Genomic DNA, 143,054 nt, shown 5'->3' on the forward strand with positions numbered 1-143,054 from the left:
ATGGTGGGCCTCGATGATGGGCACGACCATGGCTTCTTTCCACTGGGAGGGGAATTCACCTTGCTGGAATGCAATATTGAGGATGTCACAGATGTTTTGACTCAACTCACAGGCAAATTCTCATAGGATCCGCTGTGGCACACCGTTGGGGCCGGGGGCTTTGTTGGCTTTGATCAAATCAAATCAAATGTATTTATATAGCCCTTCTTACATCAGCTGATATTTCAAAGTGCTGTTTCCATTAGTTTTGTCTTGTTCCCTGCACACCTGGTTTTCATTCCCCAATCACACTACATGTATTTATTTCTCTGTTCCCCCTCATGTCTTTGTGTGTGATTGTTTCGTGTTACGTGTCATTTTTGACGCGCTATTTCTGGTGTGCGTTTATTTCCATGTTTTATATTTCACGAGGTATGTTTATTTGTTTGTACTTTCTTATTGTGACTGTTTGCACGTTTTTGCACTTTGGCATATTGGATGGAGGTTTCGACGCAGTGGCGCCCGTCTGTTGGTTTCTCCTGCCTAAATAAAGTGTGCGCCTGTTCACAACTCTCTGCTCTCCTGCACCTGACTCCGCTCCCAGTACGCACACCATTGACAGTTCCTGTAGAATCTGGAAAGTGTAGAATTCTTTCCACGGCCATATTCCTTTTGACGACGAGTGATTTGATCTATTTTTTGCAGTAGGTGTTTTATCTTTCATTAGTCGGTACAATTGTCAGTCATTTGTGTTGGCAGATATTGATTCATAGTAACATGACATAATACAGACATACGACATACAACATTGAGAGCATTAACCTTGTATAAGCTAGACCATGACACTGTCCTGTTCATTATTGCTCTATATAGTAGTGGAGCACTGAAAGAGATGTGGGCTCAGTATATGACGTACAGTGGGGAGGGTATGTCGGTCTACAGCCCACATCGAAACCTCAGTAGAGAGCCTCAATGGGAGATTTAGTGTAGCTAATGGCATGGTACTGTGCTGGTAATGTGACACTGTGCTGGTAATGTTAACTGTGTTTCTCATCAGGACACCAAAGGTTTTTCCTTGGTTGCTACAGAGGTGATTCCATGACTATGTTCAAATAATTTTGCAGCATTTAGTCATAGGCTACGAATACCACACTTTTCTTATGTCTGTTAGTCCTATTAATATTTCTACACTCCAATTTCCAACATAAAAATGTATAATCTAGTTTAGGCTACATTATGGACCAAAACTGACCAGTCGACAGGTGACTAAAGTTCATATACCATAATGATGAGTCACAATCTCAAGCTTTCAACTACTGCACTTCTTTCCATGATATTGTCAAATTACTGGGGTTTGTGATCAGCAGCATTGAAGGCAGCTGCTGATGGTCTGAAGAATTCTGCCTCGGTCTCCTTGTTCTGCACAATCAGAAAGCAGGGAGGGCTAATGCGGAGGGGCGTTGTCATGGTAACAGATGAAAAACAGCCATGGATGACCATGAGTGACGAAGGCCTGCCAGTAGGATGGTTTGTATTGTGGAAGTTGTTTCACGTCCTGATTTCATACTGCATCACGTTGAGAATTTCCACAAACACATGCCAATAAAAAGTAGCAAGAGTGCTAAATCAAGATTATAGTGTAGCACTGAAGTACACAACTCAGTGTTTTAATACTGCTTCTCACTCCCATTCAAATGTATGTAATCAAGGCTGACGTTTGACGTTTCTGTGTTGCATTTGTCAAATAAATTCAGACAGCGTTTGGGTGGAGGAAGACTAACGATGAGCATAACTTTGAAATAAAATAATGCTGTTGTTTTCCTCTGCATAACATCCTATTTCACCCAGTCTTGGGCTTGTATTTGATGAAGCCCAGAATAGCTCCTCGAGTAGCCTTTTCACTAAAAAGACACAAATACAGGGCCGTAGTTGAAATGAAACATCATAGCTTTGTCCTTATCATAAGTTTGTCAAACTGACCTAGATTTTCTTTGAAACGGCTCATTTAATTATTCCCTGTGCTGTTGTCTCTTTCGGGTATTCCAGTTCAAACACGCCAAGAGAAGATACAGCAAGGTTTATTCCATACACACAAATGATCTGATGGATATTCACAATGGACCGATTTCAGACTCCATAAACAGTAGCTACTGTTTCTATTGTTGTTGTGGACAACCTTGGGATTCGCTGTCATTTGCATGTAGTCTCATCACTATGAGGAAAGTATGTGAAAAATATTTGAGCAAAGTCTTAAGGCAGACCGAGCCACAAAATTTTCAAAGCGGCAGCTGGGAGGATTCCATTTAGATTCTGTTTCCAACCAGGAAGGATGCATGGAAATATGTGCACATCTTTTATGAGCAGGGAGCTTGTGAATAATACCTCGTAAACGTGTGACTCAGTGGGATATGCTACAGTAGTAGAACTAGATTCAGAAGGAGTATCAAAACACATTGTCTTCAGTTAATTTACCTTTACTTAACTAGGCAAGTCAGTTAAGAACAAATTCTTATGTTCAATGACAGCCAAGGAACAGTGGGTTAACTGCCTTGTTCAGGGGCAGAATGACAGATTTGTACTTTGTCAGCTCGGGGATTCGATCTCGCAACCTTTCAATTACTAGTCCAACACTCTAACCACTAGGCTACCTGACAGATTAATACATTTACCTAGGCTATTTGGATGCTTTCATTCAAGGAGCTCATTGTTGTCATTACATTGTGATGATGCAGCTACTGTGGAACTGTTGTCCTCAGCATGCACAGGACTATAGTTGAGTGTCTGCTGTACCGTGAGAGGGAAGTGCGACTCACAGAGAGCTCTCATTACCCTGACTCCAGAGAGCTCTCATTACCCTGACTCCAGAGAGCTCTCATTACCCTGACTCCAGAGAGCTCTCATTACCCTGACTCTCCAGAGAGCTCTCATTACCCTGACTCCAGAGAGCTCTCATTACCCTGACTCCAGAGAGCTCTCATTACCCTGACCCCAGAGAGCTCTCATTACCCTGACTCCAGAGAGCTCTCATTACCCTGACTCCAGAGAGCTCTCATTACCCTGACTCCAGAGAGCTCTCATTACCCTGACTCCAGAGAGCTCTCATTACCCTGACTCCAGAGAGCTCTCATTACCCTGACTCCAGAGAGCTCTCATTACCCTGACTCCAGAGAGCTCTCATTACCCTGACTCCAGAGAGCTCTCATTACCCTGACTCCAGAGAGCTCTCATTACCCTGACTCCAGAGAGCTAGACTGAAGCAAACCCCTGATTGGGGCATAATAACATGGTCAGCAGGCAACACTCTTTGTCAAGGGGTCAAATGAGGCTCAGGCTGATAAACTAATGGGACCTCTTTTCCATCGTCCGTATTATTAAAAAGACATTGATTTATTCAAGTACAAAAGGCCTTTGTTGTGATTCGTGAGCTTTTCAGTGCCAGTCATGATGAATGCATGTGTTATCAGAGGGGTTAGGTTATATGCGGGGGACACATTTCAGTTGAATGCATTCAGTTGTACAACTGACTGGGTATCCCCCATTCCCTTACGTTCCTTCTTGCTCTAATACATAGTCACAACTCAGAATAAAGGCTTGAAACAACCAGACTGAATATATTGACAGCATTGAATCATTTTGTTTTTTCTTTGTAAAGTAGTCAAGGGATACAGTGCACAGACACAGTAGTAGTGTGTGGGTAAAATCACTGGGGAAGCCAAGCCAGGGAAAAAAGCCCTATTGTGAGGTTTGTTCTATGACCTGTTAGTTCATATGCCTTGCCACCGTGACATACTGTAGGCATAAAGGCCGATACAATAACAAGACACAGTGGCAGAAGAAATTCAACCATGCCTTTGTTTCATTACAAAACCAGAGAGCAACATCTGTCCGGCGGAGTCCACAAAGCATATTGCATGTAACAAACAGTTACATGACCTACAGCATGGTCAATCAAGTTAATATTTCAGACATATTCGGACTAATAAACCACTATTGATTTAGAATGTTATTTTATTTTATTTAACCTTTATTAAACTAGGCAAGTCAATTAAAACCTCTAACGAGTCACAAACCCGGATCCGGGATCCCCCCCATCACAAAAGCTGACTAGCATAGCCTAGCCTAAAGCCACAGGGATATCATATAATAAAATGTTCATGAAATCACAAGTCCAAGACACCAAATGAAAGATACACATCTTGTGAATCCAGCCATCGTTTCTGATTTTTTAAATGTTTTACAGGGAAGACACAATATGTATTTCTATTAGCTAACCACCATAGCAAAAGACACAACTTTTTTTTCCCACAATTTTTTTCCTGCATAGGTAGCTATCACAAATTCGACCAAATAAAGATATAAATAGTCACTAACCAAGAAACAACTTCATCAGATGACAGTCTGATAACGTATTTATTGTATAGCATATGTTTTGTTCGAAAAATTTGCATATTTCAGGTATAAATCATAGTTTTACATTGCAGCCACCATCACAACTCTCACCAAAGCAACTAGAATAACTACAGAGAGCAACGTGAATTACCTAAATACTCATCATAAAACATTTATGAAAAATACACAGCGTACAGCAAATGAAAGACAAAGATCTTGTGAATCCAGCCAATATTTCAGATTCTTTAAGTGTTTTACAGCGAAACATTATATTAGCTTACTACAATAGCCAATTACACAGCAGCATTGATTCATGCACGTTAGCGATAGCGAATAAACCAGCAAAAGATATTACATTTTTCACTAACCTTCTCAAAACTTCATCAGATGACAGTCCTATAACATCATATTACACAATACATATATTGTTTGTTCGAAAATGTGCATATTTAGCGTATTTCATCATGCTGGAAAAGGCATTGTTCATCACCAAACTGTTCCTGGATGGTTGGGAGAAGTTGCTCTCGGAGGATGTGTTGATACCATTCTTTATTCATGGTTGTGTTATTATGCAAAATTGTGAGTGAGCCCACTCCCTTGGCTGAGAAGCAACCCCACACATGAATGGTCTCAGGATGCTTTACTGTTGGTATGACACAGGACTGATGGTAGCGCTCACCTTGTCTTCTCCGGACAAGCTTTTTTCCAGATGCCCCAAACAATCGGAGAGGGGATTCATCAGAGAAAATGACTTTACCCCAGTCCTCAGCAGTCCAATCCCTGTACCTTTTGCAGAATATCAGTCTGTCCCTGATGTTTTTCCTGGAGAGAAGTGGCTTCTTTGCTGCCCTTCTTGACACTAGGCCATCCTCCAAAAGTCTTCGCCTCACTGTGCGTGCAGATGCACTCACACCTGCCTGCTGCCATTCCTGAGCAAGCTCTGTACTGGTGGTGCCCCGATCCCGCAGCTGAATTAACTTTAGGAGACGGTCCTGGCGCTTGCTGGACTTTCTTGGGCGCCCTGAAGCCTTCTTCTCAACAATTGAACCGCTCTCCTTGAAGTTATTGATGATCCCATAAATGGTTGATTTAGGTGCAATCTTACTGGCAGCAATATCCTTGCCTGTGAAGCCCTTTTGTGCAAAGCAATGATGACTGCACGTGTTTCCTTGCAAGTAACCATGGTTGACAGAGGAAGAACAATGATTCCAAGCACCACCCTCCTTTTGAAGCTTCTAGTCTGTTATTCGAACTCAATCAGCATGACAGAGTGATCTCCAGCCTTGTCCTCGTCAACACTCACACCTGTGTTAACGAGAGAATCACTGACATGATGTCAGCTGGTCCTTTTGTGGCAGGGCTGAAATGCAGTGGAAATGCTTTTTTGGGATTCAGTTCATTTGCATGGCAAAGAGGGACTTTGCAATTAATTGCAATTCATCTGATCACTCTTCATAACATTCTGGAGTATATGCAAATTGCCATCATACAAACTGAGGCAGCAGACTTTGTTAAAATTTATATTTGTATCATTCTCAAAACTTTTGGCCACGACTGTACTATTGCAGCACCATTTCAACTTCAACGTTTTAACATTATCAAAGCACCTATACTTTGTCTAATACAGTGACAACTAAGATACCAAAAACAATTTAGTCCAACGTAAGCTAAATATCATGTGTCTGTCCATGGCACTGACACCTCATCTCTTTCATGTTGCTGAAACGGTCTATGATGCTTGTAACGGCTGATTTCCTCCTCTTCGTATGAACACAGACACAGGAAACAAACACCCACAAACCAACAGTGAAAACAGGCAACCTAAATATGGTTCCCAATCAGAAAATGCAAAACACCTGTCTCTGATTGAGAACCATATCAGGCCAATTGACAAACCTAAACATAGAAACACATAACATAGACTGCCCACCCCAACTCACGCCCTGACCATACTAACTAAAGACAAAATAAAGGAAAATAAAGGTCAGAACATGACAACGCTGTCATAGAGTACACACTTTTAGTTTTTGTTGTCCTAGGCTACCTGGCTAAAATGCTTGCTCGCTAGCCTAACTCCCTTTCATGGGCAACGAAAAGACAACTAGTTAACATTAGCCTTCTACATCTAGCTACATGTTGAACTTCCATCCTCTCAGGCCAGAGACACAATGTGTGAATCTATGATTGGATCAGAATCGCAGTTATAATCAATGGCCAGTACGGAGAATTAAGTAAAACCACAAGACTAAATCCCTATCTCCGTCCATGGCTAATTTAGGAAAGGGACAATTTTAGCTAGCTAGCTAGCCATAGGAGGACAAAAACACAACGAGATGCAACAATTCAAGTGTTTTTCTGTCAATGACGTTTGGCTTGATGTGATGTGATTGGTGTGAAGCCAAATCCAAACTGGCTTCTCATTACACTTTTTTTTTGGTGCGCCAGGACCACACACAGTTGAGCTCACTCAGTTTAGCTCAACGCTGATTGGCTATAAAAAAAAATATATATATATATATCAAGGGAGGCCAAATGCTCGCTGGTTTCTCTTGCATTCAATGCTACGGGCTGCAAAAATATCATACTATTTTTGACCAGACAGCATCAGATAGATGGGCTGCAAATACAGAGACAGAGGGGCGCTGTTTCGCTTGCTCGGATGCTTTCTCCGGTGAGATACATCAGCATCTTGCGAATTTAAGGAAAATTATGAAACACGAGACAAATTATTTTGTGTGTTCATTTCATTTTCATTTTTATTGGGGTACCCGTAAATACAAGCCACTGCAAAGACATACAGTACATGTGATATGCAGATATTTTTTGTGGGGGCAAACTAGGCAGTAAAGCAATACAAAACAAACACATACAAACGACGACATACAGTAAAGCATATTCCATCAATCAACTCCTGTGTTTTGACGTAAAAGTGGCCAAAACAAGGTCGACAAAAGCCCTATAAATTGCTACACTTACTAATCTTGGTGACATCAAGGTCAGTTTTTGCCGTGGAGAGAACTGTGGGGCAACGATGCGCGGCAGCAGACACTCAGCAGAAGCCATTCAGATAGTCATCTGGGGCCCATGCAGCTCACAACCCCCCTGTATGGTGAACATGTTAGGAGCTACATCAGACGACTGACAGCAAATACATGCTACATCATTGGATGTCTTATGTAGAATGTATGTCCTAATATGTGCACCGTACGGCAGAACAACAGGGATGCCAGGAGCCTGATATCCTTCAGGTCGGTCTGCTTCATAGAGCCACAGAGCAGACGGGTCTCTGGTGGACCATCAGACTCATTCGGACCAGGATGAGAGTTCACTTCTACCCTAACAGTGTGAAGCTTTAGAGGAGCTAATGAACCCCCTTGTTTGTCTGTTGGGAGTAAACAGAAACATGTCTTGACTTGACTCGAGTTTTTTTAAGTGGTGTGGCTGAAGTGCATTCAGTCTGCCTGTTTGGTTTCACCTCTCTCTATCCTCCTCGTCCTCTCTCTCTCTCCCCAGTGGAATCCTGAAGACCAGCCAAACTAATACTTCTGCAACTTTTCCTCACCTACCTGCACACCCTGTAGTGATGGGAAACGGGGTGGTTTTGTAAGAGTATGATGGGTAGACAGCAAGTCCCTCTCAACAGCTGGAAGTCTGATCAGGCCTTTGGATGTGACTGCTTCAGATCAAATAATGATAGAATCTATCGTTCAGAAATAAAGAGACTTTGAAGGGTTTATTGCAAAATGCAGAAATCAGCTGGCTCATTATTGTGCCAGACCTACTTTGGGGTTTTAGGCTGGGTTTCTGTACAGCACTTTGAGATATCAGCTGATGTACGAAGGGCGATATAAATACATGTGATTTGATTTGATTTTATTTGAAATGAGCAGCTCATTCATTGATGACAGAGAATCGTCAAATATCATCAAAAATGTTGGAAATGAATGAAAGGGAAAAACTGCTGTGATGTACTCGATGTCGCTAATGCTCTACAGAGTTGGAGTTGGTTTATAATACAGTCAGGGGGGAAGTCATCTGATTAAAACATAGCTTTTCTCAAAAGCTTTGAAAGTTACAGCTGAGAAACTGGAGCAGGTCTTTCTAAATAAATATTTAAGCTCCAATCCCTTACATCCCCAAGACATCTTCCCTGTAAGAAGCCCCTTTTGCCATTTGCTGATTTACCCAGCGTTTGTTTCCCTGTCGATAGGCTTTTTCCTTTTACTAGAAAGACAGCTGCAGGTGCTTATTTTAGCCGTCAATCACAATTTACCTCTTGAAAAAAAAAGACAATCTCTTTGTTGGCAGTGCATTTGCATAACATTATGTCTGATAGAACAAGTTGAGGAGAGAGAGAGAGAGAGAGAGAGAGAGAGAGAGAGAGAGAGAGAGAGAGAGAGAGAGAGAGAGAGAGAGAGAGAGAGAGAGAGAGAGAGAGAGAGAGAGAGAGAGAGAGAGAGAGAGAGAGAGAGAGGAAGAAAGAAAGAAAGAAAGAAAGAAAGAAAGAAAGAAAGAAAGAAAGAAAGAAAGAAAGAAAGAAAGAAAGAAAGAAAGAAAGAAAGAAAGAAAGAAAGAAAGAAAGAGCACCATTAGCGCTGAGAGCATTAGCAGTGCTGAGGGGAAGAACTCTGTGGACCTGACAAAGTGGAGATACTACACAGAGCTGTGCTGTTGAGAACCTTGAAAGGCTTCCCAGTCAAATGTGACTCACTGTGACAACGACATGTGAATGCTCATTCTCTACTGCTCCCAGGTGTGGTGTACTGGTGAGCTCTGCCAGGCTTATTGCTGCTGGTTTTTGTTTTCGATTTTCTGGCCCCAGAAAGCAATGCTACGCTCTAGAAATGCACTGGCACATTGCTTTGTGAATACCTGAAGGGGAAAGAGAACGTCAACCTGAATGAGACACTGAATAGAAATTCCTTCAAATGTAGTGTGCTCTGTCACTCCTTCTGAGCCACAGAACTCTGACAAGAGATCGTTTTTCAGTCATTTATTGAGAAACCACCAAGACCGTGGCCTTGTCAGACCATTAGTTGAGACACAGACAAAGACATTGGTTGGCAAGACCAAGGTCCAGACCAAGACCTTTGGTGCTGAGGCCCACACCCAGATCCCTTTATACACTACGACCAAAGATAAATACTTAATCTCTGTACAAGCTAGTTTTGAGACAATATTCATTTCTGTATTCAAACCCTGTTAGAACCACATTTCCCACCCAGTAGGAAAAGGAATGTGTATGTGGAATGTACTGTGCACATGTTTCTAACTAAGCACATACAGCATATCAGAGAAGAAAACCAAATACCAGACCTGATAGAATTGGAGGAGTCACTGTAAGCCATGGTTTCGGTTTTCCAAGCAGCTCACATGTGGAGACAGTGAAGAGGTATTGTCAACATGTTCTGATGAAGAAGAAATGCCACTGCTTTATAACTCTCCCAAAACACCATGCCAACACAGAAGATTCAGTTTGCATTAAGTACAGATTAAATATGTTTAACATATGGTTGGAAAAAGGTCTAACCGGTATAACATGCGGGATATGAACCCGACTCTACCACAGGATCAACCAACGTATTAGACCAAGAGGAAATTCCCTCTTAGGCTGAGGGCAGACACTGGTTTTGAAGATCGAGGGTGGGGCTACCTCCTCACGTGACCATGACCGACTCATGTCCACTACACTGGCACAATATCTGCAACATGCAATACGCTTTATTGGATCACCCCACAAAGTTAATTTCAGGTCCTCAGTGATACCCTCTATAGCAGTCTACATAACTAGTGACAAACACATACAGTACTGCATGATAATGTGACCCTGATAAGCGTCCTACAGGAATCCCATCTCATGTTATCTGGGATGAGTTTAGACCCAGCCTGCTAATGAGGACATCAGTGAAGGCTGTGGCTGCTGTATTGCAGGGGCTTGGGTCTCCAGTGCACTGTAACACGAAACACAAACTCTTCGATCAGGCCATCTATTTACGGCCCACACATTTTAATGGAGCAAATCGTATCCCTCAAGCCTGTACTCTGTCAAAATTTGGCAGCCTGGCAGCCGACTGAGACACAGAAGGTAGTAGGCTGGCTTATTCTTCCAAATGAAACCAGGGCTAGAGTTGACCTTTTTTCTTGCACAACTGCCTCGGAATAGCTTGCATGCATGAATAGGTGCATACTGAAAACAGATATCTGTGTACAGTCAGTATGAGCTGGATGACCTCCTGCATCGTCAATTTGACAATGTCCCTATCTGTGATTCCTCCCTGCAGTTGGAAACCAAACTGTTTGGTTTTGGCTTTGAGTCTATGTGCTTCTTCTAAGTGCCTCCCCTGTTTCAAGTCAAGTTGCGACTTTAGTTTTTTTTATCAGGGATCATCAAACAAAAGTTTACTCTCCTTTTCAAATTTTGCTTCCATAAAACATGCATACATTTCATCTTGTTGGATATGTTAGATTCATTTAATGAGCTGGTGACACTACCACTGCATTTCAAAGCACAGCTTCTGTCACCGTCTGACAGGCTGCTCAAACATCCCCCATCTTTCTCAAGGCTGACATACCTCCCTATTTACGTTTCCAACAAATGTAGCTCTTTTTTTACCTTAGCGTCTGTCATGGCAGTTTTTCACCACAGCAAGGATGTCTATTTATTTTGCTCCTATTTACTTTCTCCCTGCAAATGTACTTTCCCCAAGTCATATATCTCTGCTGTTGTTTTTCCTGTGCACAATGTTTTCCAGGTTTTATTGCTCAAGTCGTTTGGTTGGGCTGAATTGAATCTGACAACCTTGTTATAGCTGCAACAACATCAGAATTATGGCTAAAAGTAGTCTTTTGTTGGGATGTTGTTTTCTGTGTAGATATTTGATTGCAAAGTTTGAATGCAACATTTGAACTTACTGGACTATACACTGAGTGTACAAAACATTGAGGACACCTCCCCCCTCCCCTCATTTTGCCCTCAGAACAACCTCAATTCATCGGGGCATGCACTCTACAAGGTGTCGAAAACTTTCCACAGGGATGTTGACTCCAATGCTTACCACAGTTGTGTCAAGTTGGCTGGATGTCCTTTGGGTGGTGGACCATTCTTGATACACACAGGAAACTGTTGAGCGTGAAAAACCCAGCAGTTCTTGACACACTCACACTCCTGGCACCTACTTCAGTACCATACCTTGTTCAAAGGCATTCAATATTTTGTCTTGCCCATTCACCCTCTGAATGGCACACATACACAATCCATGTCTCAATTGTCTCAAGGCTTAACAATCCTTCTTTAACCTGTCTCCTCCCCTTCATCTACACTGATTGAAGTGGATTTAACAAGTGACATCAATAAGGGATCATAGCTTTCAGCTGGATTCAACTGGTCAGTCTGTCATGGAAAAAGCAGGTGTCCTTAATGTTTTGTGCACTCAGTGTATGCCGACAAAGTATAGCTTTTCAAGTTTAGGCCAAATTGTAAATGGCATATATAATTGCCTTGGAATCATTAAAATAACCCCTGTACTGCAATTAGCCCAGATAATTTAATAGCCACCCAATTAACTGCCATTAACAAATTAGTCTGATACTGAAGTGATGATAATTAGTCCACTGAATGTCCAGCCACAGGTACTACTGAGTCTGCCACAGCAGCATCCATTGAACAGTAGCCAAAGAACCCCGCCGCAAACCCTCCATTCGTAACACCTAACTTTAACATAAGTAATTACATTGTAATTGCAGTACATTGTAGAATATTCTCCGCTGTACTGGTCCAGGCTTTCACTGAGATCACGAGAAGACTTGGAGATGTTGTTAAACACATACACCAACAAAAAAACTGAACGGAGAGAACATCTTGTTTTATTCTATATATTCTATTCTAAAGTGATCTGCACTCTGTGGAATCTTTCAACCTACTGGTAAACACCTTAGAATACCAAGGAGCTTTTGAGGTTCGTTTGACCATTATTTCATTACATTTTCACTGAAGAAAGCCTTAGTATTCAGCCTCTACTCCTGCACCTCTACAATTCCTCCATAATGGGTTCGACATTTGATTTGAATACACTTGTTGAGTCACTTACTAGTAACTAGATTGCTATTTTCTGTTAATTTATCTGAAATTGCATTGTTCATCACAATCACAGTGGACTTTAATGCAATCACGTTAACTAGGGCTTTTTCGTTTTCTCCGTTAGTTTCCTTCATTTGTTGAGACCTTTTCCTAATGTATTGATTATTATTGAACTTAATTGAAATGCATTTCAGATGTTTAGACTTGGCTTGCACCCCCAGTATTTGACAAGCCTCAGAATATGTCTGCTTCCTCTTTTCTACCTCGACTGAATACTGTTACCATATGTTGATAGGAGACAGTCTCGAGACTGACATGGATCAGTGTTTCGCATCTGCCAATAGCTATTTTACAGGAGCTACGTTACCAGAGATTCTTACTGGACAGTAGTTGATGTCCTTCCTGAAAGTATTAGTCCTCTTTGCCATGCTAATAAACACGTGTTTGGGATGCCTTTTTCGACTCATGAATTAAACATGAGTTTGGGATGCCTTTTCGACTCATGAATTAAACATGAGTTTGGAATGCCTTTTCGACTCATGAATTAAACATGAGTTTGGAATGCCTTTTCGACTCATGAATGCAAGTAACATAGTCATGGGCATTTCTGCTACGAGTCACGACACATTTCCACACAACAGTGAACATCATCCGTGAGCCCTGTGGCTTGTGTGCTGAAGACTTAGTTGCCTTTGAGTCACTTTGCTGGGCACTGGGGTGTGAATGTCTGTTATGGTAACAGATTCTGGGGGCAGGGATGGTGTCAGGAGCACAGTTGCAGCTTGCGACGCTGTGTGTACTCAAGGAAGGTGACATCCCAGCTTTGTGAAACTTCATCTTGATTGTAGGAGTGACACTGAGTCAGAGCTGGGGATGTATTATGTAGGCTACTGTTGACCGAAAAAGATGATTGTGTCTGAATCATACCAAAGAATAATAGCACAGACCATAATCATAACCACTCAGTCCTCTCTCCTTATAAATGGCAGAATGTTTAAGACAGAGAGAACAAACGACGTGAATTGAAAAGGCATTTTTAAGTAATCATTCTGTTCAGGTGATTTAATGCCACGACATCAAAACTTTGCAGTGTCCCAGATCAAATGTAGAGGTCAAATAAATCCATAGTCGTCTCTTTAGGAATACTATACTGCCCCCTTGTGACTTAGTGAGAATAAATCCCAAAATGACAATGTGTTGTTTTCTTCTGATTCCAGAAATCACTTCTAGAAAAATGTCCTGCATTACATCTCATGCACCACCAGCGAGCACAAAGCAAATACATAGTGACACATTACTGTCTGGGTTTACATCAACTGAATGATGTCTCCATCCTATGTAAGCTACTGTTAAAACACCAAGTGTATTCTTTATAACAGAAGGCTCCACTTGTCCACCCACCAGGGCTCTGATGACAGTCCCTACACCTTCTAGGCTCCTGTAGTGTCACACACTGTCCCACTCTATGGTTCCTCCTTCGCCTCCCAGTTTCTCTCTCGCCATCTGTATCAGCGAGGGAATGAAAGGCTGCAGGGCTGGAAAAGACAGACCACAGAGATGAGTCACTTCACACATAACCACTCCTCCTACTAGTGATAGGGTTGGCATTTGGTCCCTCAGTGAGGGGCAGACTCCTCCACCCCCCCCACCCCCCACCCCCCCATTGGCTCCTGCTATTCTTGGGGCCGATGATTAAGACTCACACCACATTGACAAAAGTGTGGGCTTTGCTTTGCAGGACACGTGTCAGTCAGGTTCCAGCAGCAGCATAGGAATAGCAGCGGCAAAGGGAACAAAGTCATGGGAGAGCAACTCCTCTCATGACTCATACCACAGCATGCGATCATGTGTGTTCTCGTGTGTGAGGAGAAAATAATCAACCGCTATCTCTCCAAGATGAATATGAACAGCACATGCACTCCACACTAAACGCAATCTACAAGCACTGTCTTTTACATTTCTCATTGGAATTAAATGGTTTATAGCGAGTGGAATCTCATCGTTGATTGCTCTAGAAATATACACTACCGTTCAAAAGTTTGGGGTCACTTGGAAATGTCCTTGTTTTTTTACATCAAATTGATCAGAAATACAGTATAGACATTGGTCATGTTGTAAATGACTATTGTAGCTGGAAACGGCAGATTTTTTATGGAATATCTACATAGGCGTACAGAGGCCCATTATCAGCAACCATGACTCCTGTGTTCCAATGGCACGTTGTGTTAGCTAATCCAAGTATATCATTTTAAAAGGCTAATTGATCATTAGAAAACCCTTTTGCAATTATGTTAGCACAACTGAAAACTGTTGTTCTGATTAAAGAAGCAATAAAACTGGCCTTCTTTAGACTAGTTGAGTATTTGGAGCATCAGCATTCGTGGGTTCGATTACAGGCTCAAAATGGCCAGAAACAAATAACTTTCTTCTGAAACTCGTCATTCTAGTGGCATCCCGGAGTCTAGTGGCGACTCCGGGATGCTGGCCTTCGAGGCAGAGTTCCTCTGTCCAATGTCTGTGTTCTTTTGCCCATCTTAATCTTTTCATTTTATTGGCCAGTCTGAGATATGGCTTTTTCTTTGCAACTCTGCCTAGAAGGTCAGCATCCCGGAGTCGCCTCTTCACTGTTGAAGTTGAGACTGGTGTTTTGCGGGTACTATTCAATGAAGCTGCCAGTTGAGGATTTGTGAGGCGTCTGTTTCTCATACTAGACACTCTAATGTACTTGTCCTCTTGCTCAGTTGTGCACCGGGGCCTCCCACTCCTCTTTCTATTCTGGTTAGAGACAGTTTGAGCTGTTCTGAGAAGGGAGTAGAACACAGCGTTGTATGAGATCTTCAGTTTCTTGGCAATTTCTCACATGGAATAGCCTTCATTTCTCAGAACAAGAATGGAATGACGAGTTTCAGAATAAAGATCTTTGTTTCTGGCCATTTTGAGCCTGTAATAAAAACCCACAAATGCTGATGCTCCAGATACTCAACTAGTCTAAAGAAGGCCAGTTTTTTTGGTTCTTTAATCAGAACAACAGTTTTCAGCTGTGCTAACATAATTGCAAAAAAGTTTTCTAATGATCAATTTGCCTTTTTAAAATGATAAACTTGGATTAGCTAACACAACGTGCCATTGGAACACAGGAATGATGGTTGCTGATAATGGGCCTCTGTACGCCTATGTAGATATTCCATTAAAAATCTGCCGTTTCCAGCTACAATAGTCATTTACAACATGAACAATGTCTGCACTGTATTTCTGACCAATTTGATGTCATTTTAATGGACAAAAAAAAATTGCTTTTCTTTAAAAAACAGGGACATTTCTAAGTGACCCCAAACTTTTGAACGGTAGTGTATATTCAGTCATGTCCTATGTAGAGGTGATGGTTCGTTGAACAACATTCGAGTGATGAGTGACTGTTCCTGAGACCTGAACCTTTGTATTAGCTCCACCTTATGCCTGGGCTTTAGCACAGTGAACTAACACAGTCATAAGGTACCAAATTCATGACACGGTGTGTCATACATACAGTTCTTTCCCCATCATGCTCTGGGCACTATGCTATGCTCATGGGGTGGCAGGTAGCCTAGTGGTTGGAGTGTTGGATTTGTAACCGAAAGGTTGCAAAATTGAATCCCCAAGCTGACAAGATAAAAATCTGTTATCTGCCCCTGAGCAATGCAGTTAACCCACTGTTCTAAGGCCGCCATTGAAAACTGACTACCCTAGTTAAATAAAGGTAAAATAAATATTCCAGGAGTAATTTTCATTAGCAACCTGGTAACTCACACTAGATGGCAGTATAGTATAAAGAACATTTTAGTATTTGATGGCCTCTAAACTTCTGAGTAGGGCATCAATGGTCTGAAATAAGTGATGCAACAATATTGTCATCAATAAATAGTGGATCGAATACGGATTTATTCTAGTTATTTGATCAAAAATAGTTGTTTTCATACTATTAATTAATGGGAGCTATTGGATTAGTGTGTTATAAGAATTACACTGCACATAAGATAAAGGCTGTGCCAAACTGGAAACAAAAGCTGCCTCTCAATTAAAAACTGATAAACCTGTCAAATAAACATTCATTGTCTGTTCACATTCTGTGTTCTGATATCAATTCACATGCACTACCGTTCAGGTCAAAAGTTTGGGGTCACTTAGAAATGTCCTTATTTTTTTTAAAGAAAGCACATTTTTCCCCCCATTATAATAACATCAAATTGATCAGAATTACAGTGTAGACATTGTTAATGTTGTAAATGAATATTGTAGCTGGAAACGGCTGATTTTTAATGGGATATCTACATAGGCATACAGAGGCACATTATCAGCAACCATCACTCCTGTGTTCCAAAGGAACGTTGTGTTAGCTAATCCAAGTTTAGCATTTTAAAAGGCTAATTGATCATTAGAAAACCCTTTTGCAATTATGTTTGCACAACTGAAAACTGTTGTTCTGATTAAAGAAGCAATAAAACTGGCCTTCTTTAGACTAGTTGAGTATCTGGAGCATCAGCATTTGTGGGTTCGATTACAGGCTCAAAATGGCCAGAAACAAAAACCTTTCTTCTGAAAATCATCAGTCTATTCTTGTTCTGAGAAATGAAGGCTATTCCATGCGAGAAATTGCCAAGAATCTGAATATCTTGTACAATGCTGTGTACTAATCCCTTCACAGAACAGCTCAAACTGGCTCTAACCAGAATAGAAAGAGTGGGAGGCCCCGGTGCACAACTCAGCAAGACGACAAATACATTAGAGTCTCTAGTTTGAGAAACAGACACCTCACAAGTCATCAACTGGCACCTTCATGAAATAGTACCCACAAAACACCAGTCTCAATGTCAATAGTGAAGCGGCAACTCTGGGATGCTGTACTTCTAGGCAGAAGTTGCAAAGAAAAAGCCATATCTCAGACTGGCCAATTAAAAGAAAAGATTAAGATGGGCACAAGAACACAGACACCGGACAGAGGAACTCTGACTAGAAGGCCAGCATCCCGGAGTCGCCTCTTCACTGTTGACGTTGAGGTTGGTGTTTTGCGGGTACTATTTAATGAAGCTGCCAGTTGAGGACAAGACACTCTAATGTACTTGTCCTATTTCTCAGTTGTGCACCGGAGCCACCCACTCCTCTTTCTATTCTGGTTAGAGCCAGTTTGCTTTGTCTCAAGTCTCATGTAAAAGTGAGTCACCTAGTAAAATACTTCTTGAGTAAAAGTCTAAAAGTATTTGGTTTTAAATATACTTCAGTATCAAACGTAAATGTAATTAATAAAATTTACTTAAGTATCAAAAGTAAAAGTATAAATAATTTCAAATTCCTTATATTAAGGAAACCAGACGGCATACAGTTCTTGTTTTTATTTATTTACAGATAGCCAGGGGCACCCTCCAACACTCAGACATAATTTACAAACGAAGCATGGTGTTTAGTGAGTCCACCAGATCAGAGGCGGTAGGGATAACCAGGGATGTTCTTTTGATAAGTGTGTGAATTAGACCATTGTATTGTCCTGCTAAGCATTTCAAAATGTAATGAGTAGTTTTGGGTGTCAGGGAAAATGTATGGAGTAAAAGTGTACACTTTTCTTTAAGAATGTAGTGAAGTAAAAGTCGAAGTTGTCTAAAATATAAATAGTATAGTAAAGTACAGATACCCCAAAAACTACTTAAGTAGTACTTTCAAGTATTTTACTTAAGTACTTTCACCACTGACAAATACTGAGATATATTGTATGCTAAAAAAATGGGAAATGATATTAATCATACTAATACAATTGCTCAAAAGGCACTCGCACATCTGAGCTATCTTTTTTGCAGGTGCATAGTAACAGTTGAATAAGATGAGAAAAAATAAGAAACCCGGACACTGCTCATGATAGTATCACGGCTCTGTAATACATTTAACAAATACTTTTTAAAAAATCTCAAAGATAGGAGTCAAAATTATTGGCACCCCCTGTTTTCAATATCTTTTAATACTTTACCTTGTGAGGATAACGGCAATGAGCCTTTTTTCTAAAATGTTTTATAACATTGGAGAACACATTGAGAGGGATCTTAGACTATTCCTCCGTACAGCATCTTTCCAGATCCTTGATATCCTTCCTCTGCTCTTATGGACTGCCCTCTTCAAGTCAAACCACAGGTTTCCAATGGGGTGTAAGTCCGGAGACTGAGATGGGCATTGCAAAATGTTGATTTTGTGGCCAATGAACCATTTATTTGTGGAATGTGATATGCTTGGGGTTACTGTGTTGCTGGAAGATCCACTTGCGGCCAAATGTCAGCCTCCTGCCAGAGGCAACCAGGTCTTTGGCTAAAAACATCCTGGTACTGGGTAAAGTTCATGATGCCGATGACCTTAACATGGCCCCAGCATGGACCAGTGGAAGCAAAAGAACCCCATAACATCAAATATCCACCATCATATTTTAAAGGAGGTATGGGATTATTTTCTACTTAATGAAGCCAGGGGTGCCAAAAATGTAGATATTTTTTGATTATTTTTAATACTTGCTTAACAAAATCACTTTTTCTGTACAATTGTATTAGTACTTTTTTTTATTTCCCAATTTTTTTGAGCATATAATATCGCTCAGTATTTGTATTATTTATTTTATACAGTATTTTTTGCTCATCTTTATCAAGGGTGCCAATAATTATGGACCTGGCTGTATATCAAACATTTACAAATGATGCAGTGATTTTAAAACAATTCTGAAGGGTTTATTGAATTCAGAATGAGATGGAGCATGATAACACTTCTATTGAACACATCAAAGGGTTAAATTCAGATTACATCATCGACTCCAGCCGAGGAGCAGCCATCTTTTTCCAAGACCAACAATTTCACTTTCACCGAAGAAAAACAAATAGATATTTATTTATTAATCATCTCAAACAAGCGACTATTCCGTTCCATCGAGACAAATACCAACGAACTCAAAGGAAAATCGGTAAGATTTGCATGTCAATGTTTCAATAATTCTACTGTCACTGTTTTTCATGGCTGTTTCAAAATGCACCAGTGCCACTGGTTGCTTTGGTGATGCATTGTAACGGTGCAATAATAAGTGATGAGCAGTGGATACAATGTCGCGGGGTTAGATTTGGCAAAAACATAATGGCAGATCTTGACAGTCTATTTTCACGATAATGGCAGGTTTTGTATGTTGAGTTTATGTTGAAAAACGAATGTTCGTGACCCGTTTTTAACAACACAATACCATGCAACTTTTCTGATAATTTATTAGGTAACCTAACACACCTGACATTTTGAAATAGTGTATCTAACGTTACTTGACTATAGCCCTACACGTGCATTTGTCACCAATTAAGTACAGCTCGTAGTGGGGTGATTTGAGCTAGATTAGATTAGATGTAGTGTTCTTATGTGATGAAGTCTTTTAAATGTTAAAAGGCGCAATCAGCAGTCGCTACATCCATTTTTGACTTATAAATGCATGATATGTACGCATTAATTCTAGAATAATTTAACTTGTTAATGCTTCATGAGCTTAGTTCAACTGTCATACCACATCAGAACCCAAAATATAAGCTTGTTTTACTCCAACATTTGTAAACAAAGAAAAGGTTAACAAACATAGTTTAAACGATCATTTTGATATCATGGATTGTCAGTACTTGAGTCCATAGCTATGTCTATGAATTTGAGAGGTTACATTTCCCCAGCCCCATCCCTTAACTTTTATTGAACTAGAGGTGAGGAACCGCGCTTTGTTATTGTCAAATCAAATCAAGATGACGTTGATAGACAAGGCAGCTCTGTTTCTAGTTCCTTATTGTTTCTACCGCTGATTGACGCTTTAAGGATTATCTCCAAATGCTGAAAATATGTGCCGCTCAAGGTCATGAACGTGTGTAAGCTTTTGGAGTATTATGTTTTTAAAGATCTGTTGATCTTGTTCAGTATCACAGAGGTCAGCATGAGAGTTTACAACATCAATATGCTCCCAAATGTTCTGTTAAAACTCTGGGAGTTTATATGCCGCTTAACACTGTCAACAAACACAACATATATTTGAAGTCTTTTCACACTTTATTCGTTTTGAAATCCCACTCACCAAACAAACCCATGTAACCATAAGCGTCTCTCAAGGGAAAACAGTTTCTAGATTGAGCCAGATTGCTCTCCCAGCACTGTATGATGCACATGGATGTGACTGTGGGTGTAGGGCCTGAGTAAATCATGTATCCATCTGAGCCAGCAGCACTGTGAGGGATGGAGGAAGGAAACGGTTGTAATCAGGGTAACTTTACTGTTTTCCAAAGTGGAGGCAGGAAGTCAATCAGCTCTGGGGAGATGACAGCCAATGAATGCAGAGAGAGAGAGAGGGGTGCTGTGTTCTGCATTTCATGTTGAATTTGAGAGAGATGGAGTACATGTATGTTACATGACTGTCCACTGTCATAAACTTCCTTTCATCATTTATTGAATCTCTGTTGCACTGTTGCAGATGCAATGCTATACAAAGTAAATTGTAAAATCAATTACAATTACTCTTGAAGGGCAGACCACCTGGAAAATTGCAGACTCCTTTTTTTCTTTGCTACCGTTTTCTGTCAATGTTAGTGTATCTGGCAATATGAAATGGGCCCATTGCAACTAATGAAAGAAGTGTGTTTACAATACAGTTTTACAAGGGTCTACAAAAGGGCAAAGTTGTATATTTAAAGTCTATTTATTGAAGCAGCTAGCCTGGACAGCATCAATGTTCTCACAGTCATTCAGTAGTTCATGTTGCAGTGTTTTTGCAGGGCTGGTGAGAAGTTCAGTTTGCATCGAGGGTCCATTTCCAACAATGCAGAGTAAAAGATAAGATACAAATCTAATAAAATTGTATTTGTCACATACACCGAATACCACAGGTGTAGATCTTACAGTGAAATGCTTACTTACAAGCCCTTAACCGACAATGCTTTAAGAAGTTTTAAGAAAAAAAGTGTTAAGTAAAAATGTTAAATAAAAGTAACGAATAATTAAACAGCAGCAGTAAAATAACAATAGTGAGGCTATATACAGGGGGTACCGGTACAGAGTCAATGTGCAGGGGCACAGGTTAGTCAAGGTAATATGTAATTGTAGGTAGAGTTAAAATGACTATGCATAGATAATAATAGAGAATAGCAACAGCGTAAAAGAGGGGTCTGGGTAGACCTTTGATTAGCTGTTCAGGAGTCTTATTTCTTGGGGGTAGAAGCTGTTAAGAAGCCTTTTGGACCTAGACCTGGTGCATTGGTACCGCTTGCCGTGCGGGAGCAGAGAGAACAGTCTGTGGCTTGGGTGACTGGAGACTTTGACAATTCTTTGGCCCTTCTTCTGACACCGCCTGGTACAGTGGTTCTTCCTTTAAAAGTTTTGAACTTATGCCGCTACCATTTGTGGTAGATGGTGGCATATTGTGGTAAATTGTGTCATTCTGGCAACAATGGCTGACACTTAAATAAGGTGCCATAGAATTCTGCGGCACCCTGCAAGCTGTGCTACAGTACGCCGCCACTTTTAAAGGAAGGACCACTGTATAGAGTTCCTGTATGGAAGGGAGCTCGACCCCAGTGATGCACTGGGCGATACTCACTACCCTCTGTAGTGACCTGCGGTCGGATGCCAAGCAGTTGCCATACCAAGGGGTGATGCAGTCAGTCAAGATGCTCTCGATTGTGCAGCTGTAGAACTTTTTGAGGATCTGATGTCCCATGCCAAATATTTTCAGCCACCTGTCGTGCCCTCTTCACAACTGTGTTGGTGTGTTTGGACCATGATAGATCCTTAGTGATGTGTTACACTGAGGAACTTAGAGCTTAGGACCTAAAACATTCCTAATATTGAGTTGCGCCCCCTTTGTCTGCAGAACAGCCTCAATTTGTCAGGGCAATTTGTCAGGGCAAGGTGAGGAAAGCATTTCAAAGGGTTGCTGGCCCATATTGACTCCAATGCTTCCAACAGTTGTGTCAAGTTGTCTGGATGTCCTTTGGGTGGTGGACCATTCTTGATACACACAGGAAACTCTTGAGCATGAAAAATCCAGCAGCGTTGCAGTTCTTGACACACTCACACTCACACCTGACAGCTACTACAATACCCTGTTCAAAAGCACTTAAATATTTTGTCTTGCCCATTCACGCTTTGAATGGCACACATACACAATCCATGTCTCAATTGTCTCAAGGCTTAAAAATAATTATTTAACCTGTCTCCTCCCCTTCATCTACACTGATTGAAGTGAATTTTATTGAAGTGGACGTCAATAAGGGATCATAGTTTTCACCTGGATTCACCTGGTCAGTCTATGTCATGGAAAGAGCAGGTGTTCTTAATGTTTTGTACACTCAGTGTATATTTAGTTCATTTAGCAGGTGTTCTTATCACTCCATAGTGCCATCAGACTTCTGATACCAATGCAGGGTGAAAGGGGGGGCACAAAATGCACAAAACGCTATAAAAAAAATGCTAAAGAAAAGTTTTTTTTAGCAAAGTTGGTGTTGTTCGGCCCAGTGTAATTCAAATGACAAAATACTTAATTGTGTATTTCAAATACATGTAACAGATATACTGCCCATCTCTGGGTATTCGTAGTGAGGCAGCACAGCGCAGGGAGAGGGCAGGCCAGACATGTGGTTCCCTGGTGTTCTGGGGTGTGTATTTCTCAGCCCTACTGTGCTGTCTGTCCATATTCAGGCAGGAGGCCTGTTACACTGTTCTGACGCTGTTATTGTCACCATTTATTCCAATGAATAAATGTTATTCCTAATCTTTTCTGGGAAATCGTAAGTGTATACAGCACCTTGTTGGGTCCATGCGGACAGACTTGAATGTAATATGAATACTACAAGAGCGACATGTTTTCTGTGTGAACATGATTCAGAAAGTCATGACAAACATTTGTTCCTCATTTTTATTTGGGTTGAGTGGATTGTCGGTTCCAGTGAATTTGTTTGACATGTTCCCACCTCATGAGATACTACCCTCCAGTGAAATATTCCCGGTTGACATCATCCCAATTTCCTATGCGGTTAGACCTGATTCCCGGCATTACATTTCCATGGCAGAGCATCAATTTCAGTAACATGAACAGCATGCCAATCTAAGGGCAGTGAGTGCTAGTGATGAGCAGTGAATCGAAGGCATTGCAGGCTGGTGATTGTGATACACAAAGGACACTTAGGGTCAGCAGCACTTTGTCCACTCACAAACACAGTAAGGCCCCTGGGGATGGGTCTCTGCTCTCCATGGCCTCTTTGGGCTTCTAAGAAACAACTTTCTTTCAAGAGACAGATTTTCATTTTGTCCTCACTCTATGAAAATGTTTTTACTCTAGCATCTTGTCTCCATTGCTACTTTTAAACGTTTTAAATATATACAGTGGGGAGAACAAGTATTTGATACACTGCCGATTTTGCAGGTTTTCCTACTTACAAAGCATGTAGAGGTCTGTCATTTTTATCATAGGTACACTTCAACTGTGAGAGACGGAATCTAAAACAAAAATCCAGAAAATCACATTGTATGATTTTTAAGTAATTAATTTGCATTTTATTGCATGACATAAGTATTTGATCACCTACCAACCAGTAAGAATTCCGGCTCTCACAGACCTGTTAGTTTTTCTTTAAGAAGCCCTCCTGTTCTCCACTCATTACCTGTATTAACTGCACCTGTTTGAACTCGTTACCTGTATAAAAGACACCTGTCCACACACTCAATCAAACAGATTCCAACCTCTCCACAATGGCCAAGACCAGAGAGCTGTGTAAGGACATCAGGGATAAAATTGTAGACCTGCACAAGGCTGGGATGGGCTACAGGACAATAGGCAAGCAGCTTGGTGAGAAGGAAACAACTGTTGGCGCAATTATTAGAAAATGGAAGAAGTTCAATGACGGTCAATCACCCTCGGTCTGGGGCTCCATGCAAGATTTCACCTCGTGGGGCATCAATGATCATGAGGAAGGTGAGGGATCAGCCCAGAACTACACGGCAGGACCTGGTCAATGACCTGAAGAGAGCTGGGACCACAGTCTCAAAGAAAACCATTAGTAACACACTACGCCGTCATGGATTAAAATCCTGCAGCGCACGCAAGGTCCCCCTGCTTAAGCCAGTGCATGTCCAGGCCCGTCTGAAGTTTGCCAATGACCATCTGGATGATCCAGAGGAGGAATGGGAGAAGGTCATGTGGTCTGATGAGACAAAAATAGAGCTTTTTGGTCTAACTCCACTCGCCGTGTTTGGAGGAAGAAGAAGTATGAGTACAACCCCAAGAACACCATCCCAACCGTGAAGCATGGAGGTGGAAACATCATTCTTTGGGGATGCTTTTCTGCAAAGGAGACAGGACGACTGCACCGTATTGCGGGGAGGATGGATGGGGCCATGTATCGCGAGATCTTGGCCAACAACCTCCTTCCCTCAGTAAGAGCATTGAAGATGGGTCGTGGCTGGGTCTTCCAGCATGACAACGACACGAAGCACACAGCCATGGCAACTAAGGAGTGGCTCCGTAAGAAGCATCTCAAGGTCCTGGAGTGGCCTAGCCAGTCTCCAGACCTGAACCCAATAGAAAATCTTTGGAGGGAGCTGAAAGTCCGTATTGCCCAGCGACAGCCCCGAAACCTGAAGGATCTGGAGAAGATCTGTAGGGAGGAGTGGGCCAAAATCCCTGCTGCAGTGTGTGCAAACCTAGTCAAGAACTACAGGAAACGTATGATCTCTGTAATTGCAAACAAAGGTTTCTGTACCAAATATTAAGTTCTGCTTTTCTGATGTATCAAATACTTATGTCATGCAATAAAATGCAAATTAATTACTTAAAAATCATACAATGTGATTTTCTGGATTTTTGTTTTAGATTCCGTCTCTCATAGTTGAAGTGTACCTATGATAAAAATTACAGACCTCTACATGCTTTGTAAGTAGGAAAACCTGCAAAATCGGCAGTGTATCAAATACTTGTTCTCCCCACTGTATATACATGTGTATATTTATACCCTATATATACAAAAGTACTTGGACACCCTTACAAGTTAGTGGATTCGGCTATTTCAGCCACACCCATTCCTGACAGGTATATAAAATCAAGCACACAGCCATGCAATCTCCATAGACAAGCATTGCCAGTAGAATGGCCTTACTGAAGAGCTCAGTGACTTTCAACGTGGCACCGTCATAGGATGCTGCCTGTCCAACAAGTCAGTTGGGCAAATTTCAGCCCTTCTTGAGCTGCCCCGGTCAACTGTAAGTGCTGTTTTTGTGAAGTGGAAACGTCTAGGAGCAACAACGGCTCAGTGGTAGGCCACACAAGTTCACAGAATGGGGCCGCCAAGTGCTGAAGCGCGTAGTGCATAAAAATCATCTACCGAACTCCAAACTGCCTCTGGAAGCAACGTCAGCACAAGTACTGTTTGTCGGGAACTTCATGAAATGGGATTCCATGGATGAGCAGCCACACACAAGCATAAGATCACCATGTGCAATGCCAAGCGTCGGCTGGACTTGTGTAAAGCTTGCTGGCATTGGACTCTGGAGCAGTGGAAACGCGTTCTCTGGAGTGATGAATCACTCTTCACCATCTGGCAGTCCGACAGACGAATCTGGGTTTGATGGATACCAGGAGAACGCTACCTGCCCCAATGCATAGTGCCAACTGTAAAGTTTGGTGGAGGAGGAATAATGGTCTGGGGCTATTCTTCATTGTTTGGGGTAGGCCACTTAGTTCCAGTAAAGGGAAATCTTAACGCTACAGAATAGAATGACATTCTAGATGATTCTGTGCTTCCAACTTTGTGCAAACTATTTGGGGAATGCCTTTTCCTGTTTCAGCATGACAATGCCCCGTGCACAAAGTGAGATCCATAAAGAAATGGTTTCTTGAGATCAGTGTGGAAGAAATTGACTGGCCTGCACAGAGCCCTGACCTCAACCCCATCGAACACCTTTGGGTTGAATTGGAACGACGGACTCCGAGCCAGGCCTAATCACCCAACATCAGTGCCGGACCTCACTATTGCTCTTGTGGCTGAATAGTAGTCCCCGCAGCAATGTTCCAATATCTAGTGGAAAGCCTTCCCAGAAGAGTGGAGGCTGTTATAGCAGCAAAGGGGAGACCAACTCCATATTAATGATTTTGGAATGAGATGTTCGACGAGCAGGTGTCCACATACTTTTGGTAATGTAGTGTATATATAGTTACAGCCTGAATTTAAAGTGTATTACATTTATATTTTGTGTCATTGGCCTACACGCAATACCCCATAATGTCAAATTAGAATTATGTTTTTATAAATGTTTACTAATTCATTAAAGATAAAAATCTGAAATGTCTTGAGTCAATAAATAATCAACCCCTTTGTTATGGCAAGCCTAAATAAGTTCAGGAGTACAAATGTTGCATGGACTCACTCTGTGTGCAATAATAGTTTTGATTTTTGAATGACTACCTCATCTCTGTACCCCACACATACAATTATCTGTAAGGTCCCTGTCGAGCAACGAATTTCAAACACAGATTCAACCACAAAGACCAAGGAAGTTTTCCAATGCCTGGCAAAGAAGGTCAGCTATTGGTAGATGGGTAAAACAAAAAAATTTGACATTTAATATCCCTTTGAGCATGGTGAAGTTATTATTACACTTTGGATGATGTATCAGTCACTACACCCAGAAGAAGGAAACCGTTCAGGGATTTCACCATCAGGCCAGTGGTGACTTTAAAATAGTTACAGAGTCTAATGGTTGTGATAGGAGAAAACTGAGGATGGATCAACAACATTGTTGTTACTCCACAATACTAAGCTAATTGACAGAGTGAAAAGAAGGAAGCCTGTACAGAATAAAAATATTCCAAAACATGCATCCTATTTGCAATAACACACAAAAGTAATACTGCAAAAAATGGGGCAAGGAAATAAACTTGAATGCAAAGCATTATGTTTGTGGCAAATACAATACAACACAACACATCACTGAGTACCACTCTTCATATTTTCAAGCATGGTTGTGGCTGCATCATGTTATGGATATGCTTGTCATCGGCAATGCTTGTTTTTTATAAAAAGAAACAGAATAAAGCTAAGCACATGCTAAATCTGGTTCAGTCTGCTATCAACAGACACTGGGAGACAAGTTGACCTTTCAGTAGGACAATAACCTAAAACTCAAGGCCAAATATGCACCGGAGTTGCTTACAAAAACGACATTGAATATTCCTGAGTGGCCTTGTTACAGTTTTGACTGAAATCGGCATTTAAATCTATGGTAAGACTTTAAAATGGCTGTAGCAATGATCAACAACCAACTTGACAGAGCTTGAAGAGTTGAAAAAGAATAATGGGCAAATATTGTACAATCCAGTTCTTACCCAGAAAAAATCACAGCTGTAATCACTGCCAAAGGGGGTTCTAACATGTATTGACTCAGGAATGTGAATACTTATATAAATTAGATAGTTCTGTATTTCATTTTCAATAAATTTGCAAACATTTCTAAAAACATGTTTTCACTTTGTCATTATGTGGTATTGTGTGGAGGATGAGTGAAAGAAATCAATTTAATCCCATTTGAATTCAGGCTGTAACACATCAAAGTGTGGAATAAATATGAAATATGAATCCTTTCTGAAGGCAATGTATAGACTAGAATTTGAAATAGTAAAATATCAAGAGGTATAGGCTACATCCCCATTTGGTAATATTGGACCACAGGTCATTGTGTTGTGTAGTATATCTGTGCCATTGCAGTAGTATCTGCCTCATAGGTTATTTTAGTTGGACTAAATGAAGACCTCAAACTCTCCCAGTAACATTGTTTGAATGGAAACTTGCCATCTGGAAAGCAGAGCAGCACTCCCCAACTGTGATTGTAGACCAAAACAGATACTCCCTCCCTCCTCCCAGGCCCACGCCATGAGTCCCAACATGCCAACGGCCAAGCGGAAGGCTATTTCTGTCTGCGGTCGGCCGGTCCAGCCGCCCCCTCCTCCACTGATCCAATGCTGAGTGCAGCGGCCCGCTCCGCTGCCTGGGCCCTGGGCCCTATAGGGGCCCGTCCAGGAAGGGAAGTGGGAGGGTCAGACGCCATGTGTGAAGTCCTCAGTCATGGCCACTGGAGAATTTATTAGACTTATGGGAAAGTTACGGTGTTTGAAATGGGGGAATTTTGGGGGGCGGGGAGGAAGAAGAGTTAAGGATGAGGAAGTCCCCCTCCTCTTTCTGCAGTGCTGCAGTAGTCAGTCTCACACTGTTTTCTTTTGTGCAGTTCTGAGTGCGGTGAGACCCATATGGCCTGAGACACACATGGAAAAGGAGGCTTTCTCCCCTGCCTTTTTTCCAGCTTATTTTGGCGGGTACTGTCAGCTATTTTTAGCCATATAGTTGACCTCCTCTGGCTTACTGGTGGTGAGTCAGTGAGTGTTTATTGAGGTTAAAGTTATAAATGTGTAATGTGGTAACATACCATTTTTTTCTCTATTCCACATACATTTGAGTTTTTTCCCATTCCTCACAATCCTCTTTCCGTCACCACTGAGGCTTTTTCATTTCAACTTCTTCTGTTCTAACTCCTGTTGTGCTAAACTGCTTTTAAGTCTCACTATTTCCTGATAGGACATAATGTTGTTTTTTATCTCACCACTGTCTGTGTCTTCTCATGAATGATCCAGATAACAATCAGATCACAGGCTTTGCCTCCCATGTCTGTTAGTTTTTTTCTACAGATGTGTCCCAACAAGTCTCAAATGAGTCCATGCACCGTGATCAGATTTGACATGGCTCAGCAAACTGCATCTACACCAACCACGAGGACAAACACAATAGACCATGGATCCACGAGGACACTTTTAACCCCCAGGATAGGGTGGAATTCTTACTACGATGATACTCAATGCTTAGTCATGTGCACTATGTGGCTCACCTTCTGCCCTAGGTGGTGACACAGTACATCCCAATTCAGAGGACCCCAAGTGAACTCGGGCGAGGCAGGCTTTGAGCTGTCGCCTCGGCCCCAACAGAGGTGGCCTCATGCTCACTAGGGGTTTAACCTTGTGGTACACAAGGAACCTATGAAATAGATATGCTGTGTCAGTTCAAAGGGACAAAGATTTAGTGTTGGCATCATGTGTATTTTGAAGAATCTATAGGGGACATTGATTTCTACACTATTGTGAAACCAATCCACTGCCAGTAGGCCTTGTGGGTTACACAGAATCAACCCCCTGCTGAGATAGTAGAGTTATTAATTGTGTCAGGAAGAGGTCAGCTCTTGAGTCATACAGGCAGCCCATTGTCCGGACATGTTTACACCCTCATCTGCCTCTTGGTCGTAATTTACAAGGAAAATCATCTGCCTCAGGCATCTATGGGAAGAGTAATATTGTCATGTGCCCGTACGTAATGTCATAACTAGGCATCAAGTTACTCAGTGGGACAGACACACACCCAGGGTATGCTGATTACGGGATCATAAATTAACTAACGCTCATAGTTCAGGATTATTGCACTTTCATGAAACCAAATTATCTGGATTGAAAGGGCAATTTAGTTAAAGAATAAATGTAATCTGGGTGACATAGTTGGTAGAGCATGGCGCTTTCATCGCCAGAGTTGTGGGTTTGATTCCTGGAGCCACCCATACGTAAAAAGTATACACACAGGACTGTAAGTCGCTTTGGATAAAAGCGTCTGCTAAATGGCATATATTTTTATGCATCTGGCTCCATTAAATTGGCACATAGTTACCTTAACTTGTAACAAAATTCATACATTTTACAATGAATGATTTATTATTGAATATTTGAAATAATAATAATAGAAATATCAAGTCATGGTGGTTCTAGTAGTTATGGAATTCCAGCGCTTCTAGTGCTGTGCTCCCGAGTGGCACAGCGGTCTAAGGCAGTGCATTTCAGTGCTAGAGGCGTCACTACAGACACCCTGGTTCGAATCCAGGCTGTATCACAACTGGCCGTGATTGGGAGGACTGTAGGGCGGTGCACAATTGGCTGAGTTTCTCCTTATATGGTTCCTTTAGAAACCCCCACCTCTCCTTATATGGTACCTTTAGAAACACCCACCTCTCCTTATATGGTACCTTTAGAAACCCCCACCTCTCCTTATATGGTACCTTTAGAAACCCCCACCTCTCCTTATATGGTTCCTTTAGAAACCCCCACCTCTCCTTATATGGTTCCTTTAGAAACCCCCACCTCTCCTTATATGGTTCCTTTAGAAACCCCCACCTCTCCTTATATGGTACCTTTAGAAACCCTCACCTCTCCTTATATGGTTCCTTTAGAAACCCCCACCTCTCCTTATATGGTTCCTTTAGAAACCCCCACCTCTCCTTATATGGTACCTTTAGAAACCCCCACCTCTCCTTATATGGTACCTTTAGAAACCCCCACCTCTTCTTATATGGTACCTTTTGAAACATTCACTTCTTATATGGTTCCTTTAGAAACCCTCACCTCTCCTTATATGGTACCTTTAGAAACCCCCACCTCTTCTTATATGGTACCTTTAGAAACCCCCACCTCTCCTTATATGGTTCCTTTAGAAACCCCCACCTCTCCTTATATGGTACCTTTTGAAACATTCACTTCTTATATGGTAACTTTCTAAATGCCCACTCTTTTCGAAACCCCCACTTTTCCTGACATGCACTTCACTGAGAGATGACATATCAGCAGTGGCGTGTATTCATGGTTTCATGGAAGCCTTGGCTTCCCCCCAAAAATGACCAATATTTTTTTTTCATAAAAATATAATTTATCTTTGGTCTCTCTGTGTTTCATATTTTTCCTTCAATTCGCGAGAGGCTGAGTGTATCTCACAGGAGAAAGCATCCAAGCGAGCGAAGCAGCGCCCCTCTGTCTATCTATGTGTAGGCCATCTATCTGATGCTGTCTGGTCCAAACGAGTAAGACATTGCCGCCGTAGCATTGAAGGCATGGGAAGCCAGCGAGCATTTGGCCTCCTTTGATTAAAAAAATTATAAAAATGTGCCAATCAGCGTTGAGCTAAACTGAGCGATCTCAACTGTGAATGATCCTGGCGCACCAAAAAAAAAAGTGTCAAGGGAAGCCAGCTTGGATTTTGGCATCACTCCTATTAAATCCCATTGTGAGCATACGTCATTGACAGAAAAACTTGAATTTTTGTATCTCGTTCTGTTGTTGTCCTCTGGTGGCTAGCCAGCTAGCTAAAATTGTCCCTTTCCTAAAATAGCTATGGATTGAGATAGAGATTTGGACTTGTGGTTTTACTTAATTCTCCTTAATGGCATATGATTATAATGGCAATTCTGATCCAACTATTAATTCATACATTGTTGTGCCCCTGGGCTGAGAGGATGGAAGTTCAATATGTACGGTAGCTAGATGTAGAAGGCTAATATTAACTAGCTAACGTTGCCCATGAATGGAAGTTAGGCTAGCACGCAAGCATTTTAGCCAGGTAGCCTTGGACAACAAAAAAGAAAAGTGTGTACTGTATGACAGAGTGATAGTTTCGTCAACATGAAAGAGAGGAGGATGGCATTGGTGTTTCTCTACAAGTAGGGCGAGTCAACATGTTTTGCTACTTGCATGAACACGCATTCACACACACGCACACAGAAATCAGAACCATGGATAGCCACATCATATTTAGCTTACGTTGATTGGACTAAATAGGTTTTGGTGTCTTTTAGTTGTCACTGTATTAGACTAAGCAGAGGTGATTTGATGATCAAATCAAACTTTATTTTTCACATGCGCCTATTACAACAGGTGTAGACATTATAGTGAAATGCTTACTTACAAGCCCTTAACCAACAGTGCAGTTCAAGAAGAGTTAAGATAATATTTACCAAGTAGACTAAAATAAAAAGTAATAATAAAAAGTAACACAATAAGAACAATAACGAGGCTATATACACGGGGCACCGGTACCGAGTCAGTGTGCGGGGGTACAGGCTAGTTGAGGTAATCTGTACATGTAGGTGGCGGCGAAGTGACTATGCATAGGTAACAAACAGCGAGTAGCAGCAGTGTACAAAAGGGAGGGGGGGGGGTCAATGTAAATTGTCCTGTGGTGATTTTATTAATTGTTCAGCAGTATTATGGCTTGGGGGTAGAAGCCTTTTGGTCCAAGACTCAGGAAGCTTGGCCCCAGTGATGTATTGGGCCGTTCGCACTACCCTCTGTAGCGCCTTACAGTCAGATGATAAGCAATTGTCATACCAGGTGGTGATGCAACCGGTCAGGATGCTCAATGATGTTGAAATGTTGAAGTTGAAATGGTGCTGGAATAGTGGAGGCAGCTCCTGTTTTCTTTGTGACTTGCGGGAACTCTCCATGGTTCTAAATTAATAGTTGTTTAGTAGTCCGAAAATGTCGGAAACATTAACTTGCTTGACCCTGCTGTAGGTCATGTAACTGTCTGTTACATGCAATATGCGTCGTGGACTTCACTGGACAGAGTTTGCTATTCAGTTTTGTGATAAACAAAGGTGTGGTTGAATTTATTCTGCCACTGTGTCTTCTTATTGTCTCTGCCTTTAGGCCTATATATCACGGTCCCAATGCGCAAATATGGCTTCCCCAGTGATTTTACCCACACACTGCTACTGCATATCAGTAGGGGGCAGCATAGAGACCCTGAGGGATGACCGCTCTGGGAGATGAAGTCGCAACTGGACCCTATTGCTTCAGTGTGCCTGTTTTCCATATCTTAAGGCTGCCACTCCAGTGAAGAGCCACTGATCTATAAATACCTGTCCTGTTATTGTTTAGCCCCAACCAACACTGCACTCTGCTCACCAATTAGCGTCACCACAGCAACCCACTCTAATGAGATGCAAACTTTCAAGCTGACAAACAAGTCTCAATCTGGTTTACATGTTAATCTATCATTTCCTTTTTAGAGAATATTTTTTCTCATCGGTGAAGTGATGGTAGTCTCATTTCAAAGTGACTGGGAAAGGGGATTCAATGCAAAAAATATATTTTCTTTGTGTTCCAGTTTGGAAGGCGGCGCCGTGACCTATTGAGTTGTACAGCAGCACTGCCAGACAGTGTCCTCTCCTTGCTCCCTCTCGTACTGTCTGTTACAAGCCCAGATAACACCTCAAGGTTGTCTCACCCAGTTTAAATATTTTCCTCCTCTACCACTGTGCTGTAAATCATCAATGGGGGATTGAACATTTACTTTCAATTTACTTTAAAGGGCTTCTTATAATCCAATATGTGTTTATTTTAATTGATAATATACTTTCCTTAATGCATTTTCAAGATCAAGTTAAACCCAAACATCAACATAGAGGTTGGGTTAGCAAAAAATATGCTATATTACCGAAATAACAATGGTGACACATGGCTGACGTTTCCTTTAGGGATCAGTCATTTTGAATAAAAAGAAAATAAAAGGCACTGCCAGGGTTAGGAACAGAACATTCTTGAAAATGGCATGTAATTGGCTTCCAACAACATCAGTGAGGAATTCGAAGTGACTCACTCCAGCTAATGCACTGCAGCGCCATCTACTGGTGCTCTGTGGTTTGTTCTATGAAGAAAGTAATAGAAGAGAAATATCGAATAAAGAACTGTGGCTCACTTCAATTCTTACACTCAAATATTTGGCAGATGAAATACACAGTGGTGTGTATTTAATAGTCAGGAGTGTTTGTTGCCGTCTTTCTCACCAGTAGTAGTATTGTATTGACTGATTCTATGTCCAGGCATTGGGTTCAGTATCTCATTATCATCATTTGCAATAAATATAAATGTGACAACAGCAATCCAGCTGAGGTACTTTACAGTGATCAGTGTGTCACTTTTGCCCATCCCTCTGTGCGTGCATGGTCGTGTGTGTGTGTGATCTGATTGTGTGTGCATGTGTGTGTATGTGTATGTCAGTGTGTGTATGTAAGTGTGCGTGCATGCATCCATGTGTGTGTGTTGAAGATTATGTGACCCACACAGCCAGAGGATTGCCTTTCCGTAGACTCTTCTTGGCAGCTGCCTGTGTGCCGCATGGCCTTCAAAGAGAAGTCAGAGGCCTACAGGGATTTCCCTCTGGCTTTCCCACCATGTGCACTGCGCTGCAGAGAGCCTAGCAGGGGATGAGGAGCAGAGCACCAGGAATGAGAAGGTAGTGGGTGTAGAGGAGATTCCTCTGTGAAAACCAAGGAAAACCAAGAGCCAGCCATTGTATCAGCATGCTCCCCGTGGTAGTACAATCTTTATTTATCATTATAATAAATACAAGTGTCTGGATTTACAGAGTCCACTGTAATGTCGAGGCACTGTAATCACCAATGGCTAGGCTAGCAAGTCTATTTCCTTTGAGATAGTATTCCTACAGTGTCAGGTCCGTGGCTTGGCCTCTTAGATAACATCTTAAACCAGGTGGAAGGCGATACACCTCCTTCCTGGACTGACAGACAGGGTCAAACTGTGCCAACTACGCAGACCTCGCTCAATAATGAATAACACTAGGCTAAGGGCTTGTAATCTCAATGTTTTATAACCTGCAATCAATCAGCCCAAACACTCAACCCTGACGCTCTATGCTCATATGTTCTAGCTAGGCTGTCAGGCCTTGATCCAACTAGGCATTTATCTTGGTTGTATCAACATGCCAGGTGGTTTATGTAGCCAAAACCAAGTCCATTTATTTTATTTGCCCAGAGTTGGGCTCAGAGCTGTGGCAAGACCTACTAACTCTCTTCACATGTGGGTACCTGTAGCCAGATCACATTGACATGTGGGTGTCTTAGCCATGCTCTGCACACACGCTCTCTCTCTCTCTCTCTCTCTCTCTCTCTCTCTCTCTCTCTCTCTCTCTCTCTCTCTCTCTCTCTCTCTCTCTCTCTCTCTCTCTCTCTCTCTCTCTCTCTCTCTCTCTCTCTCTCTCTCTTGCTCTCTCTCTCGCTCTCTTTCTCTCTTTCTCTCTCTCTCTCGCTCTCTCTTGCTCTCTTTCTCTCTCTCTCTTTCTTTCTCTCTCTTTCTTTCTTTCTCTCTCTCTCTTTCTTTCTTTCTCTCTCTCTCTTTCTTTCTTTCTTTCTTTCTTTCTCTCTCTCTCACTCTCTCTCTCTCTCTCTCTTTCTCTCTCTTGCTTTCTCTCTCTTTCTCTCTCTCTCACTCTCTCTCTCTCTTGCTCTCTCTCTCTTTCTCTCGCTCTCTCTCTCACTCTTTCTCTCACTCACTTAAAGCAAGTCTTTGTTTCATAGCAAACACCAGTGCGATGCAGAGGCATGAGCAGCAGATTCTATGTGCCACAGTGCATCTGAACTTGGTTAGAGCACACGTCATGTACCTTCGGGGGAAGACAGAGGATTGCTTCAGTGTTTGGTCTCTCTAATGAGAAACCATAGCCTGCTAGTGGTGCCTTAAATCAGTTTGAGTGTCTTTTAAGGGTTTATCAACCATGTTATTGCTGGCTATTTATACTGTGGTTCTTATGTGTTGTAAGCTAAAGTGACCATGTTAATTGCTGAATCTGGTTTGATCTTGATTTGGTTCTTTGTACTGTAACCTGAGAACGCTTCACTAGATGTAACTCTGTAGTTACACACTTTTTTTGGACTCAACACTCGGGATTTGATACTAAAAAGGCTTTGATGTTCAAAGGCATTCTCTTTGGGGGAAAAGAAGTGGAAATGTTCATTGTGAAAGATAATTTAGGACATAGGGTCAACAGTCCAGTGAGATCAATAGAAGTCATAGTGTAAATGTATGTTTTCTCGTCATGACAACATATGGCATCAGCCAGGAGAAAAACCTAGTATGCAGTACAGGAAAAAACGTAATGGGGCTTATGGCCCGGCACATACTGTAAGTTTAATGAGCCGTTATTGGTATGCAGGAAAGGTACATGTCTGCACAGCCATCTCAGGGATGGAGTATTGTGTTGTGTTGAAGTAGCTTCCTAACTGAAAGGTTAGACCCATCAGTATGGCATCCACTGGAAATGTCATGTTTGTTCTGGCAATTGTCTGGAAAGGATGTGGCAGGTCAGTTGTAGAGCTACATTCTTCTCTCCTCTTCTCATGTTCATTTTATTTCATGATGAGTGATGTGTACATTTTGGTAGACATTTTTCATTGAAAGAAATCCAATAAACAACTCTCGCAAGGTTTGCAAGTTTACCCAAACAAAAAACCCAAGCTATTCCAATTGATATGATCTACATCTGGTTGTTCAAGGAGCCAGAACGCCCCATAGTTATGGCATGGCATGGTTCCTGGTCTGTCTTTGGCCAATAACAGGCTATCTAAGGAACAAGACTGGCTTGAGAGCTAAACTATATTTAACAGACCTGCAGAGTACCACAGACCATGTACCAAGAGGATTCATCTAGGCAGTACACTTCCATCCTAGCCAAAGGTGCACCTGACGTTTTTGGACTGGTTCACACTTGGCTACAGCCAGGCAGGCCAATGCATTGCAGAGTGATAAACTCTTTGCATGGAGGATATAATAGACTGTATAGTGTTAATAATGGAACTCAGCCTGAGTTTGGAGACGCTTTATGTTTATTTACACGCATCGCCGATAAGACTGGTTTATTTGGCCTGCCGGAGCATCTCAAGTGAAGAGAGAGGCAGTCCTTCATCTCCTGCACAGCCCTGGCTGTAAACAACACTAATGTGTGTACTTCAGCTGACAGAGGGTAAACTAAGAAGCATTGGGATTTGAGTATGGATCGAAGATCAACAGCACACTGAAAGCTGACATTAGTCTTGGCAAAAAGTCCAGGGATCACATTACAAACCCCCTCCTAGCTGCAAACAATCCCTCTCCTAGCTGCAACAAACCCTCTCCTAGCTGCAACAAACCCTCTCCTAGCTGCAAACAAACCCTCTCCTAGCTGCAAATAAACCCTCTCCTAGCTGCAACAAACCCTCTCCTAGCTGCAAATAAACCTTCTCCTAGCTGCAACAAACCCTCTCCTAGCTGCAACAAACCCTCTCCTAGCTGCAACAAACCCTCTCCTAGCTGCAACAAACCCTCTCCTAGCTGCAAACAAACCTTCTCCTAGCTGCAACAAACCCTCTCCTAGCTGCAACAAACCCTCTCCTAGCTGCAAACAAACCTTCTCCTAGCTGCAACTAAACCCTCTCCTAGCTGCAAACAAACCCTCTCCTAGCTGCAAACAAACCTTCTCCTAGCTGCAACTAAACCCTCTCCTAGCTGCAAACAATCCCTCTCCTAGCTGCAAACAAACCATCTTCTAGCTGCAACAAACCCTCTCCTAGCTGCAAACAAACCATCTTCTAGCTGCAACAAACCCTCTCCTAGCTGCAAACAAACCATCTTCTAGCTGCAACAAACCCTCTCCTAGCTGCAAATAAACCCTCTCCTAGCTGCAAACAAACCATCTTCTAGCTGCAACAAACCCTCTCCTAGCTGCAACAAACCCTCTCCTAGCTGCAACAAACATTTTCCTAGCTGCAACAAACCCTCTCCTAGCTGCAACAAACCCTCTCCTAGCTGCAACAAACCCTCTCCTAGCTGCAACAAACCCTCTCCTAGCTGCAACAAACCCTCTCCTAGCTGCAACAAACCCTCTCCTAGCTGCAAACAAACCATCTTCTAGCTGCAACAAACCCTCTCCTAGCTGCAAAAAACTTTTCCTAGCTGCAACAAACCCTCTCCTAGCTGCAACAAACCTTTTCCTAGCTGCAAACAAACCCTCTCCTAGCTGCAAATAAACCATCTTCTAGCTGCAACAAACCCTCTCCTAGCTGCAAAAAACTTTTCCTAGCTGCAACAAACCCTCTCCTAGCTGCAACAAACATTTTCCTAGCTGCAACAAACCCTCTCCTAGCTGCAAAAAACTTTTCCTAGCTGCAACAAACCCTCTCCTAGCTGCAACAAACCTTTTCCTAGCTGCAACAAACCCTCTCCTAGCTGCAACAAAACTTTTCCTAGCTGCAACAAACCCTCTCCTAGCTGCAACAAACATTTTCCTAGCTGCAACAAACCCTCTCCTAGCTGCAAACAAACCTTCTCCTAGCTGCAACAAACCCTCTCCTAGCTGCAACAAACCTTCTCCTAGCTGCAACAAACCTTCTCCTAGCTGCAACAAACCTTCTCCTAGCTGCAACAAACCCTCTCCTAGCTGCAACAAACCCTCTTCTAGCTGCAAACAAACCCTCTCCTAGCTGCAACAAACCCTCTCCTAGCTGCAAATAAACCCTCTTCTAGCTGCAACAAACCCTCTCCTAGCTGCAAATAAACCTTCTCCTAGCTGCAAATAAACCCTCTCCTAGCTGCAACAAACCCTCTCCTAGCTGCAAATAAACCCTCTTCTAGCTGCAACAAACCCTCTCCTAGCTGCAAATAAACCCTTCTTCTAGCTGCAACAAACCCTCTCCTAGCTGCAAACAAACCTTCTCCTAGCTGCAAATAAACCCTCTTCTAGCTGCAAACAAGCCCTCTTCTAACTGCAACAAACCCTCTCCTAGCTGCAAACAAACCTTCTCCTAGCTGAAAATAAACCCTCTTCTAGCTGCAAACAAACCCTCTTCTAACTGCAACAAACCCTCTCCTAGCTGCAAATAAACCCTCTTCTAGCTGCAACAAACCCTCTCCTAGCTGCAAACAAACCTTCTCCTAGCTGCAAATAAACCCTCTCCTAGCTGCAAATAAACCCTCTCCTAGCTGCAAATAAACCCTCTCCTAGCTGCAAATAAACCCTCTCCTAGCTGCAACAAACCCTCTCCTAGCTGCAACAAACCCTTCTTCTAGCTGCAAATAAACCCTCTCCTAGCTGCAAATAAACCCTCTCCTAGCTGCAAATAAACCCTCTCCTAGCTGCAAATAAACCCTCTCCTAGCTGCAAATAAACCATCTCCTAGCTGCAAACAAACCCTCTCCTAGTTGTACCGTATATCAACTGAGTTAAGTAGCAGCTTTCTCATTTGTTTTCCCCATCTTGATAATGTGCCTCGTGTGGTAGAGAGCACAGACCTCATTGTGTAAAACTATCTTTGTCCTTCTTTTATTTTGAGGTTTTCTGGCACTGCTACTCATTACAAAGGACTATGGAGATTTATATGTGTGTTGTAGATAAATAACAATATTTCCATTTTGGACTGTGTATTTATCCAGAGTCATCCTGCAACACAGCTGGTTCTCTTTTATTAACCCAGCATAACAGCCTGGAGACAGACAGGAGAAATGGGACTGGTGCCACTCCATCCTCTGGGAGGCTGGAGCACGTTATAGCGAGAGAGAGAGTAGATTCTGCGTTGGGACGGAGGGCATGGAAGGATGATATGTTTGGCTCTATGGCACATCATTTCAGCATTTTGTTATCTCTGTGATTTAACCCATTGTGTTGCATAAATCAATCAGCAAACTGTAGGCTTTGCGTACGCTGCGATGGAATTGACTATTATATGAGGAAAGTGTTTCTGATGTGTTTTATGGCACCACTATCTGAAATAGGACATTCAAATGGGTGATAGGGGAAGTGGCACATCTGTCTGGTACAAGGTGCTAGAAATAACTGATTTTGACATTCCATACAGTATATCACTTAAATGATTAGAATGATTTGGAATTTTGTATATATTTCCCCCCTCATCAAAATAAAAACAGCACACTTACTTCAATATGTATCTCCAAGCATCAGTTTACACGTCAAGCGGACATAAATATTCACATTCTTTCATCGCTTGCACTCTCTACCCTTAAAACCACATGTTCTGACATTCAAAAAGGTATTCTGTACTCGTGGTGTGAATTCAAGAGACGAACCATAATGACCTAGGCTAGTGCTGAGATGTGCTAAACAGTTGCTTTGCTTACTCATGAGGAGCTGTGCCGAGTGCACGCTGACATGGGAGGACTGGGCCCAGAATGCTGTCATTGTCCGTAGCCACGTCTCATACCTCTCCCGGTCTGCCAGCTCCCAGTGGGAGTCTACCAAGACTATCTTCAGCACTGAAACCGGAATGCATGAAGAAGAACAAACAAAGGTCCGTCTCAGTTTTAACACAGCTGGAGTTTGTTTTAGAGATGGAAGGTGCCTTGCAGCTCAGATGTCTTGGGTTTCTCCTTTTGCATGACAGGTTTCAGAAGCCTGACACTGTAGCAGCTATAGGGTAAGGCCATTTTATATTACTCTCTGGCACTTGAAGGGTAATGTTGTGTACACCTGAATCCCCTCTGTAGGTTGTTCTCCTGAAACAGACCAATGGTGGTTCCATTTCTAAGCAGCCTGGATCTGCACCACAGTCTGCCTCACGTTGCACATTCAGCATCTGTCACTGGCAGACGTAGAACAGGGCCACGTTCAGTTGTAAAACGTTCTCCAACGTTACGGATAGAAATTCCGTGCATAGAGCTGACGTTATTCCTTATTCAACACATACGAGAGGAATGTTTGTTCTACATAGCATATGTATATCTGAGCGTCCGGCTCTACACGCCCCAGCTGTGGAGCCTTGTGCCCAGCCTAAACTCTACAATGCTGTCTACACACTCCTTATCACACTCTTACTCTGGGATAAGAACCACAGAAAGACATGTATAGAACATATGGTTTTACATCTGTCCCTTGGCTGGAGCTGGGATGTTTGAAGGTTCTGTAGAAATGCTAATGATGTGATAGTCAAAATGAGCCAGGGACAGAAGCTGAGGTATAGCAGCTGTTCTAGCAGACAAAGTGAAGTTATCAGGGTAGATGAAGGTTGTCGGTTGCAGGAGAGGATGAATAGCTAAGGTCAAGGTGATGTACCGTTTGAAAGTAGTCAGAGGGATAAGGTGGGTGGTACAAGGTGGTGTAACATTTTGGTAAGGCAACGCTAGGAAAGAGGAGAAGTCAGGATTTAGCTGCACTGCAGGCAAGGTTTGTCTCATCAATATTCTGACAGCATTGGGGCATAAATAGCCTAGTGGTTAGAGCATTGGGCCAGTAACCGAAAGGTTGCTAGATTGAATTCCCGAGCTGACAAGGTAAAAATCTGTCACTCTGACCCTGAACAAGGCAGTTAACCCACTGTTCACTGGTAGGCTGTCATTGTAAATAAGAATTTGTTCTTAAATGACTTGCCTGGTTAAATAAAGGATACATTTAAAAAATCATCCCTGAGGGAGTTTCTCTGGCAGGTACACATGTCTGCACTATTGATAGAAAGCTGTCTGTTGATGACCAGCAGATTTACTCTCTGTTCTCAGAGGAATGAGAAAGGCTGCAGTTTACCAGAGATCACAGGCTTCCTCTAACTTCAATCAAACCCAATCTTGGTTTGGACAGATTGGAATCTTAGGCTGCATCAGATGGGGGTGATCAGTTCTTGGCCTGACAGTAAAGCTGAGATGTGTCTTGTGGACATGACCTTTTCTATAGTAAATAGTACATCCAGAATATGGGTTGATGAAGTGATGGTAGGAAGACCAAAAGGAAAGTGGAATCCAATGCTATACTAAACTTGGGAAATATATTACTCATTAGAACCGTACAATATTGTAAGACCTTTTACATCTGGTACATTCATCTGTTAAAATAAGTAATTTGGCTTTTAGCGTGATTCTTAATGACCAGCATCAGATTAAATGTTAACGTGGCACATGAATCTTTAACTTCATTGCTCCCTTCTGCTTCAGTTCCATAGTGATCTCCATGCAATCAACTGTTATAAGTAAAACTGTTATAAGTAAATGAAATTATTCAATTGGCAGCCAAGTTTGTCACATGATTAATAACTCCTGCTGTAAAATGACACAATGTTCCCATCTCCCCAGCAACAACTGACAACAGCAGCTCTATCTGCCCTGCTGGTTTCCAGGAGACCCGGCCTAGCTCCTCCTCCTGAGTCCTGAGGCTGCAGCATGGAGCCCCAGGGGAGTCTGGGAGTGGAGGGGAACTTCAGCCTGCAGCTGGCGCTGCTGGTGCCCAGTCTCCAGAGCGAGGCAGTGACCCATGAGCTGGAGGATCTGACTATGCAGCCCAGTCCCAGCCTGCCGCCTCTCAAAGAGCGTAAGAACGGTGAGTAGTAGACCATTCAGTCACCTAGGTCAATCACCTAGGGCAGGGCTGCCCAACCCTCTTCCTGGAGATCTACTGTCCTCTAGGTTTTCAGTCCAATCCTAATTTAGCAAATCCGATTCAGCCAGTTAAGGTCTTGTTGAGCAGCTAATTAGTAGAATCAGGTGTGTTAAATTAGGGTTGGACTGAAAACCCACATGACGGTAGATCTCCAGGAAGAGGGTTGGGCAGCCCTGACCTAGGGCATGCATCTGAAATGGCACCCTATGGCCTAGCCTATATAGTGTCATATACTGATGTAGGATCTTACTTTGATCACCCTGTTTGTTGCAGGAAATTTCCTGCTCAGCAGGAAATGCAAACTTGGCTGCCAATTGAATAGTGTATTCGAGGTTTAAAAAGGCTTCTAAAGTTAGTCATTTCCACTTTGCATACCTAATTTTCCTTTTGTAATTGCATACCTAGTATCAGGAGGATGAGTGGTGAAAACACAGAGGGTGAATCAATTCCTTGCATCCTCTCTCATTGCCTCCTCAAAATGCATTGAAGTAGATCCGAGGCTCTGACAAATCAAGGAAATCTGACCCAGAGACTCTGGTTTCTACGTCATCCATCAGAGAGCGAGCCTGCCCTGACAGTGAGAAAACAAACTCCTCTCCAGTCCAGAGAGATTTGTTTGTGGAGAGAAGTGGGGAATTAGACTGGAATTGCATCTGGAAGCCAACACATAATCACAGCTTGAACGGTTCCTGACATCAAGTCCCAAAGTCAGTCCTCTCCTTGGGCCACTAAGTGTTCTGTTTGTTGGTTGCTCTTAGAAAAGCAGCTTTTTAGGGGGGCGTTATTAATGAGTTAAATATGATAAATTAGATGCAGATCCGGATGAACAGACTTCAACAAAAGTCAATGAACGGGTTGAGCCTCTAGTATAACTTTTCACTAATGATGAATTCCTTGCTAATATTTCCCAGTGCATTTTCCTTGAAATTGTGGACCTTCAGTATCTTGAGATCTCCTCTGTTATCTCACTCTCCTAACCCTCTGGTTCTCACAACCACAGCCAGAACCCCAGTCTGGAAATATTCCCCTGGCATGTGAACCAGAGTGAGGGGTAGCACTGGTGTGTCTGGTGGGCAGGCTGGCACTCACCCACCCTGAGTGGTACCCTGACATTTTCCCAGTCCCTAGAGAGGGCACAGTCAGGGATGGAGGGTATGGAGTGGAGACCACTGGTCACCCCAACCTTACTGCCCAAGAGACAGACACTGGGAGAACTCAAATGTGTTGCACTCTACGCTTTGTTGATGATGTGATGATGTAGTGGAGATTTTTGATTTTGTTCAGTTTCAAAATGCATGCCTCTGGCCAAGTTTAATCTCTCGTGTACTGACCCTTACTACCCTCCCCTCACAAGCCCATCCCTCAGAATTCCGACTGGGACTCGACTCAGACTATGATGTCTTTTATCACCAGGATAATAGAGGAAGTTCGCTGTTTGTTTTCTCTTCTGGTTAATGTCTGATTGATCATTTCCAATGCAGCCCATGTGATACACGGGACCCAACATTTTTGTATTGATAGCGATGCACATTGGACGTCATACTATCCATGATATAAGTGTTTACTCCATACAGTATGCGCTTGTGGAGGCCCTTGACATTGCAACATCAACACACCCCTTTAGTGGGGAGCTCTCATAGGCCAGTGTCTCTGCTTGGTACTCCATCTTGTGCCACTCTCTGTATTGTTTGCCACTTTCTTCTTGCTCTGGGCTGCAGACACATTGATCCCATCGCAGGCCAGGTCTGAGCTCCATGAATCCCTCCCCACCAGGGCTCTTTCTCCCTCCCTGGGCCCCAGCAGGAGCTGACACAGTCAGGCACGTCACAGGGAGCATCTGGGGCGTCTAGAGCACAGACTGCATCCTGTCTTTCTTCCTAAGAGGAAGACCCCTGTGGTGGATTCACCTGCACAACAGGGGCTAGAATCAAGATCAGGACCGGCTCTATAAAGGAGCTTTAAGCAGCATTCCTAATCCATTTGAACACATGGTACCGGCCAGTCATTTCCTTTCGGGTCTGTATCTTTGTTAGTGTCATAATATGACTACAGCTGTTAATCTAGACATTAAGTTTGCAGCTGTGTCATTTTATAGTATTGTAAGGTTAACACGTTCATGAGTGTTCCCAAGTCGTCCTTGAACATTGACATGGGTGAAGTATACCAGGGTGAAATGGATTGGAATGGAAATAGAAGCAGCATGCCAGTTCATGTTGGCTGCCCTCTGCCCTTTAACCTGCAGTGTTAGGGAGTAGGGAGGGACACACGTGTCTGGACTTCAAGCGTATGACTCATACTTCCTGTATGTGAATGCTAACCGGCTGGAAATGACCGGAAATGACCACCTATTCATCTGTTATCACTCTTCGGTGTTCTCTCATCCCTGTTGTCCCTTTAGAAGTCTCCTCTGGGTGGGTGATATTTCTCTTTGCTGTTATTTGTTCTCGGACACAGAGACCGGATTGATATATGTTCTCCTAGACAACATTGTGAAGGAGACAGGGTTGAATGCAACCCCCTCCTATTTCTAATGTTTACATTTAATCTATTTTGTTTGAAATCCGAAAGAAAATATTGATACTTTTCCCTTATGTCAATATTAGTCAGCAACAGCTACGGTCGGGTGTACACAAATGAAAACAATAGATAAGATTGTATTAATGTCATGTTTGTGCTTTGAGCGTAGTGATGTAGTCGAAATAATGAAATGAAAATGATGGCAATAACAAGAATGTGCTAAATGTCAGAAATACACTTTACAACTGAGAAAAGTGACAAAGATAAACATCAATGTCCCAGGGGCCTCAGCATGTTTGTTTTTGTCATTCTTATCCAGTGACACAACATGGTATGAAAAAAAAAACAACTCCCGGCTCGTTTTCTCATGGAGCTTTTCATCCTCTCACTCAAAAGTCACAAATACTCACAAATAATAATGTTTTTGGGCCAAGAATGACACAAGAAGTCCTTCAGTTCAGTGAGACTTTAGAAGTTAAAATGACATTTCAATACATACATGTAGTTAGCATACTTCATGTATGTATTTGGTTGAAAGTGACTTACTTTTATAGACTTTTAGGACAGCAGTTGGTTTTGTCAAAAGGTTGTATTGTTCTCTGTGTTGTTTTGGTAATTAAAGTTGCTTGACTCATTGTATTTAGTTCTAATGAGGCTAGTGTTGAAAGAGCAGAGCACTGAGAGCAGAGCAGAGTGACCCAGCAGGGGTTAACAGTGGCTCGTCTGTCTGTGTTCCCTCCTCCTGACTCTTACTGGCTGAGCCCAGCCAGAGCATGAGTGAGCGCACACTCGCTCCCGCTGAGACCAACACAAAGACAGGCAGAGAGAGATTGGAGACTGGAGAGAGAGGGAGGGACTGTACGTACCAGACTGTGAGAAACAGTTCTCTTACCATACGCTCTTAGCTGGGTGTTTTCCCTCATTACCAAACCCTCATGCTGGTCCTCGTTCCTCACTGCCCTGATCACTCCATGGGACTCCAGACCCGGCCGCTAAGCGACCCGGCTCTCTCCTCCTCTATGGCGTGCCTCGACGTGGAGACCCCCGCCGTCTGCAGGGGTAAATTTAAATCAGGTGCCCCTGTCTCTCTCTGTCTTTGCTTTTCTCCCTCCTCATTCTTTCACTCTCTCTTTCTATCGCTTACCTTTTCACTCTTTCTTCCTCTCTCTGCTAGGTAGCATCACTACGTTGTTGGCATGAAGCCCAGTATCAACATAAATCAGTTTCCATTTTGGTTTCCTCTACGGTTGTCTCCAAAAATGTTGTGTGTTTTAGGACTTTTTAACTACAGTATATTCTCCCTAGAAGGCAAATAGTTGTTAAAGTTCTCAGTAAAATAATGGAGTTACAGTGAAATGTGTATGGGCTTTATGTCTGCTTTTCAGTCGACGTGATTACCTTGAATGAAATGCAACTTTACAGCTACTTATAGGCCTTGACCAACTTGACCAACGGCAGGGATGTCAGAGTAATGTGTACTGATTCATTGATGATAACACCTTGACTCTGGGCTAGGACAGAAACAGAGAACCCCACCAGGAAATGATAGGGCATTACAGAACAAATAGCTATTAAATGACGTCCAGCATCCGTTTGAGACTGGATTAACAGCACCACAATAGTTTAAAGAGTTGTTGTTTTCTATTAGAAACAAAGTCAAAATGAGGGAGGAGATGAGGCCAGAATGAGGGAGGGGACTAGGGAGGTGGGTTTATATAGCGTATCAAATTATTAGGATCCTTAAACCCAGGACTCTGTGTTCACTTCTTATGGTGACAAATAACTGCAGAGCTCAGTGTTACCCTCAGGCTATCAGCTAAGCATGATGTCACCACTTAGTTAGTACCTTTTCCTGAACAATGGCATTCTCCTGTACAGTATGTTACCTGGGAGGAATAGCCCCCAGTGAAATGCTAAACCTGGAAATGCTGTAACTTCACATTCTGTTCGTGCTCTGCATACCATTACAGGGCAGCTCCTGATAGTATTAGGTGTTTCAAAGAACAACTTGGTGTGTAAAGAAAAGGTGATATGACTCTATTACCTGGCTTCAATGTAGGTCATATTTAAAAGGTATTGTGTCCCCTCGGGTCATAGGTGTAGAATCATGCTTGGATGAGTTGGATGGATCTGGTTTGAATTTGTTGCCAATGTTTTATTCCTCATCGATCTTCGAGAATACATCAAATAACAAACTGACTCAGAGTGAATGAGCATTTGCAAGGGCACGGAGCACAGCTGAGCTGCAAGGAGAATACTGTATATTTCCCGCAGTAATGTCAACATAGCTTATGTCAGTGTCCGACTGTTTCTATAACAGTGTAGCCATAACAAAACAGATTCTCTTTTATATTTACGCAGATTGTTTTTAGGAAAAAGTCAGGCCAAGAGATCTAACGGTAGACTTTGTCCAGAGATGAGTTTTGTTGAGACGAACATGGGCAGGGGATTAGGGATAGAATCAGGAGGCAGAGATTTTAGTAAAGCCTATGTACACTCTGAGGTTTGTGAAGTACCTCTGTTTATGTTGTGCTGGAGAGCAGGGGAGTACAGCCGACTTGCATCACACAGAAGTTAGCCAGGGTTCACTGAGAACAGCACTATTGACATCAGCCAAACAAATGTAAGGAGCACCTCAGACATGGGTTGTACTGCCACGTTGATGTCATGAATAACAACTTGAAATGGCAGTATTGTTCTCATAAATCGTCAATTATCCTTTAGCATTCTTTTCCAGTCCAGTCAAAGTGGGTAACATGAATATTGAAACCAACCAATGGTAATTCTCTCCTATCTTCCAGAATGATCTTTCTGTTTCGGTGCCCCACTGGTGTGCAGGTTGACGAGTCTTGTCCTGGAGGCAGCACTGAGCGATTTCCCCCTTAGATAGGCGAGCTGCAAAGTCACAATTTTGTAAAAATGAATAAAAAACAAACATGAGCTGTTAATTTAAAGTTAGGGTTAGCAGTGTGGTTAAAGTTAGGGTCAAAATCTGATTTTATGTCTTTGTGGCTGTTCCAGCTAGTGACCACTGCAGAACTTCCTCCAGAACAAGATTCATGAGAAAAACGCTAACCTGACCCTGGTGTGAACGTGTAATGGGAACCATGGATAGGGAGCAGGAACACAGTGTTCTGAGCCCTGGAGGCGCAGAGGGGCTTGTTAAAGTTATGGGGGGCTCTGAGAATGGACTCAGTGTCTCCCCTGCCTCGGCTCCCTGGGACTCTCTGTGCTCCTCTGTCCACCAGTGGGAGTGGGTCCCCCCCACTCTGTACAATGCTTTGGGTTCCCGTCCCAGCCCCCACCCCCATGCCACCTCCAGACTCCATGGTTCCCAGGCCTTCTTCTCACAGCTGCCCAGTTTATTTTAGCTGGAGTGAGTCACGTTGGCCTGGTCAGACGCAGTGACTGTCCCAGGGGACTAGAGCAGAGCAGGCCTGGGTGTGTGTAGTATGTAGTGTTTCATGTGTATGTGTATGTGTGTGTTTGACTGTGCATTGACCATCTGGCCATAGCCAATGAGCAGTCTACTCCAGCAGCAGTCCGACCTCACTATGAACACAGTGCCTTGGTGACGATAAGGGCCCCAACGTTCTTCACAGCGCCGCGTCGTTCGTCACCATCAACCGTCAGGATCACTGTTATTCCACTGAAATAACACGTCCACGCTCGCCTGTTTATACATGTTTAAACTGGGCCCGCACTGCAGTTTATTATGATGGAAAAATAACATTGGGTGCCGTCCAAGGATTTGAAGCCTCCTGCATAGGAGTCCTTCTTGTTTTTTTATGTTCCAAGGACTTCATGGATGAGTTCTTACAGCTCCAAAACAAGACTACACATCTCACTTTTTATGGAGCGGCACTTACAAAAGAGACCGAGTTCACTCAGTTCTGGGATGACATCATCTTCAACTCGGACATATGAACATTGCACTGTAATTAGTCTTCAGGGTTTGTTATTTCTACAGTGGTACTTGAGAAAGACTCATCCCTTGCCTGTGTCTATCTATGTTTGTATTTCAAGTTGAACATCTATGTAAAGTTACCTCTGCATTTGCATCCCAGTCCGTCCTCAGTATGTCCTTGTCTTCACTTTATTTGAAGAGAGCTTGTAAAGCCCATGTAATCGCTCGAAAGTAAACTCACAGTGCCAAGAAGAGTGTTATTACTAGTTGTCTGGTAGGTTAACCATGGAGAAAGTCTGTAGGCTGTCTCTATAGGATGTATTAGGTGGAGGAACAGGACTTCCTGTTTTGTTCTGGCTGGGCTGTGACGTGGCATGTCAACACAAATTGGTGACTCGTCAATTTTTCCAGGTCCATTACACAGTTTTCTTCTTCATAACGAATCGTGTCCAGTACACAATGTTCTTTATAAGGAATTCCAATTTGTTGTGGATAAAGTTAGCTAGGTGGCTAACGTTAGCTAGGCTAGGGATTAAGGTTAGGAGTCAGGGTTAGGGGTTAAGGTTAGGGATAGCTAACATGCTAGCTAAGTAGTTAAAAAGTAGTAAGTTGTTACAAAGTTGCTAAAATGTAAAAGTTGTCCATTATGTGAGTCGAATATGCAACGCTTGGGTTGCTAGACCTTCACATTATATGCCCACCTATCCTCCCCAACCAACCTCCCTCCGCAACCAACCGCCTTTATCTGTGGGTTGGGTGTGTAGTAGAACTGGGCGTACAAAATCCATATTGCGATAAATTGGCAGAATTTTATAACATGGATGTGCACCAGTGACTGGTATCGATCATTTTCAGTTCATCGTCCCAGCTCTAGGAGGTAAATGGAGGGTCGTCTGCACCTGGTCCCAGATATGTTTATGCTGTCTTGCTAACTCCTACGGTCATTGGCGTGACGGCACAAACAGATCTGGGACCAGGCTAGTTGGGCATAGGTTGACCTCTAACCTATCTCTGCTTCTCTCCCACAGTCCTCCAGCGCCGCCTGCAGCAGAGACGCACCCGTGAGCAGCTAGTGGAGCAGGGCATCATGCCACGTGAGTATAACCACAGCATTGGGCACCGCCATACTTAAAGCACCAAGGATTTAATATACTGTAACTCACCTCTAGCAGAGTTAAGGTTATTGGTCTGGCATGTAGGAAAAGTATAACTGCACCCACACCACAGTCATTAAAGTGGGTTTTGGTTCCAGAAAGCTCTCAGAAAATGTCATACAATTATTACCTAAATGAATACCATAGATTGAACTACGTGCTGTCTGATTTGCTACTATTATGACAACCATACAGGAGTGGAATTCTGCCACCACTGATGTCTCGACCACCCTCCACCACAACCTCGTCATGATGTTTGTAGAATAAATAAATACTCGGAATGGCCCAAGGTCTTAACCCACAGTGAGGCATATATCGGTGGCCAGTGGCATACCAGAAACCAAAAGGCATACTGAAAACTTCCACACCTGGCTCTCAAAGTCAGCAAAGAGGAGCAGAATCCTTCCTCTTGCTGTACTTACTGGATCAGTCTCTCTGGGAGCCAGTGGGTTGCAGACTAGAGCAGACAGACTGATAAGAAATCAGACAGCAGACAGACACAGAGAGAGGGAGAACAGTGGTGCAGCTAAGTGATTTGTGGCTAGAGCCGCAGGAGCCCCAGACCAGAGACCTCTCAGTGCTGGGAGTGTGCTCTGTCTTGTCTTGTCCAGCCCTAAGAGGCCTCCTCCATGTGGACTCTAAGCTCCTCTTATTAGGCTCCACAATCAGAGCTGTATGAGTCAGCGACAGGGCCCGCGCAGGAGGTCAGTAACCCCCACTGCGGCCCTAGCACAGGCAACACAGGAACCTCCCAGCCAGCGACACTGGGTGAATCGCTCTGGTTCTCCCACACAGAGGACTTTCAATAGGTATGCAGGCCAGGGCTTGGGTGACGCTCAGGAATGCTTAGCTCTGCTTCTCTGAGTTTGACGCACTCCCTCTGACTAAGAAGAACCACTGGTCAGTGTGTGTTCAGACCTCAGTGTGTGTGTGTAGAGAGCAAACAGTGCTTGTGTTAGCTAGAGGTGACTAATGGGTGTAGCCGTGCCGTGCCAACAGCAGGATAAGTGTGTCTGATGAGATCAAAGTCCCAGCCTGACTGTCTCACTAGTTGGATGAGTGGAACATTCAGAGACATCCTGTCCTACTCCCGTCAGCTATTGTGTAGTAGCAAAGTCATCCTCTCTTCCAAAGAAATAACACACATTATTGTCTCTCCCTTGTTGTTATCAGCTTGTCATCAAGTACAACTACATCACGTCTCAAATATGAACTTTCAAGAGGACGAGTTTACTTTTTACCCATTAGAAGTTATGGGTAGCTCCAAAAGTAATGGGACAGTGACACATTTTATTGTTGTTTTGGCTCTGTACTCCAACACTGTGGATTTGAAATGATACAATGACTATGAGGTTAAAGTGCAGACTGTCAGCTTTCATATGACGTTTTTTTCATCTATGTCGGGTGAACCATTTAGAAATTACAGCACTTTTTGTACATAGTCCCACCATTCTAAGGGACCAAAAGTATTGGGACAAATTCACTTATGTGTATTAAAGTAGTCAAAATGTTAGAATTTTCTCCCATATTACTAGCACACAATGATTGCAGCAAGCTTGTGACTGCAAACTTTTTGGATGCATTTGCTGTTTGTTTTGGTTGTGTTTCAGATTATTTTGTGCCCAATAGAAATGAATGGTAAATAATGTATTGTGTCATTTTGAAGTCACTTTTATTGTAAATAAGAATATAATATGTTTCTAAATGCTTCTACATTAATGTGGATGCTACCATGATTACGGATAATCCTGAATGAATCATAAATAATAATGAATGAAAATGTTACAGGTATAATGGTGAGAGGTTAGCATATCTTGGGGGTATGATATTTGTGCGTCTGTAACTTTCTCACTCTTCATTATTCATACATGATTATCCGTACTAATGGTAGCATCCACATTAATATAGCAGTGTTTAGAAACATATTCTATTATTTTCTTTTTTATACCTTTATTTAACTAGGCAAGTCAGTTAAGAACAAATTCTTATTTACAATGACGGCCTAGGAACAGTGGGTTAACTGCCTTGTTCAAGGGCAGAGCGACAGATTTTTACCTTGTCAGCTCGGGGATTCGATCTAGCAACCTTTTGGTTACTGGCCCAACACTCTAACCACTAGGCTACCTGCCGCCCCATTATTTACCAATAATTGGGCACAAAATCATCTGAAACACAACCAAAACATACAGAAAATGCATCCAACAAGTTTGTAGAGTCACAAGCTTGATGTATTCATTGCGTGCTAGGAATATGGGACCAAATAATACACTTTTGACTACTTTAATACACATAAGTGAATTTGTCCCAATACTTTTGGTCCCCTAAAATGGGGGGACTATGTACAAAAACGGCTGAAATTTCTAAACGGTTCACCCGATATGGATGAAAATACCCTAAAAATTAAAGCTGACAGTCTGCACTTTAACCTCATAGTCATTGTATCATTTCATACAGAGCCAAAACAACAAAACATTGTCACTGTCCCAATACTTTTGGAGCTCACTGTACATGATGTTGATCTTCCCTCCCATAGCACTGAAATGCCCTGCTGCCTTCCACGAACAGATCCGCAGCCTGCAGAGGTCCAGGGTAAGACCTCACAAACTCATCTCACTCGCACTAGTGTTCATTGTACTTCATTGAGATAAACACACATTATCACATACATATGCCATTCCATATCATCTCGATTAAATGTAGTTTTATGTTGTTTTCTTACAGACTGAGAACTTCTTGAAGCACAAAATCCGCAGTAGACCTGAACGTTCAGAGCTGGTCCGCATGCACATCCTGCAAGGTAACCTCACTGCCATGTACTGTATGCTTTATGATAGGCTGTAGAGAAGACAGATGATACGGAGCATACTCAGCTAGCAACAGAAAGTACATGCACGTTTAGCTGGCCAAGTTAGCTCTCAGAAGAGAGATGATGACGGAAGAGGAGGATCCTGTGAAATTGTTTCCCTCCCTATTGGATACAATCCATAGGATATTAAATATTCACAACTTGAGATGTTACAATCAGTTGTCCGATTGATTGTCTTTGACGTATGAGGACATACCACCTTAAACAGTCTCCACTGTGAGACACACAGTAGTAGAACAGTACTGTTGTGAGTTCTAGGTAGACTAGCAGTTACTGATGAGTTGCTGTCTGTCCCACAGAGACCCATGCGGTGCCCTCACTGCAGGCTACTCAGATGATGCTGAAGAGAGCCAGGCTGGCTGATGACCTCAATGAGAAGCTGGCCCAGCGACCCGGCCCCATGGAGCTGGTGGTCAAGAACATTCTGCCTGTAGAACCCAGCCTCGTCAAGGACGACGTCACCGGTAGAGATCACTCTTCACTTTATACATTATTATTTCCAGGCTAAGGGCGAAGTAGCTCATTCAACTCCCACTCCCTGCATATTTGTATAGTGTAGATTTCTGAAAGTGCCTATTACGACTAACACAGCACTGAGACATTCCCAGTGACTACCATGAGAAACAACTTCGTACAAACCTCTCTCCATTGGTCTACTTGTAATTAATAAGCTGTTTTTTTGCACGTGTTACGTTGCAGATCCCGCAGACGGTGAGGTGGAGAATGACTTCCCCAAGACGAAAACACTGGATGTGTACAACTTTGACGAGGACAGCGGCGACGCCCTGTCCCCAGAGCAGCCGGCCAGCCAGGAGTCCCAGAGCTCCTCTGCCCCCTCCCCACCGACCAGCTCCATCACCATGCAGGTAGGTCCCATCGCCATACCTCACTACCTATAAATACCCATCTTAAATTGTGTTGTTATGGTATGACTAACAGTGTAAATATTTTGTTTCTATATTTTGGGCCTAAATAATAGTCTCTCAGTGCACCTGCCTGTTGTATATCAAATTCTGATTGATAGAAAATATTATTTGCCTTTTTTTCTGTTAGACGGCATCCATCTTTGTTAGTCTTTTTCCAGTTGCTCTGCCCTTGTGGCTTAGTGTGGGAGGGGGATTTACAGGCCTCTGTTCCCCTCCTTACTGAACGGGCCATGTGGTTTCTATCTGTCTCTTTATCTCAGCACTGCCCACCTACCTCCCAGTCCACAACAGACTTCTTCAACTTCTCTCATGTCTCCACCAATGAGCATCAGAACAATCGCCTGGTGACCACGCCTCAGCCAATCACCATTGTTGCCCCTCCAAAGCCGGGGCCCATGTTAGTAAAGGTGAGCCACAAACTTGAAAGAAAGTGATGTCATATCACATGATGGAGAGTACTTGAACCTTGTGGCAAAGGTATGGTAAATCATGGAAATGTGCAAAGATGTACATTCAATGCAAATATTAAACATACATTTATTTATAGCGTTTAGCTGAGCACGTTACAAGCTATAACCAAACTTTTCTGTCTCTTGGTACAGAAAGCTATTTACTTCAGCAATGATGATGTTTTGGTTCCTTTTTGATCCCAGTTAGCTGAGCAAGCTTTTCCTACAAACACTAAATATACCCCGTAAACATGAAAGTCACCTCTGATATTTGACTCTCTCTCTCTGATCTGTTGTGGTTTTCATGCTGCTTCCTTTGGAACTGTAATCAGAGATAAGAAGTCAGGGGAGGACAAACACTGGGGCTGTGTTCGGTCACAGTGAAAGAGCCCGTCAGTGCAGGCAGAGACCAGTCGAAAGTGATGGTTCGGCCAATTCAAATGCGGTTCAAAGCACAACGAGGCCTGGAGGAGTTTTTCACAAATCCATGGACTTAAACTGCCAGCCGCTCTCAGTCTTCAATTAAGGTTAAGTGACAGGCTTTCTCTTAGCCTTCAGGGCATAAAGGATGGAAGCAAGGGAGTAAAGCAATAACTTGAGCATTTGTCACAATCCTTTACACTCAAAGCAAACTCATATTTTCTGAGCTCTAGCCCCTCCCGTGTTGAAGAACAGGGAGGAAAACATTCGAGGCTGTGTGTTTGCATAAACCAACTTCAATTGGTGTTATGATATTTTTATGGCTTGCATCTACCTCTCAAATGCCAAGCCATTTAATGTGTATCCTGTAATTTACTTACTGAACAATAAGGGTCACCCCACATCCCTTTCCGCATTCCATTTCCCCATCCTGTCTTTCTCACCGGGCGTTATCACAATGTCCCGCCTATTCATTTGATACTACAGCATGAAATAGGAACAATTTCATGTACAAGCCTCACAATACTGGCAAGATGTTTAGACCTTATCCATAACAGTCAGAACAGGCTTTTAGATCACTAAACATGTCCACAATCCACTCAGTGAGATGAATCTTTGAAGTTTTCAGTGAAAATGTTTCACTGCTCCTCCCGGATAGTATCCAGTAGGTTGTAACCGTTCCTCTTTTCCCTGTGCAGCAAAGCCAGCCAAAGACACCCAATGACAAGAGCCGCAGTAAGAAGAATAAGGATCCCAAGCCGCGGGTGAAGAAGCTGAAGTACCACCAGTACATCCCCCCGGACCAGAAACAGGAGGCCAACGAGGCCCCCATGGACTCAGCCTACGCCAGGCTACTGCATCAGCAGCAGCAGTTCCTCCAGCTGCAGATACTGAGCCAGCAGCAGCAGCACTATAACTACCAGACCATCCTGCCTGCCCCACTCAAGTATGGCCCGCTGTAAAATGGACATTGGGATGTTATGTGTTACCGCAGCTTGCATACTATAGGCCAAGTAATGTGGCTAGCCCTCACATTCTAGTTGCAGTTTTATTGACTGACAGCTTTGTGTTGAGGGCGGTTAGTACATCATCACTACACCTGGAGGGCAAACATTGTTTCCTTTGAACAATGGGATTCAAGCAAACAATCCTCCCTAACAGAATAAGTCCACACCTGGATAATAGTGATGTAATCTGACACATCTGTTTCCTGCACAGCTTCTGTTTGGCTTAGATATTTAGTATTCCTGTGTGCATTGTCCCGGACGGAGACCGTTGGTTGTGAATGATGGGACATATAGGAAACTCTTTCTCCCATCCAAACTAAACCCAAACTAAACCCTCCTCCTGTTGTTTGTGTTCCTACAGGTTGATGGAGGGTCAGAACAGCTGCTCCAACGTGTCTCTGAGTGGCAGCAGTCTGTCCAGTCCCATCATGGTCTCTCTACCCAGCGCTGCCCCAGCACGGTCTAACCAAACTCTGACAAACCGCAAGCCTGGTGTCCTACCTGCCAACCTGGACGAAATGAAGGTGAAGCTCACTCCTGCTCCGTACAAACATAGATTTTCACTATATGATAGATATATTAAAGGGCAGAGCGCAGCCCCTAGGCAGTGACCTGTTGTGTGGAGATTTAGTGAGAGGGCTTGTCTTTTGTTATGATGACTCATGACTGTTCATTATCCCTGGCCGGTAGGTAGCTGAGCTGAAGATGGAGCTGAAACTGCGAGGTCTTCCGGTGTCTGGCACCAAGACTGACCTGATAGAGAGACTAAAGCCTTATCAGGAGATCCCCAGCAGCCAGGCTGCCACTGCCATGGAGCTGACAGGCCACACAGGGGCCCCACAGCCTGAGAGCATGAGCTCCACACCCCCTGTGTCCCCCGCGCCGTCGGAGGTCTCCAGCCTGGGCATGGAGGAGGCTGGGATGCCAGGAGCTCTTTCCCCAGCTCGGCCCACTCATTCTGGGTCGTCTCCCCACCAAGGCCGCCTGGAGGACAGCCCAATGGAGACCAGAACCTCAGAGAAGGACCAGCGACTGCACGAGAAGGAGCGTCAGATCGAGGAGCTGATGAGGAAGCTGGAGCAGGAGCAGAGGCTGGTGGAGGAGCTGAAGATGCAGCTAGAGGTGGAGAAGAGGGGTCTGCCCAGCCCTCCAGCCCCCATGGCCCTGGCCCAGGTCAAAGAAGAGGGCAGGGCCGCCTCAAACTGCTCTGCCTCTGCACATTGCCCACTAGCAGTGGTGAAACAGGAGGAGCCCAGCTCAGGCCAGGTACAGACGTCCCCCCTGCCTCAGTTCTTCATCAGCCACCAGCAGGTGCCTCAGGTCCTCAGACAGCCCCAGCCTCAGACTTCGCTGTCTGGCCAGCCTGGGACACAGATCCTGCTGCCTGTCTCCCTGCCCACCAGCACTGCCACCATCCAGCTACCGAACAACAGCATTAAGCTGCAGGTCAGAGAGCCCGTCCTGCAGACCACAGTTAGCACTACAGCTCCAGGCCTCATCCAGAAAATAGAGGCCTCAGCACCCCACCAACAACAACACACCACCCAGACCCAACCCATGGCACAGGTGAGAATATATGGTTTAATTTACTCCAATCCCATATTTAGAGTGGGATATTCCCCAAGCTACTGTCTGCAGACACCATTTACCCACCTGTATTCTAGTGTCTCTGTATTGTGTTATAGTACTCTCCAAGGGCTGTGTGCTGCACCAAACCATAACTAAATAAATAGCTGTCTGTGGATGAATTATTCCGCTGAATAAATTGCACATCCTGTTTTTGTGTTTAACACCATTTCCAGAGACACTTTATTAATCGCTGGTTACATTCTATTGTGATGGGCCGGCCTAATCACATTTATTAGGGCATTAGCCGTGTTTTGAAAGCAAAGAGTCTCCCTCTCCAACTTCTTTAATATTCTCTTCTCTGGGTGATTTATCTAGTGTGTTGCCAAGGTAATAGCAGGCCTGGCCAGGGTGATGAATTCCTCTCCTAGTCACATCAAAAGGAGGGCCGGAGCCTGTCTAAGCTCCGGTTACTGGAGCAGGTGCTGACTGACGGCCAGGCAGACAGCACACTAGACTACGCTGTCTGCTCTAGTCTCTATAGGACCAGACCTGGGTTCAAATAGCATTTGTTTTCCTTCAAATACTTAAGCTGTGCTTGACTGGGCCTGCCTGACAAAAATTAAACCAATTGAATAGTCCCAAAAGTGCACACTCTGTCCATCTGTCACTCAAATGCAAGCTCAAGCAAACACTACTTAATTGAAAGATGTCAAATACTATTTGAATCCAGGTCTGCAGAGCTGCACTGGGCCGAATCAACAGCCAGCCAGAATTAGCAACAGCAACTGCAGTACAACACTCATTGAAGAGTGCTCCCACACCCAGAAACACACTGCTTTGTGTTGCACTGCACTGATACCCCACAGCCCATGCCTTTTATTGTGTCCCTAGAGATTGTGTACTACCACATGATAATACATAAACACTTTTTATTCCTCCCAGAGAGAGTGTGTACCCTGTCCAACCACTGTGTGCCTTCTAAGGGAGGGTGTGTACTACTACAGCTGACCAGTATTTATCTGCCCCAGAGAGAGTGTGTACCACGGGGTTAACCACTGTTCATCATTCCTCTACAGACGACAGTCCCACTGTGCACCACCACCACCTCAGGCTCTGGGTTCCAGTTCAGAGCAGGCCCAGGTCAGACAGAGATCCCCCAGTGTTTCCTAAACACTTCCCCAGGGAGCAGGTCCCCTGCCAGGGCCTCGTCCAACCAAGCAGTCCCCAATGGTCCAACAAACAAGGTATTGTTTAAATACTGCATTATATCCACATGTATTAATTTAGTTGTGTTGAATATGTGAACCGCATAGGTTGTTTAGAGCTTATAGGGATTAGATCTCATTGTTTTTTCTGTCCATCAGTCCCCCTCTGCCTGCCAGCCCAACTTCTCAAACCACGTCCCCAGGAATAAGGACCCGCCACGCTACGAAGAGGCTGTTAAACAGACGCGCAGAATGCAGACTGCTGCACAGGTAATAGAGCTTTTATAACACCCTACTACAACACACTGGACTGACCTGCTAGGTCTGTTAGGTGTTGAGGCAGGTATTGACTGGTCTTTATTGTCTATGCAGGTACCCACTGCAATCAGCCAGCACATGGACGACCTGTTTGACGTGTTGATCGAGAGTGGAGGTGAGAAAAATACTTGACTATCGTTGGGCTCCTCCTCTCCATTGAGACAGCTGAGTCCCTCCCTGGCCATGAATCCATCATCTCCCATGTTCTTTTCTTCTACAGAGATCTCCCCATTCATCAGACAGGACCCTTCCTTTCCAGACAAGCTACTTCCTGTGACCGCCAGCGTAACCACCCTGCCCTTCAACACGGTGCTATCCCGCCCCCCGCCCCAGATCCTGGTGGCCCGCCCACCCGCCCCCACCCTTAACCCCCCGGCCCCACCCAGCCTGACAGCCCTGGCCATAGACAACCAGCTGGAGGCCTTCCTGGAAGGCACGCTGAAGGGGGAGACTGAGCCCCAGACACTGAGGTTGATGGAAGAGCTGCACAGTCAGCTGCTGGAGCACTCCCCCCACTCCCCCATGGACACGGACACCACCGGGTTCAACAATGTCAGTGCACCCCCCTCCAGCTACCACCTGGACCACACCAACCTGGACAACATGGAGTGGCTGGACCTGACCATGCCCGGGCCGACGGGGGGGCTCAACCCACTGGGCCTTCCCCCGCTTGGGGTCTTCTCCTCTGACTTCCTGGATTCCCATGACCTGCAGCCACATTGGGACTAAGGGGTGTCAATGTGACCCCCCCCCAAACAGGCCTATTCAGACAGAGGGCTGTCAGGGAGAGACACACACATAAGTGAGACGGAGAGCACACTCCTTCTCCAGTGGAGGTGGGGGAGGAGAGTCCAGTGCTGCTGGCCTTGTGTCCCTGTGGGCAGTTCTGTGCAGGGCTAAAGCAGTACTGGTGGTGGATCTCACTGCTCTGAGCAGCTCAGAGTGCTAGAGGCACGGACCCTCCTTCCTCACTGGAAATACAGTATAGCTGTTTCCCTCTGAGGTATCGTCCCTCATAACAGCCACTCATTCTAAGGAAGGCCCGCACCCGCTGGGCTGTGGTATAGATCAATGGTATGAACAGGTTGATCTCCCCCTGTGGTCTCTTTCAGAAGAGGACCTGGTCTGAGGAAGGGTGGCCTCTCCTGAAATGGAGTTACAGTAGATAGGCTCAGGATGAGAACTCGCTAGTGGAAACAGATGTTGACCCAGGTGTTAGAGAATTTCACGCCTGGTTCTGACTGCGCCAGTGGCATGGCTACTGACTGACGTTCGTGATCAATTTGACAGACAGCGCAGAGAGATTGTATATATTATAAGCCTATGTCTACAGTAGCACTAGTCTGTCTGCTCTGCTGCATACATCACTAAGGCAGCTGTATTACAGTCCTGTGTGTGTATGTATGTATATGACCTATTGGAATGTGGTATTAGCTTAGCATTATGGCTTTGAAATTACTGCCTTTGCTTTAATCAGTGCCCCCATGCGATTCCCATCACAGGAGGGAATTGGACACAGATGCTAAAAGACTGCACATATTGCATTATGCCTTATAAGACCATTTGCCAAATATCTTGCTATTTTCAAGGTGTTGCTTTCACTTAATTCAACTAAAGACTTTGCAAAGAGTACACAGAGTGATGACTGATTGTGTTGTCACTCAAATGAAGCAGGAGACTACTTAAAGTAAAGTGTTAACAGTAAGCAGCCTTATATCATGTAAGATTTCTTTTTTTAAATGAGTGCATGAAACCCACATTTAGTATCATTGGTTGACAATACGAGAGCTGTCGGCCTGAGAACTCTTGAATTCATCCGAATTAGAAGTTGAGAGGCCTCACATTTTTAGCGGCTGTTGTTCTTACTCTATTCTTATGTGGGGGAGAGTAGGGCCAATGTGAGTTTGTTTACCAAACTGCAACGTGCTTTCCCTTAGTGTCCATGGGGTCACAATAGGTGGCAGAGCACCCCACAGCACTCCTGTAGCTTGCCAGGCCCATGCCTATGCCCTTTATATTATCGACAAAAGAGCCTTTGAAAATGTTCTCTCTCAACCCTATTGTCAAGTCTGGAGTGGATTTATCCCAATGTACAGATCAGCTGAATCTTGCTTGTTTATGTGTGACATGCAGTGCACATGCGCTAGAGCTGGTGTGTAGAGCTGGTGTCTGTGTGTGCACTTCACATCTGTGTTGCATATCGCTTTTGCTTGTTTTGACTCTAGGAACTGGCAGAAATATAGCCAGTAAATTCCCCTCAGCATTTCAATGGCTCTCTTCAATATACCGTCTGACCTTAGTTGGCTGACATATCGAGAACAGACAAGTTGACATCATTCAGTTTGACAAGCCAGGGAGTCACAGTGAATCAGCAGAGGTGGTTCAAGGCTGTCTTGTGCTTTTGTGATCAGCTTAGCAATATTTGTGGCTATAGTCCTGCAGGTTCAAATGTAAGCATCATTATTGTATAATTTTGTTGTAGTAGGCCTAATGTGTCTCTATTCATGAAGCCTTAAGTCCAGCAGATTATGTAGGGTCGGGATTCCAGTCACTCACATCAAGAGGCAACCTTTCAAAACACATTTCAAAACACAGCAGTGTGTGATCCATATGTACCATTACTACCAACAGATGGGTATTACAATGATCTCCACACTGATGTAATAGCCTTGGTTTTCACTACTCACTCCCAGTTGAAGTATTTTTTCAGGTCAAAATCCTACATGATTATTGCAATCGTACACATGTAGTTAAAAATGTCATTACAGTGACATATACTGGCCAAAGATAAAATGTGAAAGCATTTGAAGTGTTGAAACCGACGGTTGAAATGGGTTAAGGCAGAGGAGTTTACAGACGGGTTGACTTTACAAAAGTTGTCAGTCTTCTTGTTCAAGCAGTCTGAGCTACGCAACGGATAACTTCCTTTAGAAACACAGAAACCTTTCAGCAATTTAGTAGAGCCCCCCCAAAAAATGGAAGAAGCTTTAAAACACTATTCAGCATGATAAAGTTTGACGCACCAACGACAGCGTAAGCATTCCTTGGAAATACATTGCAGACAGTGCTAAAGAAATATGTCATTTTAACAGTTTTGATCAATTATAGCCTGCCTGTCTGTCCCCTACCAAAGAAAATTACTTAAAGGTCAAATGCAGCCATTTTCTATCTCAATATCAAATCATTTCTGAGTAACAATTAAGTACCTTACTGTGATTGTTTTCACTTAAAATGATCAAAAATAAACTAAAACAGCTCCTTAGCAAAGAGCCATTTCTCAGCAATAATTGTACTATGACTGTCTGGGAGTGGTCTGAGTGGGGAGGGGAAAACTGAAAAGGTTTGGAACTCTTTCTTATTGGTCTATTGACTAATTTACCGCCTGGCAAACCAAAACTCCATCCCACGTAAACAGGCTGAATTTTCAGGTGGCCTTTTTAAACAGCTCTAAAGACTAAAATGGCATTATCATAACTTTCACAATTTCACAGTATTATTCCAACCTCATAGTGCTGAAACACACTGAGTGTACAAAACACCTCTTTCCAGGTGAATCCAGGTGAAAACTATGATCTCTTATTTATGTCTCCTGTTAAATCCACTTCAATCAGTGTAGATGAAGGGGAGGAGACAGGTTAAAGAAGGATTTTTTTAAATCCTTGAGACAATTGAGACATGGATTGTGTATGTGTGCCATTCAGAGGGTGAATGGGCAAGACAAAAGATTTAAGTGCCTTTGAACAAGGTATGGTAGTAGGTGCCAGGCACACCGGTTTGAGTGTGTCAATAATTGGAAAGCTGCTGGGTTTTTCATGCTCAACAGTTTCCCGTGTGTATCAAGAATGGTCCACCATCCAAAGAACATCCAGCCAACTTGACACAACTGTGAGAAGCAAGCATTGCAGTAAACATGGGCCAGCATCCCTGTGGAACGCTTCAACACCTTGTAGTCCATGCGCCGACAAATTGAGGCTGTTTTGGGGGGAAAAGGGGGGGTGCAACTCAATGTTAGAAAGCTGTTCCTAATGTTTTGTACACTCAGTGTATATAACACAGGACAATCTAAATGTTTTTGAATGCACTGGGCCTTTAAGAGCCTCAATGTCACACATTTCTGTTAGAAAAACAAAGCAGTTTACACTGTGAGTGGATAAATGGGTAGCTAAACAAAGACATTGCCTGCTCCTGATAGGTCTTTGTGCACAACTTTGTTTTTGTCTGAGCATCAGTGCCCTATTGATCATGTGTCCAAACTAAAGAAAGGGAGAATGAGCTGGAATCAGAAGTCATTTTATTTGTACTATACTAGTATAGCCCCTTCCCTTGCAATAGTGTATTGATACATAGTATGCCATACATTTTGCACATTGTGTATATATTTTATTTTTTACAAACGTAGCACATGAGCTCTTTTCGTACATTTTATACAAATGTAGCACATCTAAGCTCTTTTGTATTAAGACTGTTTGGTGTATACAGTATGCGTACTACAGTATACCCATAATGTGTATATATAGCCTTTTTGTGTCAATAAAAATGGTCATGTACATTGTGTGTGAAAATCATTCAGTTGTGGTTAGTAAATAAAACAACCATATCATGTGACTTTGTTTACCAAGGAGTTCCAAACACAGCCACCACTAGGCTTGGATAAGTCACATGCAGCTTTAGAGTTCACAGACCTTGAAACACTATTTTCCTCTGTTTTACAATTCACACAGGCTTTTTACATCATCATCGGAGTGGTGGGAGTGACACTGACCACAGTACAGTTGTTGGGAATTTAGGATCACTTCTCACTCAGCAGAACATGTTTCACTATGGCTTGGCTCCAGTCAACATTCATTGTCCATTTCCTCCTCATCCACTGCTGTCCTGTACCTGCATGATGGGACTGGGTGTCTACTGAACCCAAAATGGGTCACCTCAGATTCATGGTAGATGCCTCATCACAAGAGGAGATGTCCAAGCCCAGTCTGAGACCTGTTTATTAGTCTCTGTGTACATGTGGGCCCTTACCTCAGAGCTTTTTTATGGTGATTATTGAACATCGACACTTAGGACATCTATGCGTGACATCTTTGAAGTTATCAATGCAGAAAGGGATAAGGCAGCAGCCAGCCACACAGCTGAATGAGAATAGACCAGAAAAGATAGTCAAACTTTGCATTCCATCAGGTGATGTGATTATCAGATATGACACTAGCCCAAAGGCACTGGCTTTTGTTACAAACTGAAATTTGCATAGTACTGCAGGAAACAAATATCTGGAATGCAGTCTCCAAAAAGCACCTGTTGGCACCTCTACTTAAGAAACCTAAGAGGTGTTCCTATTCTTTGTTAACCGAAATATCCTACTCCCTCCAACTCTAGATGAAGCATAGAGTTGAAAACACCTCATTGTCGACCTCCTGTCCATTCAAAGATGGCAGACAATTGGTAGTAACACAGCAGTAAGACAGTGCAGGTCAACTCACCCAAGTACAGACATTGTGACACAGACCAGACAGGCCACATTGCCTACTGAAGTGACAATCTCTGTGGTGATGAACTGTCGACACTGTGGGCACTGGGTCTGAGATGACCAGGGAGGAAGTTTCTGGATGTCCATGATCACCTCCGGAGCTATGGAGGGAGTGTAGTTGTGACCATATGACATCACGCATCTATAGGACTAGACTCTGATCTAAGCAGGCCAGGAAAATAATTGTAGCAAAATGGGGGTACTGCTTGAAATAACCCACAAATGAACAAGTTCACACCTCATTTGACTCTCAGTCCAAGTGACTCACCTGGTATAGAGGGTGGAGCTTCAACAAAGACAACAGAGAGGTCAGGGAGAACAGACACGCCCCCCTGACTGATGATGCACTCTGCAAAGGACATTAAAGGGAGACAATCATGATCAGAATGTGAGTATTAAAGAGAGTGCTGTGTGAGGACAGTATCACCATAACAGAGGTAGAGTAGCCACACCTTTTCTTTGGTCCTTGGAATGGAGAATGTTATCTTGCCTTTTCTGCAGCTCTCTCTTCTTCTCAGACAGCTCCTGCAGTTCCTTATCAAGAAATTGAATCTCAGTCTGCTCCTTGGAGCCATCTGCTGGACAAAGAGAGGTAATACATGTCTCAGAGGGAGTCAGTGATAGAACACATCAGCCCTGCTGGGTCATAACTAGAGGCCACATCACATCCATGCCTGCCATGTGCATTTACTCAGTAATAGCGTTTCTCGACAGTGAATTTCCTCTTTACCTGTGCTATTGCGGTTGGAGCGGTTCCTGAACTCCTGCAGGATGGTCAGCATGTTCCTGCGGTCGATCAGTTGCTGCCTCCTGAATGACAGTTGGTTCATCTCCACGGAGATCCTATCCAGCTCCCTGTGCTCAGAAGAGCCAGACATCCTGGGAGCTGAAAAGAACCACCAGCATCAGACATCACAAAGGTGGAACATTTCAAACACCACCAGTCAATGCTACCAATCAAGTAGTCCGGTCTGAAATGCATGCCAGTCGCCCAGAGCCTTGAACTATATAGTGTTAGGCCAACAATTCCATTTCTTCAGATGATTGGGTCATGAAGTTAGATACATTCAGATCAATTCGATCTATTCCTGTTATACAACACTTGGATGATAAGCCAAAAGAAGACACAGCACTAACTTTATGTATCAATGTAAGCATCAACCTTGCACATCTACAAATACTTCATACCGAGACAAACTAATGTAAGGAGATCACGTTCTGTTTGTACAAGTCAAATAGATTGATGTGACCCAACATTACTAAAAAACAAGATTTCAAAGATAAGAAATATATTTCACATTTTCTCTTATCCATCTTAGCTGCTGCAAATTTAATGATTACTGTAATGAGACAATATAGATTTTTACCTGGTTTCACTGGTTGCTCCCAGATTGTGCTGTGGGAAATGTGATGCTCCTCTATGTACTCCAGGAAATAGGGAAATATTTTGCTTGTTTTCAACAAGGACTACCTACAGGAGATATTTACATATTGTGGTTGTACTCTCACTGTTAGACCAGGCGGCACACCCAGGTCTGGTTAAATGATTTAACGCCAGATAAAATTCTAATACATTTTCACTGTAATTAGGTGATATTTCAGGGGTGTTTGGTTGCATTGTAGCCTTTATTCATATTTGAAGTGGCACAATTTTACTGTACAAAATGACAAGAGAATATGTCCAAACAATAAAAAATTGAGCCCGTACAAAACATTCCACACAATCATATCTAAAACATGTAAAAAAGTTTGAGATGTCAATTGAAAAACCTTTTAGACATCAACTGAATCATGTCAGGGTATGAATATAGTTGCTGTACATCTCCAGGTTGAAACATAGAGGTCTGAAGCAACGGGGACTGTGCAGGCAACTCACAGAGTAGGCAGGACTCCACACGGTAGTGAGATCTGAAGTTAGAAGCACATAGAGCAGCGTTATTCATTGTTCAACTCAATGTATTATCAATAATATTTCAAACATAAAATATATATTTAAAAGGGTTGCCAGTGTTATACTCTCATTGGGAGTGCAAGAAATACAAATGTTGAGTCCTTTCAAAATTAGTATTATCTTATTATAATGGAAAATGCCACAGGCACATAAGACAGTGGTATTTTCCAATAGCTTCTCTCGTTCACACGGCCATACAATTGTATTAGTTACAATCATCATTATAATGGTACCACTTTGCCTGTGAACATCTTTCGGGTGAGATCACAGTTCAGAAGACTACTGTACCTCCGTTTCACTTCTTCCTCAGTCTCTTCATGAATGTCACCTCATCTCTGTTTCTGATCCCATAACTGACAAGAAAACAATACAAGAAATGTTGTTTTCAGTTAACAAAACCATTACGCAATATACTCCATAATCACAATGGTGTTTGATTGAAACTTACTCCTTTAGTTTTATTTTGTCATCATCAAGCTTCTCTCCTTGAAATATGAGATGAAAGGTTCTCCATACGTATCTCCTGCACACAAAAAGCAAAACTGTGTGTGTGTGTGTGTGTGTGTGTGTGTGTGTGTGTGTGTGTGTGTGTGTGTGTGTGTGTGTGTGTGTGTGTGTGTGTGTGTATATATATATAACTATAGTTGTGGGGACAAGAAGGCAAAATGCTATTTCTAGGGAGTTAAGGGTTGAGGGTAGAATTAGTGTTAGGAGCTAGGGTTTGTTTTAGGGTAAGGGTTAGGAGCTAGGTTTAGGGTTAAGGTTTTCGGGTTAATTTTAAGAATAGGGTAAGTGTTACGGTTAGGTTTAGGGAAAATAGGATTTTGAATGGGACTGAATTGTGTGTCCCCACAAGGTTAGTGTGTGTGTGTGTGTGTGTGTGTGTGTGTGTGTGTGTGTGTGTGTGTGTGTGTGTGTGTGTGTGTGTGTGTGTGTGTGTGTGTGTGTGTGTGTTACCAGCTGACATGCTTCACCCCACCCTCCCGTTGCTGTTTCAGCTCCATGAACCTCTGGATGGCATTCTTCAAATCCAGCACCATAGCATTCTGCACCACCACTATGGCTGATCAACACACATTGGGATTTCACTTACACACACACACACACATTAGTATCATTCATTTGACCTGCTCAAATGAACAAAAATATGGTATTCTAGTAAGAAACATTAGTCAGAAACTCACGCATTACTTCGCCATCCGCTTTGCAAACACGGACAGTCATGGCTTGGCCATACTCCAGGGCAACCTGGGAATTCACCTCTTCCAGAGTCACCTGCAGGAAAGTGCAGGCAGTAGTGAGACATTGGTTAGGCTGGAGGACTTTACATCATCAAATAGATACATTTCACCAGTATGGATTAGGTCACCAACCTGAATGGGAAGGTCACAGAGTAGAGGGTCCTGTACAAGGCGAGCCAGTCCTTCTTCAAAGATGTCCAAGAATTCAGAGTGTGGCAATGTTTCTTCGTCCTCCTCATCTTCCTCTTCAACCTCCTCTGGTTGTTCATCCTCCACTTGGTTCATCTTTCCCTCTGCCTGTCCCAACTCCTCTTCCTTTACAGACAGTCCCTCGTCCAGGTGAAGGGACTGGGTCTCCTCCCCCATCATTTACACTGTGAATAGGAGTTTGTAGCTAAAGTTGCTGATCAGTTTGTTAGCTAGCTAGCTATTTCATGTAAGATTAGCTAGCTAGATAAACTAACAGATTTTCACACCTCATACTCTATTGATCAACGTGTACAGTAAAATATATATTACGCGATTACTAAAACATATATAAACTGTAGCATACAAATAAAGTATATTTGGTTAAGTCTGAATCTCTGCAATCCATGCTAAAACATTTCGCGACCAGCATGTACGTCACCTACAACATACCGGAGTCAAACTAGCCCGAGTGGAGGTTCTGAGTAGTACCGATTTGGGATACTGCTATTTCTATCATCATTGTTCCATTTCTAGGGCTCTTTTTCTAATATAATACAATATAGTTAACTCTAAGTATAAATTATATTTATTTTAAGAAAGAACCATAAAGAGCAAATGTTGTTTCTTACCGAACCTTTTTAGATGTAACAACGTTTCGCATGATTGTGGAGGTCAACAACGTTGTCAGGATGTGTATCATTTAGCTAAATGATTGAAATAGATGTATAAACTTAGCTACATTGTGAGATTCTGGCCAATTTAGTCAAAAGAACATGCTTCTGTTTTGTCCAACATGTGGGAATGTGTTGATTGTAGAGGAAGGACAGAAGTGCTATCGATTCGCCTGCAACACATGTCCGTACGTGCATAACATTACTAGGAAGGTAAAACTAACTTTTACTTAATTCCTAGACTTATTGCCAAGTAACGGATGTCTGTCATGTGTTCTCTCTTACAATGTGTCATTTTAAAACGTATTGATACATTAACATGTCCATCTTTCCCATAGGTAAACAACAGGAAGTATCCCAAACTGAAAGAGGTTGATGATGTGCTTGGTGGAGCTGCAGCCTGGGAAAATGTGGATTCCACGCCAGGTAAATTACCAAATCACCTGCATCATTTAGCTAACATTTCAATCATTATGTGGTCACTGGTCATCCACGTCTAAAATGATAGAACACTGGCTGGATTGTAGCCCAAAGGCTGGCAGATGGCATAGCTGGATTAGATTTGCCCAGCCTCCTGTGTCCACCACCAGACCTATAGAGGACAAGTGGTCATAATGGCCAATATTCACTGTTACTTATAGCCAGGTATGTATTTACTCTAACCCTCATATTTGTGTTCTTTAGAAAAATGTCCCAAGTGTGAACACCCCCGAGCATTCTTCATGCAGATTCAGACAAGATCTGCAGATGAACCGATGACAACGTTCTACAAATGCTGCAATTATGAGTGTGGACATCGCTGGAGAGACTAAACAGGTGTTCAATTGGATCTCTACCTGAGAACACTAGTTGAGTCAGCTAACCTGGTTTTATAGTGTATGTGCTGTAGCTAAATCTTCTGTTGTCATGCCAGACAGCTTTGACATAACAGTGAATAAACAGGCGTTTGCTAATAGCACAAATAGACTGGACCACACCATTGGCGCTGAGCGTGTTGGGGGAAAAGTAGCAAGAGTTGATGTAATATACACTTCTACTAAATATGCTTTATACACGAGTATGTCCTTGCTTTATTTAGCATTGTGATCAGTTAACTTCTCTTTGTGTTTCCGATTACATTCAGAAGTCAATTGCACTTCCAATTTATAGCTGAAGATACATCATTTGTGTTTGAGTAGTTGCCAAATGGCCAGAATCCATTGGTCATTTTATTTCTCCTAGATTTGTTTTACATACTATAAAAATTACTTTGTTTTTGGATCGAAAGAGTATGACTATCTGATGAATTACTAATAACATAAAATCACAAATACTGGTTTGTTTTGTTAAAATAACTGCACTGTATGCAACAGTAATGAGCCAACTCATCATTTAGATGTGCATGTTTATTATACAATTCTTTATTTTTTTGAGGGGGCAACAGACCAAACTATCTACCAACAACAAAGACCATCATTGTGCTTAAAGTTAAATACAATCCCTAAACTGTGCTTTTACTACATGTTCTTACACAGCTTCAAGCCACTTCTCACTGCATGTAGAAGATTCAAGAGCGTACAAAGTTAAGAGACCAGCCTGTGAAACATATCCATAAGAATGCATGTACATGCAGACATACTCCACCTGCCGTCAGTGTTTACTGTATATAAGCATGCTGGTTATTGGTAGTATTGAGAGGAGATGAGACTCAAATGAAGCAGACAAAAGATCTTGCATACCATATATTGGTGTACTTGGACTAGATCGAATACGTTAATATGAAGCAGGTGATAACATCACTTGAATCTGCATTCGAGATTACATTATTTCAGCCAAGACTTGGTGACGAACTTGCTTTTGTACACCTGTATCTCTATGGCATCTCACACTAACATGCATCAGAGCAATAGTGATCAAACCTAGACAAGGAACACTAAAGAGAAAGAGCAGATTGTGGCTTTGAGACCTTAACTTTGCTTGAACAGATAATGTAGCAGGTTTATGCACAGAAATGCTAAATATGGAAAAAATTATTTGAGATGAGGTTGAATGTGAAGGACATTCTGTTTATCATTAAATAAGTTATGTAACACATCAAAAAAGGTAGTAAAACACTGACGAGGGAAAAACCCTGGATGCACTCTACTTGAATTATTCCCTCTGAACATCAGCTGACAGACATGACCAGTGAAAGGATAATCTGTTTTGGATTGGGCAGGACAGAGTAGTGTGTGGGCCAGCAGCACAGGTTGACACACATTGGCCTCGTGACACAGACTGGACATATGGCCTGAGAGAGGACGAGTGCACAAAATTACAGTAATATCATGCAGAGCGCTTCATCATTCTAATGTGCCCCTCCAGCAGAGCGGATTGGACTATGCCAGCCAGGTCGGCTTCGCTCTGTTCCCTTCCTATACGGAAAAATACAAGGAAACCTGTTTTTTCAGGGTGGACTGATAGATCAACTAGAAAATCTCAGCCTCTGACATGTGCTTGGTTATGGTGCTCGGTGACTGCATGGATGTTGAAGCTCAGTGTAGCAGTGCATCAGTGACAGGTGATGTGTTTGTGGAAAGTACAGGATTATGAGTAAAGATCAGGTTCACTCAGACATTTCATTTGACACCAAGCCACATGTAAATTATCCTTAATATGACATATAGTCCAAGTTGTTGACAAAAGTCTTACAAAAACTAGCTAGTCTCCTTACCGGTTGGGTCTTAATGATAATGAAGCTTGGCAAGCAAGGCTATAAAGTATCTAACTGAATGACAGTCCAAACCGCTTAAATAAATAAAAACGGTACATTAAAGTCATGGCAATTATGGTTTTATGAATGTATGAAATTTCACATGGGAACTTGTGCAGTCGCAATAACATTATACAAGCACACATTTTCTTCATTATCAAAATTGAATACATTAATATGGACATGACTGGCATTATTGTGTAACAGCTCTAGCAAAAATCACTGGACATCAGGTGACTATCTAAAGCACAGAGAGAATTAAAAAAGACAGTAACACGTACTTCTCTCACTTAAGTGAGAAAAACTAAATAAATTAAACTCAGTCTTACCGACTCGAGTTTGTCCTGACAAATCTGATACATGGTTATTTCCTTGTAACATTTGAACTGGATATACATTGAGGTTGTAGGACAAACAAGGTGATAGAACATAAACATAAAGTAGGTTTCAGACATGGACGTAACCTTCATTGTCCTCAATATTAACATGTTAAAATACATTAAATAATTACAAAAACAACAACATACTGACCCTGCAATTGCTGATTGCTGACGATTTTGATTAAAGTGACAAATATTTACAGCTTTCCCAAAGTGTGACCTTTCTCTACCCCTCAAGTTTGCTCCATAAATGTCAAATTCAAAGCCTTCCCGTAACCAAAGACCTTTTTATAAAGTATGCAAGATGTACCGTGTCTACAACTCATCTTTTCTCAATTGTTATAGGTTTCTGTTTTTAGATCAGGTTCAGTCCTGTGTGACGTGTCTATCTAGCACTTATCTAAATGCCTGTACATAAGTGTAAGTGAGTCTAGACAATATATATATCAGAGGTGGCTGGTGGGAGGAGTTATAGGAGGACAAGCTCATTGTAATGGCTGGAATGGAATCAATGGAATAGTACCAAACAAGTCGAACACATGGACAACGTGTTGGACTCCGTTCCATGGATTCCATTCCAGCCATTACAATGAGCCTGTCCTCTTACAGCTCCTCCCACCAGCCTCCTTTGATATACAGTAAGTATAGTGAGTGTGAACAAGTGCTTTAGAAAGTGAGGGTAAAGTTAGGAGGGCTAAATTAAGCACGACACACTGAGCAAATGTTGGCGAAAGAACATAGGCTGCAACTACAACCATGAGGAGCTGTGAGTTAATGTGTGCATAAGATACAGTGGGGCAAAAAAGTATTTAGTCAGCCACCAATTGTGCAAGTTCTCCCACTTAAAAAGATGAGGCCTGTAATTTTCATCATAGGTACACTTCAACTATGACAGACAAAATGAGAAAAAGAAATCCAGAAAATCACATTGTAGGATTTTTAATGAATTTATTTGCAAATTATGGTGGAAAATAAGTATTTGGTCACCTACAAACAAGCAAGATTTCTAGCTATCACAGACCTGTAACTTCTTCTTTAAGAGGCTCCTCTGTCCTCCACTCGTTACCTGTATTAATGGCACCTGTTTGAACTTGTTATCAGTATAAAAGACACCTGTCCACAACCTCAAACAGTCACACTCCAAACTCCACTATGGCCAAGACCAAAGAGCTGTCAAAGGACACCAGAAACAAAATTGTAGACCTGCACCAGGCTGGGAAGACTGAATCTGCAATAGGTAAGCAGCTTGGTTTGAAGAAATCAACTGTGGGAGCAATTATTAGGAAATGGAAGACATATAAGACCACTGATAATCTCCCTCGATCTGGGGCTCCACGCAAGATCTCACCCCGTGGGGTCAAAATGATCACAAGAACGGTGAGCAAAAATCCCAGAACCACACGGGGGACCTAGTGAATGACCTGCAGAGAGCTGGGACCAAAGTAACAAAGCCTACCATCAGTAACACACTACGCCGCCAGGGACTCAAATCCTGCAGTGCCAGACGTGTCCCCCTGCTTAAGCCAGTACATGTCCAGGCCCGTCTGAAGTTTGCTAGAGAGCATTTGGATGATCCAGAAGAAGATTGGGAGAATGTCATATGGTCAGATGAAACCAAAATAGAACTTTTTGGTAAAAACTCAACTCGTCGTGTTTGGAGGACAAAGAATGCTGAGTTGCATCCAAAGAACACCATACCTACTGTGAAGCATGGGGGTGGAAACATCATACTTTGGGGCTGTTTTTCTGCAAAGGGACCAGGACGACTGATCCGTGTAAAGGAAAGAATGAATGGGGCCATGTATCGTGAGATTTTGAGTGAAAACCTCCTTCCATCAGCAAGGGCATTGAAGATGAAACGTGGCTGGGTCTTTCAGCATGACAAGGATCCCAAACACACCGCCCGGGCAACAAAGGAGTGGCTTCGTAAGAAGCATTTCAAGGTCCTGGAGTGGCCTAGCCAGTCTCCAGATCTCAACCCCATAGAAAATCTTTGGAGGGAGTTGAAAGTAAGTGTTGCCCAGCAACAGCCCCAAAACATCACTGCTCTAGAGGAGATCTGCATGGAGGAATGGGCCAAAATACCAGCAACAGTGTGTGAAAACCTTGTGAAGACTTACAGAAAACGTTTGACCTCTGTCATTGCCAACAAAGGGTATATAACAAAGTATTGAGATAAACTTTTGTTATTGACCAAATACTTATTTTGCACCATAATTTGCAAATAAATTCATTAAAAATCCTACAATGTGATTTTCTGGATTTTTTTTCTCATTTTGTCTGTCATAGTTGAAGTGTACCTATGATGAAAATTACAGGCCTCTCTCATCTTTTTAAGTGGGAGAACTTGCACAATTGGTGGCTGACTAAATACTTTTTTGCCCCACTGTGTATATATATATATATATACACACGTGTCTGTCTGTTGGTGGTTAGCAGATACGCTTGTATGTGTAGATGTAGCCCTTGCAGTAAGGGCAGGTGTGTATCACATCCTTGAGATCATCAATCAGACAGGGAATCAAGCAGCAGCCCAGATCACACCTGTGGTAGAGGAGAGAGAAAATAAATGACGAAACAAACCACCAGAGAATACAGACCAAAATCAATAGTCTTATTATAGCTAACAACCCGCTGCTCGCCTTCATTTCATTCTGTGGTGTTTGGCCTGAAATCAAATATTTCCTGCCGTAGTATACTATTCTGTGTTTATACCATGGCATTGTTGAATACTCGTTTCTGATTGGCTTGAAGGTCATTCTAGAGCGTGCATTATTTCCTTATGACGCATGGTAGAATTCAATGGCTACTTCATTCTTATATGTTCTATGCGTGAGCTGCTTTTGAAAGCAAAAGTTTAATTGAAAACATTGGCATTGTTGCATTCGATTTTCATAACAGCAAGCAGGACTGATGGTTTGGTTAGCTATACTAGCAAGTCTGTTTGGTTACCGAGGCAACTACTCTCACCACAGTGTCTTCAGAAAGTATTCACACCCCGTGACTTTTCCAGATTTTGTTGTGTTACAGCCTGAACTTAAATTGGATTCAATTGAGATTTAATGAACAGATCGTTTTTTTCTCTCCAATTTTCACCTAAAATGACATACCCAAATCTAATTGCCTGTAGCAAGGATATGCATATAATTGGTACCATTTGAAAGGAAATACATTGTTGCTGTGATAAAAGCCTTTTGTTGTTGTGCACTCATGGTATTTTTTTTACTGTAAATTGGGCAATGCAATTTAACACTCGCATCCGACCCGGAAGCCAGCCGCACCAATGTGTCGGAGGAAACACCATACACCTAGCGACCTGGTCAGCGTGCACTGCGCCCGGCCCACCACAGGAGTCACTAGTGCGCGATGAGACAAGGATATCCCTACCGGCCAAACCCTCCCTAACCCGGACGACGCTGGCCAATTGTGCGTCGCCCCATGGACCTCCCGGTCGCGAGGCCCAATCCAACATGATTTCTGCCACGCTCAAAACAACTTAACTTGGACCTGGGAAATCTGACTTCAGTGAGTTCAAGACAACTAGGAACTCTGGGGGGAAAAACGAGCCCCGGCTGTGGAATTAAGTTTTAAACAGTCATCCAACTCAGAATTGTAAGTCAGGAACTCGGGCCTCTTTCTCGAGCTACGACCTGAAGATCACTGACGTAATCACTGAAGCAACATAAATCCAGAGAATGCCAGACTTTGATGACAAAATTTGCCCACAAAGGACCGCTGCGCCACCTTCCTGTTCAAGTGAGCACAGCATAACAAGGTGAGTCCACAAATGTGTTGTATGCTGCTGCATAAATTATGTAATATGCCAGGGAGATATGTATACAGTAGCTAAGAAAGTAATACTAAGTGTATGTTGTGTAGTAAGCTTGTGTAGTAGCCCATGTGCCTCACCCTATTTCACCTACTGCCCTGACTTTGTGGTGCACATGTGGACTATAACCTGTTTTAGAGAAATGTAATCATTGAATATTGTAAGACCTTTCATTGTCTGCTTATGTGCCCTTTATTTATCCTACAGTTCTGACTTGGTGTACAGAGAGATCACTGTAAGAACGGCCCATGTTCTGAATTCTGCCGCAGTACATTTCAAAGGTGCTGAACAAATAGTTATATTGACTACGTCTGTCCTAGCGCACTGATTGTCTTAATCGAAATTACGGATTGCCTCTTATCCGCTTATTGTCCCCTTATGCCACAGTTTGTACATCTCAATTGTCAGTAGAAACCACATTTGTTTAAGCAAGTCAGCCATATCAGCTATGTTTTTTAAAAGGCAGTAAATGGGGCTGAATGAACTGTTTTGCTGCCAGACAAGGCTCCACTGATAGCCAGCTGTAGCACAGGTAAGGTGTTGGGACTGCTTTTGGGATTCTGATGTTAGGACAGCTTTATGTAGGCCCTAACGGTTTGTGGACACCATTTGTCACCTTTATAGTGCAATTAATTTATTGTTTAGTGTTGTGGCTTCGCTGGCTTGCAACCCCCCCCCCCCCCCAAAAAAAAGATTGCATGCTGAAATCGCCACTGCCCACACATACATTGTATGGTCCCTCAGTCGAGCAGTGAATTTCAAACACAGGTTCAACCACAAAGACCAGGGAGGTTTTCCAATGCCTCTCAAAGAAGGGCACCTATTAGTAGACAGGTAAAAAAAAAAAACAGACATTAAATATTCCTTTGAGCATGGTGAAGTTATTAATTACACTTTGGATGGTGTATCAACACACCCAGTCACTATAAAGATATAGGCGTCCTTCCTAACTCAATTGCCGGAGAGGAAGGAAACCGCTCAGGGATTTCACCATGAAGCGAATGGGTGACATTAAAACAGTTAGAGTTTAATGGTGAGGATGGAGCAACAACATTGTAGTTACTCCACAATACTGACCTGATATTTTTGAGCATAGTGGTGGCTCCATCATGTTATGGGTATTCTTGTAGTCATTAAGGACTGGGGAGTTTCAGGATAAAAATGAAACAGAATGGAGCTAAGCACAGGGAAAATCCTAGAGGAAATCCTGGTTCAGTCTGCTTTCCACCAGACAGTGGGAGACAAAAATGGTGGTCTCGCAAAGCTCAACAACCAATTTGACAGAGTTTGAAGAATTTAGAAAATAATAAAAATGGGCAAATGTTGCACAATCCAGGTGTGGAAAGCTCTTCGAGACTTACCCAGAAAGACTGTAATCGCTGCTTCTACAAGGTATTGACTCAGTGGTGTGATTACTCATGTAAATTAAATATTTCTGTATTTCATTTAACCTCTTGACGATAGGGGTCAGATTTTTTATTTTATTTTAAATAACGTTCCCAAGGTAAACGGACTATTATTTCTCAGGTCCAGATCGTAGAATATGCATATAATTGACAGATTAGAATAGAAAACACTCCAAAGTTTCCAAAACTGTCAAAATATTGTCTGTGAGTATAACAAAACTGATTCTGCAGGTGAAAACCTGAGAAAATCTAACCCGGACGTGATTTTCTTTCTTTTTTTATCTGTGTTTCCTGGCCCGTGTTTCTTCCATTTAAAGGGGTATCAACCAGATTACTTATCCAATGGCTTCCTCAGGCTGTGACCAGGCTTTAGACATAGTTTCAGGCTTTTATTTTGAAAAACGAGCGAGATTTTTAAAATAGTCAGGTGTCCTCTGATTACTTCCTGTGCGCGAGAGGGGTAGCTCCCCATTTTCTTTTTCTCTCTTATTGAATAGGTTACGGTCCGGTTGAAATATTATCGATTATGTTTGTTAAAAACAACCTGAGGATTGATTATAAAAAACATTTGACATGTTTCTACGAACATTACGGATACTTTTTGGAATTTTCGTCGAACGGAACGAGGCTTTGGTTTTCTGAACATAACGCGCAACCAAAATGGCGTTTTTTTTGTTATAAAAGTAATATTTATCGAACAAAAAGAACATTTGTGTAACTGGGAGTCTCGTGAGTGCAAACATCCGAAGATTATCAAAGGTAAGCGATTCATTTTCAAAATAGTAATATTTTGCGCCCTGCAATTCAGCGGTTGTTTAGGAAAATGATCCCGTAGCGCAGAGAAGTTAACAAATTTGCTAACATTTCTAAAAACATGTTTTCACTTTGTCATTATAGGGTATTATGTGTAGATGGGTGAGAATAAAAAATAACACATTTAATACATTTTTAATTCAGGCTGTAACAACAAAATATTGAATAAGTCAAGGGGTATGAATACTTTCTGAAGGCACTGTACCTAGGAAACTTGTTAGCTACTTCAGTGGATGTTGAACACATTTCTACCTGCAAATGAACACATTTCTAGCAGCAAATGTGTTCAATTATAGCTATGGTGTGAAAGAGATAATCAACTCTGGGCTTTATGCGTTCTCTGGAAAAAATAATGTAACTAACATGTCGTGGAACACACCTTCCAACGTTGTTTATTATTTTCCATAGAACGCATAGCCACTTGTTGGTTATCCCTTACATAACCTATATACAATGTAGTACACCAATTCTTCCTCTTACCCAACAAAGAAGCAGAAGAGGCAGAAGACAGCATTCATGAGGCCCACGCTGTGGTTGATGCGGGTGATGATGGGCTGCTGGCAGTGGTGACACACAGTCTGTACGGGTGCTGTCTGGAATATCTCCCCCTGTAGCACGGTCACTGTGGTAGCTGTCCCAGGGGGTGCCAGCACCGTGTGAGCCGTCTGACCTGTCACAGGCCCAAATTGAATGGGCCCCGGGCCATAGTGCCCCGGGCCAAAGTGCCCCGGGCCATAGTGCCCCGGGCCAAAGTGACCCGGCGGAGGGTAGAAGCCACCTGTAGGATAAAAACACAAGGAGGTATGTACTGTATATAGGTGCTATGCCAAACGACATGGGTATGCATTTAGAGTCACCCATCTTATTTCATTCCCTCTGTAGACCAGTGTATGCCTACCATGTGGTATGGGCATGGCCCCATCTCCTGGGACGTGTGGCGGCAAGAAGCCTGGCTGTAGCGTGGCCTCGTAGGGTGGAGGGCCATAGTCTGGAGGCAGGGAGGGCCCCTGAGGAGGACCCGTCGTTACAGGGACCACCGAGCCTGGGAGAGAAAACAGACAAACAAGTAGGATTTATTAGTGAGCTTTCACAGCAATGATTGATTGAAGAAACATGACTTATGTTTGGCTTAAATCAAGTAAGGCATTGGCCCATTATTGAGAACATGCATCATCATCTGTTACTCAGGCCAGAATATCCGCACTAGTTCTTTTTCATAGCTTTACAATTCTCAAGGATTTGTTACGTAGTTTGTAACAAATACACTTTGTTGATCACATTCCTTTGGCTGGTCGAAAAAGTATTTTGTTGTAAGGAAACCTGGGATGGAGGGGGAGCCCAGACAAAGAAAGATTTGTTCACAGACAGGGCCCACTTTCAAGGTTTCCCTGGTGATGTTTCTCTAGGCCTTTCTCTAACCAGCCACACAAGAGCTGATATGGGAGGCAATTATGCAAATTCACACCAGTTTCCCTACAGCTAGTCAGCTACAGTGCAAATACTAAATCAGCAGCCCAGTCAAAGAAACCAGATGGTATTTTGAAGTTCACAGGTTTGCCTGTGCGTGGTTCCTACCCTGGACTTCTGTCCATTTGTAAAATAGTCTCTTAAAATGTGTCTCTTTTTGTAGTCTTGTCCCAAACTAAATGTTTCCCTCCACATCATACACAATAAGAGACAGTTATAGAATAATTGTACCCGGAATGGCTGGCTGTCCATTCTTCTCCTCGATACGAGGGGCGCTGGGACCTCCGGGGTAGGGAGGAGGGGGGTCGCTGGACATGCTGGCTGGACCTTTGGATGGGGGGGGCCTGGGGTAGAAGCTCCACTCACCACTGGCCTTGGACTCACTCAGCCACTCTGTGAAAAGAACACGCACACAGGCTTATCAGTTCACTGAGTCAGTTCAATACCCACACACTGCAACATGATACAGCAGCTGTCTCGCACTTCAGCTACTGATGCATTCAAATAAATTTACTTATGACATTTTGTCTCAGTATTGACTCGTCTTGGTAGACCCTAGATCTTTTCAATCAAGTGAATTGGTATGATAAATATGATGGATGCAGACAACATTCAACAGTATTGCTGGATAACGCTGGGTTTAGGCTAAGGCTAGGCTACTGCCTCTGAGGCCTCTAGAATATTACATTTGCAGGGATTTAAGACAAAAACAATGGCAATTGCTTTCAATCCACCCTTTACCTAAATGTGTGTTAGATGATAAACATTAGTAATGTTAATTATCCTTACACACTCACGACAGCAAACATTAGGGAGTTTAGCAATGAGTTGGCAGTCTGAGTTTCCACCTATAGAGCCTGTTCTTCTGTCAGGTCCAACAGCCTATAAGAAAAAGGGAGAGAGAAAAAAGATGACAAAAGTTTATTGCATGTGGTCCTATTTGGAAATTGCAATTTCTACTTTCTCAGCCAAATGAAAAACACTAACAGTATGCAGCCATTAACAAGTGCTAGGTTAATTATAGACAACTTGCTTCTCTCAAACATTGGTGCAATAACATTTAGTCTCCAAGATACTAACACATGCATGCCTATTAATCACAGTCGACTGCATCATGGCATTTATATGACTTCAATTCATTCACCTGACAACACAAGCGCTTACCCAAGACAATCTCAGTAGCCTTTAAATAAAACAAGCACATTGCCACACAAATGGAGCAGCAAAGCTGTCTTGTGTAACCAACTTAGCCTGTGTCAATGAGAAATTTAGCATAAAGAAGATTGACTGGCCAAATGACACAGGAGAAGCTGACAATATTGGAACAGTGTAGAACTAGATATCAAATTATATTTGTCACATGCACCGAATACAACAGGTACCTTACCATGAAATGCTTACTTACAAGCCCTTAACCAACAATGCAGTTTAAAGAAAATACACAACAACAAAAAGATAGAATAACAAATAATTAAATAATTAAAGAGACGCAGTAAATAACAATAGCGGGGCTATATACAGGGGGTACCGGTACAGAGTCAATGTGTGGAGGCAATGCAAATAGTCTGGGTAGCCATTTGATTAGCTGTTCAGGAGTTTTATGGCTTGGGGGTAGAAGCTATTTAGAAGCCTCTTGGACCTAGACATGGCGCTCCGGTACCGCTTGCCATGCGGTAGAAGAGAGAACAGTCTAGGACTAGGGTGGCTGGAGTATTTGACCATTTTTATCGCCTTCCTCTGACACCTCCTGGTATAGAGGTCCTGGATGGCAGGAAGTTTGGCCCTGGTGATGTACTGGGCCGTACGCACTACCCTCTGTAGTGCCTTGCGGTTGGAGGTCAAGCAGTTGCCATACCAGGCAGTGATGCAACCCGTCAGGATGCTCTCGATGGTGCATCTGTAAAACCTCTTGAGGATCTGAGGACCCATGCCAAATCTTTTCATTCTCCTGAGGGGGAATAGGTTTTGCCCTCTTCACGACTGACTGTCTTGGTGTGCTTGGACCGTGTTAGTTTGTTGGTGATGTGGACCCCAAGGAACTTGAAGATCTCAATCTGCTCCACTACAGCCCCATCGATGAGAATGGGTGCGTGCTCGGTCCTCCTTTTCCTGTAGTCCACAATCATCTCCTTTGTCTTGATCATGTTGAGGAAGAGGTTGTTGTCCTTGCACCACACAGCCAGGTCTCTGACCTCCTCCCTATAGGCTGTCTTATCGTTGTCGGTGATCATGCCTACCCCTGTTGTGTCATCAGCAAACTTAAATGATGGTGTTGGAGTAGTGCCTGGCCGTGCAGTCATGAGTGAACAGGGAGTACAGGAGGGGACTGAGCACGCACCACTGAGGGGCCCCCATGTTGAGGATCAGCGTGGCGGATGTGTTGTTACCTACCCTTACCACCTGGGGGCGGCCCATCAGGAAGTCCAGGATCCAGTTGCAGAGGGAAGTGTTTAGTCCCAGGGTCCTTAGCTTAGTGATGAGCTGAGGAATAGCATTCTCACATAGGTGTTCCTTTTGTTCAGGTGTGAAAGGGCAGTGTGATGTGCAATAGAGATTGCATCATCTGTGGATCTGTTGGGGCGGTATGCAAATTGGAGTGGGTCTAGGGCTTCTTGGATAATGGTGTTGATGTGAGCCATGACCAGCCTTTCAAAGCATTTCATGGCTACAGACGGGAGTGCTACAGGTCGGTAGTCATTTAGGCAGGTTACTTTAGTGTTCTTGGGCACAGGGACTATGGTGGTCTGCTTGAAACATGTTGGTATTACAGACTCATATGTCATCTCAGCAATGCAGCGCAATTAACTTGGCTACAGATTAGCCTAACACTTTCCCTAACAGACTCTACAACAACGTAAACCTCACCTGACTACTACACGTGTCTGAAAACAAACACAGCCTAGCCTTGGGAGCAGGACACTGCTATGCCACCAGCTGTCCAGTCCTGCCATCCATACTTCAGCCTACTAGGCTTCACTTTCCCAGGTCAGCTGACCAGGCCTGTGAGAGATCACTATGCATGTCAGGGCGTCTCTAATGTGAACATAAAATGATTTAGAGGCTGGCCCGCCTGCTCCAAAACAAACAGTCAGAATGCCAGACAGTGCAATAAAAATAAGCCTGTCAAATGACTTGGTAATCTAAGGCAGTGATACGGCAGAGGAGAACTATCCAACCAGTTAGTGAGTGTGATGTGAAGACTGATTAAGCTGGGGAAATTACAGGAATGTCCAGGGTAGGATAGAAATAAAAATGTACAAATGCATGGCATCTGAATGTACGCCACAATTCTTTAAGAGCTAGGCTAAGTTAATACCCGTATTGTACCCAAGGCAACCTAGATGAGGCCAGGAATTTGCACTTGCGCTGTTTGGAAAGTAAGCATTTAAGCGTCGTACATTAGAACAGCATCAGAAATTCAGAATCAGAGTACAGAACACTTAGGTTTAAGGGACATCCAGAGACGCTTCAGTCATGCACTTCATTATGTCTGGATGAGTTTGATTTGATCACAAACAGTTAAAACAGGCCTTCATTTGTTATAACATAACACTGAATTCCATCAAAGTAATTGAGGACCAATGATGGTGATGTTACAAAAAAACTGCCATTGCCAATTTATGTTTAAGTAGAATATGAATGAGCCATCATCATTTTCAATAATTTACCTTAAAAAAAAAAGCTAAACTACACTATTTTGTCATATGGAACTGAATCGGGGGGTGACATACAACAAAACCAGCATAGTTCTCTCTAGTTAGGCAACTTTCTAGAAAGCTTCATCCATCCTTTTCCTGAATCCTCTTGATATAGTAACGTTATTTACATAGATGATCCGCTCAACCCACCAAACTCTCTTTACGTTTTGTAGCTAGCTATCTATCTAGACATCGACACAGTTTATATCAAACATCAATTGCTAGCTCGTCGTTACTGCATTTAGGACTTGTTGACGTGAGAGAAGCCTTGATTTGACTGGACGTTTACATCAGCTAGCTAACGTTATACAACGGTCTGCCTAGTTAGTATAGTTGCTACTGTAGCTAGTTAGGTATCTAGTTAGATATTATTGTCATCAGTGAAAATGGAACATTTCAAAAGAACAGTCATGTAACGTTAGCTAGCTCACATTGAGTAACATCAGTTTAAAACTAAACGGAGATTAACGTTAGCTAGTTACGTTAGCTAGCTGATAGCCTCTCAAATATTGTTTCCTAGTTATCTCTACACGGGATTTACCTGATGTGTTGTCTCTTCCACACAATTGGAATTGGGTGATGACGATAGCTATATCCCAAGCCTGTTCGTAGGGAAGTCAAATGATGGCAACCGTTAGCTAGTCTGTTTATCATGAATCTACTCAACATCCGCCTCTTGTGGTGCTTTCACGACAACTGGGAACTCGGCGAAAAAAACGAGGTCAAAGCACGACGACGGTGAGCTTCAGGTCGGAAAGTCGGAGCTCTAGAAAGATGCAGCGTTCAAAACTCGGAAAGAAATCAGTTAAATTCAGATGGGCTTTATTGGCATGGGAAACATGTTTACATTGCCAAAGCAAGTGAAATAGTATTTACAGTGTTGTTTGTGCTCCACAGGTTGCCCTTTTCACATGGCAACGGCCACAAATCTCGCTGCTTTGATTGCACACTGCTGTATTTCGCCTAACAGATATGGGAGTTTATCAATGTTTGATTTGTTTTCAAAATCTTTGTGGTTCTGTGTGAAATATGTATCTAATGTGGTCATACATTTGGCAGGAGGTTAGGAAGTGCAGCTCAGTTTCCACCATTATTTTTGTGGGCACACAGTCTGTCTTCTCTCAAGATCCAAGTCTGACTATGGCAGCCTCTCTCAGTAGCAAGGCTATGCTCACTGAGTCTGTAACGTACATAGTCAAGGTTTTTCTTAATTTTGTGTCAGTCACCGTGATAAGATATTCTGCCACTGTGTACTCTATGTTTAGGGACAGATCGCATTCCAATTTGCAAAAAAAATTGGGTTGATTCTTTCCAGTGTGTCAAGCAATTATCTTTTTGCTTTCTCATCATTTGTTTGGGTTGAATTGTGTTGCTCTTCCTGTGGGGTCTGTTTGTGAACAGAACCAGCTGGCTGAGGGGACTCTTCTGTAGGTGTTTCACCTGTCTTTGTGATTGTCTCCACCCCCCTCCAGGTGTCACCCATCTTCCCCATGATCCCCTGTGTATTTATCCCTGTGTTCTCTGTTTCCAGTTTGTTTTAGTTTCGTCAAGCCTACCAGTGGTTTTCCCCTCTGCTCCGGTCTCTCGATTGTTCCACTTTCCTAGTTTTCCTGGTGTTGACCATTCTGCCTGCCGTCCTGTACCTTTGCCCCACCTTTCTGGATTACTGACCTCTGCCTGCCCTTGACTGTTAAGTAATCTGTAAATGTAGTGCAGAGGCTATCTTCTAGGCTTGATGTGCATTCCCCGTAATACACTCATGTCCCTCGTGGACTGGCTGGTACTGTACACGAAGCATCCTCCATTCAGGCTGTAAAGGCATAATTTTCCTCCTTAACTAGCTACATTGACAAGAATGCTGGAAAAAACACACAAATATGTTCTGACACCGGTGGCTGAATGTGTTGTGCAACATCCTAAATTGCCAAAAAAATAAAATCAGATAGTGAGTGTGATGTGAACACTGATTAGGCTGGGGAAATTACAGGACTTTCAAGGGTAGGACAAAATAAGAATATACAAATGCATGGCATCTGAATGTATGGCACAGTTCTATAAGAGCTAGGCTAAGTTATCTGTATTTAGCCCAAGGCAACCTAGATGAGGTCATGAGTTTGCACTTTACAGTTTAATCTAACAGAACATGCATTTAGGCCTCATGCATGATTAGAACAGATTTAGAATCAGAGTACAGAAGAATTAGGCTATTATGTCTGGATGAGTTTGATTAGATCACAAACAGTTGCTATAACTTTACCTTGACTTGATTTTGATTTTGTTGATTCCAGCCTACAAACAGAAACTAAAACAACAAGCTCCCGCGCTCAGGTCTGTTCAACGCTGGTCCGACCAATCTGATTCCACGCTTCAAGACTGCTTCGATCACGCGGATTGGAATATGTTCCGCATTGCGTCCAACAACAATATTGACGAATATGCTGATTCGGTGAGCGAGTTCATTAGGAAGTGCATTGACGATGTCGTACCCACAGCAACGATTAAAACATTCCCAAACCAGAAACCGTGGATTGACGGCAGCATTCGCGTGAAACTGAAAGCGCGAACCACTGCTTTTAACCAGGGCAAGGTGACCGGAAGCATGACCGAATACAAACAGTGTAGCTATTCTCTCCGCAAGGCAATCAAACAGGCTAAGTCCCAGTACAGAGACAAAATCGAGTCGCAATTCAACAGCTCAGACACAAGAGGTATGTGGCAGGGTCTACAGTCAATCACGGATTACAAAAAGAAAACCAGCCCCGTCGCGGACCAGGATGTCTTGCTCCCAGACAGGCTAAACAACTTTTTTGCCCGCTTTGAGGACAATACAGTGCCACTGACACGGCCCCCTACCAAAACCTGCGGGCTCTCCTTCACTGCAGCCGAGGTGAGTAAAACATTTAAACGTGTTAACCCTCGCAAGGCTGCAGGCCCAGACGGCATTCCCAGCCGCGTCCTCAGAGCATGCGCAGACCAGCTGGCTGGTGTGTTTACGGACATATTCAATCAATCCTTATCCCAGTCTGCTATTCCCACATGCTTCAAGAGGGCCACCATTGTTCCTGTTCCCAAGAAAGCTAAGGTAAACGACTACCGCCCCGTAGCACTCACTTCCGTCATCATGAAGTGCTTTGAGAGACTAGTCAAGGACCATATCACCTCCACCCTACCGGACACCCTAGACCCACTCCAATTTGCTTACCGACCCAATAGGTCCACAGACGACGCAATCGCAACCACACTGCACACTGCCCTAACCCATCTGGACAAGAGGAATACCCATGTGAGAATGCTGTTCATCGATTACAGCTCAGCATTTACATTTACATTTAAGTCATTTAGCAGACGCTCTTATCCAGAGCGACTTACAAATTGGTGCATTCACCTTATGATATCCAGTGGAACAACCACTTTACAATAGCGCATCTAACTCTTTTAAGGGGGGGGGGGGGGGGTTAGAAGGATTACTTTCTCCTATCCTAGGTATTCCTTAAAGAGGTGGGGTTTCAGGTGTCTCCGGAAGGTGGTGATTGACTCCGCTGACCTGGCGTCGTGAGGGAGTTTGTTCCACCATTGGGGTGCCAGAGCAGCGAACAGTTTTGACTGGGCTGAGCGGGAACTTTTTTAACACTTAACACCATAGTACCCTCCAAACTCGTCATCAAGCTCGAGACCCTGGGTCTCGACCCCGCCCTGTGCAACTGGGTCCGGGCCGCCCCCAGGTGGTGAGGGTAGGTAACAACATCTCCACCCCGCTGATCCTCAACACTGGGGCCCCACAAGGGTGCGTTCTGAGCCCTCTCCTGTACTCCCTGTTCACCCACGACTGCGTGGCCATGCACGCCTCCAACTCAATCATCAAGTTTGCGGATGACACTACAGTGGTAGGCTTGATTACCAACAACGACGAGACGGCCTACAGGGAGGAGGTGAGGGCCCTCGGAGTGTGGTGTCAGGAAAATAACCTCACACTCAACGTCAACAAAACAAAGGAGATGATTGTGGACTTCAGGAAACAGCAGAGGGAGCACCCCCCTATCCACATCGACGGGTCAGTAGTGGAGAAGGTGGAAAGTTTTAAGTTCCTCGGTGTACACATCACGGACAAACTGAATTGGTCCACCCACACAGACAGCGTCGTGAAGAAGGCGCAGCAGCGCCTCTTCAACCTCAGGAGGCTGAAGAAATTCGGCTTGTCACCAAAAGCACTCACAAACTTCTACAGATGCACAATCGAGAGCATCCTGTCGGGCTGTATCACCGCCTGGTACGGCAACTGCTCCGCCCACAACCGTAAGGCTCTCCAGAGGGTAGTGAGGTCTGCAGAACGCATCACCGGGGGCAAACTACCTGCCCTCCAGGACACCTACACCACCCGATGTCACAGGAAGGCCATAAAGATCATCAAGGACAACAACCACCCAAGCCACTGCCTGTTCACCCCGCTATCATCCAGAAGGCGAGGTCAGTACAGGTGCATCAAAGCAGGGACCGAGAGACTGAAAAACAGCTTCTATCTCAAGGCCATCAGACTGTTAAACAGCCACCACTAACATTTAGCGGCCGCTGCCAACATACTGACTCAACTCCAGCCACTTTAAAAATGGGAATTGATGGAAATTATGTAAAAATGTACCACTAGCCACTTTAAACAATGCCACTTAATATAATGTTTACATACCCTACATTACCCATCTCATATGTATATACTGTACTCTATATCATCTACTGCATCTTGCCATTACATTGCCATCTTTATGTAATACATGTACCACTAGCCACTTTAAACTATGCCACTTTATGTTTACATACCCTACAGTACTCATCTCATATGTATATACCGTACTCTATACCATCTACTGCATCTTGCCTATGCCGTTCTGTACCACCACTCATTCATATATCTTTATGTACATATTCTTTATCCCTTTACACTTGTGTGTGTATAAGGTAGTAGTTGTGGAATTGTTAGGTTAGATTACTTGTTGGTTATTACTGCATTGTCGGAACTAGAAGCACAAGCATTTCGCTACACTCGCATTAACATCTGCTAACCATGTGTATGTGACTAATAAAATTTGATTTGATTTGATTTGATTTGATTTGACATCCAATTAGTGAGCAACAAAGTAATTGAGGATCAATGTTGACACCATGGTGGAAAATTGTGTTTCATAAAGAATGTATGCATAATTTCCCTGTTTTCTTCTGCCTTTTCCACTCCACTCTCACTCCAATATCACATAGCATCGTTTAGTGATAGTTCGCACTTAAACACTATGGCAAAATATTCACGTTACATGTCTCACATTCACCAAGTTAGCATGTAGGCCTATCCTCTTCAAACCTTATGTTCTGGGGAGTTTGGCGTATCAAACAGAGAAGACAGCGTACAAGATGTTGATACTCATGTGATACAGGCCTACCCACTAGCCAGAGCATGTAGGGATGCCTCCTGCTGGCTGGCATTTGAAAACCACTTGGAGATCTAGGTCCTTGCCCAATTCCGTTTCTCCCCTTCTCCCTGTGGGCACTCGCAACACAGGCTGTTCTCTGATATGAAAATCAGCATGTGGAACTTGATCTTCTGAGGGTGATCATTGTATGCGTGTTCCATGCATATTTCTGATGATCTTTATCATTGCTGATTTTTGAAAGTATTTCATCCCTGGGCTTTTCTCCCATACAAACACACTGAAACTTGACATAGGCCCCTGCGCTGTGGCAATGATACAAACACAATCAGCCTGAAACTAAATACACACAAGAGAAATGGTATTTGAGTTATACCAATGACTGCCTGGTTCTTTCCATGAATAGAGTGCCTTTTTGCATCACTTTGATATTATTTAACTAGGCAAGTCAGTTAAGAACTAATTCTTATTTACAATGACAGCCTACACGCTGGGTTTGTGCACCCTATGGAACTCACAATCACAGAGAGCCCCACAATTAAGTAGAAATTGTGCACCAATATTCAATTATTAAAGCCTGTGATATTAAATGACATGCCCTTTTATATAAACCACATAGAACATTTAATAAATTTGATTTATATATATATATTTATATATATATATATATAACTGGCTAAAGTACCAGAAATCTGCATTTTGACATGTCCCATGGCATGTTTTACTGAGTTCTAGGACAATTTTAACCCACTTAATCCCCACATTTTCCAAAGTTTCCACCATCATTGTAAAGCCCTAGTTATTTTGATGCGTCGACAGATATTTCTGAAGGCTGTTATTTATTTAATGTGATTAATGATTCATGTATGTTTGTCCCTCATTTTAAGTTCAAGTCTGTTTTATTTATTTTATATTTTTTTATTTTTTTATTTAACTGATGATTAAGCTCGTCATCTGGAAGCTCGTCAGCTCGTCATCTGGAAGCTTAGCCAAATATGGTCTACCTACCGGTTTATTGAAACTCTACACTCAAGCTGTTGTGATATGTTGAATTTGATTACTGTAAGCAATTATTGCAAGGCACATTATGATGCAAAACCAGGTATAAACAGAGATGAACAAGAAAGTAAGGCTTTGAGAAAATGTACTTGAGACCTGTTCTAGAGTTTTCTCCCAGGGGCCCTGGCATGTATGTCTCTGCATGTCTTTGTCAATAAAACATCTAATACTCTGAAAGCCATCTTGATCTTTCTTTATTATTGATTACCCCGAGACCTTCACTGTCATCGAAAGTAACATGATAATTATTGTTTGTACAGAACTGAAAAAGTGATATGTAGCCTCATATCTTTCTTATAATGTTCCATTTTGCTTCAATAATAAGCGAGTCAGAGATGTCCTTCCTGTTCTTTGGGAGATGTAGGCATATTTTCAGTCCTACGGAACAGACAGTTATGAACCACCAGCTCCATTTCCTTGCACAGCATGAGAGGAATTAGTGGGTGGGTGCGAGCCAAAGAAAACCTCCTGATACAGTGCAGCTCTGAAGCAGACTATCCACTGAGTCTTCTCTCTTGCTCAGAGCACTCTCAGTTTCACTACCCCAGATGGCCTCTCACAGTCTTTCTCAGACAGCTACTGTTAGAATACTCAGTAGACACTTGAGAGCAGCTGAGCCCACAACCCTGTACCATAACAGTGCCATGTTCTTTTAAAGCTTGGATCTCTGTTTGTAAAACATTCATTGGAGACTTGTGCATGTAAAAGTAACAAATTAGAGAAAACAGTAACCCGCTATGTAAAGAGAGGATTATGCTATTGTTGCCGTTGGCCATAGGATTTCCCAGACTCCCACTGTTTCCTGAGAGAGAATAACCTTAACTTAATTCGGCCCTCTGTTGAAGATACAATAATTATATACATCATGCTAGGGGTCAAAACAACAAAAACATTCACTTCAACACACAGACAATGTGAAAGAAAACGGTTGAAATAGGTGTCTCGTTGGAGGTTTGCGATTATTTATATAGCCTGAATTTGTATAATGTTGCAAAGCAATGGCTCCATGCCTAAAATGTCCACTAGAGAGCACTGTCCACAATGCATAACTATAGCCAGAAGTCTCCTCCTCAGAAGACACATTTAGTCTACCACTCTGCACTCAAATGCAACTATTTCCCCTGCATCTTAGGTGCAGATAATATGTACAATTTTATGCTGTTTTACCTCTAATGAGATATTTGTTTTTAGAGCATTCTGTATGTTTCTGTTTCACCTGTTGCATTTTAGTCATTAGGCCTACTGTAAGTTTTCCCATGCATTCAAACTTAAACAATAGTGAAGTTCCAGGCACACAAGTTATAACAACAAAGTACTGCTGTTGGCAGAGTAGACACTCCCTTGTTCTCTGACAAGTTTTTACATCCCATAGTCTGAGCCAAGTTTAGAGGCCAACCAACCCAATCTCTCCTTTTCTATCACACTCCCTGTGATTGGTGAACTTGATCGCAGTTTCCATGTGTTCATTGCCAGATAGATTTGATGTTGCTATATTAAGAAGGTTGTTACTATGTTTGGTTTTGCAGTAGGATACATATTGACACACTGTCCAGAAATAACTTGTTACATAGACTACAGTAGACTACTAATTCATGTTTTAGTACTAATAAGAAGAGGCTGCTGTAACATGTTGAACCAGCAAAACCAGCTGTAAAGTACCCTCCCTGTCGGACTCTCCCAAACCCGCATGCCGGTGCTACAATTACTACAACTACTACACTGAAGCATGACTGGTGTTCAGAGTGAGATTGTTTCAGCAGACAAGGGGGTGAGGGGTCAGTCACATGCATGAATGGAATGAATGAAAGGGAGTGTTGTCTGTCCCACCAGAGCGTTATGAAAGGACATTTCTCTCTACCTGTGTTCCTGTCTGTTTCGTTTCACTGGAACACTACGTTTCTGTTCCCAGATCAGTCTGTGTGATGAGAGACGGGGCACACTGCAGTGCTCTTATGTAACAATGAGCTGGGGGAAGGGGAGAGGGAGGGAGAGCAAGAGACAGAGAGAGAGAGAGGAAGGGACAGAGGGAGGGAGAGGGTGGGAGTCATGGTGGAAAGAAAAGTGTCTCCTCCCCATCCTTTGAGAGTTGAACAGTCCTATTCTTCCCATTTGCACGAGCAAATGTGAGATGTAATCAGCAGTCCCACAGCAGATACGATAGATGCTCATGGTGTGTGTGTGTGTGTGTGTGTGTGTGTGTGTGTGTGTGTGTGTGTGTGTGTGTGTGTGTGTGTGTGTGTGTGTGTGTGTGTGTGTGTGTGTGTGTGTGTGTGTGTGTGTGTGTGTGTGTGTGTGTGTGTGTGTGTGTTCATTCCCTTTAGGCAGTAGGCTGAATGCGACATGTTAATGCCATAGTAGCAGAGGGGCTTACGCGTGATAAACATAGCTCTTTTCTTCCTCCTCGTTGCTGTAATCTCTACCTCCCTCTCCCTTTCTTCTATCATGTGCTGCTGTGTCCACTTTGTCCCCATCACCTTTCACCCACTTTCTGCTTTTGAGGGTTCACTCCAGGCTTACTCTCGAGTAGGTTTTTATCTCAGCAATCACGTCAGCTTCTCACAAGTTGTCCAGAAACATGTCTTATCTGAGATTGCATACTGCGACAGCATATCCAAACAATGACTCTCACATAAACAATAGCTATCTTGTTATTGTATAGGCTAACCCACAATGTTCTGGAGATGGAGTGTATAATTTCTGTATATTTGAACCATTTCCCATCAGTACAATAGCTGGAGCACTTCTATTGTGGTATGTCTTTAACACACCTACAACGCATAAGCTTCATAAACATTGCATGAAATCCATGTAAAGAACTATGAAGTCAGCCTGATGGTCATGGATGTGGTGGGTTGGAATATGAGCAGTACGGAGTAGCAGAGAGTGGGGCAGTGTATTGTAGGAATTTCAGCCATGTAGCTCTGCTCCTCCATCTCGTCTTGTGTTCCTGGCAGCTCCACTATCATCCTGGCCAACCTGGCAGCTGCCTGGTATTCATGTCACGCCCTGCAAACACAGAAACACACACAGCCAGCGAGGTGATGGGGATAGGGAGGGGGACTGGGTCCACCAGGATGGGTCTAAAGAAGCCTCAAAAGTATTTTATGCACTGCTGCTGCCAGGGAAGTGGAGGTGAAACAAGGTTAGTCATAGTCAGAAGAGACACACCACCCACCTACTGCTGGTTATGTGGGAGGACAGAGAGAGAGGGGGGGGGGGGGTAGAAATAGAAAAAGAGGGAGAGAAAGAAAGAAAGAACAGGAGGGGGTTGTGCATTGTGAGAGCAGCCGTTGTTTATGTTTGCAAGCCTGAGTGTTCTCCACATTTTGGGGCAAAAGCAGGTCACATTGCTGACAGCCCTGGCGCATGCTCTCACCATTTCCTCTATGCTATTTCAGCCTAAAAGTAAATCTCCAGTTTGTATACCCAAACCATCATGTCTTAGTTTGGCTCAAACTAGCTTGTGCTTACAGTACTCTAAGGTTCTGCGCAGCAGGGAAATCTTGTGCTAGCCTGGTTACAGTTTTACAGTGCAGCAATTTGCAGTGTAAACAAACACCAACACAACTCACCAATCCCATGAGTTTTGAGGAGTTATGAGGATGGGTGGACTGCTCGGGGGCCACTCACCTTTCATTGTCAACTCAGTACAGACAGATCAGATCGATCAGTCTGATGTCCGAATGACATTATACAATGTGTAAGGCCTGTCCAGCTACAGAATACAGGGAGGTTCACCATGTGAGCAGAAGAACAATAATTGTTTGAGGTTGATAGGTGCACAGTCCAACTAGGCTCTGGTTAATGTTTGAATCCATGTCGCTATGTGTTATGACTGTTGGAACATTAACCACGCTCACAGAACTGATGACGATCTTCAACACTCAAGTCAAAATAGAGAGAAGTTGAATAGCATACACAGGGGATGACATGAATGAAGACAACGTCTATCAAATGGGGAGAGCTGATTTCCTAAGCAGATGGGGGGAAAGAACAGTGGGGTGAAAAGGTTTGTCATATACAAACAAATCTGTACCACATAGACAAGGAAGTGGCCATAACAGAGCACTGTTTGGTCTCTGCTTGTCCCTGTCATTGTAGTGTGGGATAAACAGTCTCTGACTCAACATCTCCTCCTCAGTCTGCTCTGAGGTTTTTCATCAATCCAAGGATGGAGAGAAGGCCAAACATTCATCTGTTTAGACCATTTCACATTTCCCCTGGTTTTTAAACAGTGTATCTCTCCCTGATGTGATGTGTGTGACTGAAGATTGCGTCATACCAACTCACTGGACTCAACATCCACTGAGAAATAATCTGCCATCTGGAAAATACTAAAAGAGCACAGGATGTTGTGGGTTATAGTTCCATTAGAGCCCCATGTCCATTTGATACATAGAGTCAGACTCCAAGATCTAATGCAGTGTAATACATACGATATTTATTCAGAAACACAAAATAATTAAGTTAATTGTCTGGTAATCCACAAAATTGTTGTGGTAGCTGTCTCATGGAAAACATTGAGGAACAGGCGTGTGTTCAGATTAACTGATGTGCAAAGCAAAACTAGTGTGATTATCAGATTAACAGATCGTAGAATAGAAAACGTTTGGATGGGGCCTTCCCTGAATTTATCAGTTCCTTTCAATTGCAATATTCATTCCATTTTACAAAATAAAAAGATGATCAGGTGCCTAGACAAAACATTTTTGAGCCGAGAGTTCCTGAGACAGCATCACCAAATATGCTGTTTTTTTCTTATTATTTTAAATTTTTCTTTATCTTTTTTAAATCTATCTTTTTTAAAATATATTTTCCATCTTTATTATTTTCCCCTAATATGCTGATTTCCATCTTAAGCAACAACAACACTGTATCAAAAACTATCTGTCTGCTACTTAGAGATGGAATATCAAGAAAGATGTCTCACTCTGACAGAAACCTTAATCTCACTTTTCCTCTGAACACTAAAAGCTGAAAACAGAATCATACAAAAAACACTGAACCATGATTGCAGTATAACATCATTTAGCATTCAACGCAGACAGAAACACTGTATATAAAGAGGAGCAGTTTGTAAAGTTGCTTATTAAACATAGTTGGATAGCTGGTGTTCCTTGATTGTGTGAGTGGGACAGTCAAAGTCATTACCCAATGTTTGAAAAAGCAGATCCAAGTTGGTTTCTAAGCACATTAGAATACTAGAACACATGATATTCGCACACTTACACTGGTTAAAAAATATAGAAGAATGATGTTATTTATGCAGTGCACCCCCAGTATATAAGGCATCCAGTCCATTGACACCACTCCAGAAAGACAAAGGAAAGATGATGACACTGTCATACACATCAGTGTGTACAACAAGAAGATCCTTCTTCGGCACTAGTTATACAAGTCCATCTTAGTCTCTGGTTTCAGATCAATGAAAAAAAATGAAACATATGCCTAACTAAAATTGTCTGCAGATTTTACAATGTGGGGTCACATGAATGTTCATCAGCTGTATGCTCATAATTCCTCCTTTCTGTCCTCAGTGCATGTCCACAACATCGCTTCGTTTTCTGCTTTCCCTTGCAGCCAATTCATTTCTCACTTTGTCAAAGAGGACTGCCCGATATTGGTTCCTCTTGTTATCGCGAGGCCCCTGCTGTGCTCTCATCTCTCTGCCTCCATGGTAACGCTGGCCTGTTCACTGGAGGCCTGCTGAGTGACGGCTTGGGGCCACCCAGGGGGAGGCACCTGAGAGGGCAGCTGCCCAGAAGTCCACAGGCCCTGCTGCGTCTGACCTGGGGCAGAAGGGCCCATGGCCCAGTTGACCTGAGGAGGAGAGGTCGCCATGGAGGCTATGGGACTGCTGACGTTGAAGCTCTCTGAGGCCTTGAGGCGGGAGAACATGGCCAGTGCGTCTGGGAAGTTGGGAGGTGTTGCTGGTGTGTTGGCTGGAGTGTGCATCTGTGGAGAAAGGAGAGAACCATTAATAAGAGAACATCGATCTGTAAGCATTTCTGATTGCATATTTCACTACTGACTTTTGTAATTACTGGCGCATTGTCTCCAGTTCTAATTGACATGCTTGGTTTGATTTACCATCTTGACACTTATGTCCTCCCTCAACTGATCCTTAGAAGTGCCTACATCATAATAGTTGTGGAAGCGAAAAGGGAAAAATATTTTCCCTTCGAAGCCCAACTTCCTCAGACTGACCCCTTGTCTTTCCACCAAATTCTACATCCTGCCCTGAGTCTGCCCTCTCAGCTGACACTACAGAGAGCAGGCCCTAGGAGACTGCTCTGTGACTGCCAAACACAGGACCAGTCAGCCAAAACAAACACCATTCTATGAGTAAGAACCTAAGAGGGTCCATAGGAATCGTACCTTCCAGGACGTAAAAGGTCAAAGCAACCAGTGTTAGGATTCACCCCAACCATCTGAAGGCTACCAGACTGTCTGTTTTCTCATTGTGTGGACAGGATATCCACCACATAATAGATTATGCAATATCTCAAACAGTCATGTGGTTTGTAGTGGAACTAGAGGAAATAGATACCCTCCCCCCAAGTCACATGCTTGCCTTCAGAATAGGTTTTGACTGCGGTAAACATATTTCTTTAGGAGGATTGTCAGACAATTTAACTACATTTTGTTAATGAGAGCTGAAATATGTACAAGAAGAAAAAGATGTCCACAGGCTAATTAAGAAATTCTTATTACTTGATAAGAACATTAGTGGAGTATCCCACACATATGGATTTCTAAGGTTTCTATGGTGCAGTAAGAATGAATGAGTTAATGAATGAATGAACAAACATTGGATTTCCCACAGGCATTAGCGTTGAGCTGCTTCAATAGGAACGAGACGTGCCTTTATTCAACGTAATCATTTATGATGCGCAGTGAACCATAAAGCTAGTGTGTGCATTGCTCAGTTCAGGACAAGTATGTCTTTGTACAAAAAACGGGTCAGCAGCAGCCATAGTAGCATAAGGCTGGCTGCTTCAGAAATGTCATTTTGCAGATCACTGGTAGCCTACATTTGCTTCAGTCATAACATTGCAATAAATTGTAAGTGATCATAACAGACTTCCTGTCAACTGACACACATGGCGGCAATAAAACAATGATCTAAGTGTAATGGGTGCGTGTCGGTGGCAGGGAAGTCAGGCGCAGGAAAACGAATTTGGTATAAACTGAGTCGTTTAATAAGTGCTCATAAAACTCCAAAAAACAAAATTTACAAAAAAATTATATAAGTGGGTACAAACCTCGTCGCACACCGACACATGACTTGCACATAACTTACAATAAAAACAATCTCCGACAAGGACATGAGGGGAAACAGAGGGTTAAATACACAACATGTAATTGATGGGATTGGAACCAGGTGTGAAGGAAGACAAGACAAAACCAATGGAAAATGAAAAATGGATCAGTGATGGCTAGAAGGTCGGTGACGTCGACCGCCGAACACCGCCCGAACAAGGAGAGGGACCGACTTCGGCAGAAGTCGTGACACTAAGATATGATTTAGAATTATATTTCTTTATACTATATCTGTTTACAAAACGGTTAAAACTGTACAGCTGAAAAACACATATAATACAAAAGCCTTCTCCGTTATCTGACCACAATAACAAGACAGCCTGGTATGTGTGGGAGTTTCCACTCCTTTACATTGAAAGAGGTCAGCAGTGTATAGGGAGAAGGGTGTTGAAGGGGTTGGCTATGTGGACACACAGGGTGTGGGACTCAGTGTGTGGCAGCTGCTCAGTCAGATCAGCTGGCTCTGTACACATAAACACACAGGAGACCGGCGGTGTATTTTCTCATCTGGAGCTGCAAAGTTGCTATAGAAACAGTCCTGTTTGATAGGGATGGATCCTGTAATAGCAGCTGCAGCCAGGGAAACAGTACAAGAGAGCTTGTTTTAGAGAGTGTGGTCTTTCTCATCCCTTTTCCTATTGTTTATTGTCAGTTTGCCATATTTGTGGCTCAGAATAAACAATGGCAAACTGTACCCTGTGCTAAAGCCCTGCATCCTACCAACCAGCATTGTCCATTTTAAACAAATGTGCTATTGTACACCAGGCAGTCTACTCTACCATTGTTCAAAGGGCTTGTAAACAGACACATTCTCCTTTCAAAATGATATCCCGCATCAGAGCACATCTAACTGTAGACACTAAACGTCTAATAGCATCCCAAATAGTAATAACAAGGGTAGTAGAACAGTTTACAAAAGCTGTTTCTTTTGGACGATGTTATGAAGACTCTTTAACTGACTCGATTCATGACTGCCACAGACCTCCTGGCATCCTAAACATTGACTGGGACATTGTGATACGCCACACGTCTACAATATTGCCACCAGCCTATGCCTTATTAGCCTGCTGTAGTTAAAACCCCTATGTGCATTTCAATCATGAGGGACGTAATCATCTGTGGATGTAACATCCCATAAGCACGTTGAGTTTCAACACTGACCTCCATCGTGTGATCTACAAGATAAAAGTGTTGAGGGCATCATGGGTAATCTGTCTTTCGTGAGGCTGCACCTTTTTCAGAGCTGTTTCACTAACTCACAGTCACCCTACACAATGTCTGTTTCCATGTATGTGGTCAACTGTCCAACGAGACGAAAGAAAGGAAATTCAGACATCACGCGTCACGTGATACACAGCTTACATTACTGTGTCCTGTATCAACAAATCAATCTCACCAACCTCCAACACAAACAGGTCAATGAGCAACCATAGAGTGAGTCAATAATTAACCCAACACAGTCCCTTGTTGTTATTATACAGCCAGGGATAGATTAATATACAGATGCTGGTTTGTCATGTCAACTTGTTCAAGTGACAAGTGTCATTTTAAACCAAGGTCACAGTGCTCTTCATAACAATACAACCACTACTGACAACAGAAACAATACCTTTCAAAAACATGACCTTTAATAGCCTTGGGTGTAACAGAGTTAATTTCGTAACCTCACTTCCCAGCTTGAAATGTCTCCACATCATGTTACATGTGCATTGGGCCTCTCCTACGCTTGGCCTTTCTGCACTGGTCTGTTTAAGGACACAGTGGGCACATACTGCACCGTAGTTAACCTGTCAACCAATTGTCAATGAAAGGGGCTCAACTTAACCTTATGCCACGCCTGACAGCCAACCCCTAATGTAAACAGACCACGCCAGATGTATTGCCAATGTCACTGCTTCTTATCAAATCTAATGTCTGCCCACATCCTGTTTATTTTCATCAGTTTGAAAATGAAAAAATGAAAATAGAAGCAGAATGAGATCACTGGGAAATGGCAGACCCAGTTGTAGGTTATGAGAGGTAAGGTTCTAGACCTAAATAAGCTGATATCTTATTGCTCATGAAGCCAGATGTTGTTTCGAAGGAGGAAATCTACAGGCCAAATGGAAAATCTACATGACAAATGGCCTAGAATAAACTGTGCTAATGTCCTGTTATACATGTGTCAACATTTGAACACTGTCATTAAAAGACAATGTATGTACAGTTGAAGTCGGAAGTTTACATACACTTAGGTTTGAGTCATTAAAACTTGTTTTTCAACCACTCCACAAATTTCTTGTTAACAAACTATAGTTTTGGCAAGTCGATTAGGACATCTACTTTGTGCATGACACAAGTAATTGTTCCAACAATGTTTACAGACAGATTATTTAACTTATAATTCACTGTATCACAATTCCAGTGGGTCAGAAGTTTACATACACTAAGTTGACTGTGCCTTTAAACAGTTTGGAAAATTCCAGAAAATGATGTCATGGCTTTAGAAGCTTCTGATAGGCTAATTGACAACATTTGAGTCAATTGGAGGTGTACCTGTGGATGTATTTCAAGGCCTACCTTCAAACTCAGTGCGTCTTTGCTTGACATCATGGGAAAATCAAAAGAAATCAGCCAAGACCTCAGAAAGAAAATTGTAGACCTTCACAAGTCTGGTTCATCCTTGGGAGCAATATCCAAACGCCTGAAGGTACCACGTTCATCTGTACAAACAATAGTACGCAAGTATAAACACCATGGGACCACGCAGCCGTCATACCGCTCAGGAAGGAGACGCGTTCTGTCTCCTAGAGATGAACGTACTTTGGTGTGAAAAGTGCAAAGGACCTTGTGAAGATGCTGGAGGAAACAGGTACAAAAGTATCTATATCCACAGTAAAACGAGTCCAATATCGACATAACCTGAAAGACCGCTCAGCAAGGAAGAAGCCACTGCTCCAAAACGCCATAGAAAAGCCAGACTACGGTTTGCAACTGCACATGGAGACAAAGATCGTACTTTTTGGAGAAATGTCCTCTGGTCTGATGAAATAAAAATAGAACTGTTTGGCCATAATGACCATTGTTATGTTTGGAGGAAAAAGGGGGAGTCTTGCAAGCCGAAGAACACCATCCCAACCGTGAAGCACGGGGGTGGCAGCATCGTGTTGTGGGGGTGCTTTGCTGCAGGAGGGACTAGTGCACTTCACAAAATAGATGGCATCATGACGGAGGAAAATTATGTGGATATATTGAAGCAACATCTCAAGACATCAGTCAGGAAGTTAAAGCTTTCTCGCAAATGGGTCTTCCAAATGGACAATGAACCCAAGCATACTTCCAAAGTTGTGGCAAAATGGCTTAAAGGCAACAAAGTCAAGGTATTGGAGTGGCCATCACAAAACCATACCTCAATCCTATAGACAATTTGTGGGCAGAACTGAAAAAGCGTGTGCGAGCAAGGAGGTCTACAAACCTGACTCAGTTACACCAGCTCTGTCAGGAGGAATGGGCCAAAATTCACCCAACTTATTGTAGGAAGCTTGTGGAAGGCTACCCGAAATGTTTGACCCAAGTTAAACAATTTAAAGGCAACGCTACCAAATACTAATTGAGTGTATGTAAACTTCTGACCCACTGGGAATGTGATGAAAGAAATAAAAACTGAAATAAATTATTCTCTCTACTATTATTCTGATATTTCACATTCTTAAAATAAAGTGGTGATCCTAACTGACCTAAAACAGGGAATTTTTACTCTGATTAAATGTCAGGAATTGTGAAAAAAAGTTTAAATGTATTTGGCTAAGGTGTATGTAAACTTCCGACTTCAACTGTATGTTTTGTATAGTATGTATCATAAGTGCTGTAGCACTGAAATCATATTATTTAATTTTTTTACTTTATTTTTTTTTACTAAAACAATGTTCACTTTTCCTGGAACCACCCTCTCCCACTCGACACATTTTCAAGGCTTCAATTGAAGAAAAAGTATAGTAGCAGTACAGATCATTCATAACTCACATGACTTCATTAGCCGACTATAAGTATTAGAAACATAGCAGCCTATCATGTCACCGTTCATGTGAAAGAACACAGTAAGTAATTAGCTACAGTACATGACAAGGCACTATGAACAACGTGGCCAATGTGTGTTTATTTTTGTCAGGCTTGTGTTTCGGTACAACACGGCGGACACGGACGACAAGGGCATGAATATAAATATAATCATAGATGTTGCAATAATCATTATCATAATGTAATAATAATACATCAATCATTCATTGTTAACAATAATACTGTAGGTTTTCTATACTTACCATTTGATGATGGTGACTGTATGGAATATTGGTTTCTTGAAAAAAGGCACTTAATGCAGTCTATTGAAAAATAAAATGTATGTGTCAATAAGCAACAGTCCAGTGTGCATTACACATATGATAGCCTATTGCAGACAGATACAACCTAAATTGATATTCTACTATCTGCTGTGAAAATGTTATATTGTGCCATTAGGCTGCTGAATACCATAGTTAGCTACATTTTCATTGCATAATAGCATTAGCCCACTGGGATGTTATAAAGATAACCAGATTATTTTACAAATGATTGGCATTACTGTATTAATTAGATGCATTTAATCAATGACTCTGAGAAACAGACACAGACTGATTTCTGTAACTGATCTATGGTTAAATAAAGGTGAAATAAAAAAAAATAAAAAAAAATATCTTCCACGCACCAAACTCAGACCATTGTCAAGAAGAAAAGGTTCCCATACCTCGAACTGCCAATGTGCCGCTTGTAGAAGCTGTTTCGCTTGGTCTGCCGCGCATCCAGCAGTCAGGACGAACTGATTTATCATAACTTGGTGCTTTAGATCATCCATATTTGCAGAAGAGGGCTATTCTAAACCTTTCCCCTTGGTTTGGTGCTCAGTCCTTGAGGTTATTCTCCCTTGCATTAGCCTTTCCTCTCATCGACCATGGAGACAGCACAGTCAGCAGTGAAAACTCATATATTTACTCTATGAACTATGTTCAGTGTCCTGAGCACCCCTCTGATCCGCAGCGCGAGAGCGCAAATCAGAGCGATGGGGAGGGGCGATCAGTAGGTCGGTGACAGAAAGAACTACAAGTTGCTAACACCATGTAGTTTGACGTTTCACACATCAGAAGGCTTTTGGCTAGAAACTTGTGTTTATTTTCTTTAGCGGACACCCAGTTATCCTTGGTTCTATCGTTATTCTTGACAGGTACACAGTTGGATATATACGTGGCTGTGTAATACCGAAGAAAGTCTAAAACTTGTTACAAAACTGTCCCTTGGACGATAAATACACTAGCGTAGGGGCTAGTTACGTTAGTAGTTAGCCAAGTATTTAGCTAATTAGCTAGCTAGCAACAACAAGGAAAGATGGGGTCGATTCTTAGCCGGAGAATCGCTGGCGTTGAAGATATTGATATCCAGGCGAATTCTGCGTACAGATTTCCACCGAAATCGGGTAAATATAGCTATTAATTTGGATTGAAACACTAAAACTCGAACTATAGCTAACGCTGCTAACGTCAGTTAAACTGACATCATCAGCTCCCAACATTATAGGCCTAACGTTACATGTGAACGCTATAAATGGTTAATTGTATGATATTCAGTCGTGGTGAGATGTTTATTTGATGAGGCAGGGATGAGTTGTACATCGGTGCCCTGATCTTGTCCTGATTAAAGATAGGCCTTCCATCCTGATTTTATCCTGGTTCTAATCTAGTCACATACTTCTATTTTCTTTTAAGGGAATTACTTTGCCAGCCATTTTTTCATGGGAGGGGAGAAATTTGACACTCCCCATCCAGAGGGTTACCTATTTGGAGAAAACATGGATCTGAACTTCCTTGGAAATAGGCCTGTACAAGTAAGGACAAACAAGTTCGCTATACAATGGCAAAGGTTCTTAGCTATGTTAAGTTTTTCATCTTGCAAGCTGCTGACAGATAAGTAACATGTTCAGCATATTAGTTGAAGTGGAAGTTCAGGAGTAGTCCTTGATTCACATCCCCTATGCTATTGGTTAGGCTAAAGCATTTGAAGTTTATCTGCATTGGGCTGTTCTTTTCTTAGACTAGTTGTCGTGTCTCACCTTTGCTTAGTTTCCGTACGTGACCCCGGCACCCCATGAGCCTGTGAAGACCCTGAGAAGTCTGATCAATATCAGAAAGGACTCCCTGCGCTTGGTCAGGTGAGGAAAAACACCATCATATTCTACAGCAAGTAGTCTTCAGACTAACCTTAACCTCATTTGTTTTTCTACGTGGTTTTCATTGTCAAGTGATTCGGGTCAAGAATCCTGGCTGATTGAGCTTCGCTTAACATCTATTCACTGTACTTGTTTAGGCCTACGTTTAATTTGATATTGACATGCCTTCATAAGTGTGGTGCATGAGGGATTTTTTTGTTGTTAACTTAATCATAGCTTCAGTTTCAAAGTTATGTCATTTTGAAATTGGCCACTTGAAAAAGCTAGCCTAACATTGTTTTGTTCGTCTGCTTGACTACTAGGTACAAAGATGACACTGATGCTCCAGTAGAGGAAGGAGGGAAGCCAAAGGTTCTGTATGGTGTGGAGTTCACATTTGACGCTGATGCTCGTGTGGCTATCACCCTGTATTGCCAAGCTTTTGAGGAATTCACCAATGGGATGGCAATGTATGTACGAGTCTGATTCAGAAACCTTTTCATTTACATAATAGACTATGTTTAGCCTCAATATGCTATTTCTAAGTCATTCACTAATTAGAAATACATATTTTCTTCCACTGTCTCTTGCTCCCAAATATCTAACTAAATACAATCCAGCATTTTTCATTTCTCATTTGAAATTAAATCCATGCCTTTTATCTGTTTCTGAAGATGTGCAGTGAAATTGTTTTATTCACTTTAAAGACACGTTGTATAAGAACATCTTATGATAGTGGCCAATATGGCCAATGTACAGCATAGCACGCCAGTCTCCAAAAAGCAGACTGGGAGATATACAATGGGTCCTTAGCAACCGCCTGTCTCCATGGATACGCATGTCATCTGAAGAGGGAATTAATATAATAGTTTATGCTGAGGTCATTATGTGAGTGGATGGATGTGTTTCTGCCTTTTTTTTTGCATGTTTTTTTATTGAGCTTTTCCATTGACAAATTTAAGAGGGAAAATTCGGAAATTGATTTTATTTAGGCCTAATGCTGTTTTTCATTATTTGTGGTCGAAGAAAGAGCTTTCAACAAGAGATCTGAAAAAGAACATCTTATATTTCCTGGATATACTAAATTAACTTTGATAGTTTTTGTATTGATAAGATATTGACATCACTGTTTCTGTCCTGTGTAGGTACAACCCAAAGGGCCCAGCCCTGGTTTCTGAGACTGTACACTATAAGAGGGGTGTGAGCCAACATTTCTCCCTGCCTTCTTTCAAAATCGATTTCACCGACTGGAAGGAGGAGGATGTGAGTATATCTGGGCAGCAGCACTCAATCCTGTGGAGTGATGTCACCAGCTGACAGTTGATAAACTCATCTGTTGTCACCATTTATTTTATCTTTACAGCTGAACTTTGAGCTGGACCGGGGTGTTTTCCCCATGGTGATCCAAGCTGTGGTGGATGAAGGGGATGGTAGGTGGTCCAAACGGTTGACGCTGATGTTAATGTTCTGCGCTCCATATATAATTCAAGGCTGACTTAATAACAAACTTAGTTGTCAACTGTCTCTCCGCTGTACCACAATAGCAGGTGCTAGATTAGACATTCTGTATGCACAGAGTACAGTAATCCCTTATGAATTAGTGTTTGTCCTTTTCCAGATTGCTTTGGACATGCACATGTGCTGCTGGCAGCCTTTGAGAGAGTAAGTAACTCATTGTGTCGATTGAGTGGAAGAGGACAGTGTTTGAATTTGACTCAAATTTGCATCCCGCGTCTGATGTCACACAAATATGTGAAGTAAACACCATTTCTTCCTTTCAAGCATGTGGATGGCAGTTTCTCCGTCAAGCCTCTGAAGCAGAAGCAAATTGTAAGTTAATACAAGTTAATCCATGTCTTCTCTATTATATTAGTAGATTATTTAAAATACAAAATGCCTGAATAACAAAAACATGTTAATTTACAACACATACATTTGTTAGCATGTGTGCTTACTTCCTCTTTATCCCCTATGGGACATAAGGCTACAATGTGTTCCTCTCATCATTCTCTGTCCTTGGCCACGTGTTGTTGCCATGTGTGCTCTCTGTTATAGGTGGATCGTGTGAGCTACCTGCTGCAGGAGATCTATGGAATTGAAAACAAAAATAACCAAGAGACCAAGGTTGTTATTCCAGAACTCACCAGGAACACTTTTTGTAGATGCATACAGTAGATTTATTTAACATGAATTTACAAAGGCTGTTGGAAAGCAACACATTTTTACATTATAGAGGTGTAACCACACCTGAATCTTTCAGGAATGTGGCTCATTTTGCTGTAGGTTTTCAGACCGTTGGTTTGCGTAGTAAATTTTTTTCTACATGTTCATCACTCTTCACAAATGTTTTTTGGTTCTCTGCAGCCATCGGAGGATGAGAACAGTGACAACAGCAATGAGTGTGTTGTTTGTCTGTCAGACCTCCGAGACACCATCATTCTGCCCTGCAGACACCTGTGTCTCTGCAACTCCTGTGCTGACACCCTGCGTTACCAGGCCAACAACTGTCCTATCTGCAGACTGCGTAAGGAGCGATGCTAGTTTGTTTCCAATAGGCTTCCAACTGGGATTTCATGCCTTAGCTAATAGGAAATAGACCTGCCAGGCTGCCATGTTTCAGAGCTCAGCGAGAGAGACACCTAATGGACGTGGAGATGAATGCCCTGTGTGGACTGAGCTGATTTAAGGAAAATGCTGTAAAGTTGCCATTTTAGTGAAGATGCAGTCACATTTGACAGTGTGTAGTGTAATCAGTGTTTGGTCTGTCTCTCTCCCCAGCCTTCCGAGCCTTGCTGCAGATCAGAGCTGTGAGGAAGAAGCCTGGGCCGCTGTCTCCTGTGTCGTTCAGCCCTGTACTGGCTCAGACCATGGACCATGATGAGCACTCGGTACGGCGCAAACGACCCAGGCATTTGTTGTTAATACACACATGGCATCATTTGTGTCAAGGATTGTTTCTTTTTCTACTTGTATTTAACGAAACTCAACTCCATCACGATGCAATTACAAAGCCTTTAATAAATGGCTGTGAATGACTAGTGAAGATATGAGCAGTCTTTCTGTGTGCATCTCTCCAGAGCTCAGACTCGGTTCCCCCAGGCTTTGAGCCCATCTCTCTGCTGGAGGCCCTGAACGGCCTGCACTCTGTGTCCCCCTCCATCCCCCCCGCCCCCCTCTACGATGATATTAACTTCTCTGGGAGCCTGGTAGGGGAGGGTCGGCCGCTGGGCTCCCCAGAACACTCCGGTGACGGGGGCCTGCAGAAGGGCAAAGTCAGCAAGTCACCTGACAGGTAATCCTGGGACACAAGGGTAGTAACAAGCCCAGTTCACTTTCTCCTCCATCTGAGATGGACCATCTCCTTGAAATGTGCACTCGTACCCTACACTCCCCCTCATTGATTTAAAATGGACAGGTGTAAGCGAAGATGGTGGAACCTCCCTCCAGCGAATATTTAAACCAATCCAATGCTTTGAAATCTTTTGAGGTAGGGTGAACCAGGGCACACTTTAGGAAGAAGGGGGAGACACTGAAGTGGGCTAAAGTCCCAGTGCTGCTCTCTACAGTCCAGGTGCCTGCTACTGTAATTTTTCACACCATTACCATTTGATTTGAACAGTCTCTAACTTGGAGCATATACAATTTTGAATTATTTAGTTTTAGTATGGAGTTAATAGCCCTGACAGATTAACTGCCAGGATGGATTTGCTTGTTGACATTGGGTTTGACTCTGGATTGATTACTCATCAGTTTGTGTAACAGCTGGCCCAGGGTCAGAATAAAGAGTGTCCGTATGTTGTGGTGAGTTGCTGCTAGAGGTCTTCTCCTGTATCCAGCACCATGCTACAAACTGATTAGACGGCGTGTCCTTGGCAATCCATCCAGTTGACATTGCTGAGCCTTGCCAACCTGCAGAAAATAAACTTACTAGGACAACAGTACAGAGTGCAGTCTGTTTATTATAAAGCTTCACGTCGGTTGTAAAAGTGTTTTTTTGTTTATCAATGTCACCTCATTGTAAGTGTTTGACCCCCGCAGCACCCTGAGGTCGCCCTCATCACCCATCCAGGAGGAGGATGAGGAGAAGCTGTCTGAGATGTCGGACGCCCAGCCTCACACACTGCTCTCCAGCAGCCCAGCTCCCACCGAGGCCACTGCAGCCGAGGATGTACCGGAGTCCATCTCCCCAGATGATGGTGAGTTCTGTCATGCTCTGAATGCACGTAGTTAGCGGTCCAGTCTACATCAAGTTCGGGTAGGTGACCCCTCCAAATAATGACTTGAAATACCTACCAGGGTACATTGCAAACCAGTGTAAGGACATTTAGGTCTTGTTGTGACCTTGTCTCTCCCTCCTGTCGTGGGTGGTACAGAGGACAGGCTGCACTCTGGAGGAGAGAGAGAGATCCTTCAGGACTACAGCAGTGAACACAGCAGCCTGACCAAAACAGAGAGTGACCCGCCAGGGGACCTGTCTCTGCCAGGTAAGCTAATAATAACACAAGGCCCAGGCCCGTGCGTATCTGTGCGCGTGTGCATGATTGTGTATGTTTGTCTGGATATTAAAGATATTCTCTGGTTCTTTTGTATACTTTTTAGCCAGTAGTTCTGAAAGTAGCGCCCATGAGCCAAAAGTGGCCCCAGAAAATTGCATACTCTGTCACATATATGTACAGATATGTGCATCATGTCTCTCTCTCGGTCTACTGTGTGCGTGTTGCTAGCTGTCACTCCCTTAGCAAGCTGAAGATCATTGGCTGAAACTTTAATTGCTAGGGGGCTGGCCCATGTGGGGGTAAATGTAGGGAAAATGGCGCTGCACAGCTTCCAGAAAACAGTCAAACTAGGGATTTCTTGGCTAGTTCTGCTCATAGAGAAGAACAAACAGCATGAACTACACATTAACACAAAAAACGGGAACCTTGAAAAATACTTACTAGTTGCCAAAGTACCAGAGCATGTCTTTAATGCTCAAACCAATTGTTAACATACATTTTTCATTGCACGTATAACACCTTTTGGCTCTTTTTCTCTTTATTCTCCCATGCGTTCAGTCCCCCAGCTTTGCATCTAACCTGTGTGCTGTTTGTTCTTCTCTGTTTCCTTACTCCCTGCCCTGTCCCTTTACCTGGCCTTGCTATGGCCAGCTCTAGGTCCTGATGCCTGCTCTATTGGTGTGGAGGAATAAATGTGGTATGTAGGACTTCTCTGTCCTGTCTTTACCTGTCTCGTTGCTTCAGCGAGGAATCGGTTTCTCTATCTGTCAGATTCAGGACAGTTGGTTAAAAATCTGCTGCAGGTTATAACTCTGTTTATCATGCAAATTGACAGCAAGATTGTATTGATAAGTATCCAATTGTTTAGATTTGATTTCACCGGAGTAAGAGATCCTCTTGTTTAATTGGATCATGCTCCTTGTGTCCACAGGGTCATCAGAGAGCCTGAAGAGTCAGAGTACCAACTGCTCCAGCCAGCCCCTCCTGTGTCCCCCCAGCAGCCTTCACATGGAGGATGAGCAACTTGACCCCTAACCTCTGGGCCCAACGCTTCTCCCTCTCTGGCGGAGTCCCAATTCACTTTCTCGCATGGATTTAACAATGGTGGAAACTCCCTCCAGTCAATAATTACACCAATCCAATGCTTTTAAATCCATGACGGGGAGTGTGAAAGTGCACATTTAGCCTACAATATGAATAATTGGGACTTTGCCATGGTCTCCTCCCAAACCCATCCCTCCCCCATGATCCAGTCCCCTTGGGCCTTGTAGAAGACCTCTCTCCTACTTTGGTCACCGATTCATGCCATAACTGGCATTGATTCAAAATGTGTTTGTGGTGGTCATTGCAAGGATTTACTAAAACCATACTATACCTTAACAAAAAAACAACAAGTCCTTAATTAGATTGCTTTGCATACATACATTTAGGAGTGTGTAATTGTTTATCCATTCTGGATGGGGATGTGGTGCAGTGGCGGACATTGCATGATTCCAGTGGTTGAGTATGACTACCATCATATGGTGGTACTAGAAGCACACTCACTTTCAGTTTACTCTACTCAAATTACTGCTTGACACTAATTGTTTTAAAGAGCATTAATACCATTCATGTTGTATTCATCTAAACTAATAACTTTTTTTAACTGTTATTTCTTGGTGCTTGTATGATATGAAACGTTTTTGAAAACAAACTTTGAAACATTTCAGTGATTTTTGACATGATTAAACATGACATAATTTAATGGTGTCATTTTTAAAGGTTTTGAGGATTCATTCATTTTACTTTGAAATGGTGAATTCCCCTGTCATAGCAAGTCAAATTGAGGCATTTCATTTCAAGTTGTCTTCAATGGTAAATATCTGCATTTGTTTGTTTTTATACTGAATTATGTGATATCTTATATATTGTACCTGTACTAGAAAATTGTGTAGATTAATTTGCAAAATTGTATATTTGTGTATTATAGAAGAAAATCTGTGGATTCAAATAAGGAGATTAGTAGTTACAGCTACATGCACAGTATCTCACATTTAGCTGATCGATTTTTAGTGACAGAGTCCAGCTTTACACCCTAACAGCTGAACACAAAGATAGAGCCTGCAACAAGCCAATACGCTATGCTGACTGTATAGCACAAACTGTTATTTGTAGATGTGGCATATTTCTGTAGTTATATTGTGGCTTGTCATCCTGGCATAGTCATTGTCTTGCTCAAGTTCCATGACTTGCAGTATCTGACTTCCCTATAGATGTAGCACCATCCATATAGGTCTATGTGCCTTCAACTAAACAGATATGGCTGCTGCTAGTTGCATTTTTGGTGTTCTTGTGATGAAACTGTTTCAGGATATACAGCTGTATGAGCGCGTAGTCTAGGAGGTTTTTATTCCCATTGGCTGATATACAGAGCTGTAAAAGTATGACATTTCTTTGCATTCTCAATGGTTCGTTAAATATTTTTAAAGAAACCTAATTGTTATTAAAACCAACTGTTCAGCAATTACAATTATGTTAAGTCCATATATTGATACATTTAATCTAAAAATGAACTACATTATGAGTAGACTTGGTTGTTATTTGGTCTGTATTGTGTGTGTGTGTGTGTGTTCTAATTTTTTCCCCAGGAGGAATAAACTAAATGCTTCTCGACCATTTTACTTATGCAATATCTTGAGACATTGCATCTTTAACATTAGGTTATCTTTCGCTTGTGAGTATTGTTGTAAAGGGGTGTAAAAACGATCCAATCTGCTTTGGATTAATACTGTTCATGTCATGTGTCTTTGACTAACGATGTGTCATGTTAACTTTGATGATACACTTGTGCCTTGTTCCTGTTTCTCACTATTATTGACCTGGTATCCAGGATAACACCACATTTAGTGATTCATAACTCTATCAATTTCTGTCTGTCCCTGTGTACAGATGTAGGATCTTCATTTGATCAATCTTCTATTACTGAGAATTTTCCTGCACAGCAGGAAATGCAAACTTGTAGTGTATTCAAGGTTTAAAAAGGCTTCTAACGTTTGTAATTTCTACTTTAAAATATCAGACTTGATTTGCACTAATGAAAAATGTATCAACCCCTACAAAAATGTCCCATTCAGTATAATCCACATAATTCAAATTTCCTGTTGCTGCAGGATTATTTTCCTGCTGTAGCGAACTGGCTCAAATTAAGATCCTACATGTGTAGCCTATAGTCGCATGTGAATAACAATTAAATAAATGTAATGTTGAACACTTCTGTTTTTAACTGCATGTCTCATGCTTGACTTCCATTGATCTGTGATGACCATTTAGGATGAATTTGGAAAAAGTGGGACACTTTGCATTTCCATCTTCTGTAACCTCTTTCGACATCTATCCAACATATTAGCCCAACACATGATACATTTATGAAATCCTACAGATGTTTCGTAATCACACAAAAAAACGACTGTTGATTTCATATTCGCAGGAGGCATGACCATATGTTCTTTTGTCAGACCAAGAAATAAAGGAATCAGGATTAATCTGTCCCAGTTTATATCATGTCCCACTCTTTCCCGAATTCACCCTATGCATAGTCCTACAAGTTGAAATGAAATGTGTATATATTATATATATAGTACCAGTCAAAAGTTTGGACACACCTACTCATTCAAGGGTTTTTATTTATTTTATTATTTTCTACATAGTAGAATAATAGTGAGACATCAAAACTATGAAATTACACATATGGAATAATGTAGTAACCAAAAAAGTGTTAAATTCTAAATAGATTTTAGATTCTTCAAAGTAGCCACCCTTTGCCTTGATGACAGCTTTGCACACTTGTGACATTCTCTCAACCAGCTTCACCAGGAATGCTTTTCCAACAGTCTTGAAGGAGTTCCCACATATGCTGAGCACTTGTTGGCTGCTTTTCTGTCATTCTGCGGTCCAACTCATCCCAAACCATCTCAATTAGGTTGAGGTCGGGTGATTGTGGAGGCCAGGTCATCTAATGCAGCACCCCATCACTCTCCTTCTTGGTCAAATAGTCCTTACACAGCCTGGAGGTGTGTTGAGTCATTGTCCTGTTGAAAAACAAATGTTAGTCCCACTAAGTGAATCCAGATGTGGTGGCGTATCACTGCAGAATGCTGTGGTAGCCATGCTGGTTAAGTGTGCCTTGAATTCTAAATAAAGCACAGACAGTGTCACCAGCAAAGCACCATCACACCTCCTCTTCCATGCTTCATGGTGCGATCTGACAAAGACATGACGGTTGGAACTTAAAATCTCAAATTTGGACTCATGAGACCAAAGGACAGATTTCCACCAGTCTAATGTCCATGGCTCGTGTTTCTTGGTCCAAGCAAGTCTCTTCTTCTTATTGGTGTGCTTTAGTTGTGGCTTCTTTGCGCTTTGCAGGTATTAAACCATGAAGGCCTGATTCACGCAGTCTCCTCTGAACAGTTGATGTTGAGATGTGTCTGTTACTTGAACTATGTGAAGCAGCAGGTAGCCTAGTGGTTAGAGTGTTGGGCCAGTAACTGAAAGGTTGCTGGATTGAATCCCTAAGCTGACAAGGTAAAAATCTGTCGCTCTGCCGCTGAAGAAGGCAGTTAAACCACTGTTCCCCTGTAGGCTGTCATTGTAAATAAGAATTTGTTATATACTGACTTGCCTAGTTAAATTTAAAAAGCATTTATTTGGGCTGCAATTTCTAAGGCTGGTAACTCTAATGAACTTATCCTCTGCAGCAGTGGTAACTCTGGGTCTTCCATTTCTGTGGTGGTCCTCATGAGAGCCAGTTTCATCATAGTGCTTGATGGTTTTTGCGACTGCACTTGAAGAAACTTTGAAAGTTCTTGACATTTTCTGCATGGACTGACTTTCATGTCTTAGAGTAATGATGGACTGTTGTTTCTCTTTGCTTATTTTAGCTGTTCTTGCCTTAATATGGACTTGGTATTTTACCAAATAGGGCTATATTCTATATACCAACCCTACCTTGTCACAACACAACTGATTAGCTCAAACGCATTAAAAAGGAAAGAAATTCCACAAATTAACTTTTAAGAAGGCACACTTGTTAATTGAAATGCATTCCAGGTGACTACCTCATGAAGCTGGTTGAGAGAATACCAAGTGTGTGCAAAGCTGTCATCAAGGCAAAAGGTGGCTACTTTGAAGAATCTCAAATATAAAATATATTTTGATTTGTTTAAAACTTTTTGGGTTGCTACATGATTCCATGTGTTATTTCTCAGTTTTGATGTCTTCACTATTATTCTACTATGTAGAAACTAGTAAAAATAAAGAAAAACCCTTGAATGAGTAGGTGTGTCCAAACTTTTGACTGGTACTGTATATACAAAAGTATCTGAACAACCCTTAAAATTAGTGGATTTGGCTATTTCAGCCATACTCCTTGCTGACAGGTGTATAAAATCGAGCACACAGCCATGCAATCTCTATACAAAACATTGGCAATAGAATGGCCATACTGATGAGCTCAGTGACTTTCAACGTGCCACCGTCATAAGATTCCACCTTTCCAACAAGTCAGTTAGTCAAATTTCTGCCCTGCTAAAGCTGCCCCGGTCAACTCTAGGTGCTGTTATTGTGAAATGGAAACATCTAGGAGCAACAATGGCTCAGCCGTGAAGTGGTAGGCCACACAAGCTCACAGAACGGGAATGCCAAGTGCTGAAGAGTGTAGCTCGTAAAAATCGTCTGCCCAAGGTTGCAACACTCACTACCGAGTTCCAAACGGCCTCTGGAAGCAACATCAGCACAAGAACTGTTCGTGTAAAGCTCGTCACCATTGGACTCTGGAGCAGTGGAAACGCGTTCTCTGGAGTGACGAATCACTCTTCATCATCTGGTAGTCTGACGCATGAATCTGGGTTTGGCGGATGCCAGGAGATGCTACCTGTCCCAATGCATAGTGCCAACTGTAAAGTTTGGTGGAAGAGGAATAATGGTCTGGGGCTGTTTTTCATGGTTTGGGCTAGGCCCCTTAGTTTCAGTGAAGGTAAATATTAATGCTACAGCATACAATGATATTCTAGACAATTCTGTGCTTCCAACTTTGTGGCAACAGTTTGAGGAAGGCCCTTTTCTGTTTCAGAATGACAATGCCCCTGTCCACAAAGCGAGGTTGATACAGAAATAGTTTGTTGAGATCGGTGTGGAAGAACTTGACTGGCCTGCACAGAGCCCTGACCTCAAACCCATCGAACATCTTTGGGATGAATTGAAACACCTACTGCAAGCCAGGCCTAATCTCCTAATATCAGTGCCCGACCTCACTAATGCTCTTGTGGCTGAATGGAATCAAGTCCCGGCAGCAATGTTCCAACATCTAGTGGAAAGCCTTCCCAGAAGAGTGGAGGCTGTTATATCAGCAAAGGGTGACCAACTCCATAGTAATGTCCTTGATTTTGGAATGAGATGTTTGACGAGCAGGTGTTCACATACTTTTGGTCATGCAGTGTATGTATGACTAAAACCATATAGAGACCGTGTAGAAACGATAATGGACCTACAGTACCTTCATACAGTTTCTTGACTGTGTCCAACTCGTTAATAATCATCGAAAAGAAAGATAGACAGCCAGGGAGTATATCCAATTCAAGAAATGATGGAGAGAACTATTTTTGGGCCAATTTTGATGGCGATGAAATATAACACATTTTAGTGCGTCCTCCGGACATCGTCGAAGACCGAGTGCGCGAATGCGGTCCGCGGGTCAAAATGAGTTTGACACCCTGAGTTAGAAAGACAGAGTTTGTGAGCCTGTGTCCCAGACTCCCAGGACCAGAGAAAGAGTGACTGTGATGGAGTTTTCTACAATGATCATATTCATTTTAACGGAATCATAGTTTCCCTGTCAGCTGGGTATACCTACTGATTAAAAAACGGGTACAGCAAATTCGAGAACCTAACATCGACAATAACCAGTAGATGTCGCTAATAGATCATGTCACAGCCAGAGTTACCCAATTTCATCCCAGAGCCAGTATGTTCGCAATTTCCACTACACACATTGTCATTAACTGTAACATGTATGTCTTCAATGTCTATAAAACGAGGAATTAATCAAAAGTCAATTCAAATATCGACCATGTGTAGGTAAAGTCACATCACAGTTGTAAAACATTTAACTCCAAAGTTGGCTGTTTTACAATGACTAAGGATGCATTCATTATCTACAATTATTCAGGATACATTTGAAATATTATGTATCATTAACTGTCCAATAGCCTACAGAAGACCCTTAGTAACCAAACTGCACTTCTTACATCCTTCTTACAATTCATGAATACACAACGTATTCATGACAGTCAGAAGCCACTTTGTTTCTGATTAATTAGGTAAAAAATGTTTCATAGAATATTCTGTGTAATTACATTCTGTTTGTTTTCGCTGATTTAACAAATTGTTCCTGTATATGCACGCACACATACAGCGAGCCGTAGAAACAAAGGCGAAAACTGAAAACCACGGAGCCAATCAGCGACCTGCTATTTGTTTAGGGCTATTAAAACTCAAGGCGGTCTTTTCTGTCTTTCCCTCAGTATGTTCTGATCTGCCCCTCGCCGTTATGGGATTATTATCACACATCGACAGGATCTGAATGAATGTGGAAACATAAAGACTACTTTTGCAAATGAAGTCGTTGCTTTACATGTTTAGATAGCAGTTCCTCTCCAAGCCATCTGTACAGACATCGCAATAACGTGTAAGAGGTTTGGGTACCATATGAGAACAGTGGAGCTGATCGTTCAAGCTGTACTGCGGAGTACACCAAGACCAGGGTAAATGTACTGCTTTTGCTAATACTTCTTTATGAATGAATGGCCACTGTTCTTTTATTTTTATGAGATTATAATGCAGTTTTTCGTATTGTAAATTTAAAGAGCTGAGTGAGATCACACCAATCTTTTGTGGGAATTTATTAACAGGGACACTTTACAATGCCAGTACTACCAAGTCAAGAGATTGCCACCCGATTCAAGGAGAAATGGATGAAGCTTCACCCAGAAGACCAAGACAATGTGAATGGTGCAGTCCACCTGGATGACAGTCTCACCAGCCTCCAATGGCTCCAGGACTTCACCATAGTCAGTGTGAGTCTAGAAAGCCTACCGGGCTCCACTTGCCAGCCGTACCAGCTGCCTCAGCCCAGCCACCTGCACCCTCAGGGCTCCGACTCCCCCCCCAGTCCACCTGCTGGGGACACTGCAGCCTCCGGCATGCCTCAGAGTGCAGGCAGCCCCATCACCTCCAGTGCCTCAGCCAACAGGACTAGTTACTACTCCCTTCACCCGACAGTGACCAACAACCACCACCAGATCACTGTGCCAGCCAAGTCCCTGGAGGAGGTAGACTTCAAGACCAACCACGAGGTGAAGCCTCCCTACTCCTACGCCACACTGATCTGCATGGCCATGCAGGCCGGCAAGAAGAACAAGATCACACTGTCTGCTATCTATAACTGGATCACAGAGAACTTCTGCTACTACAGACATGCTGAGACCAGCTGGCAGGTTAGTGACTCAGTCTGTCTTCTACATTATTGATCAAACCTGAGAGAGGTACACAACACAGGGGGAGAGAGATGTGTGGGCGATTGCATGCAACTAATCCCTCAGAGATACAGTATTTATTTTGATGCTGTATGGAAAATAGGTTCGAGGCCTATCATGATTATATTTGTTTATCATAGATGTAATCGTCGGTTATTTGTTGTTTGATTTTGGGGGGGAAATAAGTAAGAAGGTGCGCAACCAACGTGAGTAGAGGTGCAACCTAAAAATGGGTAGACATCATTGGACAGGAAAAGACGCAACGCTCGCTCACCATTCAAAATGTGTATTTTTGTTAGACAAGTTAAATGATTGACGTTGTTTGATTTTCTTGGAATCTCTGTGATGGGGACTATATGATTCAGGAGTACACTGAACTTAAATTGTTATTACCTTGTCCTGACGATGCACATTTGACATGTTATAACCAATGATTTATACATACACATCATTAGTTATAACATTATGACGATCCAGCAACAAATGACAGAGAATGTTTAACGAGGCTGCTGTCAGTTAGCTCATCTTTTCATGAACTACATTCTATTCTCTCCTCAGAACTCTATCCGTCATAACCTGTCACTCAACAAGTGCTTCATGAAGGTTCCCAGGCAGAAGAACGAACCAGGAAAAGGGGGATTCTGGCAGATTGACCCTCAGTACGCAGACATGTTTGTCAATGGAGTCTTCAAGCGCAGGCGGATGCCAGACATCCATTTCAACACCCAGAGACACAGCAAAACCCAAAGATCATCCCGTAACCGAAAAACCCAGGAGTACCACCAGAATTTCCCCCAGGCCCACTACACAGTGTCCCACAGAGGGGCAGGTGCTGGGAACAGATGCAAACTTGGTGGCACAAAGTGGGAGACAGTCCATAAGTCACCACTGTTGACACCGGATCTCGTGGAACCAGAGGCACTGAAGGGTGAACTAGACTGGGCCATGGTGTTTGACGATGTTCTGAATGGAAGCAGCAATAACTTTGAGGATCTAGACATTAACCTAGCTCTGAACTCCCTGGGCTGTAAGGTGGAGCTCTCCCAGCAGGATCAAGGCCGGGGCTGGCACCTGGAGAAGTGGTGCAGCGGAGGGGCTGACCGGGACCACCAGCAGGCCTGCAAGTACATGGAGGTGACCACCATGGGCTGCTACAGCATGGAGGAGATCCAGCAGCACCTCAACCTCAGCACCTCAAGGCTGCAGCAGCCGCTCCCTTTGGCGGTACACCCACAGCACTTTGAGGAGCTGACACTGTTCCCTGATGAGCAGCAGAGGCACCCCTGGGAGGAGCTGAAAGAGGAGGTGCAGGCAGTGCCTATCACCCTGGACCATAGTCTCAGCTTCTGTGAAGGCTTCTTCACTGAGATGCAGCCATGGGGGACAGCAGAGTCTTATATGTGACACCCTCACCCAGCACCAGCCCCAATACTGAACAAGCACTCCAGCAGGAGGCCAGAGGACCTATAGACTACTGTTTTGCTACATTAGCATTATGGATTCATTCAGAGCAACATCTGAGTCACATTTACTGTGTTTTTTAATGTGCATTTTCTATTTGCTTTTTGATTGTTTGCATCTATGAAACAAACATGCTGTTTTTATTGTAGTATTGAATGTCTGTTATAGAACAAAACAAATCTATCCTAATTAGCAACCACTTCGTTTTACATGAAGGGTGTCATTCCAAAATTCTATACACTACCGGTCAAAAGTTTTAGAACACCTACTCATTCAAGGGTTTTTCTTATTTTTTTACTATTTTCTACATTTTAGAATAATAGTGAAGACATCAAAAGTATGAAATAACACATATGGAATCATGTAGTAACCAAAAAAGTGTTAAACAAATCTAAATATATGTTATATTTTATATTCTTAAAATAGCCACCCTTTGCCTTGATGACAGATTTGCACACTCTTGGCATTCTCTCAACCAGCTTCATGAGGTAGTCATTTGGAATGCATTTCAATTAACAGGTGTGCCTTTGTAAAAGTTAATTTGTGGAATTTCTTTCCTTAATGCGTTTGAGCCAATCAGTTGTGTTGTGACAAGATAGGGGTGGTAAACAGAAGATAGCTCTATTTGGTAAAAGACCAAGTCCATATTATGGCAAGAACAGCTCAAATAAACAAAGAGAAACGACAGTCCATCAAAAATTTAAGACATGAAGATCAGTCAATCTGGAAAATGTCAAGAACTTTGAAAGTTTCTTCAAGTGCAGTCGCAAAAACCATCAAGCGCTATGATGAAACTGGCTCTCATGAGGACCGCCACAGGAATGGAAGACCCAGAGTTACCTCTGCTGCAGAGTATAAGTTCATTAGAGTTACCAGCCTCAGAAATTGCAGCCCAAATAAATGCTTCACAGAGTTCAAGTAACAGACACATCTCAGCATCAACTGTTCAGAGGAGACTGTGTGAATCAGCCTTCATGCACGAATTGCTGCGAATAAACCACTACTAAAGGACACCAATAAGAAGAAGAGACTTGCTTGGGCCAAGAAACACGAGCAATGGACATTAGACGAGTGGCAATTTGATATTTTACACACATGAAGGATAAGAAATCATTTCTGATGAAAAAACAAATGTGAAAAATGTGTGTATATAGCGTTTTGGAACTCTTCACATACTAATCTAATCTAATTTCATAATCAGTATTGTGTGGGCAATCAGATCAGACATAATGCTAGAGAGTTTGTGCCGTGACAGTTTGCTGGCTGTCTAGCCGGCTACATTATGCTCTGAAAGTCTTCAACTGTAAAACTTTATGATGATTTTTTATATTCATTCCATTAGTAGATATTCTAAAAAGGCTCAGGATTACCTAACATTAGTATAGCCATGGTTGTAAGGGTATGTTATGTAAAGGATGTTTTATGTATGATTCAGGTAATACAGTTAAAATATGAAAATACTGAATAACGTTTTCTGCATAGATGGTCATTTCTTTGGCAGTAAGTTTATCTAAACGTACATGTGATGAATGGGGTGATGAATTATTGAATTATTAATTAAAAGGCTGTAAATAATGCATTAATTAAATAAATACAGTGGACTTAAAAATAAATTATTTCGTGATGTAGTTTATAGGATCTTCCTAAGGATAGGAAAAAGATGGAACAGAGTAAATAGGTGTTAACTTGTGGAATAGACACTGGCTGGAATAGGTTTTAACCAATCAGCATTCAGGATTAGACCCACCCGTTGTATAAATCTCATTATAAACTGGGTGGTTCGAGCCCTGAATGCTGATTGGCTGACAGCGCTAGTATATCTGGACCCTTTCTTTCTAAAATTATCTGCCGAAATTGTTGCAACCCCTATTACTAGCCTGTTCAACCTCTCTTTCGTGTCGTCTGAGATTCCCAAAGATTGGAAAGCAGCTGCGGTCATCCCCCTCTTCAAAGGGGGGGACACTTGACCCAAACTGCTACAGACCTATTTCTATCCTACCCTGCCTTTCTAAGGTCTTCGAAAGCCAAGTCAACAAACAGATTACCGACCATTTCGAATCCCACCGCACCTTCTCCGCTATGCAATCTATTTTCAGACCTGGTCATGGGTGCACCTCAGCCACGCTCAAGGTCCTAAACAATATCTTAACCGCCATCGATAAGAAACAATACTGTGCAGCCGTATTCATTGACCTGGCCAAGGCTTTCGACTCTGTCAATCACCACATCCTCATCGGCAGACTCGATAGCCTTGGTTTCTCAAATGATTGCCTCGCCTGGTTCACCAACTACTTCTCTGATAGAGTTCAGTGTGTCAAATCGGAGGGCCTGTTGTCCGGGCCTCTGGCAGTCTCTATGGGGGTGCCACAAGGTTCAATTCTTGGGCCGACTCTCTTCTCTGTATACATCAATGATGTCGCTCTTGTTGCTGGTGAGTCTCTGATCCATCTCTACGCAGACGACACCATTCTGTATACTTCTTGCCCTTCTTTGGACACTGTGTTAACAACCCTCCAGACGAGCTTCAATGCCATACAACTCTCCTTCCGTGGCCTCCAACTGCTCTTAAATACAAGTAAAACTAAATGCATGCTCTTCAACCGATTGCTGCCTGCACCTGCCCGCCCGTCCAGCATCACTACTCTGGACGGTTCTGACTTAGAATATGTGGACAACTACAAATACCTAGGTGTCTGGTTAGACTGTAAACTCTCCTTCCAGACTCACATCAAACATCTCCAATCCAAAGTTAAATCTAGAATTGGCTTCCTATTTCGCAACAAAGCATCCTTCACTCATGCTGCCAAACATCCCCTCGTAAAACTGACCATCCTACCGATCCTCGACTTCGGCGATGTCATTTACAAAATAGCCTCCAATACCCTACTCAATAAATTGGATGCAGTCTAATGCCATCCGTTTTGTCACCAAAGCCCCATATACTACCCACCACTGCGACCTGTACGCTCTCGTTGGCTGGCCCTCGCTTCATACTCGTCGCCAAACCCACTGGCTCCAGGTCATCTACAAGACCCTGCTAGGTAAAGTCCCCCCTTATCTCAGCTCGCTGGTCACCATAGCAGCACCCACCTGTAGCACGCGCTCCAGCAGGTATATCTCTCTGGTCACCCCCAAAGCCAATTCCTCCTTTGGCCGCCTCTCCTTCCAGTTCTCTGCTGCCAATGACTGGAACGAACTACAAAAATCTCTGAAACTGGAAACACTTATCTCCCTCGCTAGCTTTAAGCACCAGCTGTCAGAGCAGCTCACAGATTACTGCACCTGTACATAGCCCATCTATAATTTAGCCCAAACAACTACCTCTTCCCCTACTGTATTTATTTATTTTGCTCCTTTGCACCCCATTATTTCTATTTCTACTTTGCACATTCTTCCACTGCAAATATACCATTCCAGTGTTTTACGTGCTATATTTTATGTACTTCGCCACCATGGCCTTTATTTGCCTTTACCTCCCTTATCTCACCTCATTTGCTCACATTGTATATAAACTTGTTTTTCTACTGTATTATTGACTGTATGTTTGTTTTACTCCATGTGTAACTCTGTGTTGTTGTATGTGTCGAACTGCTTTGCTTTATCTTGGCCAGGTCGCAATTGTAAATGAGAACTTGTTCTCAACTTGCCTACCTGGTTAAATAAAGGTTAAATAAAAAATATAAATAAATAAAAAATATCAGACCGTATACCACGTATAATAGCAATAAGGCACCTCAGGGATTTGTGGTATATGGCCAGTATACCACGGTTAAGGGCTGTGTCCAGGCACTCTGCGATGCGTCATGCATAAGAACAGCCCTTAGCCGTGGTATATTGGCCATATACCACACACCCTCGTGCCTTATTGCTTAACTATACTGTATTATCTATTGTTAATGTATGTAGACAGACAAATACTCTTCTACTCTACCAAGAATGAACTGTCCTATCTCTATCCCCTACCTACACCCTCTCACCATACACCACTGAACCTTCGTCTTATGAGGACCAGCATGCCTAAGCCCCGGTCACTCATTTCATTCTGAAATGGATGGTACAAAACAAAGCACTTCACCCAGCAGGGCAGAAGAACACACTTCCATCTCTGCAAGATGAAACGTTGCTTTCAGTTCCCTTAAGGAGTTTTTTCCCCAACAAATCCAAATTCCATTTCCAGAGGAGGATCCATTAGCAATAGAGTGTGACGAGGTATTGTAGCAGTGCTCATTCAATTCCACTCATGGTGGAGAATTTCTTCCAGGATAAAAATAATCATTTGGTGATGTGTGTGTGTGACCCGTTCTGAACACTTCTCTCCTTCTCTTGCCCCATGTTATAATGAAGATAACCTCTTTGTCTTTCACAACAGAAAAAAGTACATATTTCCCTCTGGCAAGTCTGAGCTTGTCGAAGCTTCATAAAATGGCCAGACCCACTGGACTAATAACCATGGTGCAACTTGGTCTGTCTGTGTAAGTCTAATGTTTATGTAATCGTCACCCTGAACATGAGCAGCCCAGAGGCAGGTGTTAAGGAAGAGTGTCAGGTCAGGTGGAGGTAGTGGAGCAGGTCTGGGCATGCAGGGGCCATTGTGTTATTATGCAGTTCTGAGTAAACATAAACCAGTTGGATGTGTAGGTAGGTTGGGTCATCCTGAGGTCCATGGCCAATCTGCACATCACTCAAACTGAACCACACCACAGCTTCTAGACAATCTAAATGAAGGTACAGCTGGGTGGTGAGCTCAAATCTAACATTCCCCCCTGGACAAACGTCTTGTCTGGTGTCGAAGCCAACCCTCCTGAGCTGCCCTGATAGACTTATCTCCCAGCAGGCAGAACCATGGGGCTCTATTCAGACAAGGGGCTGTGGCACACTGTCGGCCCAACATGCAGATCTGTCAGGGTGAACAAGCAGGGCAGTCAATGCACCCTGACCCTGGCTGCTTTATGTCCTCCTGGTACTGCTGATTACAGGAGCTGACTGCTGGGGGGCACAGGACAGCCAAGGAGGAGCTGCAACAAAGGGTGAACTGATACTGATGGGTTCACTCACGTATACAATACATGAACAAAACAAATCAGTTAGGTTTTAATTAGTCTTTCCAGTGATATACATTAGAAAGCACAACACACAGTGGGTACGGCCTGAAAGCTCTATGGCTTGTTCTGTGTATGTTTCGATTACGTCTGTGCAAAGAGTCCCGACCTGACATACATATTATTAAACAAGTGGTCCCCAATCCCCAGAGTCCATTCACTCTGAGAATGATTGCTTCTCATTGTTCCCTGCATCTTCATCCAAACCAAGTGGAAGTCTTTGTGTGGTGGAGAGATGTCTGGGGATCCATCTCCTTCAGATGTGTGTGAAGCCAGAGCAGAGAAGGGGATGAGGAGCTGCATCTGACTGCATAGTGCCTTGCATTAGTCAAGTAAATCTCTGTCCTAATGCACAGCTCTGCTGAGTTTAAAACATAATTCTAAATATATTTCTATACTCTTGAGCATGGTTATAGATATGTCTTTAATTATCACTGTTGTATACATTATGATAGGAGAAACCTGACAAGTTCCAACTTTTACATTCTCAGCTTTACTTAAAAATCTTTTGGGAGACCAAATGTCATGGTTGATATTCAGACACACAAAAGAGATCCATTTCTATCAAGTGGGATGACTGTCTCGTATCTGTCACATTAGGGGTTAAAACAGACTAATCTAATTTTCTCCCATTGTCATTTCATTTCCACGGTCCATTCCCAATTCTGACTTGGGCTGACTGATCAATGACATCCTCCAGAAAGAAAGACAATCTAAACATAGAAAAATATATGATTTGTTTTTACCATGATGTTGTTGCCTACTGTATGTGACTGGAATCTTCACAGGAACTCAAGAAAATATATATTTTTCTCTCAAAGACAAAGCATGGTTGGGAATAATGGTTTAATATCCAATGGTCTTTCATTAACTTCCTCTATGAAGGGATGTGGTCTCTCACATAAAAAAATACTGTAGTATAGATGGTGTTAGGAGGTCAATGGAACGCAGACTGTGAGGGATAGAAGGAAGCTGGATTGGGGGAAATTAAACAAGTGGATATTCATCAAATCCGTCATAATTGATGTATTGTAAGAGACCCAGAAGCATTTCGCTACACCCACAATAACATCTGACAAATACAGTTGAAGTCGGAAGTTTACATACACCTGTCAAAGGGTGAGTGTAGCTGGTGCATGGAAGTCAGGCGCAGGAGAGCAGAGATGAGTGGACAAAGCACTTTACTAAGGCAACCATTTGCACAGAACGCAACCGCGTCACAAAACAAATGCCAAACGAACAAGTGAGGCAGCACAAAGTACAAAAACCCAAGTACAAAGTACCGGCTGCCACAAAGCACGGGGAATAAAACAACCCCAGCGCAAACCAGCCAGAAGTGTGCCAACCTTGACAACAAACAATTTCACACACAGACATGGGGGGAACAGAGGGTTAAATACACGACACGTAATGAAGGGAATGTAAACCAGGTGTGTGGGAACACAAGACAAAACAAATGGAAAATGAAAGGTGGATCGGCGATGGCTAGAAGACCGGTGACGTCGACCGCCGAACGCCGCCCGAACAAGGAGAGTAACCGACTTCGGCGGAAGTCGTGACAACACCTTAGCCAAATACATTTAAACTCAGTTTTTCACAATTCCTGACATTTAATCAGAGTAAAAAATTCCATGTCTTAGGTCAGTTAGGATCACCACTTTATTTTAAGACTGTGAAATGTCAGAATAATAGTAGAGAGAATGGTTTATTTCAACTTGTATTTCTTTCATCACATTCCCAGTGGGTCAGAAGTTTACATACACTCAATTAGTACTTGGTAGCATTGCTTTTAAATTGTTAACCTTGGGTCAAACGTTTCGGGTAGCCTTCCACAAGCTTCCCACAATAAGTTGGGTGAATTTTGGTCCATTCCTCCAGATATAGCTGGTGTAACTGAGTCAGGTTTGTTGGCCTCCTTGCTCACACACGCTTTTTCAGTTCTGCCCACAAATGTTCTATGGGATTGAGGTCAGGGCTGGCCACTCCAAAACCTTGACTTTGTTGTCCTTAAGTCCTTTTACCACAACTTTGGAAGTATGCTTGGGGTCATTGTCCATTTGGACAATGTGTCCAAATCCCCGTGTGCAGTTGCAAACCGTAGTCTGGCTTTTTTAAGGCGGTTTTGGAGCAGTGGCTTCTTCCTTGCTGAGCAGCCTTTCAGGTTATATCGATATAGGACTCGTTTTACTGTCGATATAGATACTTTTGTACCTGTTTCCTCCAGCATCTTCACAAGGTCCTTTGCTGTTGTTCTGGGATTGAGTTGCACTTTTTGCACCAAAGTACGTTCATCTCTAGGAGACAGAACGCGTCTCCTTCCTGAGCGGTATGACAGCTGCGTGGTCCCATGGTGTTTATACTTGCGTACTATTGTTTGTACAGATGAACGTGGTACCTTCAGGCATTTGAAATTGCTCCCAAGGATGAACCAGACTTGTGGAGATTTTCCCATGATGTCAAGCAAAGAGGCACTGAGTTTGAAAAGAGGCACTGAGTTTGAAGGTAGGCCTTGAAATACATCCACAGGTACACCTCCAATTGACTCAGGCTAATTGACATAATTTATCCGAAGCTTCTAAAGCCATGACATCATTTTATGTAATTTTCCAACCTGTTTAAAGGCACAGAAAACTTCTGACCCACTGGAATTATAAGTGAAATAATTTGTCTGTAAACAATTGCTGGAAAAATTACTTGTGTCATGCACAAAGTAGATGTCCTAACCGACTTGCCAAAACTATAGTTTGGCAACAAGACATTTGTGGAGTGGTTGAAAAACAAGATTTAATGACTCCAACCTAAGTGTATGTAAACTTCCGACTTCAACTGTATATGTATGTGACCAATACAATTTGATGTGGTTACTAAAGTCCGATTTGGATATATTTGGCTGTTTTCACTGCATTACATTTAGAAATTGTCCCTGTTCAGGTTTAGAAGAAGTGACTGCTAAATGCTAACTCCCATAAGTATAAGCTGGTAGCATAGCTAGCATACAGACATCGATGCTGCTAGTCAAAGTAGTTTTGAACTGTAATGCAGTTGATTGATGACGATAAGATGAACATATATTGGGGTTGACGTCCATACAAACATTATACTCCAATTTATACCTCAATATAGTGTGAAATACACATACATGTATAAACAATAGACTAAAATGTAGGCACATTTTGCTGGGGGGCAATGAGGGGATTCAGGCTTTTTCCCCCATGGCATCTTTCCGCTACCCGTTTATATGGCATTTCCATTGTTTTGGTCGAGTTCCATTGACCTCTTTACTGTATCTATACCACATAGTTTCTAAACATTCTGTTCTGTCTTTGTCTATATTATGGTATAAATACTATAGTATTCACCGAAGTATTTTGTCGACTTTACTGTAGTATTCACTGTAGTGTTTTGTGCAAAAACACTACAGTGAATTCTGTGGTATTTACAGTTAACTATAGTATAAATACGGTAGTAAAAAGAAAACTGTAGTATGTACTACAGTAACTTGTTTTTTCTCCACTCAAATCGTGAGTGTAATGAGAACAGAGGCAGGTTTCAACTTTTCAAGTACATTTAAGGAGAAGCTAGAAGGATGCATGTGTGTGAAAGGAACAATACAAGGAATGAACTTGGAATGCTGGAATGATAACCCCCATGAATAAACCACTTAATTCCCAAACAGCATCTCTTTATTGTGAAGGGAACTAAATAGGCCCAATGAGTGATAATCCAATCTGTTGTGGTAAAGTATTATCGGAAGTGGCATTCCTGTTCTATTATTCACCCAGGAACGTGGAAGTGCCTCTGTGGTGTCCTGCAGTGGTGGTTCACAAGTTCAGAAAGCAGTTGATTATTTTTATGAAACGGTAGCGGGAGCATGTCTCACCCCTGAGGACTCCGGACATAAAATAAAACCACATTATGGGCTTAATGCCATTTTTAATATAACGATGTTCTAGATCTCTCTGTGTATACACCAACACAAAGCTGGGGTCATGCAGTGTGCCCTCTGGCTTTGATGGGCAGCAAGGTAAAGGTCAGAGGTCACAGATCTGTCAGATAGTTCTCCCGTTGAGGCTGTAATTAACTTGGGCCCCTCTGAGAAAGGGGGTGAAAGGATTGTGTCCTTTAGATTTGGTCTGACTAGATTTGGTCTCATCCTTGGCCCTATAGATAGTCCAGTTTGAACATCTCCCAATCTCAGTGCATCAGCAGGATATCTGACCATTGATGTCAAAACAAAAGAGGGGTCCAATTAGAGCAGCATTATGTCAGAGAATCTTGCAGCCCAAGGTGAGGTGACAGGCTGGGGGTGAAACATCATCTGTTTGAGAACCTCTGGTCAGGTGATCCTTAGTCATCATCATTTATGTTACATTTTAGTCATTTAGCAGATGCTCTTATCCAGAGTGACTTACAGGAGCTATTAGGGTTAAGTGCCCCACCTCCACCTGCTGTGGGTCTGCTCTATCCCTATGGGGAATGTGGATTATCATCAATAATGAACACCAAACAACAGCCTCCACTCCAGACCAGACCGAAGAAAGAAGGGAATGAGTGGTGGAGAGGTGGGTCCTTCAATAACTTGCATCCCCTGAACACAGCATGTTGAATTATTATTCTTTATCCTTTATTTAACTAGGCAAGTCAGTTAAGAAGAAATTCTAATTTACTATGACGGCCTACACCGGCCAAACCCGGATGACGCTGGGCCAATTGTGCGCCGCCCTATGGGACTCCCAATCACAGCCGGTTGTGATACAGCCTGGATTCAAAGTCTGTAGTGACGCCTCTAGCACTGAGATGCAGTGCCTTAGACCACTGCGCCACTCAGGATTTAGCTCTCGCAAATCTCTCGATCATTATAAGAAAGTATTTTCTGCCACGTCATTGTAGTCACCAATAAATGAATGTGTTAATTTCAGTTGCGTGCTGTGTGTGTGTAAGCACAGATGCTCAGTCCTCTTTTCTATTTCCCTCACCTCACATCTCTCCTGATGAGTAAGAAGGTGGGTTTACAATGCAGGGATTGTCTGGGTCTTGAAGAGAGTCTTACTTGATTAGCTGCTCCTTGTTTTATGAAGCCTGGCATCTGGCTCCCTGGGCCAGCTAACTGGTTAATACAGGGTAACACTACACCTTCCTCCCTTCCCAAGGCCTGGGGCCAGGTGACCGCACTGGGAGCTCCCCTAATCAGCTGTCTGGATGGATGGATGTGTGTATGTATGCTGGAGGTAGATGTGATGGGAGCAGAATCTCTCTCACCTGCTCTCCTCTTAGGACATCATCATACTCAACACAACAATCTCTCTCTTTTACTAATAATCAGTAGTCAATATTGACCAATCAAAAGAACAAGTGCCTACCATGAATCAGCCAGTAAAAGCAGACCTGTTTAAAGATTGTAATTACTTCATGGAAGGACTATTCCGCTTTTTAAAACGTTTTATGTAACTGGCATTCACAAAACATTTTTAACCGGACTATACTGTATATACAGTGGGGAGAACAAGTATTTGATACACTGCCGATTTTGCAGGTTTTCCTACTTACAAAGCATGTAGAGGTCTGTAATTTTTATCATAGGTACACTTCAACTGTGAGAGACGGAATCTAAAACAAAAATCCAGAAAATCACATTGTATGATTTTTAAGTAATTAATTTGCATTTTATTGCATGACATAAGTATTTGATCACCTACCAACCAGTAAGAATTCCGGCTCTCACAGACCTGTTCGTTTTTCTTTAAGAAGCCCTCCTGTTCTCCACTCATTACCTGTATTAACTGCACCTGTTTGAACTCGTTACCTGTATAAAAGACACCTGTCCACACACTCAATCAAACAGATTCCAACCTCTCCACAATGGCCAAGACCAGAGAGCTGTGTAAGGACATCAGGGATAAAATTGTAGACCTGCACAAGGCTGGGATGGGCTACAGGACAATCGGCAAGCAGCTTGGTGAGAAGGAAACAACTGTTGGCGCAATTATTAGAAAATGGAAGAAGTTCAAGATGACGGTCAATCACCCTCGGTCTGGGGCTCCATGCAAGATTTCACTTCGTGGGGCATCAATGATCATGAGGAAGGTGAGGGATCAGCCCAGAACTACACGGCAGGACCTGGTCAATGACCTGAAGAGAGCTGGGACCACAGTCTCAAAGAAAACCATTAGTAACACACTACGCCGTCATGGATTAAAATCCTGCAGCGCACGCAAGGTCCCCCTGCTTAAGCCAGTGCATGTCCAGGCCTGTCTGAAGTTTGCCAATGACCATCTGGATGATCCAGAGGAGGAATGGGAGAAGGTCATGTGGTCTGATGAGACAAAAATAGAGCTTTTTGGTCTAACTCCACTCGCCATGTTTGGAGGAAGAAGAAGTATGAGTACAACCCCAAGAACACCATCCCAACCGTGAAGCATGGAGGTGGAAACATCATTCTTTGGGGATGCTTTTCTGCAAAGGGGACAGGACGACTGCACCGTATTGAGGGGAGGATGGATGGGGCCATGTATCGCGAGATCTTGGCCAACAACCTCCTTCCCTCAGTAAGAGCATTGAAGATGGGTCGTGGCTGGGTCTTCCAGCATGACAACGACACGAAGCACACAGCCATGGCAACTAAGGAGTGGCTCCGTAAGAAGCATCTCAAGGTCCTGGAGTGGCCTAGCCAGTCTCCAGACCTGAACCCAATAGAAAATCTTTGGAGGGAGCTGAAAGTCCGTATTGCCCAGCGACAGCCCCGAAACCTGAAGGATCTGGAGAAGATCTGTAGGGAGGAGTGGGCCAAAATCCCTGCTGCAGTGTGTGCAAACCTAGTCAAGAACTACAGGAAACGTATGATCTCTGTAATTGCAAACAAAGGTTTCTGTACCAAATATTAAGTTCTGCTTTTCTGATGTATCAAATACTTATGTCATGCAATAAAATGCTAATTAATTACTTAAAAATCATACAATGTGATTTTCTGGATTTTTTTTTTAGATTCCGTCTCTCACAGTTGAAGTGTACCTATGATAAAAATTACAGACCTCTATATGCTTTGTAAGTAGGAAAACCTGCAAAATCGGCAGTGTATCAAATACTTGTTCTCCCCACTGTATACTGAATAACAAAGCTCATATTGTGGAACACTTCTCAACCACTAACAACAACATTCTAAATGTACAATCAAGCAGATTTTAATACATTTCAGAAATGATAGAGGCAAACAAAATATGTAAAAAGCCACACACCAGTCCGTAACACCAATGATCAAGATACGGCCAACGGTGGCCTCTCTTGCAGAATAGATCAGTGGGATTCATTAAAAGCGATGTAATTACTGTAGCTGGGACTCCACCTGTCCCCGGCAGACTGGTGATCTAACATGCAGTACGTCTGCCTGCCTATTGTGATTGGCCATGAGGCCCAGCAGGGAAGTGCGTGCTGTGTGTGCAGCTCCCAGAAGCCTCAGTTCCTCCAGGAGAGAGAAGGGTACCCTCTCCTCTCCATCAGCGCTACTTTAAATATTCATGCTGGATCAACAGTGGAACACAATCCTTCTCCTGGGTTTTCTCCTTCCCTGCTTTGGGAGGCATAGGTCTATGGTGGCAGACCCATTATGGGCCGTTATCTCGCACATGCACACACGCAGAGCACACACAGTAAGCCGTCATCATACTTAACACCTGATGAAAGCAGGCATATTGCAAGTGTTAAAGTACATTAATCAGACAAATGTACATTTTCACAGAACACTTATCCTGTTGGACAGCAATGTTATAAAAAGCTATCGTTGATCACTCTTGACGAATTACTGCACTGTCAAATATTAGAGTCAGAAGGCTCTTTTTCATCGAAAACCAGACGACGGTGTGAGACCTCAGAGAGAAGAAGCTATACTGTGGGTAGGAGCATGGCTGGTATCTCAGGAAGGGGTATCAGGGACCGGGGGACGCTGGGAGTCCCTAGGGGCCAGAGCTCATTAGGCAGCTGCTTAATGAGAGAGCTGAGGGAGAGATGGGATAACTTGTGGCTAGGCTCTCGTTAATGCTGCACTAGGTGGTAGCAATGGGAAAGAGAGGGAGAGAGATACCTGGAGACCATTCTGACCTAAATAGACAGGGTGAAGAACATTGTGTGCAAGTATTGGTGATGTTTACGCCATTTGCACACACTGTACATATACTTTTTTCTTTCTTGTACGTTTGTTTATTCCATGTGTAACTCTGTGTTGTTGTTTGTGTCGCACTGCTTTGCTTTATCTTGGCCAGGTCGCAGTTGTAAATGAGAACTTGTTCTCAACTGGCCTACCTGGTTAAATAAAGGTGAAATAAAAAATTAAAAAAATGTAACAAGCACATTTACATCAGCCAAGATCTCCCTCATCACCACAGACTGGAAAAGTCATTTTGAAGTAGTAGTGCTTGGTGAAAGTATGTGTAAAGCCTAGTATGAATGCCTTATTCCAACAGACTTTCATTTTTGACATTTTGATACTGTCTTCCAGAGAGCACAAACAGATTTCAGTCACCAACAGTTTGTGCTTCCCAGTCAATCTCTCTCTCTCTCTCTCTCTCTCTCTCTCTCTCTCTCTCTCTCTCTCTCTCTCTCTCTCTCTCTCTCTCTCTCTCTCTCTCTCTCTCTCTCTCTCTCTCTCTCTCTCTCTCTCTCTCTCTCTCTCTCTCTCTCTCTCTCTCTCTCTCTCTCTCTCTCTCTCTCTCTCTCTCTCTCTCTCTCTCTCAGCAGGGGTTGGCACTCCAAAAGGACCATGCTAACCTCCCATTGGTCAACCGCAAGCTCAAGTTAACAGCTCAGATGGTCCATCCCATCTGTAACGTGTTTACTTGGATATGACTGAATCTGTGTACAGAATTGGAATGGACAAAAAGGTGAACACTGTAACAAGAATGTTGAACCCCATGTCAGATCATAATCAATGAACCGTACTGTCAATAAGATCTTGTTTTTCTGCTCCAAAGTTATATTGGCCCTAGAGTAACTGAAGCTATTTGTTATGCACCTGCGTTAGGCTAATAATATACAAGAGGGACTGATTGAGACATTGCCGGGTCATGCAGGTTTCACAGTGCCTCCTGCTGACGGTCTCCATAAAACTGGCCTTCTGGTACTCATGGTTGCAGGTAGGTGACATAGGCCTGTGTGTGTTTACTTCGATTATACTTCCTCTTCTACACATCAACCACACAATAAACCTACACAACCACTTACCTGAAATATGCTAATAGAATTCACAAAGTGTGGTCGGTCTGTTATACGCTTCCTCTCATCTCCATTTGACTATCTCTTTATTGCTGTCCAGTTTCCTGAGAGCCATTTTACCATGACAACAGGAGTGTCCCTATATAGCCCTCCTCTCCTCCCTGTCTGGTCAAGGTCACTATCGTCTACAAAATGACCCTGTATGTCCTTAACTTGATGTCTAATGTCCAGTCCTTCATTTTAGACTATGACACTTTTATAGTCAACATGTAATACATATGTGAAAGAAGAAGAGGAGCAACCCTTACAGCATGTTTAATAAATAGGTCTTCATAATACTAATGTTGTTATAGAAATACTGCACTGTACAAATTCATTTGATAGTTTACACCAGAATATGTGTCTGTTGGAAGAAGAGACAGGCCAGGACTGACGTGAATACTGTGAAATGTTTGGTGCGGTCTTGTATGACAATATACCAAAAATAATCAGAGGGGTAATATGATAGGTCTGGAACGTATAGTTACTTGGACAAGGGACACTGTTCGCCAATGTTGCAAGTCTGGGCTTGAGGTGGAGGTGGCCCTGGGTCAACCCTGGTGACCTTTCAACTGATAATAGAAGATTGGATCATGAACAACCTTGACAGTTCCTGACAAGCCGTTTAACATTAACTATTGTTCTTCAAAGTTTGTATTCTTTTATGATTCCTAAATATTGTGAATATAGCATGAATCATTTCTAGAATAGCCCTGTACAGATCATTCTAAACACTTTAATTCTATACCCCCCGAGGCGCCCTCTAGTGGGGAAACTGCAGTATAACCAACGGCAGACGAGTAAATATGGTCCTTGCATTAAAAACCAGAACAAAATGCATTGTAAACGACGGGCTGTCAATAAATAACATACGGACACATTTACTGAGAACCGATGATGCACATCAGAACTGCAGCCGGCTTCCAAAAACAGGCGTCACGTTTGAGTAGACCAGTATGTTAGGCAAGAATCGCTGAGACGCATAATTGTGCACCATGGATAAGGACTAATAACTACTTGTCTCACTGTCCATTATGTGTTGATGTGAATGACCTATACTTCTGAAGCACACCTGCTACCACAGCAAGCCCGTACATGCTCTGACTGAGTGTTGATTACTGATTGACAGTTCAGGCACATACATTCCAAACAGGAACTAGTGAAACACCTGTAACAATAATACGCTGCAATTGTTCTTGAGTCAATGGATTGGTCACGTTAGGTATTATTTTGCCCATATCAGGTGTGCAAGGGGTGATACAGATCTTTATCGACATTATGTGATTTTTTTGGAGTATCTACCCACTGGGCGAAAACTGGTTGAATCAACGTTGTTTCCACGTCATTTCAACCTAAAATTCAATGCGATGACATTGAATCAAAGTGGAAAATTGATTGGATTTGAAAAAAAGTTATCAACGTAAGGAGATTTCTGGGGGGGTTTTCCACCCAACTTTTCAACCAAAATCCAATGAAAAGGTGTCCTTTTTAGCTGATTTCACGTTGAATTCACGTTAGTTAAAAACTCAACCAAATGTAAAACTAGACATTGAACTGAAGTCTGTGTCCAGTGGGCACAATTTCTCCAATCTCAGAGTAATATCCATGTTCAGCTATGATTCACCTCTGCATCCTCTAAGTGTAGCTCAGGCCAGTATGAGGAGCGGAGTCCTTACTCATAATATCCTGTATACACTGAGTGTACAAAACATTAAGAACACCTTCCTAATACTGAGCTGCACCCTTTGCCCTCAGAACAGTTTGCCGGGGCATGGACTCTACATGGCGTTGAAAGGTGTTCCACAGGGATGTTGGCCCATGTTGACTCTAATGCTTCCCACAGTTGTGTCAAATTGGCTGGATGTCCTTTGGGTGGTGGACCATTCTTGATACACAGAGGAAACTGTTGAGCATGAAAAACCCATCAGCATTACAGTTCTAGACAGACTCAAACCGATGGGCCTGGCACCTACTACCATACCCCGTTCAAAGACACATCTTTTGTCTTGCCGATTCACCCTCTGAATGGCACACATACACAATCCACGTCTCAATTGTCTCTAGGCTTAAAAATCCTTCTTTAACCTGTCTCCTCCCCTTCATCTACCCTGATTGAAGTGGATTTTGTGACATCAATAAGGAATCATAGCCTGGATTCACCTGGTCAGTCTATGTCATGGAAAGAGCAGGTGTTCTTAATGTTTTTTACACTCACTGTATATTACGTATTTTCAAGCCCTCATACTCCCTCCCTTCATTAGTCCAAGTATGACATTGTGTGGTTTCTGTTATGCATCAAACTGGATACTGGATAACTGTCTCTAAGCACAAAGAGGAGAGTGTCTCTCACTGGACACTTGCCGGGATTGGCTATGGACTACGTCAAGTTACAAGGTCAGTCAGTCAGCAAGTGCAAGGCCAGGTCCCTCCCCAAGACAATCAACTAACCCTAACCTCAACCCTAACTCTAGCTTCATGTCCACACTCCGTTTCAACCCTAACCCTAAAGCTTACCGTATGCTTCCCAGTCAAAACAGTTTGTGTATCCCAGTCAAAACAGTTTGTGTATCCCAGTCAAAACAGTTTGAGCTTCCCAGTCAAAACAGTTTGTGCTTCCCAGTCAAAACAGTTTGAGCTTCCCAGTCAAAACAGTTTGTGCTTCCCAGTCAAAACAGTTTGTGTATCCCAGTCAAAACAGTTTGTGTATCCCAGTCAAAACAGTTTGTGCTTCCCAGTCAAAACAGTTTGTGCTTCCCAGTCAAAACAGTTTGTGCTTCCCAGTCAAAACAGTTTGTGCTTCCCAGTCAAAACAGTTTGTGCTTCCCAGTCAAAACAGTTTGTGCTTCCCAGTCAAAACAGTTTGTGCATATATTATATATTTTTTGTTAGTTTTGGTCTTTAGCCAAAAATATTATTGAGGCAAGTCGAAGTTCGGTAGCCGATGTCTATGCCCCTTAGTCTGTGATTGGTCAACAGTACTACTCCTAGTAGGAGTGGGAACATGAAAAGTTTGTTCTCATTCAACGAGAGACGACTAGGTTTCATGCATTTTTTCACTTGGAAAAATGCATCTTAGTTAAATGTAAAACATCTTAGTTAAATGTAAAATTGCGTGACTAAGATCACCTCACCAAAAACGTCAAAATTAATGACAGATTTCTTGAGTTATTTTAGATTAATTCTGACTATTTTGAGGAAGTATTTCTGGCTATGTTGTTGCTACGGTGACTCAGGATGGACAAATGCTTTTTTCTTGTTTTTCAAGCGATGGTCTTTAGGGAGTATGAGAGCACAGACGGTCGTCTCGCCTTGCCAAGTTCTGCTAGGAGCAAAGCAAACCTATATTATGTATGCGGATTCCTTAACCCTAGCTTCATGTCCACACCCTGGCTCAACCCTAAGCCGAACTTCATTTAGGAGGACTCAGACCATATTTACCCCTGGATTTCAGCCATCCATCCTTCCTTTTCCCATTGGTGTTGACCTGTAGCCCAGTCTCTGTGTCATTTGTTAGGCCAAGTAGAGCTACTAGCCTCATAACCAGCTAGCGTAATCTCCCAGCACAGAAGGGTATTAATGTTATGAGACTACGCTGTCAGAGGATGGGTGATCCTCTGGATGTGCCTGAGCAGGCAGCAGGTCGGTACAGATTAAAACAGTCTGGCACACTGTGCCAACCTCACCCACTAACCTCATTAAGCTGACTGCCAGTACAGCTCAAGAACCAATTCCATTTGCAGACACACTGATACACATGCATGCATGCATGTGCACACATACACCACCGTTCAAAAGTTTGGGGTCACTTAGAAATGTCCTTGTTCTTGAAAGAAAAGAAAAAATGTTGTCTTTTAAAATAACATCAAATTGATCAGAAATAGAGTGCAGACATTGTTAATGTTGTAAATAACTATTGAGGCTGGAAACGGCTGATTTTTTATGGAATATCTACATAGGCGTGCAGAGGACCATTATCAGCAACCATCACTCCTGTGTTCCAATGGCACGTTGTGTTAGCTTATCCAAATTGATCATTTTAAAAGGCTAATTGATCACAACTGAGCAAGAGGACAAGTACATTAGAGTGTCTAGTTTGAGAAAAAGACGCCGCACAAGTCCTCAACTGGCAACTTCATTAAATAGTACCCGCAAAACATCAGTCTCAACGTCAACAGTGAAGAGGCGACTCCGTGATGCTGGCCTAGGCAGAGCTGCAAAGAAAAAGCCATATCTCAGACTGGCCAATAAAAAGAAAAGATTAAGATGGGCAAAAGAACACAGACACTGGACAGAGGAACTCTGCCTAGAAGGTCGGCATCCCGGAGTCGCTTCTTCACTTTTGACGTTGAGACTGGTGTCTGTTTCTAAAACTAGACACTCTAATGTACTTGTCCTCTTGCTCAGTTGTGAACCGGGGCCTCCCAGTCCTCTTTCTATTCTGGTTAGAGCCAGTTTGCGCTGTTCTGTGAAGGGAGTAGTACACAGCATTGTACCAGATCTTCAGTTTCTTGGAAATTCCTCGCATGGAATAGCCTTCATTTCTCAGAACAAGAAAATACTGACAAGTTTCAGAAGGTCTTTGTTTTTGGCCATTTTGAGCCTGCAATTGAACCCACAAATGCTGATGCTCCAGATACTCAACTAGTCTAAAGAAGGCACGTTTTATTGCTTCTTTAAATCAGCACAACAGTTTTCAGCTGTGCTAACATAATTGCAAAAGGGTTTTCCAATGATCAATTAGCCTTTTAAAATGCTAAACTTGGATTAGCTAACACAACGTGCCATTGGAACACAGGAGTGATGGTTGCTGATAATGGACTTCTGTACGCCTATGTAGATATTCCATGAAAAATCTGCCGTTTCCAGCCTCAATAGTCATTTACAACATTTACACTGTATTTCTGATCAATTTGATGTTATTTCAAAAACATTTCTAAGTGACCCCAAACTTTTGAACGGTAGTGTACACACACAAATTCACACACACACACAAACACACAGAACATTCTGTAACACTACATTACAGTGTTCTTATTATTCTGTCATTACTTCTTGAAAGTATTGTCACATCCTGATCCAGTGATCCATGATTTTAGGTTATCAAAGTATTTAGGAATATAATGATATTCGTCAACAACTTTGTAAGATGGAGTCTTATATCTGCCCAGGGACTGCGGTTGAAAATTAGCCGGCTGGCTAAAACCGGCACTTTTACTGAAACGTTGATTAATGTGCACTGTCCCTGTAAAAATAAAATAAACTCAACCAACTCAATCTGAGTGTAATTCAAAACATTGAACACTAACAAACAAGGACATGATGCCACATGGAAAACATATAGGAGGTGAGAACCTGATATGCCCTCCCAAACCACCATTGCACGTCACCACAGCATAATTTCCTCCTCAACTCTCATTTAGAGTGGCTAGAAGCTGCAGCTCAGAGGTTTGAGTGCTCCTTGAGATAATTACCTTCCTGACAACAACAGTGAGACCCTCCTCTCCTCTCCTTTTTCCTTTTCAAGCAAACTAGTGAGATTAGGAAGACAAGAGCTTTAGGTGGATCCCAAAAAAATCACGCCATCATAAAAAAACAGAATCCGTGCATACGCTTTAGGCCTAATATCCAGTAAGCCCAACAAGTGGGGATTTTCTCATTGTGATTGTCTTGGAAAGACGCAGCTGTTGGCTGGAAATAGAGATTTCACCATCCGTTTCTAAAGTAATTCTACAGACAACGCTTTTTGGTAGAACAGTGGTCTACAGAGACGAGTTACTCCACATTCAGTGGTGTTAAAGCTATTATGGCTTTGCTAAGCCTGTGTGGATAAGGCTATGGCGGGGGGGTTGGTTATCTTTTAAAAAAAAGTAATGTTGACGTGGGCAAAGTTGTCTTGTTGTCTACAATCTCATCTTAATGTAAACATTATGACAAGTAATGAAAGGCTATACTAATAACTGATAAGGAATGGGCGGCATGACATTATTTAGCTTTCTCATAATCTTATTGGCTGTAAACTACTCAAGGAAGATTGTTTTGGGGATTAATGTCCATTTCAGTCACTATGTGAAGAAATGCTGCCATCTAACGATTCATCTGGCAACCTCAATATTTAGAAACCAACGGACAAAGTTGCACCTTACAGATGGCCCTGGTAGAAATGTAACAGTAAAATGATCAATTACTCCATAAAAAGAAAACATAATATTCTACATGTGGATTAGCTGGATACAGCACAAAATATATATCACATAAATGATCACCATAAATAACTAGCATAGTGCTACAAACAGTTGAAGTCGGAAGTTTACATGCACCTTAGTCAAATACATTTAAACTCAGTTTTTCACAATTCCTGACATTTAATCCGAGTACAAATTCCCTGTCTTAGGTCAGTTAGGATCGCCACTTTATTTTAAGAATGAGAGAGAATGATTTATTTCAGCTTTTATTTCTTTCATCACATTCCCAGTGGGTCAGAAGTTTACATACACTCAATTAGTATTTGGTAGCCTTTAAGTTGTTTAACTTGGGTCAAACGTTTCGGGTAGCCTTCCACAAGCTTCCCACAATAAGTTGGGTGAATTTTGGCCCATTCCTCCTGACAGAGCTGGTGTAACTGAGTCGAGTTTGTAGGCCTCCTTGCTCGCACACACTTTTTCAGTTCTGCTCACAAATTTTCTATAGGATTGAGGTCAGGGCTTTGTGACAGCCACTCCAAAACCTTGACTTTGTTGTCCTTAAGCCATTTTGCCACAACTTTGGAAGTATGCTTGGGGTCATTGTCCATTTGGAAGACCCAATTGCGACCAAGCTTTAACTTCCTGACTGATGTCTTGAGATGTTGCTTCAATATATCCACATCATTTTCCTACCTCATGATGCCATCTATTTTGTGAAGCGCACCAGTCCCTCCTGCAGCAAAGCACCCCCACAACATGATGCTGCCACCCCCTTGCTTCGCGGTTGGGAAGGTGTTCTTCGGCTTGCAAGCGTCTTGGAGCCTCTTTCAGGTTATGTCGATATAGGACTCGTTTTACTGTGGATATAAATACTTTTGTACCTGTTTCCTCCAGCATCTTCACAAGGTCCTTTGATGTTGTTCTGTGATTGATTTGCACTTTTTGCACCAAAGTACATTGGTCTCTAGTAGACAGAACGCGTCTCCTTCCTGAGCGGTATGACGGCTGCGTGGTCCCATGGTGTTTATACTTGCATACTATTGTTTGTACAGATGAACGTGGTACCTTCAGGCATTTGGAAATTGCTCCCAAGGATGAACCAGACTTGTGGAGGTCTACAATTTTTTTTCTGAGGTCTTGGCTGATTTCTTTAGATTTTCCCATGATGTCAAGCATAGAGGCACTGCGTTTGAAGGTAGGCCTTGAAATACATCCACAGGTACACCTCCAATTGACTCAAACAAAGTCAATTAGCCTATCAGAAGCTTCTAAAGCCATGACATAATTTTCTGGAATTTTCCAAGCTGTTTAAAGGCACAGTCAACTTAGTGTTTGTAAACTTCTGACCAACTGGAATTGTGTACACAGTGAATTATAAGTGAAATAATCCGTCTGTAAACAATTGTTGGAAAAATGACTTGTACCCTGATGAAGACAGCTTGTCTGTCAAAACGTTGGACATCTGAGCGCCTAGAGTGTGCGGCTCTCCTTAGTTTCTTTGTTCCACTCCGCTAGCCAGCACCTCGCCTAAATAGGTGTGCGTTTCTTTCGCCTCTGGAAAAAGTACTTGTGTCATGCACAAAATAGATGTCCTAATCGACTTGCCAAAACTATATTTTGTTAACAAGAAATGTATGTGTGAGTGTGAGTGCTTGAAAAACAAGTTTTAATGACTCCAACCTAAGTGTATGTAAACTTCCGACTTCAACTGTAAATGATCACCATAAATAACTAGCATAGTGCTACATAAATGATCACCATAAATAATTAGCATAGTGCTACATAAATGATCACCAGAAATAACTAGCATAGTGCTACATAAATGATCACCAGAAATAACTAGCATAGTGCTACATAAATGATCACCAGAAATAACTAGCATAGTGCTACATAAATGATCACCAGAAATAACTAGCATAGTGCTACATAAATGATCACCAGAAATAACTAGCATAGTGCTACATAAATGACATGATCATATATGATCATATTACTTTATTTGACTACGAATCTGTTATTTTGTCTGGTGACATCAAGAGTAGTCGTTCTGTAACCTACTCATCCTACCCCGTTTCTCCAGGCCCAGTAGATATAAACAGGTTTACTCTCCTCCAGGCAGCCCAGCAAACAGGCTGCTTTCATTCTCATTAATTAGCAGGTGAGCTAAACCTCTAAGCCATGAAATCAGCCTTACAGCAATCCACCCAAATCTCCCTCTCTCTTTCTCTCTGGGTTTGTTACAGTGAAAGCCCACATGCCCTTGGAACTGCACACACATGCCTATCACGCCAGTAAGCCAGAAGCCACGCTACAGCCCTTTCCGCCACCGTCTCCAAAACACATCCCCAAGGGCCCCACGTGTCAACACAATGTGAGCTACAGTATATCGGCTAGCTTTGCTACGTGCACATACCCTGGACCAGATCCACGACATACAAACGTAGCACGAGGCCGGCACATGAGAGCCGTCCAGAAAAGGCGACGTGGGCGCTGACGTTAGCGGGCCAAAATGACATCATCGATGTGAGAGAAAAAAAACCTTGGTGATCTTGGTCACACTTTGCCGGCGCCGAAACGAGATGGCCGCCTCGCTTCGCGTTCCTTGGAAAATATGCAGTATTTTGTTTTTTTATGTGTTATTTCTTACATCAGTACCCCAGGTAATCTTAGGTTTCATTACATACAGTCGGGAGGAACTACTGAATATACGATTAACGTCAACTCATCATCGTTCCTACCAGGAATATGACTTTCCCGAAACGGATCCAGTGTTTTGCCTTCCACCCAATACAATGGATCTGATCCCAGCCGGCGACCCTGTGCGACGCCGTAAAAGGGGCAAACGAGGCGGTCTCCTGGTCAGGCTTCGGAGACGGGCACATCGCGCTCCACTCCCTAGCATACTACTCGCCAATGTCCAGTCTCTTGACAATAAGGTTGATGAAATCCGAGCACGGGTAGCATTCCAGAGAGACATCAGGGATTGCAACGTGCTCTGCTTCACGGAAACATGGCTAACTCAAGAGACGCTAACGGAGTCGGTGCAGCCAGCTGGTTTCTTCATGCATCGCGCCGACAGAAACAAACATCTTTCTGGTAAGAAGAGGGGCGGGGGGGTATGCCTTATGATTAACGAGACGTGGTGTGATCATCATAACAACACACAGGAACTCAAGTCATTCTGTTCACCTGATCTAGAACTCCTCACAATCAAATGTCGACCGCATTATCTACCAAGGGAATTCTCTTCGATCATAATCACAGCCGTATATATTCCCCCCCAAGCAGACACATCGATGGCCCTGAACGAACTTTATCTGACTCTTTGTAAACTGGAAACCACACACCCTGAGGCTGCATTCATCGTAGCTGGGGATTTTAACAAGGCTAATCTAAAAACAAAACTCCCTAAATTCTATCAGCATATCGATTGTGCTACCAGGGCTGGAAAAACCCTAGATCATTGTTATACTAATTTCCGCGACGCATATAAGGCCCTCCCCCGCCCCCCTTTCGGAAAAGCTGACCACGACTCCATTTTGTTGATTCCAGCCTACAAACAGAAACTAAAACAACAAGCTCCCGCGCTCAGGTCTGTTCAACGCTGGTCCGACCAATCTGATTCCACGCTTCAAGACTGCTTCGATCACGCGGATTGGAATATGTTCCGCATTGCGTCCAACAACAATATTGACGAATATGCTGATTCGGTGAGCGAGTTCATTAGGAAGTGCATTGACGATGTCGTACCCACAGCAACGATTAAAACATTCCCAAACCAGAAACCGTGGATTGACGGCAGCATTCGCGTGAAACTGAAAGCGCGAACCACTGCTTTTAACCAGGGCAAGGTGACCGGAAGCATGACCGAATACAAACAGTGTAGCTATTCTCTCCGCAAGGCAATCAAACAGGCTAAGTCCCAGTACAGAGACAAAATCGAGTCGCAATTCAACAGCTCAGACACAAGAGGTATGTGGCAGGGTCTACAGTCAATCACGGATTACAAAAAGAAAACCAGCCCCGTCGCGGACCAGGATGTCTTGCTCCCAGACAGGCTAAACAACTTTTTTGCCCGCTTTGAGGACAATACAGTGCCACTGACACGGCCCCCTACCATAACCTGCGGGCTCTCCTTCACTGCAGCCGAGGTGAGTAAAACATTTAAACGTGTTAACCCTCGCAAGGCTGCAGGCCCAGACGGCATTCCCAGCCGCGTCCTCAGAGCATGCGCAGACCAGCTGGCTGGTGTGTTTACGGACATATTCAATCAATCCTTATCCCAGTCTGCTGTTCCCACATGCTTCAAGAGGGCCACCATTGTTCCTGTTCCCAAGAAAGCTAAGGTAACTGAGCTAAACGACTACCGCCCCGTAGCACTCACTTCCGTCATCATGAAGTGCTTTGAGAGACTAGTCAAGGACCATATCACCTCCACCCTACCGGACACCCTAGACCCACTCCAATTTGCTTACCGACCCAATAGGTCCACAGACGACGCAATCGCAACCACACTGCACACTGCCCTAACCCATCTGGACAAGAGGAATACCCATGTGAGAATGCTGTTCATTGATTACAGCTCAGCATTTAACACCATAGTACCCTCCAAACTCGTCATCAAGCTCGAGACCCTGGGTCTCGACCCCGCCCTGTGCAACTGGGTCCTGGACTTCCTGACGGGCCGCCCCCAGGTGGTGAGGGTAGGTAACAACATCTCCACCCCGCTGATCCTCAACACTGGGGCCCCACAAGGGTGCGTTCTGAGCCCTCTCCTGTACTCCCTGTTCACCCACGACTGCGTGGCCATGCACGCCTCCAACTCAATCATCAAGTTTGCGGATGACACTACAGTGGTAGGCTTGATTACCAACAACGACGAGACGGCCTACAGGGAGGAGGTGAGGGCCCTCGGAGTGTGGTGTCAGGAAAATAACCTCACACTCAACGTCAACAAAACAAAGGAGATGATTGTGGACTTCAGGAAACAGCAGAGGGAGCACCCCCCTATCCACATCGACGGGTCAGTAGTGGAGAAGGTGGAAAGTTTTAAGTTCCTCGGTGTACACATCACGGACAAACTGAATTGGTCCACCCACACAGACAGCGTCGTGAAGAAGGCGCAGCAGCGCCTCTTCAACCTCAGGAGGCTGAAGAAATTCGGCTTGTCACCAAAAGCACTCACAAACTTCTACAGATGCACAATCGAGAGCATCCTGTCGGGCTGTATCACCGCCTGGTACGGCAACTGCTC

The 143,054-nt window shown here is 42.8% G+C and overlaps 8 protein-coding genes across 17 annotated transcripts; 4 read left to right on the forward strand and 4 right to left on the reverse strand.

The window, feature by feature from the left end:
* The first annotated feature begins 19,266 nt into the window (after nucleotides 1–19,266).
* Nucleotides 19,267–63,392, forward strand: LOC139565541 (myocardin-related transcription factor B-like). 2 transcript variants are annotated; one of them, XM_071385989.1, is made up of 15 exons: nucleotides 19,267–19,409; nucleotides 42,204–42,447; nucleotides 49,960–50,025; nucleotides 52,619–52,674; nucleotides 52,807–52,882; nucleotides 53,251–53,415; nucleotides 53,651–53,817; nucleotides 54,138–54,284; nucleotides 55,445–55,692; nucleotides 56,115–56,277; nucleotides 56,444–57,319; nucleotides 58,399–58,566; nucleotides 58,687–58,797; nucleotides 58,900–58,960; nucleotides 59,066–63,392. In XM_071385989.1, exons 2-15 carry the CDS (start codon nucleotides 42,291–42,293, stop codon nucleotides 59,572–59,574), a joined length of 2,970 nt encoding a protein of 989 aa, XP_071242090.1. In that variant the 5' UTR covers nucleotides 19,267–19,409; nucleotides 42,204–42,290; the 3' UTR covers nucleotides 59,575–63,392. The 2 variants fall into 2 exon arrangements, with proteins under 2 accessions (XP_071242090.1, XP_071242091.1); XM_071385990.1 differs by lacking the exons at nucleotides 19,267–19,409; nucleotides 42,204–42,447 and adding an exon at nucleotides 45,814–46,083.
* On the reverse strand, nucleotides 63,204–65,850 carry LOC139565545 (uncharacterized). Of its 4 annotated transcripts, none has more exons than XM_071385999.1 (6): nucleotides 65,737–65,850; nucleotides 65,100–65,255; nucleotides 64,822–64,944; nucleotides 64,638–64,718; nucleotides 64,323–64,470; nucleotides 63,204–63,974 (listed from the first exon to the last, which is right to left on the reverse strand). In XM_071385999.1, the coding sequence occupies exons 2-6, from the start codon at nucleotides 65,245–65,247 to the stop codon at nucleotides 63,866–63,868; spliced, it is 609 nt and encodes a 202-aa protein (XP_071242100.1). In that variant the 5' UTR covers nucleotides 65,248–65,255; nucleotides 65,737–65,850; the 3' UTR covers nucleotides 63,204–63,865. The 4 variants fall into 4 exon arrangements, with proteins under 4 accessions (XP_071242100.1, XP_071242098.1, XP_071242099.1 ...); XM_071385997.1 differs by having other exon boundaries at nucleotides 64,822–64,947; XM_071385998.1 differs by having other exon boundaries at nucleotides 65,100–65,850.
* Nucleotides 65,851–65,976: 126 nt separating this feature from the next.
* On the reverse strand, nucleotides 65,977–68,619 carry LOC139565546 (U11/U12 small nuclear ribonucleoprotein 25 kDa protein-like). 3 transcript variants are annotated; one of them, XM_071386002.1, is made up of 7 exons: nucleotides 68,385–68,619; nucleotides 67,694–67,935; nucleotides 67,505–67,595; nucleotides 67,278–67,383; nucleotides 66,769–66,843; nucleotides 66,609–66,673; nucleotides 65,977–66,277 (listed from the first exon to the last, which is right to left on the reverse strand). In XM_071386002.1, the coding sequence occupies exons 2-6, from the start codon at nucleotides 67,928–67,930 to the stop codon at nucleotides 66,616–66,618; spliced, it is 567 nt and encodes a 188-aa protein (XP_071242103.1). In that variant the 5' UTR covers nucleotides 67,931–67,935; nucleotides 68,385–68,619; the 3' UTR covers nucleotides 65,977–66,277; nucleotides 66,609–66,615. The 3 variants fall into 3 exon arrangements, with proteins under 3 accessions (XP_071242103.1, XP_071242102.1, XP_071242101.1); XM_071386001.1 differs by having other exon boundaries at nucleotides 68,380–68,490; XM_071386000.1 differs by lacking the exon at nucleotides 68,385–68,619 and adding an exon at nucleotides 68,201–68,363.
* LOC139565549 (DNA-directed RNA polymerase III subunit RPC10) lies at nucleotides 68,507–69,476 on the forward strand. The gene is made up of 3 exons (XM_071386004.1): nucleotides 68,507–68,634; nucleotides 68,760–68,847; nucleotides 69,106–69,476. Exons 1-3 carry the CDS (start codon nucleotides 68,524–68,526, stop codon nucleotides 69,231–69,233), a joined length of 327 nt encoding a protein of 108 aa, XP_071242105.1. The 5' UTR covers nucleotides 68,507–68,523; the 3' UTR covers nucleotides 69,234–69,476.
* A 1,740-nt stretch (nucleotides 69,477–71,216) lies between these two features.
* LOC139565544 (cell death-inducing p53-target protein 1-like) lies at nucleotides 71,217–83,440 on the reverse strand. 3 transcript variants are annotated; one of them, XM_071385995.1, is made up of 7 exons: nucleotides 83,287–83,440; nucleotides 79,837–79,929; nucleotides 79,279–79,440; nucleotides 78,479–78,622; nucleotides 78,305–78,358; nucleotides 78,061–78,274; nucleotides 71,217–74,076 (listed from the first exon to the last, which is right to left on the reverse strand). In XM_071385995.1, the coding sequence occupies exons 3-7, from the start codon at nucleotides 79,361–79,363 to the stop codon at nucleotides 73,965–73,967; spliced, it is 609 nt and encodes a 202-aa protein (XP_071242096.1). In that variant the 5' UTR covers nucleotides 79,364–79,440; nucleotides 79,837–79,929; nucleotides 83,287–83,440; the 3' UTR covers nucleotides 71,217–73,964. The 3 variants fall into 3 exon arrangements, with proteins under 3 accessions (XP_071242096.1, XP_071242095.1, XP_071242094.1); XM_071385994.1 differs by having other exon boundaries at nucleotides 78,061–78,358; nucleotides 79,845–79,929; XM_071385993.1 differs by having other exon boundaries at nucleotides 78,061–78,358.
* Nucleotides 83,441–93,632: 10,192 nt separating this feature from the next.
* On the reverse strand, nucleotides 93,633–101,601 carry LOC139565548 (UBA-like domain-containing protein 1). Its single transcript, XM_071386003.1, has 3 exons — nucleotides 101,301–101,601; nucleotides 100,840–100,899; nucleotides 93,633–95,173 (listed from the first exon to the last, which is right to left on the reverse strand). The coding sequence occupies exons 1-3, from the start codon at nucleotides 101,406–101,408 to the stop codon at nucleotides 94,877–94,879; spliced, it is 465 nt and encodes a 154-aa protein (XP_071242104.1). The 5' UTR covers nucleotides 101,409–101,601; the 3' UTR covers nucleotides 93,633–94,876.
* A 79-nt stretch (nucleotides 101,602–101,680) lies between these two features.
* On the forward strand, nucleotides 101,681–110,510 carry LOC139565542 (probable E3 ubiquitin-protein ligase MGRN1). Of its 2 annotated transcripts, XM_071385992.1 has the most exons (16): nucleotides 101,681–102,023; nucleotides 102,313–102,431; nucleotides 102,667–102,755; nucleotides 103,076–103,222; nucleotides 103,898–104,015; nucleotides 104,116–104,182; nucleotides 104,371–104,414; nucleotides 104,535–104,582; nucleotides 104,808–104,876; nucleotides 105,117–105,276; nucleotides 105,531–105,640; nucleotides 105,830–106,044; nucleotides 106,791–106,948; nucleotides 107,126–107,236; nucleotides 107,900–107,945; nucleotides 108,180–110,510. In XM_071385992.1, the coding sequence occupies exons 1-15, from the start codon at nucleotides 101,936–101,938 to the stop codon at nucleotides 107,938–107,940; spliced, it is 1,584 nt and encodes a 527-aa protein (XP_071242093.1). In that variant the 5' UTR covers nucleotides 101,681–101,935; the 3' UTR covers nucleotides 107,941–107,945; nucleotides 108,180–110,510. The 2 variants fall into 2 exon arrangements, with proteins under 2 accessions (XP_071242093.1, XP_071242092.1); XM_071385991.1 differs by lacking the exon at nucleotides 107,900–107,945.
* Nucleotides 110,511–114,819: 4,309 nt separating this feature from the next.
* LOC139565550 (forkhead box protein J1-B-like) lies at nucleotides 114,820–120,342 on the forward strand. The gene is made up of 3 exons (XM_071386006.1): nucleotides 114,820–115,047; nucleotides 115,195–115,779; nucleotides 116,377–120,342. The coding sequence occupies exons 2-3, from the start codon at nucleotides 115,207–115,209 to the stop codon at nucleotides 117,220–117,222; spliced, it is 1,419 nt and encodes a 472-aa protein (XP_071242107.1). The 5' UTR covers nucleotides 114,820–115,047; nucleotides 115,195–115,206; the 3' UTR covers nucleotides 117,223–120,342.
* The last annotated feature ends 22,712 nt before the right edge of the window (nucleotides 120,343–143,054 follow it).

The sequence above is a fragment of the Salvelinus alpinus genome, chromosome 36, assembly GCF_045679555.1.
Source record: "Salvelinus alpinus chromosome 36, SLU_Salpinus.1, whole genome shotgun sequence".
In the NCBI taxonomy this organism is placed as follows: Eukaryota; Metazoa; Chordata; class Actinopteri; order Salmoniformes; family Salmonidae; genus Salvelinus; species Salvelinus alpinus.

Coding starts and splice junctions, on each gene's coding strand:
- LOC139565541 (XM_071385989.1), top strand. CDS start 42,291: ATGGAGCCCCAGGGGAGTCTGGGAGTGGAGGGGAACTTCAGCCTGCAG. Junction 52,675..52,806: donor GCAGCCTGCAGAGGTCCAGG/GTAAGACCTCAC, acceptor GTTTTCTTACAG/ACTGAGAACTTCTTGAAGCA. Junction 58,961..59,065: donor CGTGTTGATCGAGAGTGGAG/GTGAGAAAAATA, acceptor TTTCTTCTACAG/AGATCTCCCCATTCATCAGA.
- LOC139565545 (XM_071385997.1), bottom strand. CDS start 65,247: ATGTCTGGCTCTTCTGAGCACAGGGAGCTGGATAGGATCTCCGTGGAG. Junction 64,471..64,637: donor AGCTCCACCCTCTATACCAG/GTGAGTCACTTG, acceptor CTCCCTCCATAG/CTCCGGAGGTGATCATGGAC. Junction 63,975..64,322: donor GTCACAATGTCTGTACTTGG/GTGAGTTGACCT, acceptor ATTCTCATTCAG/CTGTGTGGCTGGCTGCTGCC.
- LOC139565546 (XM_071386002.1), bottom strand. CDS start 67,930: ATGATGGGGGAGGAGACCCAGTCCCTTCACCTGGACGAGGGACTGTCT. Junction 66,844..67,277: donor GGGGTGAAGCATGTCAGCTG/GTAACACACACA, acceptor TTTTGTGTGCAG/GAGATACGTATGGAGAACCT. Junction 66,674..66,768: donor GACAAAATAAAACTAAAGGA/GTAAGTTTCAAT, acceptor TTTTCTTGTCAG/TTATGGGATCAGAAACAGAG.
- LOC139565549 (XM_071386004.1), top strand. CDS start 68,524: ATGCTTCTGTTTTGTCCAACATGTGGGAATGTGTTGATTGTAGAGGAA. Junction 68,635..68,759: donor TGCATAACATTACTAGGAAG/GTAAAACTAACT, acceptor TCTTTCCCATAG/GTAAACAACAGGAAGTATCC. Junction 68,848..69,105: donor AAATGTGGATTCCACGCCAG/GTAAATTACCAA, acceptor TGTGTTCTTTAG/AAAAATGTCCCAAGTGTGAA.
- LOC139565544 (XM_071385994.1), bottom strand. CDS start 79,363: ATGTCCAGCGACCCCCCTCCTCCCTACCCCGGAGGTCCCAGCGCCCCT. Junction 78,359..78,478: donor GGCCATGCCCATACCACATG/GTAGGCATACAC, acceptor TTTATCCTACAG/GTGGCTTCTACCCTCCGCCG. Junction 74,077..78,060: donor CTCTTCTGCTTCTTTGTTGG/GTAAGAGGAAGA, acceptor CCTCTACCACAG/GTGTGATCTGGGCTGCTGCT.
- LOC139565548 (XM_071386003.1), bottom strand. CDS start 101,408: ATGGATGATCTAAAGCACCAAGTTATGATAAATCAGTTCGTCCTGACT. Junction 100,900..101,300: donor CGGCACATTGGCAGTTCGAG/GTATGGGAACCT, acceptor ATTTTTCAATAG/ACTGCATTAAGTGCCTTTTT. Junction 95,174..100,839: donor ACAGTCACCATCATCAAATG/GTAAGTATAGAA, acceptor CTTTCTCCACAG/ATGCACACTCCAGCCAACAC.
- LOC139565542 (XM_071385991.1), top strand. CDS start 101,936: ATGGGGTCGATTCTTAGCCGGAGAATCGCTGGCGTTGAAGATATTGAT. Junction 102,024..102,312: donor CAGATTTCCACCGAAATCGG/GTAAATATAGCT, acceptor TTTTCTTTTAAG/GGAATTACTTTGCCAGCCAT. Junction 106,949..107,125: donor GTCCATCTCCCCAGATGATG/GTGAGTTCTGTC, acceptor TGGGTGGTACAG/AGGACAGGCTGCACTCTGGA.
- LOC139565550 (XM_071386006.1), top strand. CDS start 115,207: ATGCCAGTACTACCAAGTCAAGAGATTGCCACCCGATTCAAGGAGAAA. Junction 115,780..116,376: donor ATGCTGAGACCAGCTGGCAG/GTTAGTGACTCA, acceptor TTCTCTCCTCAG/AACTCTATCCGTCATAACCT.